At 44.1% G+C, this 131,262-nt stretch overlaps 1 protein-coding gene, 1 long non-coding RNA gene and 1 gene segment (V, D, J or C); 2 read left to right on the forward strand and 1 right to left on the reverse strand.

Annotated features, from left to right (window-relative positions):
* Positions 1 to 43,019: 43,019 nt before the first annotated feature.
* Positions 43,020 to 69,387, forward strand: RPIA (ribose 5-phosphate isomerase A). 2 transcript variants are annotated; one of them, XM_020979070.1, is made up of 9 exons: positions 43,020 to 43,355; positions 50,368 to 50,428; positions 52,845 to 52,900; positions 56,734 to 56,793; positions 58,941 to 59,005; positions 62,389 to 62,457; positions 62,973 to 63,114; positions 63,304 to 63,403; positions 68,531 to 69,387. In XM_020979070.1, the coding sequence occupies exons 1-9, from the start codon at positions 43,035 to 43,037 to the stop codon at positions 68,626 to 68,628; spliced, it is 972 nt and encodes a 323-aa protein (XP_020834729.1). In that variant the 5' UTR covers positions 43,020 to 43,034; the 3' UTR covers positions 68,629 to 69,387. The 2 variants fall into 2 exon arrangements, with proteins under 2 accessions (XP_020834729.1, XP_020834730.1); XM_020979071.1 differs by lacking the exons at positions 50,368 to 50,428; positions 52,845 to 52,900.
* A 16,778-nt stretch (positions 69,388 to 86,165) lies between these two features.
* On the forward strand, positions 86,166 to 98,683 carry LOC144455734 (uncharacterized). Its single transcript, XR_013484436.1, has 2 exons — positions 86,166 to 87,647; positions 98,149 to 98,683. It is a non-coding gene; the product is annotated as an uncharacterized LOC144455734 (long non-coding RNA).
* Positions 98,684 to 112,516: 13,833 nt separating this feature from the next.
* LOC110202760 (Ig kappa chain C region, B allele-like) lies at positions 112,517 to 117,687 on the reverse strand (the record flags this gene model as incomplete). The annotated part of the segment is given in 2 exon segments: positions 112,517 to 113,063; positions 117,564 to 117,687. Coding segments are annotated over 2 exon segments (447 nt in total), but the record flags the coding sequence as incomplete, so codon positions are not given.
* Between the last annotated feature and the right edge of the window lie 13,575 nt (positions 117,688 to 131,262).

Below are 131,262 nucleotides of genomic sequence, written 5' to 3' on the forward strand. Positions count from 1 at the left end.
TTAGTGTGAGCATTTTTACCTCAGAAACAGGCAAATGCTACAAACTAATCGGGGCTTAATTTATTGTTTTGTTCATTGTCTAGACTTAAGAAAGTGATGGAGAAAATAATGCAGATTAAGCTAAAAGTGTGTCCTACCCACATTTTGGGGGCACTTTTTGATTCACATTTACCAGGACACCCCTGAGTCCTTGTCACTTTTCCACTGGTAGAATGTAAACTCTTTAAGGGAAGGGATTTTCATTTTTGTCTTTGTACTCCCAGAGCCAGTAGGCATTTAATAAATGGTAGTTGAATTTGAGTTGAATCTCAACAAAGGCTAAGATGACCTTAACTTTTTTTCCCCATTGCCTGAAGTATCAAAGAGGCCCCCTGGGGCTAGTTTGGCATTAAATAAGAGGAAATTCTGGGGAATGAGACAGAATGAATTTTTTAGTGAGCATGTACCTTGAAGGAAGAGAATCTTAGCCAGGGCTGGAGAATGTGAGCTGTACTGGTGGATTAGTATTGACGATGCTCTTCAATTGGTTTGGTCTTGATTGATTCTTCATGACCTCATTTGGGGTGTTCTTGGCAAAGATGCTGGAGTGGTTTGCCATTTCCTTCTCCAGCTCATTTTACAAGTGAGGAAACTGAGGCAAACAGGGTGAAGTGACTTGTTCAGGGTCACACAGCTAGGAAATGTCTGATGGTGAGGCAATTGGCATTAGGTGACTTGCCCAGGGTCACACAGCTAGTAAGCGTCTGAGGCTGGATTTGAACTCAGGTCTTCCTGACTCCAGGCCTGGCACTCTATCTGCTGTGCTACTTAGATGCCTTACAATAATAATACTATGGATCTGTTGAAATATAGAAGAAAAAAGGAAACAATTTGCACATTAAGATACATTCAGGTTCTCCACCATCAGAGAAACAGAAGACAAATAAGTATAGTATAGTCTTACATAGAGGCATATGAATGTATATGTCTATATATGAGTATAATTATAGATATCTAAGTACATGCATGTGTAATTGTATGTATGTATAGGTATATGCATTTATATGTGTATGTGTGAATCTTTGTGTGTATATGTCTGTGTGTGTGTGTCCAAGTTTATTCGTAGCTTGGGGGGGGGGAGAAGGGAAAGCAAAAAGTCCACAGCTGAGAACAAAAGAAAACTTACAAAGAAGCAAAGAAAAGATGGCTAGCTCTCAACACAATGTGCAGTATTTATTATATAATAAAGCGTATATAGGCTTTCTTGAAATGGAAATTTATTTCTGTATATTTTGAACCCTCTCTTACATTCTGCTGAGCACATGACAATGCTTTTTCTTTTCTTTTCTTATTTTGTATTATTTTAGTTTTAGTATTTAAATTTGTTTCTTTTTTTCTTATCTTGTATTTAAGTTTAAAATAAAATACAAATTAAAAAAAACTTCTAAATTCAGAAAGAAATAAAAGACTAAAAGGATAGGGAAGGGGGAGAGGATAAGAGAGGAATTTTCAGAGGGGAGGGGGAGGGAATAGGATAAGGAGGGAGGGTGTTTAGATAAATGGGTATGGGAGATAAGGGTGGGATCCTTGGGGGAGTAGGTTAAGTAATAATAATAATAAAAAAGACACATTGAGGGTAGTGAATATGGGCACACTGTTGGTGGTAGTTGAGTGTAGTAGAAATAGTAGTAAGCATGGAGTCACGCTATCCCCCAAACCTGGAACATTCTCCTTCCTCATTTATACCTCTTTACTTCCCTGACTTCCTTCAAGTCCCAGTGAAAACCCCATCTTTTTCAGAAGCCTTTCTGGAACATCCCCACTGCATTCTAGTGCCTTACCTCTGTTGATTATTTTCCATTTATCCTGTTTATTATCCTGTTTGTACCTAGTGATTTGCGTATTGCCTATCCCCCACTAGATCCTGAGCTCCTCAAGGGCAGGATCTATCTTTTGCATTTCCTTGTATTCCCAGGGCTTGGCACAATGTCTATCACACAGTAGGCATTTAATAGGTGTTTATTGACTGACTGACCTTGGTATGAATCCCAGATCTAACTCTACCCACAAAGACTCCATGTTATATAGTCCAAGTCTAAAGGTGTTGACAAATTAGTTTAGAATTAGTTAGTCTAGGGTGTAGTACTTTGTCCTATCCAATTAAAATGGTCCTATTTGAGGGTTAGAACTGACCTAGAAAATCTTTGAGTTCCCTTATTTTCCTAGGAGTCTAAGAAGCTTACAATGGTCACTAAGTATGCTTCCACCTCCACATCTGTTGATGTAAATAAAGCTATTTAGGGGGGAGGGAATGGAGGTAAGAATAGGGACAAGGACTAAACCTGGGATCTCACTGACATATTGAATTTGCAGGTGAGGAAATTCCTTTTACCAGTACAGGCTGGCACTTTTTCTGCAATATCGTAGAGAAGTGCCTAGGGTAGTGATGTAAGTAATTTGTCCAGGGTGTGTCAGAGAGTCAAGACTTGAACCAGGATCTTCCAGGGTTCATACTAGCCTCACACTGCCTCCCATTTCCAGCCTGACACGAGTCAATGTTTAATGGGTGTTGTTGGATTCAAAAGCAATAAAAAAAAATTTTAAAAGTCCTTTCTCAGCTTCATTCCCTATTTCTCCTGTCTATCTCTTTCTGCCCTTTGTGGCTAAATACCTAAGTTACAATAGGTGCCTCCACTTTCTCTGCTCTCAATCTCTTCCTAGCCCCTTGCAATAAGGCTTCTGACATTACCATTCTGCTGAAACTGCTCTCTCCAAAGTCCCTGAAGATCTCTTGGTTGCTCTGTCTCTTAGCTGATTTCATAGTGTGAGATGGAATACTTGGTATGGAACAGCTGCAGTCCAGTTTGACGAGGCAGAAAGTTCACAGGGAGAAAGAAGGCTGAAGAGGTGGGTAAGAGCCAATATTGTGGAAGGCAAAGGCAGAGGGAATCTTAAAGATGATTCTATGACTTTACTCATTGGTATCTTGAGGCCAAATGGGGGCAATGATATTGTCATTACAGTGACTGCTAGTGAAAACAATGCAACCCTTTCTTAATGATGTAATCATAACAGCTTGCATTTGTATGTTTTGAGGTTTGCAAAACTTTAATGCAACCTATCTTATCTGGTTCTTACAACAACCCTATGTGAGGCAGGTGGTATTATTACCATCTCCATTTTGCAGATGGGAAAACTGAGGCTCAGAGAAGTGATTTGCCCAGGATTACATAGTGTCAGAAGCAAGATTCCAACACAGGTTTTCCTGACTCCGGACTGCCTCTATTAATGAATCATAGCCTGCTTTTCTTTTCACTCCCGCTTGTATATCTCGGCAGGCACTTGGTGAGATTCTCAGTCTGGGGTCAGTGTAGGGACAGTTCTAGAGCAGCCATCCAGTTCCTCCATCTGTCAGCGTACATAGCAGTGTGGTTGGGAGACTCCTTAACCTAGAACATTTCTCTGCTATGCCATTTTCCTTCTCCCGTGGGTGGGTTCTCCTTAGACCTCCATTGTGGGGACAAGCCCAGGCAGGCCAATCTTCACTCCACTGCCAGTATTTCATTCTGCCTTCTCAGATTTTCCTCATGTCCCCTTTCAGTTCCCTTTTATATGTCTGTTTTCCCCATGAGAATGTAAGCTCTTTGAGGGCAGGGGCAATCTTTCCTCTTGCCTGTATTTATAACCTTAGCACTAAACACACTGCCTGGCACATGGTAAGCCCGTGTTGCCTTAGAACCTTTGCCTTAGGCGTGTGCCCACCAGAACACCCCGGACTATCTCAGCACCCTGGAGAGCATTAGCCCTGCCTGGGTCCACCCTGCAGCCTAGAAGTGAGAATGCTGGTGTCAGTCAGGAGTGCTTTCAGGGAGAGAGCAACCAAGAGCAACCATAAGCAGGTGGCTTGGGGCCCATGGGGGATATGTTGGGGAAATGTGCAGCAGCTGGTTCCTTCTCACAACCTTTGGAAAGTGAATTATGTTTCTCTTTGGCCACCCTCCCCCATTGCCCCACTCCAGATCACAGGACTATGCATCAGAAGGGGGGAAAAAAGCCCCCACTCACTGCAACCTCTTCTTCTTCGACTGTTTTCTTTAGGGATGCCTTGATGAGGAAGGCACCATACGGCCCCAGAAACAGGAACAAAAACCTGAAAGCCAACCTGCTGATACATGAAATCACACGCTAGAAATATGATTGGATGGCCTTCAAAAACCTCAAGCCCGCCCCCGAAACCTTGTGACCCTGGGCTGCGGGAGAGACTCTTTTGGGGCTAAACAGGAAGAAGACTTCATATCCTATAAATAGCCAATTACCAGATTCTCCAAAGATAGGGTCTAGTTGGCCAAGGGAGGGGATTGTGCGACACCTGGTGGCCACACCCCTGCATCGCCTCAGGGTAGGGTGCAAGTTTCCTCAGAATCAATCCATGAGCCAGGTGAACACTTTTAAAGATACTAGTTAAATCATCTAGCAATAAACTCCATAGAACTGTCCACATTCTTTAGTTATAGAAAATGTTCTGGTACTGAATCCTTTCTTTGAGGGGACAGTAGCAGTGCTGGATTTTGTCATTTAACTGAGTGTCAGACACTCAGTAAGAAAACTCCTTCTACCACCACAGATCAACCCCTGCTCTGCAACTTATAATCTTAGAAAATAGGGCCCAAAATTGGAAATAAAATTGAATTGAGAAGAAAGAGAGAAAGAAAGAAAGAAAGAAAGAAAGAAAGAAAGAAAGAAAGAAAGAAAGAAAGAAAGAAAGAAAGAAAGAAAGAAAGAAAGACAGAGATAAAGAGAAAAGAGGGAGGCAAGGGAGAGATTTTGGAACTGAAAATAAAATTGCATTTAGAAAAAAAGAAAATGGGACCCATTTTCTAGATGGCTCTGAGAGCTCACCCAGTTCTAGAGGTATGACCTTATGACTCAGAAACAAAAAATCTGGTTTTAGATCTCCCTCTGTGAGCCTGTTTCTTCATCTGTAAAATGAAAAAGTTGGATTAAATGATCTCTAAAATTTCTTTCAATTTAAAATATGATGATAAAAAAACCAACTGCTGTCAGATTTCAAATCCTGTCCCCCATGCATATTAAATGTATGACCCTAGCCAAGTCACTTTATTACCCTGAGCCTCATTTTCTTCATTGTAAAGTAGGAATAATAATACTTGTACTTTGAGGAAGGTGGGAAGGGAATAAAGACCTGCCCTCAGAGTCAGGAAGGCCTGGATTCAAGTCTTGTCTCTGACACACATTAGCCAAACGACCCTGGCAAAATAGACCTCTCAATGCCCCAGCCAAGGCTCTGAAACTCTTGGGTTTCAGAACAGCTACTCATCTTCCCATCCATATTAGTGGAAGGAATTTCTTTGCCACCCATATTAGTAGGAGTTTCTACAGCAATAAACTCACAGATTTCCAGACCTATATGTGTTTTACATTCTTATCTGTGCATATATACATACGTGATATGCCCATACACATGCATGCATGAGCATAGATGTCTGCTCTACCTACTTCTCAGGATGAGGAAAGTATGTTGTGAGCCTCACAATGCTATAGAGATATAGGTTAGTGATTCTATTTGTTACAAGGAGACTTGACCCCAATGGTATTCTAATTTTTCTTAATTATTTGTGTGTATTATCTTTTTTAATTTTTAAAAATAATGTATTTTTCCCAATTATATGTAAAAGCAAATTTTAACATGCATTTAAAAAAATTTTTGACCAAATTTTCTCCTTTTCTCCCTTGTCTCCACCCCTAGACAGTAAGCAATTTGATATAGGTCATATATGTGCAATTATGCAGAACATATTTCCATATTAGTCATGTTGTTAAAGAAGTCTTCGAATTATCTAAGGGCGGTTTGGTAGAGGTGTCAAACTTTCGGTTAGCTAGCCATAAGCAGCTATAAAACTTTCAATTTGATACCTCTGGGGTAGTAGAAAGGATGTGCAACTCAAAGTCAGAACGACTGTGGGTTTTAATTCTGATTCTAATATTTAATAGCTGTAAGACCCCAGGGCAAGTCAGTTAACCTCTAGAGGTACCTAGGTAGCATAGGAGATGGAGTGCTGGCCCTGGAGTCAGGAAGGCCTGAGTTCAAATCTGACATCAGACCCTTACTAGCTGTGTGACCCTGGGTAAATTACTTAACCTCTGTTTGACTCAGTTTCCTCAACTGAAAAATGGGTGGAGGGCTTGTTGTGAGGATCAAACGAGATAATATTTGTTAAGTGCCTGGCACATAGCTGGTGCTTTGTCATTGTTCAGTCATGTCCAACTCTCCATGATGCATGGGGTTTCCTTGGCAAGGACACCAGAGTGATTTGCCATTTCTTTCTCCAGTGGATTCTATGGAAGTTAAGTGTCAGGGTCAAAGAGCTAGTAAGTGTCTGAGGCTAGATATGAACTCAGGTCTTCCTGACTCCAGGCCCAATGCTCTATCCAGTAAGCTACCTAATTGCCTCCTATATGAGTGCTAGCTATAGTTATTGTGACTTAACCTCCACACGACACTGAGGCAACTTCCTAGCAGACACTGAAGCAACTTCCTAGAACTTATCTACTGACTCACAAACTAGTTACGATCTGTACTGGGAGATGAGCTCCCACAATCTAACTGTCCAGACCACAGCTCTATACATACACTGATGACGTTACAGACTGTTAAGTACATGGATTACCTATAATGATTTCTGCACTTTTGGCCACTTTCTCTCCTCCACCATGGACACATTTCTGGGCTGCTCTGTGCTACCATTCCTAGGTGTGTATACTGACCATGCAAACCAAGGTTAGCACCACCAACCAAGAAGATAACTATGACGATGTTGCTTCTGCTGCTGCAGAAAAAAAAAATCATATCACGCACCACCGCCTCCTCTCCACTAGGGGGGGCTCGCTATGAGTCAACAGTACGTGGAATGCAGTTGTTAATGGATATTTCTACAGCATTCACACAGTGCTACGTGAATCTGGCTGCTTTATTGTTGTTCAGTCACGTCTGACTCTTTGTGGCCCTGTTAGGGGTTTTCTTAGCAGAGGTACTGGAGTGCTTTGTCATTTCCTTTTCCAGCTCATTTTACAGATGAGGAAACTGAGGTAAATGGGGTTAAGTGACTTGCCCAGGGTCACACAGCTAGGAAGTGTCTGAGGCCAGATTTTGACTCAGAAAGATGAGTCTTCCTGACTCCAGGCCTGGCAGAGTCTGTCTGTAGAGCTCCCTGTATAAGGAAAGTCTCTTTTCCCAATCCTCCCTCCCATATCTGTTTATGCCTCAAAGGCACACATCTGATATCCCATCCAACTGAGGGAAAGACTTTTATTTAAAGAGTTTAGTCCACATCAAATGCCTTCCCTTTAAGATCTTAAAGAATTTCAGAAGTGTTTGTTTCTAATTTTTACATTGTCCTCTCAGTACTTGACTTTGTCATTTGAGAAATAGATAAGGTCATTGGGGGGAGAGAACATGTATATAGCACACCTACTATGTTCCAGGTACTTTACAAATATTGTCTCATTTGGTCCTCACAACAACTATCCCCCTGCCATTTTACAGTTACGGAAACTGAGGTTAAGCAACTTACCCATGGTCATATATCTAATAAGTGTTTGAGGTCAGATCTGAACTCAAGTAATCCTGACTCCAGGCCCAGCTCGCTAACTACTGGGCCACCTACCTCTCCTGGGTGTAGGGAATGGTACACCCTAATTACTCCTATAGGGACATAGATGTAGCACTTGGAAAGGCCCTTAGAGGCCCTTTAGCTCAATCATCCCATTTTATAGATGAGAATCATGAAGTCCAGACCTCTCTGGTGACTTGTCCAAATTCACATAGGTAGATGGTAGAGCAGGGATTCAAACCTAGGTCCTTTGACTCCTTACCCAGTAGTCTTTCCACATGCAGTGTGGACAGATAAGACTGATTTGATGAAAGGAAAAGGGGGAATCCTTTTCACTGTAGAGAGAAAGTTCTCCTGAGCCAGTGCTTTTAAGCCCTTCTCCTTCCCTTTGACAGTTTAATACAGAAACGAAAAGGGCCCAGGACGGGAGTTCAGAAACCTGGATTCTGCCCCCAGCTTTCTCACTCACTGACTACAGTGTTTGACGTTAGATGAATAAATACCTTGACTTCCCTGGGCTTTGGGTTCTTGCACTTACCAAATGAGAGGGTTGGGCTGGACACTCTCCTAACTTAAAATATAAGAAATCTCTGGATTCCTTCTAGGCTTGGGGGAGGGGGCGGAGGTGGAGCAGAATCTTTCTGAGCATCTGGGACAGTCTAAGAGTATTAGAACCCAGAGGGTGAAAAACAGGGCTGAGACAAGGCACTGGGCCCTCCAGCCCAGGTTTAAACAATATGATAACTAGCATACAATACAGTTCCATCCAATCCAATGCAGTTCAATACAACACAATACAATATGATCAACATTTATTAAGCATCTACTATGTACCCGACACCCGTGCTTAAACACTGGGGATGAGTATAAGAAAAAGAAAGGCAGTCCCTGACTTCAGGGAGGTTACAATCTAATGGGGGGATGATGACACACAAAGAATGCTTCTTTCCCACCCTCTTTGCCATACCCTCCCCCATCTACCGGAAGCTTTGACTCCTAACTATAGTACATATGACTTGTGTTACCACAAAATAAATACGTTCATATCACAGAGAGCAGAATTTTCTGGCTTTAAAACTACATGCATTGTGCCATCCATTTCCAGACAGGCAGGATTTTTTTGGACATGGCAAATGGGTGAGTTTATTTTGTTTGAGCATGCTTTAAAAAAAAAGGATTGTGTTTTTCCTTTTCTTAATTTTGGGGAGGCTTGGGGAAAAGGAGAGGGGAATTACCAATAGGGTTGTCCAATAATAAAAAAAAGAATGAAAGAAAGAGAAAAAGAAGGTCACTGAGCATTTTTTAATTTTTTAAATTTTTTTAAATAAATTTATTTATTTTCAGTTTTCAATATTTACTTCCACAAGATTTTGAATTCCAAATTTTCACCCCATCTCACCCCTCCCCCATCCCAAGATGGCATGCATTCTGAATGTCCCTTCCCGTAGTCTGTCCTCTCTTCTATCTCTCTCCCCTTCTCTTATTTCCCTTCCCCTTCTATTTTCCTGTAGGGCAGGACAGACTTCTGTACCCCATTTCCTGCATTTCTTATTTCCCAGTAGCATGTGAAAACAGTTTTTTAAACATATGTTTTTAAAACTTTAGGTTTCAAATCTTCTCCCTTCCTTCCTCCCCAACCACCCTCATTGAAAAGTCAAGCAACTCAATATAGGTTATGCAAAATACTTCCATAGTAGACATGTTGTGAAAAACTAAGTTTATTTCCCTTAATCCTATCCTGCCCTCCCATTTATTCTATTCTTTCTTTTGACCCTGTCCCTCTTCAGAAGTATTTACTTCTGATTACCCCTTTCCCAATCTGCCCTCCTCTCTATCATCCCCTGCTCTCTTGTCCCCTTCTCCCCTATTTTCCAGGGTAAGACAGATTTCCATACCCAATTGAATGTGTATGTTATTCCCTCCTTAAGCCAAATCCTATGAGAATAAGATTCACTCATTCCCTCTCACCTTCCCCTTTCCCCTCCACTGTAAGAGCTTTTCTTTTCTGTTTTTTTTGTGAGATAATTTACCCCATTCTACCTCTCCCTTTCTTCTTCTCCAGTATAATCTCTCTCATCCCTTAATTTTATTCTCCAGATATGACCCCTTAATCTTCAACTCACCCTGTGCCCTCTATCTATCTATCTATCTATCTACTATACATACATATAATTTTTTCCTCCAACTACCCTAATACTGACAAAGGTCTCATGAGTTATAAATATCATCTTTCCATGCAGGAATGTAAACAGTTCAATCTTAATAAGTCTCTTATGATTTCTCTTTCCTGTTTACCTCTTCATGTTCCACTTGAGTCTGTATTTGAAAGTCAAATTTTCTATTCAGCTCTGGTCTTTTCATCAGAATGCTTGAAAGTCCTCTATTTCACTGAATGACCATTTTTTCCCCTGAAGGATTATACTCAGTTTTGCTGGGTAGGTGATTCTTGGTTGTAATCCTATCTCCTTTGCCCTCCAGAATATTATATTCCATGCCCTGGTCCTTTAATGTAGAAGCTGCTAAATCTTGTGTTATCCTGATTGTGTTTCCACAGTACTTGAATTGTTTCTTTGGCAGCTTGTAATATTTTCTCCTTGACCTGGGAACTCTGGAATTTGGCTACAATATTCCTAGGAGTTTTCCTTTGGGGATCTCTTTCAGGAGGAGATCTGTGGATTCTTTCAATTTCTATTTTGCCTTCTGGGTTCTACTATATCATGGCAGTTTTCCTTGATAATTTCTTGAAAGATGATGTCTAGGCTCTTTTTTTGATCATGGCTTTCAGATAGTCTAATAATTTTTAAATTCTCTCTCCTGGATCTATTTTCCAGGTCAGTTGTTTTTCCAATGAGATATTTCACATTTTTTCTATTTTTCATTCTTTTGGATTTGTTTTACAGTGTCTTGATTTCTCATAAAGTCACTAGCTTCCAATTGCTCTATTCTAATTTTTAAGGAAGTATTTTCTTCAGTAATCTTTTGGACTTCCTTTTCCATTTGGCCAATTTTCTTTTTAGGGCATTCTTCTCCTCATTGGCTTTTTGGACCTCTTTTGCCATTTGGGTTAGACTATTTTTTAAGGTGTTATTTTCTTCAGTATTTTTTTGGGTCTCCTTTAGCAAGCTGTTGACTTGTTTTTCATGATTTTCTTGCATCACTCTCATTTCTCTTCCCAGTTTTTCCTCTACTTCTCTTACTTGCTTCTCAAAATCCCTTTTGAGCTCTTCCAAGGCCTGGGACTAATTCATATTTTTCTTGGAGGCTTTAGATGTAGGAGCTTTGACTTTGTTGTCTTCTTCTGGTTGTATATTTTGATCTTCTTTGTCACCAAAGTAAGATAATATAGTCTGACTCTTTTTGCACTTCTTGCTCATGGACAATTACTTGAGTTTTAAACTCTTTGTTATGGTAAGAGTCTGCTTCCAATGTGGAGAATGTACTGTCCCAAGCTTCAGGGGTTTGTGTAATTTCCATTTCTTGCAAGGTGGTATGATAAGGGGCGAGGTGTTTACTCCTTTCCTGGCCTGTGCTGTAGTCTGCTAGTGACCACAAGCACTCCTTTCAGTCCTGCAACTGTGAAGAAGGTTTCCTGTCCACTGCCACTACAAGCTCTACCATGCCAGCACTCCTCCTTGCCCCAGGAACCCCATCCAGAACTGTGACCCAGATCCAAGCATGGGCAAAGCAAGAGATTCCTGCCTCGGCACGGGCAAATAGATCCCTGCAGTCCTCCTCTGATCAGCCACTAGATTCTCCCTCAGTCTGTGGGCCAGAAGCTCGGGAAGCAGTTGCCCCCCCACCCGGGCCACTCTTGGGGAATGGATCTAAGACCCCACCTTCCTCTGTCAGCACCACAGAAACAGACTTTTCCCACTGACCTTCTAAGTTGTCTTTGGCATTCCTGGATTGAGGAGTCTGGAAACTGCCACAGCTGCCCAGATTCAGTCCTCTGAGGCCTGCTCCAGGTTCACTGTGGCCTGCACGCCAATGCTGCGCTGTGCTCTGCTCCCAGCCCGGTGAGATACACCTTTCTGATCAATTGTCCAGGTTGTCTTGGGCAGGAAATTTGTTTCACTCTGTCTTTTTGTGGGTTCTGCTGCCTTAGAATTTGTTTAGAGCCATTTTTATAGCTATTTGGAGGGGTTTGGGGGAGAGCTCAAGCAAGTCACTGCTTTCACTCCACCATCTTGGCTCTGCCCCTCCACTGAGTATTTTTTAAAATGTACAGAAGAGAACTGAAAGTTCAGAGAACACAGACAAGTAGGACAGCTTTGAAAGTAATACATGGAATTTATTGTATACTCAAAAGAACCTGGAGAGTCCCATTTTCATGTGTAGTCCTCCTGTTCTGCTTTGTTTGTGGAAATGTTATTTATTTTTTTCTTGTTCAAGTCTAAAATAAAAATAGATAAAAACAAATTATTTTTAAAATACATTTTATAAAAAGTAGTATGAAAAAGTTACCCTCCTTTCATACCCTCCTCTGGGTTCTGTCAATATGTGCATTTTATCTCTGGGTAATATTTAACAAGAAGATTTTTTGTCTGAGGTCCTGCTGTTATAGGCAGAAGCATCAGCCTCCATTGAACTGAGTTGCATTCAGGGCTGATAAGAACTTTGACATCTTTAGCCCATCCCATTCCCCCCAGGTAAACCATCACACACTTTGTGGTTAAAAGATCTTAGAGGAGAAAGATCCTACCTTTTCAATCAAACGGAAAGATACTATAATTCGTTCAACAGGTATTTAAGCCCTTACTGCATGCAATGCACCAAGGAAGCCGCAATGTATAGAAGCAGTCCCTGCCTTCAAGGGGCTCATAGTCTTATGTACACTTACATGCGTACATGTTGCTCCTCTCAAGGAAGCATAAGTTTCTTGAGATAAGGGACAATTTCATTGCTGTCTTTGTATCACCAGTGTCTATCAAAGTGGGCCCTTAATAAATAAATTTTTGCTTGCTTGATAGTAAGGAGTTAAGACTCAAAAACACATAAGCCAAGGTCACATAGGCAGTAAATGACAGCATTTATTTAACAAGCAGATGGTGTCAATTGCCACTCCACTGACTCAATTTAGCAAATACATGTGAGCTGGGCAGTCCTGTGCCCAGCCTAGCAGTTATGTGTAAGTACCCTGCTGAAGCAAAGGAAGTCCCATGCTTTCTACATTCCATAGAGAGTCTCTTCTATCTCTTACCTCCAACTCTCACTCTGAAGGCAGCACCCATTCACTATCAAGGATATGTCCAGCTGTAGATTTGCCTAATCAGAAATTAACTCTGAGCCATGCCCACATACACCTATTGGTCAAATCTTGCCTCCTTGTTGAATTTGCTGTATTTCAGTGTGTTCTAGTCATGTCACCATGGCCTAATAGGAGGGAATGAGCATTTATGTGGAGCCTATTGTGTGGGACAGCGACCCTAACGTGAATTAAACTCAGAGACTTCTCAAGGTGGAAAGCAAAGGTTACTTTTATTACAATCTCATGAGGAGGCTGTCTGCTCCTCAAGCAGAGAGAGAGAGAGAGAGAGAGAGAGAGAGAGAGAGAGAGAGAGAGAGAGAGAGAGAGAGAGAGACCAGCACGCAAAAGGAGACAGATTATAAACCCTAATGCAAACAAGTCCCCACCCACCACTATCCCTTATTCCCATTGACTGGGAGGTGGGTTTACGTTCTAGGTGCAAAAATTCAAAGACAAGGAAACAGGGTATCACCAATCCAAGCATACATGTTCTTATTTAGTAAACCTGATGCTGATGTATCACTATGGGGTTTAGGGCCGAATTCCCAAGAGTTAGGTAATTCCTAGGAAACCGAAATCCTCCCCAACCCTCCTTTCTCCCTTATACCAGAGATGAGAAAAGAGGCGGGAAGCTAAGGGCAAACGGTTCAGGTTGGGGGCAGGGCTTATTCTTTCTGTTATGTGCTTAAAAACAGGGTCTGGGGGTGGGGGGAGGATTTTGAAAGTACTGACCTTTGAGAAGGCTTCACTTCTGAGAGTTCATCTCTCACACTACTATGTGCCAGGAACTGTGCTAAATGTTTTACAGATATTATCTCATTTGCTTTAAAGGAGGAGCCTCCTCACAGAACAAATCTGTTTGGCCACGGGGTACAGGGGTTTTGCTCTTGACATAGAATTGGTTTCGTCATGAAAAAAAAAAAAAAGATGATGATAAAACATCTACTGAGGGGCTGTGAAAACCTCTCTCCAGACCTGGAAGTCCCCAGAAAGGATTGATACAAATCCAGGAATTCTAGGAATTTCACAGATTGTGTCCTTCTTTGAAGGCACATGCTTTCAGGGCATGGGCCATGTTTTCAGGAGTGCAAATCTTTACATGAAGACATAAAAACTTTGAATTAGGTTGTCAACTCAGCCCAAGATACAGTGGAAAGAGTCTGGGCCTTGGAATCAGAGGACACAGCTTCTACCACTTATGTGACCCTAGACAAATCATTTGACCTTGTTGACCATCAGTTTTATCATGTCCAAAATGAGGGAGTAGGGGCAGCTAGGTGGCACAGTGGATAGAGCACCGGCCCTGAAGTCAGGAGGACCTGAGTTCAAATCCGGTCCCAGATACACCACTTACTAGCTGTGTGAGTCTAGGCAAGTCACTTAACTCCAACTGCCTTGCCAAAAAAAAAAAAATCAAAATGAGGTAGTAGACAATAATAAAAACTAGCATTTATTTAGTATTTTCAGGTCTGTAAATGAACATTATCTTATTCTACCCTCACAACAGCCCTGGAAGGTAAGTACTGTGTTTATCTCTATTTTACAGATGAGGAAACTGAGGCAGGTAGCAGTTAAGTGACTTGCCCAGGATCACACACCTGATAAGTGTCTAAGGTAGGATTTGAACTCAGGTCTTCCTGACCCAGTGTCCATCAGCTCTATCTATTGTGCCCCTTGGCTGCCTCTAGATGTTTTCTACAGTTCTTGTTCAGCTCTAGATCTGGATACCTGGGTAGATGCCAGTGGGCAGAACATTACAGTTGGAGTCAGGAAGATCTGAGTTCAAATCCTGATTAGGTCACTTTCTAGCTGTGTGACCCCGGCCAGGTTATTTAACCTCTGTTTGTCTTAGTTTCCTCATGTGTAATAGGGGGATCATAACAGCACCCACTTTACAGAATTGCTGTAAAGATCAAGTGAGATAATGTATGAGATGATCACTGGGATGCTAGTGACAATGGTTCTCTGATCCTATGGTAAAAATGGAAACCTAGGAAGGTTGGTGCTTTCCTCAGGTTCAGCTGCACTATCACTCCAATAAACCCACCCTGGATCGGGGTGAGTGGACTTTGTAGCCAGCCTCAACAAGGAACAACACAGCCACGGAGATCCTGGTGTCCTGCCCCCTCGTGGAGCCTGCCACATCTCTCTTCTCCAGCTGTATCTCTGTTGAAACTCTCCAGCCGAGTGGGCAAAGGGCGGGCCAATTGAGAGACGTGCTACACCTGGATCCAAATGCAGGTCCTCTGACTGGCCAACCCGGTGCCCATCCCCCTGCAATCTGCTACTTTCTGCTGGTGCTCCCTGTGGGCACCTGGGGTCACCTCCACATGCCTGCAGGAGGCATGGGAGAGGAAATAATAATGGTAATGACACAATCCATCAAAACATTGTATATTTCACAAAAGATGAGTATTTCCTCCCCAAACGCGTGTGGAAATGGCTGCCAGATTCATCGGATGGCTCAGGACTTTCTGTGGCTAAAGAAAAATCACCCACTGCTGGCGATGCCCCTCTCCAGACTTAGCAAGGCTGACTGATAACAAGAGCAACAGTAGAATATTTCTGTTCCTTTCATTTCCTTATCTTCTTTTTTACAGGACCCTATTAGGAGGTATGCTCCCTGAGAACAGGGACTCTCTCACCTTTAAAACTTGGATACCTGGCACTGGCATATGCCTGACACTCTTTTCTTTTTTTTTTTTTAACCAGCCCTATGATTTCATTGTTGTGACGATTTCACTCTTAGAGAGGAAACTCCCTCTAGCGACTAAGATTGGCAATTGCTCTGAAACATAGTCTCCAAAATTTGCCTAGCACTGCTTAATGAACACTTACTTGAAAAAACAAACCAAACCAAACCAAACACTCCAGAGGCATTCAGTGCTCTCTCTCTCTCTCTCTCTGTCTCTGTCTCTTTCCCCCTCTCTCCCTCCTTCCCCTTCCTTCCTTCCATCTCTCTCTCTCTCTCTCTCTCTCTCTCTCTCTCTCTCTCTCTCTCTCTCTCCTGCTGTCTCTCTCTCCCTCCCTCCCTCCTTCCTTCCATCTCTCTGTCTCTCTGTCTGTCTGTCTGTCTGTCTGTCTCTCTCTCTCTCTCTCTCACACACACACACAGAGTCAGTCAGTCCGTCAATAAATATTTATTAAGCACCTATTGGGTGCCAGGCATTATGCTAAGCATCAAGGACAGACAGACAGACACACACACACACACACACACACACACACACACACACAGGCAACAGACAGTCTCTGCACTCATGGAGCTCACAGTCCAATTGGAGAGAGAACATACAACTGTGTACAAACAAGCTATAGAGAGGACAAATAGGAAATAATGAACAGAGGGAAGGCGCTAGAATAAATAAGTAGGAAAAGCTTCCTGTAGAAGGTGGGATTTTAGTTGGGACTTGAAGGAAGCAGGAGGGCCGGAGGCAGAGATGGGGAGGGAGAATGTCCCGGTATTTCATCCTCCCCCAGGGTACCTTTAAGTACCTCTAAGGGGAATTGGGGGCATCTAGGCTTTTTGCCATTAGTTCCAGCTCATACTGATGGTGTTCCCTCAAGTGTAAGGGGGTCCCCTGCACCCCAATTCCATTTAAACACTAATAGGTAGATTAACTTTCACAAAGAAATATTGACTTCAAAGGTACAAAACTAATTCACAAACAGCTTAGCTGGGTCCTTAGGGAGCCTGCAGTCCCAATTCCAAATCTAAGAGGTCTCTTAGGCTTGAGGCCCTGGCTTCACCTTTACTCCTGGAATCGTCTTAGACTGAACTTCTGGTCCATGAGAATCACCTCCAGCACCTAAAGCTAAGTACAAGGGAAGTAGAACAAGACAAACACCCCCAGCCAGAGGGTCTAAAAGAGGAGAGGAGGAAAAGGTACCTCCTCTTCCCCATCTCCTGGTTCAGTTCTTGGAGCCCCTCTGAATGCAGCCATTAGATTGTGAACTCCTTGACATCAGGGCCCGTCTTTTACCTTTCCTTGCATCAGTGTTTGGAACATAGTAAGTACTTAATAAATGCTTGACTGACTGACCTTTTAGCTCTAATGCTCCCTCTCCTAACATGAAGTGTCCTGATAAGGCTCACTACTTCACCCCTAGGAGTCATCTTCCCTCTCTGAATCCTCGTCCTCACTCAGTCAGAACCCTCAGGCTTTGGTGCTCCTCCAAAGGTGGCTATCAGCCCCCTGTGCAAGCTGTCAAACCATAGAATAGTTTCATTTATACAAGAAAGAACACAGAAATGTCTTGAATCTAAACTGAAGAGCGTCAAGAGATTCCCAAGGGATCTGTGTGGTCTTCCATAACTTACAATACTTCCCTGGGCAGATCTCCAGCCAAGGGGAAGAATTCTAGGTTTATTCCTTCATGGATGACTCTCCCTCCCATTTGATCTTTTCTAGAGCTTCTTTCCAAGGTTCTACATTGGGTTGTATCTTCACTGGCAACATCTCTTTAGGGCTCTGCTCCCCTCTGATTCAAATTGATCTTTCATTCAATCAATTATAGGTTCATCCAGCTAGGGCTGGAAGGGACCTCAGAGACTCCCAGTCCAACCCTTTATTTTACATTTAAAGAAACTGAGGCCAAAAGAGGTTAAGTGATTTGCCCAAGGTCACCCAGCTAGTTGAGGGTCTGAGGCAAGGTCTGAACCAGGTCGTTCAGACACCAAGTCTAATGTTCTAACTACAGGACGCCTCTGGAGATAAGGCAAAAATGAAACAGTCCTTACTCTCAAAGAGCTTACATTCCATTAGGGAGGACAACATGTACGTATGTAAATATGTAGAAAATAAATCCAAGATAAAGACTAGGTGGGAGGGCGCTAGCCATTGTGGGTATCAGGAAAGGTTTTTTATAGAAAGTGGTGGTTGATCTGGTTCTTAAAAGAAGTAAAGGATTCTGAAAGTGAAGATGAGGCAGGAGGGTATTCTCAGCACGAGGACAGCCTGAGGCCCACAAAAGCATGGAGTTCCACGTGTGACAAAAGCAAAAAGGCCTTTGAGGCTGGATTGTAGAGAGCAGGAAGGGGAATCGTGTATAAGGAGGCTGGCTGGAAAGGTAGGTAGGAGTGTTAAGGGCTGTTAAGGGGTCCCTTGAACTTGTCTTGTATTTTCCAGGAACAATGGACCCAGAGCATGAAGGAGGCCCTGAATGTGTCAAGGATGAAGCCCCTCCAGATGACATAATTTGTTGTTTGCATCCAAGCTGGACTCTCTGAGTGTTCTCGGGAGGCAAGACAGTCATCAGCCAGTCTGTGCCAGGCTGGGAAAAATGCTTGTGCAAGACATTTGACATTTAACTAGCTGTGCGACCCTAGGCAAGTCACTTATCCTCATTGCCTCACCAAAAAGCAAAAAAAAAAAAATGCTTGTGCAGCTGGGGTCCTTTGTAGATAAGCAGATCCTCCTATCTTCATAGGCTAGCCACACAGGAGTGGGGAATCTGCAGTCTTGAGGCCACATGTGGCCTCCTAGGTCCTTGGGTGTGGGCCTTTTGATAGAGTCCAAGTTTTACAGAACAAATCCTGTTATTGAGGGGATTTGCTCTGTGAAGTTTGGATGCAGTCAAAGGGCCACACTTGAAGACCTAGAGGACCACATGTGGCCTGGAGGCCTCAGGTTCCGCAGCCCTGGAGCAGTTCCCAAGGGAAAAGGATGCTGCTTTTGCCATTGCCTCACTCCTCTCCTGTGGGACGGGATACAGCACCTTTGCCCTCCCGTGCCAGCCACTTCCTGGTTCCTCCTCCTCCTTCTGTTGTACTATCATAAATATGCAAACTTCTGTAAGGACCGTGAGCCCTTTGGGTTCCACATTCATGCTCATTGCTCTCGTAATAAACCTGGTTTTCACATAAGTTTCATGACATTGTGATTGCCTGTTGACAGAAGCCAGATTGGCAAGGATTTTTAAATACAAACACAGAGGTTTAAGTTTTGTCCCAGCGGTACAGGGAGCCATTGGAGCTTAGCTGAATGGGGGATTTAAATGGCCCCACCTGAATAAGCAAGTAGGGGCAGACGTTAGAGGCAGCAGGTGGTGCAGTACATAAAGCCCTGAGTTTAAATCCAGCCTCTGACACTTACTAGCTGTGTGACACTGGGCAAGTCACTGTACCTCGTCTGCCTCAGTTTCCTCATCTGTAAAATGAGGGTAATAATAACACCTACCTCCCAGCATTGTTGTTGTTAGGATCAAAACAGTGGGTGGGAAAACTTTGCTGAGGGACCAGAACTGTTGCTTAGAGACCAGATTTGTTTAATGCTTAACTGGGGAGCCAGGTTATGCTGCCCCCTTTCAGGGATCTTCAAATTGATGCAACGAATGTAAAGCTTTACATCCTGATATACATCTCAAGCAACCCATGGGTCTTATCTAGAAACTTGTTCCAACTCTATATAATAGATAACTAACAGGGGTGAGGGAGGGGTAGCAGGTAAGGCTCCCCGGCACCCTCCCTGTCTGACGACTTAATAACCTTCTTTCTAAATTATTTCAGGTATGAGTTTTGTTCTCTGCCATGACAACAGACAGGTATTTAGCACAGTGCCTGGCCCCTGTGTAAGTAACCACTACTTAAATGTTAGCAATTAGTATTTAAGGAAAATCATTCATAGCTGTGAAGATGGGAGTGGCCAAAGGAGAGACTCAGGCAGCTCCAGAAGTGTCTGCTCCCTGCTCCCTATGGGCATCTTGGGTCTTTCTCGCCTTTCTGGCTGTTCTCCTCTCTAGGGAGTCAGGGCTGGTCCAGTTCTTGAGCTCCCAGGTGGAGGCTGGATCTAGTGAGGTGCCCTGAGGTCTCTGAGAAAACCCTGCCTCCTCAGCCCTTCCTTACCACAGAGCATCCCAGTTAGGGGAAGCCCTCAGACTTTCCTAACTCAGCTTCTAACAGTCCCATGATGTGACAAGACAAAGATGCCTCAGCTCTCTGAGGAGCCTGGGAGGGGGAGCCAGGTATGTGCCACCAACCGCTATTTGTGAAGGTGAAGCTACTCTGCCCCACGCTCAGCTAAGAGAATCCAAAAAATCCTGGGTTTTGTTTTTTAGTGGGGAAGGATTGTCACATACCATCTTGGAGCAGGCTGTATCTACACTTGACATGTCCTGGGTAATGCCTACTTCTTTAGTAGACTCCTCCACACCTGGAGAGTTCTAAGCCTTGTGATTATAAAGAGTAGGAAGGAAGGAGACAAGCATTTATTAAATGCTTATTGTGTGCCAGGTACTGTACTAAATGCTTTACAAATATCATCCCATTTGATCCTCATGACCACCCTGGGAAGCAGGTGCTTTTGTGACCCCCATTTTATAGTTGAGGAAACTGAGGCAGGTAGAGGTAAAGTGCCTTGCCCAGAGTCACACTAAAGCTGGTAAATGGGGGTGAGGGCAGCTGGGTGGCACTAGTGGCACGGCCCTGGAGTCAGGAGGACCAGAGTTCAAATCTGGCCTCAAGATACTTGACACTTACTAGCTGTGGGACCCTGGGCAAGTCACTTAACCCCAATCACCTCACAAAATAAATAAATAAATAAACAAACAAACAAATAAATAAATAAGTAAATAAATAAATAGATAGACAGATAGATAAATAACGCTAGTAAGTGTCTGAGGCCAGATCTGAACTCAAGGATAGCATTCTAACCAGTGGACCACTTAGCTGCCACCCAATTACTTTGTTATATCATGACCCATTCAGAAATCATATTTTGAAGAGAAAGCTGATGCAAAGAATCATGTTAATAAGTGCATTTGACATAGATTTTAAAAGAACTTGACCAATCTGAATATACTTCTCCAGCAATGTCACTCCCTCTCATCCGATGACTTTCAGGGACTTCTAAGTTGATGGAAGACTTTTTTGCACTTAGCCTAGAGCCTTTGATTTATGGAGTGATTGCTTGAACTGAGGCACCTAGGCCTTGTTCACCCTGAGTTCAGGCCTCTGATTGGCTGCCTACATGGGCGTGTATTCAGCCCATAAAGCTGATAAAGCTAAGTGGGAAGCAGTGGCTAATTAATTAATTCAGAAACGGCCAGTAGGCGGCTGGTAACCTGCCTACATCAGAGGCAAGACTTCAAGAGGCCAGCTCTCTGTTTGTGTCAGTGCTGCCTCTTTGAAGAGGTAAAGCCCTGCTATAATTTATTTATTTAGTCCTTGGTGGTTTATCAGAGACTATTCACATACATCACTGAAGGAGGCAGCATGGGCATTGGAAATAACACCGGATATAGAAGACTTAGAATCAGGAGATTTGGTTTCAAATCCAAGCTCTGATGTTTACTAGCTCTATGAGTTTAGACAAGCCTCACTTTCCTAATCTGTAAAATGGGCATAATGATACTCTTAAGGTGGTTGTGAATCTTCTTAACCTTAAAACTCAATAGGTATGTGGGCTGACTATTATCTTAACTCATCCTCACAACAAACCTGTGAAGATAAGTAGTTACTGTTCAGTCATTTTTCATGAGTGTACAACTCTTTGTGACCTCTTTTGGGTTTTTCTTGGCAGATATACTGGAGTGGTTTGCCATTTCCTTCTCCAGATCATTTTACAGACAAGGAAACTGAGGCAAGCAGAGTTAAGTGACTTTACCAGAGTAACCCAGCTAGTAAATATCTGAAGACAGATTTGAACTCAGGTCTTCCTGACTCTGGCCCTGAGATCTACACACTATAGCACCACCTTGCCGTCCCGTAACAGGTGTAATTGTACCTATTTTACATATGAGGACACTGAGGCTGACAGAAACTCTGAATCACATGGATGAGAGAAACAGAAGACATAGAAATTTACTAGTCTAAAAGGAGTGTTGGGCTTGGTTGGGCCCTGAATCCAGGATAGACACTGCCTGCGTGACTTTGGCTGGACAAATTCCTTGATCTTCCTGGACCTCAGCTACCTCCACCATAACAGGAAACAGACCAGATGACAGCCAGTGTCCCTTCCGTCTGTAAAGCCATCATCCTATGACAAGAAGAAAAATATCGTTTCACAAGGGCTTCAACCCTTCAAGGTTCTGATCCAACAGGGTTTGTCTTTCTCCGAACACCAGGAAGGTGTGGTGAAGCTAGCAGAGAAATCAGCATCAGGCACCAGGAAGCACACGAAGATTGCACCTCCCAAGACCCTGGCTGCATTTACACTCGGTACCAACATCTTTGTCTCTACCATGCCGCCACCTTGGGGACCTTTGTGTCTCCTCTCCTCCCTTTCAGCTTCCTTGTATGTGTTATCTTTCCCCATCAGAACGTAAGCTCCTTGAGCACAGGGGCTATCTTTCTTTCTGCCTGATTTGCATTCCCAGTGTTTCGTGCTTGGCACACCATAAAAACTTAATAAATGCTTGTTGACCGTCTAACAGACATAATCACAGATATAGACACACACACATAAATGCACTAGTAGGATGGTTGTTTGCACGCTGCTGTGTGCTGTGCAGTTTCAGTGATGTCTAAGTAGGTTATGTGAGTCCACATGGGTCTGTCTAACTGTGACTCACAGAGAGGCAAAAATAGGTATCTCTAGTTTCCTCTTCCCATCCTTTCTCCAAGGAGATTTTAATTTCTGCCAGGAGGGGAAGTGGAAGGCTAAGGCCAGAGGCTGGCCACTTTGCTCTCCTCAGTGAGAGGGGGTGCTAGATTAGAATTTTATCTATCCTTTAAATATAGTTAGTCATAGGGAAATCATTTTTAGGTTCGACCTGTTCTCCTGACTGCTGTCCCTTAATGGGGAAAGTATCCCAAGCTCTTATCTAAGACTTCACCCCCTTCCTGCCAGATACCAGTTCCCCAGTGAAATCAACCCACTTATCCAAGTCAATAACAAAACAGAAATCAAAGTCTACATACATACATACATATACACACATATGAAACTATATACCAGATGTTAACCTGAAAGTTTGGTTAAAGAAGGCAAACAAGTTAGGTGATACATGATTATATAGTTTATTCCCTTTTAGCTAGCGAATCATGTTAACATGGGAGCCAGATGTGATTCTGACTCCGAGATTGAGCAAAATGAGAGAACTTTTATACAGTTTAGAGTGATCAGACTCAGGATGTCTGTGTTACAAAAAAAAATACAGCCTCCATATGTTTGTTTAACATAAGAATGCCAAAGTGTCAATAGAAACTCAAGATAAGAAAAGTCCCATTATTCAAGAGAGTATCTGGTCCCAGACATCCTGGGCCCAGTGATAACGAACAGCAGGAATGCTGGTCAGTTCCATCTGGTCCTGGAATTTGCTGACACAGGAAGGGGTGTTTTTAGTTCCCTCAGAGAGAAAAAGATTAATTCAGGTTTTTGGCCCTTATTGGGGCTCAATTGATCTTAAATGATTATCACAGACAATACATTGTCAATGGGGCTTTCCTATCAGGAGTGAGATAACTCAGCTAAACTGAGAGAGTCTTAGATCCCACCTAAAGGGAAATTTTCCTGAAGCATCTAGTATAGTAAGCTGAGGTTAGGGATATGATCTAAGTTGCCAGTTTTTCCACATATCAGCTTCTTCCCAGAGTCTTTCTCTCCATCTAGGGACCTGAAGTGAGTCCAGAATTATATGTCTTCTTTCTCAATGTGGGAAGCAGGAATACTAGCATCCCAAGCTTTCCACAATGCTTCCCCCCAAACAGACATGGAGTGTTGAGTAATCCATCTCTACCAATGAGGAGAGTCTTATGCAAATTACCCTTTGAGCCAAGAATTACACACACACACACACACACACACACACACAGAGTATAGTTACACATATGTTACATATATACTATATGTATGTGTGGTATACACAAACATATATTGATGCCCTATCAAACACCATGACTTCCTATCTAATCAATTCCCAATGTCCTACATCATCACTCTACCTCAACTACTCACAGATAGATGAGCATCATAACTTAGATCTAACCGTCACCCATGACTGTCTCACTTTCATGATCCTGACTCCCATTTGGATCATAAATTCATATCTATCCACTTTTCATCATTCCTCACTATTACCAAAGCCCATTCCTTATCCTCACTGGTGAATCCTGACCTATGTCAGGAGGTTGAAGATGAAAGAAAGTGATAAAGAGAAAGAAGGGAAGAAGGACCATGGAATCAGCCAACATTTATTAAGCACCTACTATGTGCCTACTCTCATAGAGCTCACACAAGTATATAATGCACATGAGACTCTTCCTGTAGAGGGTAGAGCTGAGCCATATAAGTAAAAGCAACTTGTGCTTCTAGGGATGATGATATAGGCTCAAGAAAGGTCATATGGAAATGGCCAAAGAAAAGATGAATATGACGGTGGATGACACCTCCAGAGAAAGAACTGATACTGTCTGAATACAGACTGAAGCATGATCTTTTCTTCCTTCCTTCCTTTCTTCCTTCTTTCCTTCCCTTCTTTCTTTCTAAGTCTTCTCATACAAAATGACTAATATGGAAAAGTTTTACATGATTACACATATACAAACTATAACAGATTGTTTACCATCTCAGGGAGTAGGGAGGGGAGGCAAGAAGGGAGGGATAGAATTTGGAGCCCAAAACTTTTTTTAACGTTTAAAAATTGTTTTAACATGTAATTGGGGGAAAAGTAAAATATTATATTAAAAAAAATAAGTGGTAGATGAATATAAATGGAAGGGGGTATTGAGGTAGCCCTTTGTCAGTCTGATTCATTAATAGAGCAGCACACTGTCTTCATAAGATATTTATCCACGATATGATGGAGAACCTCCAATGATCTGCCAAATCTGATGACCATTTCTCTCTTCTGGTGATTCATGTAGGGACAAATGATATTTCCACAAAGAACCTAGCAGGTCACTGGGGATTGTGAAGTTATAGGCCAGAAGCTAAAGGCCTTATGGGAACAGGTGGCATTTTCTTCACTGTTGCCCCACTTAAGGTCGGAGACTTCATAAGACAAAGGTAGATTTTGGAAGTGAAGTGGCGGCCAGGAAAATGATATATTGGCATTTGCCAAGCCAGGTATCACAGAGAGAAGCAGCCAAAGCACAGGAAGAAGAAATATTAGGAGAGAAGACTAACAATTCACAGGAGGTAATAGCTAAGAAGGGAGTCAACAATAAACCTCCTGGACTCATGCCTATTCATAAATATAGAATGTATGAATAAGAAATGAGGTGTACTAGAGGTCCTAATTCAAGAAGTAAATTTGGCCACATTGAAATCAGAGACTTGTTGGTAAGAGAGTCACAATTTGGAATTTAACTATGAAAGGGTCCTAAAGGAACAGAGTAGATAAAAGTGGCAAAGGAGGATTATTTTGAATCCATAAGTTATGTTTGGGTGAGGATATTTAGGATCTAAAATGGGTATTGATGGGTAGAGGACATTTGGGTGAGAATCAGTGGAGGGAGCTAGGTGGTCTAGTGGATAATGGAATCCGGAAGATCTGAATTCAAATCCAGCCTCAGACACTAGCTGTGTGACCCTGAGCAAGTCATTTAACTTCTGTATGCCTTAGTTTCCTCATCTGTAAAAGGGGATAACACATCCATAAAATGGGGATAAATAATAGCACCTATTTCCTAGAGTTGTTGTTGACTTTTGTCCAACTCGTACTGCACCAGGGCCCCATCTGGGGTTTTCTTGGTAAAGATACAGGAGTGGTTTGCCATTTCCCTTTCTAGGTCATTTTATAGATGAGGAAACTGAGGCAAACAGGGCTAGGTGACTTATCCAGGGTCACATAGCTAGTAAGTGTTTGAGGCAGGATTTGAACTCAGGAAGTTGAGTCTTCTTAACTCTGGGCCCCGTGCTCTTTGCTCTGTGCTACCTGGATGTAGTGAGGATCAAATAAAACTAAGCCTTAACTTTCCTTATCTATAAAATGGAGATAATCCCATCTGTAAGACAGGGATAATAGCATTTAGCTCCTAGGGTTGTGAGGACCAAATGAGATAATATTTGCAAAGATTTGTAAAAAGCTTACCATAGTACCTGGCACACAGTAAGCAATTAATAAATGTTTGGTGTTTTTTTTTAATAGAAACTACATTGCCAAATGAATATGTGATAGGCCACCTGGACAGAAAAGTTCCTGAAACAGATCATACCAATGTCATGTAATCAAGATATAGTGGTGTTGGGAGACTTGTATAAACATTCATTGGAGCTCTATCTCTTTCAGAAAGAAAGACACTAATGAAGTCTGGTCTTACAGATTCAGAGATTCAGAGTTGAAAGAGAACCTCTAGGTTACTGAGTCCAATGCCCTCATTTTACAAATGAGGATTTGTTTTAGCTACAATGTAATTATTCAAAATGTGGAAGGAATGAGGGGAATCTTTTTTCCTTTCATTTTTAAATTTATAAACATTTAATTTCTCTCCCTCCTATCCCATCCCTCTTAATTGAAAACAAACAAACAAATCCTGGTGATAAATATGGAGAGTGAAGCAAAAGAAATTCCTGCATTGGCCATATCCAAAAATGCATGTCTTTAAAATAAATGAATAAAAATTAAAATTAAATGAGGGGCAGCTAGATGGCGCAGTGAATAGAGCACCGAGCTTGGATTCAGGAAGATCTGAGCTCAAATGTAGCCTCAGACACATGACACTTACTAGCTGTGTGACCCTGGGCAAATCACTTTACCCCATTGCCTTGTATAAATAAACAAACAAATGAATAAATAAATAAATACAAACAAACAAACGAATGAATAAATAAATGATGAATGAATGAATGAATGAATATGAATGAATAAATGAAAATTAAAAATGCATGTCTCATACAGCCCCCTCCAAGTCCATCACCTTTCTGCCAAGTGATGGGTAACATTTTTCATCATCAAATCCACAGCATCCTGCTTGGTCATTGCGTTGATCGATCGGTGTTTTTAAGTCTTTCCGAGCTGTTTGTCTTTGCCATGTTGTTATTGGACTAATTGCTGTCCTGAGTCTGCTCACTTCACTCTACATCATTTCACGCAAGCCTTCCCCAGGTTTCTCTGAACCCATCCCTTCTGTTCTTTCTTAATGCACAATAGTGCATTAAGTCCACTACATTCATATCATAACTTAATTTAAACTAATAAGGAGAAAATGGTTGTTGAAGCAAAAATTATGGAAACATTGGAAGGAAGTAAGAGCTCCCTTGAAGAACTTGGGATAGAAAAGAAGACAGAGTGACAGCTAATATATTGGATGACAGACCAAAACTTCAACAAGATTTTTGCAGGTTGGGACAATGGGCTGCATCTCCTAAGATGAAATTTAATCAGAATAAATATAAAGTGTTCCATTCAAGGAATCGACTTCACAAGTATAACATTGGGGCGGCATAGCTAAAGAACAGTTTGTCTGAAAAGTACCAGAGGCTTTTAGTGGACTGCAACTTCAATATAGATCCATAATGCTACATGGTAGGAAGGAAACGAGCTTTTTATTAAGTGCCTAATACGTGCTAAGTGTTTTTCAAATTATTTTTCCCATTTGATCCTCACAGCAACCCTGGGAGGCAGATGTTTTTATTATCCCCATTTTACAGTTGAGGAAACAGAAGTGAACTGACTTGCTCATGGTAACCCAGCTAATAAATGTCAGAGATCAAATCTGATCTCAGGTCTTCCTGACTCTAGCCCCAGCACTCTATCCAGCGCTGCCTCTAAAGTTAAGGTAAGAGAGACAGCTTCCAGAGGTGAGGCAGTGATAGTCCTACTCTACTATGCCTCCGTTGGGGCAGATCTCAAGTATTATGTTCAGTTCAGGGGATGCCATTTTAAGAAAAAGCTGAAGAGGAGAAAGACCAGTATGGTAAAGGGCTTCAAACTGGTTTAAGGAACTGGGGAAATTAATCTTGGAGAAGAAAAGACTGAAGTGAGTGGGGAACAGTGTTTTCAGTTCAGAAAACAGTTGTTTTCAAGTATTTGAAGAGTTCTATTTGGCCCTGGGGACAGAACCTGGAAAAAAGGTGGAGGTAAATTCTGTCTCTGATAACAATCAGAGCCATCTGGATGGGCTCCCTAAGAAGTAGGGGGCTCCCCCTCTTGGGCTCTAAGCAGTGGCTAAATGACCCCCTTAACAGGTGTGTGGTAGAATACATTCTTTTTAAAGGTGTAAGTTAGACTCTTGGGCCTCCCAGGTCCTCTGCAGCTCCAATTCTGTGAAATAAACTGGGATCAAATTTCTGGCCTGGGCCTTGAGCAATGTTGTGCAGCTAGCGCTGAACAAAGGTATCCAGGGTTTAGGCCTGTGAGAGCAGATATGCCAAGGAAGAAGGAAGAATCCTTTCAAGGAGCTTACAGTCCAGGGGGAAGGGAATCTGGAGCAGAAAACGCTCCTGTGACAGGCCTGCCCAGAGCAATGATACTGTCCCTTTCCACGCTTAAATTCTCATGGAAGGAGGGGGAAGAAGGCCAAAGGCAGTTTAAGGTAATGGCGATAGATGAGGAATTTGCAGGTGACGTTTGTAGATTTTGAGCTGGACCCACACTGGAGCACAGAATGCAAAGGCAGGACAACATAAGTCTCTGGAGAACAAAGGCTTTCCTTTTTTTCTATCGGTCTTTGTATCCCCAATGACTAGTAAGCAGTGAGTGCTTGACAAATAAAATTAAATCTGTAGAACTGAATTGGATAGAACCGAGAAAGGGCGTTAGGGAGACTGTCACCCTTCAAGCACCTGTCCCCCTACACTAAATGAAAAAACAGTCCACCCATTGTGGGCCAACATCACCTCCTCCTCTGGCAGAGCTACAAATAACCCACTTTTCTCTGCTTCTCTGAACATGAGGTCTTCACACAACGGTATGTATCTGCCTCAGGGAGCCCATTATCCCGTAACAATGGGCGGTGATGTGCTGAATCTGAGCCGAGACAGGACCGTGATTGACTTTGACAGGACATCAGGGCTGCGCCTCCTTAACCTGAGAACTGCTTCCCTTCCTCCTTCTCCCTTCCCTCCCTTGTCCTCTCCTTTCTTTTCTCCAGATGATTTTTGATGTCTTTTGACTTCATATCCTGAGAACTCTTCTTTATAGTCAAGTTCCCTACAAGAAAAAAACTTGGGATTCTTCCAGATGTAGTTAATCTAGACATTGGGAAAAGTCAAAGGTCGGTACAGGACAGACTGGCCAAGCAACTACAAGAGACTTGCCTCATATTTACGTAATCCTGAAAGTCTATCCTCTCACAGTCAACACCCTGGTGCAGGCCCTGTGCCCAGACTATTGCAAGAGCCTGCTGTCGGCTCTACCTATTTCAGGTTTTCCCATTTCAGTATATCCTCTGTTTCGCTCTCAAATTTACTTTCCTAAAATATAGCTCTAATTCTCTCTCTCTCTCTCCCTCTCTCTCTCTCTCTCTCTCTCTCTCTCTCTCTCTCTCTCTCTCTCTCTCTCTCTCACACACACACACACACACACACACACACACACACACACTTCCACTCAATAAACCTCAATGGCTCCCTATTACCTCTAGGATCAAATATAAAACTTTTTTTTGAAGCCCTTACCTACCTAGCCCTTCCTACCTTTCTGGTGTTCTTACCCTTTCCTTCTTTTTCTCTGCTCTCCCCAGCTCCATGTCTTTTCACTGGCTGGCCCTCGGGCCTGGAATATTCTCCCTCTCCCTTCTGGTTTCCCTGGCTTTTTTCAAAATTCATCTCAAATCCCACTTTTTAAAAGAAATCTTTCTCTTGGTTCCCTTCACCCTCCCCCCCATCTCCCTCTGAGATCACCTCAACTTACACTGTGTTTATTTTGTGCCTTACAAAGCTGTTAGTGTGTTTTTCTCTCCCATTACAATAGGAACTCCTTGAGAAGCAGGAACAAGTTTTTGTTTCTGCCTTTCTTTTTACACCCAGCGCTTAGCACAGCACCTGCACAGACTTAAGAGCTTAATTAATGCATATTGATGGACTGTCTTCTATTGGCTTGATAGAGTGCCACTCTTTTTTCTCTCTTCTTTTTTGTTCCTTCTTAGCATTTCTGTCTCCTTTCTCTAATGACCTAGCTCGACATTTACTTCTTACTGTAATATGTGAAAATAAGAAGGAAATTTCTTCACTATGAGGTGTGTGTACGGTACAGGCCTGAATTTGTAAGAGACACAATGCACTTTCCTTCCATTCGTTAAATCAGATCATGTATACAAAAATTGTATGGCCAATAAATGCTAAAGAACCAAATAAAACTAAACAGAAAAGCAATTCAGAAGCAGCCACAAACAGGGTTGCTTGGTTTTTTAAAGCTATTGACTGAGTTAAATTTAACACATACTTGTAAATACATTCTGTACAACTCTGGACCTACTTGTGGGCAGGGGGCTGTTTCGGCCTTCCTATGTAGGGAGGTGGGCAGTGAATGGAGTGCCTCAGAATGACTTGACTTCAATTCCAGCTGTGTGACCCTGTTTGCCTCAGTTTCCTCATCTGTAGATGAGCTGAAGAAGGAATGGCAAACCGCTTGAGTATCTTTACCAAGAAAACCCCAGATGGGGTCATGGTGAGTCTGACACCACCACAACAAATGTAGCCCCAGCACAGTGCACAACACATACTAGGCACTTAATAAATGTTGACTTATTGATTTGAATTTCATACACATCTTCTTTTCAGTTTAGAACGTTCGTGGCTATTGGTGATTGTTAAAAAAGAAAAAAAAGGTCTATGAACCACTTGAAAGATCGAACAGCACTGTACAAATGCTGAGGTTATTATGGCGAATTATTAATCCAAATGTCAGACCCTCTAGCTATTTATTGGTAATAGCAATGGAACAGAAGTAATACCTCTGTGTGCCACCAGATGTCACTGGCTGGCCTGAGGAGTGAGGCATGACGGCTGAGGGAGGAGTGATGGGGAGAAGGGAAACATTCAGAGGAAGAAAACGGTGCTGTAAGGAGGCAGAGGGCCGCCAGCACCTGCCTCAGGGGCTCCTGGGTGGCCCCTTGGCCCTAGGCTGCTGGCCGAATCCTACATTAAGCTCAGCTGCCCATTAAAGGCCACGGAATCCAACTGCTTCGTGTTACTTATAAGGAAACCGAGGCCCCGAGTTGTGGTGACTTTTCCAATGTCAAACGTATGGTAACTGACAGCTGGGATCAAACCTCCAGCTCCAGGGTCTTTCCACTGTGTTAGTTTTATTTATTTGACTTTGACACCCCCACCCCCCACCCCACCCCAAGTAGGCATTTTCTTCAATGGCCTCAATCGGCCTGGATGCTTCCGGTCAAGGCTTCTCATACATCTCTGTGTGGGGGAAGGGCTTTGGGAAAGCACTTTTGTGAAAACCTTTTCTAATTGGTCTTCCTGCTTCAAGTTCTTTGTCAGTCCAGCTCACGCTCCACTCAGCTACCAGTGATGACTTGCCCATGTCTGACCACGTCACCCCCTACTCAATTCCAGTGGCCCCCACCAGGATCCAACTAACTCCTCTGTTTGGCATTTAAAGTCCTTTCAAACCTGGCCCTTTCCTACCTTTCTAGTCTTCTTTCTAGCCTCCACCCCTTCCATGATCTAGTTACAGTGACCCATTTGCTGGCTTCCCACACAATCTCCATCCCCCACCCGCACTCCTTTGCATTGGCTGTCCCCCGTGCCCGGTGCCCTCAGTTGCTGTTTTCTCTTAGAGATTGCGTTCCATCTACTCTTTATTTATATTGCATGTACCTAGTTAGTTACATACATGTTATCTCCCTCACTAGAATGTAAGCTCCTAGAATGTAAGATAAGATTTTTACCTTTTTCAGATTGATTTAACGTGGTGTGGTTATGCTATGGAGAAATGCTTGGTTACAGGGAATATTTTGTACTGAAAAGTGCTCACCCCATGCGGCCATGTGTTAACTCTGTGTGTGCGTGTGTGAATGTGTGTGTGTTAAAACTCGGATTGCTTTAATTCATAAGTGCATCAGTCCTCAGTCTGATAATAAACTCCCCATAATGAGTCTTGGTTTTTAAACTGTTCCACAGGTTCAGTTTTCTTTTTTGCCAAATGTCAAAAAAAAGGTACACACTTTAAATTGTAATGCTGTTTAGTACTAAAATGTATAAAATTAGAAGTGCCCACGTATGAAAAAACAAAAAACTTGAGATCAAGATTCTCCTTAGTGAATATCATCATCTGCATATCTCTGTAAGTTAACTTGTGATTTCTTACAGTCCCTGTCATATTACCAACAGAGGCAATAAAGCTTCAGTGGAATTGCCACGATGAAATCTCACATTAATTATTTTGGTGTATTATTTAAAAAAAATTAAAACTAAAATTTTCTGGATGACTTTAATATATGGAATGACTCCTCCTCGAAAATGCTCTTATGGCAAGTTTGGGGGAGAAAAGTTATACTCAGTCTTGTTTACTACATTTAAAGTGTTTACAACTATAATCTGGGCTGCTCTCATTTTTATTAAGCTATGCTGGAGTTGTGTTAAAAAAAAAAAGATTTTTACCTTTTTCTACCCGGAGCAATGAACTATATGCCTGGCACATAGTAAGCATTTAATAAATGCCTCTTAGCACTCACTAGCTGTGTGACACTGGGCAAGTCACTTAACCCTGACTGCCTCACCCCCCCAAAAAAAAAAGCAAAAAAAAAATAGTAAATGCCTCTTAGTTGATGGACTGTAAGACATTGAGGTGAGACTAGCATGATCTCAAAGACCCCTACCTGCTCTTGATCTATAGTCCTATTAATTGTGGGGGGGGGGGGACAGAGGGGAAGAGAGAGAGAAATGATGGATGGGAAGTTAAACATTCCTGCTACAAATGATGGGCCCTCCCTCTTTTTGCAAACTAGGAAGTTTGCAAAGTTCCTTCCTTATATCTGCCCTGTGAGCAAGGCTGTGCAAGTATGATCACCAATTTGAAGCTAAAGATATTGATACTCTGAGTAATTAAGTGACTTACTTACAGTAATGTAGGATTCAAACCTCTATCTACCAGTCTTGCTGCATGAAGAGATAGATCTTATATGACTTATAATAATCTTATTTATTAATCTTACATGGTTTGCCCTAGTTAACCTGACCCATATTTCATAACATACTTTACGGCCATTGCGCTCCATGGGAATTAGTCACCATTGTTTTTATTGATATAACCTTTGTGACAGTGATTCTCATGACTTGAAGATCCTGGGTAGGCCTGGGGAAATTTTCTCCCCAGATTTTCTTCCCCTTTTTGGGCTTGTAACCTCAGCTAAGGCATAGTGGATACAGAGATGGCCCTGGAGTCAGGAAGTCCTGGGTTCAAATTCTGCTTCTGTTACATACTGACTATATGATTGTAAACAAGCCCCCTCACCAACCTCTCTTTATCTTCAGGCAACTGTGTAAGAAATAATTTACAGAATATCTGCCAATCTGTATCAATGGAGGGAGTTTCATTGTTCAGAGTTCTCTACACTGATGAAATCACAGGTCTGATTCCTTCCCCACCTCAACTGCCCCTTCTCCCCCAAAAAACAACCAAGAAATCTAGGGAGATACACACACATGCACACACACGCACACGCACACACACACACACATAAGAAGCCTCGACAAAAGGAGATGGTTTCCCCCTCTTGAACTACAGTTCATAATACCTCAGAAGAAAGCTTTGATAAAAGGTAGAAAATGAAGTAGAAACCCTTGAATAAGCAACCATTAGCCCCACAAATATACATAAATCTCAGGGTCACTTACAATCCTGATTAGAAGGGGTTCTCCTGGAGAGTTTCCCTACCCAGTCCTTGTTTCTGGCTCCTACTTTCTGTAGGTTCAAGGTAGGGACAATGAGGTAGTTTCTCTTTCCTGCTTTCTGCCCCCTCTCTTCCTCTTTTAATTCTGCTGTTCTTCCTTGTTCTCCCCAGAGGCTTAACTAGAAATTCTGGGGCCTTGGTGGGGTACCCCAAACAGTGCCCAGTATGAACACACCAGAAGTATGAAAGGGGGAATACAAATTAACTCTGAACGAAATTCAGTTTGGAGGCAGCCTTAGCACTTATAACACCAGGCACTCCCTGTAGAGAGACCCCAGAAGAGGAGGTAATTTCCTGGGGGGCTGCTGGACGGAGAAGGCGCAGGGTGGAGTTGGACCAGGAAAGAACCTAGCTGAAGTGCAGTTGATGTGCAGAATTAAGCCATCCGGTGATTCTTGATGTCTAGGTGCTGAAGACAGTTATTTCTACCTGTTGGAAAAGGTGCTGTCAGTCTTGAGGTTTAGGGGTTCAGGGTGCTGGGACTCCAAAATCACAACACGCAGGTCCTACCAGAAAGAATTCAACCCAAGCCTTCTTTCAGCCAAAGACATGGTTTATTAGAACATTCATCATGTTGGGCAGACTCTTACAGAGTCTGAACATTAGTGAGTTACCAGCTAGATTTTTAAGAATCTGAGCACCTTAATGGAGACAAGAGGGACTTTATATACAGAAAGGCTATGAAGAGATCTAGGAGTGGCCAAGTAAGCTGGGGTGAACTGGAAGAGGGGTCTAAGGAGGATGGGAGTGGCCAGTAAGCTGGGGTGAACAGAATGCCTGGGACCTGGACCACATGGCCCACGGAGAATGGAGCATAGCTAGGTTTAAGGGTGGGAAGTGGCCTGGAGCCATAGGGAGGTAAGACAATGGAGAGCTAGGCTAGGTTAAGTGTAACAGACAATTGGGAGATTGGGCATAACCACAGTGAAAGGCCAGTTGATGGGATCATAGCCTCAGGTGAATGTCAGAGATATGGCCATGTGGGAAAGTCTAGGGTTTTTCCTTTCTGGGTCCAGATCCCAACCCCATCACCAGTGCCCTCTAAAGGCTGGTGTCCTGGGGCAAAGCCCTGATCACCCTGTCCTGGTTATAGTTCTGACCCTCTCCATTGGTTAAGCAAGGTGAAGCTCCCACCTTTCAGTTCCCCATGTTCCATACACAAGAAGGACAAAACCTGTAGATTCCTTTTTTTTTCTCTCCTAGCACCACTTCAGTCCCAATGAAAGGAGAGTAAAACCAAAGCAGACTCCTCTGGGGACACTGACTTTACTATAAGTGACACATGCAGTCACTCATTTTCCATCCTGCAGTGGTAGTCTTTTTAACAGATCATTTTCTTCTGTTAGTTTTTGTACTACCTTCTTCAATTGGCCAATTGTATTTTTAAGGGATTTGTTTTCTTCAGTGTACTTTTCCCCAGTTGGCCAGTTGTGTTTTTTAGGGACTTGTTTTCTTCAGTGTACTTTTTTTCCAATTGGCCAAGGACTCTTCTACCTCTCTCATTTGACTTTTAAAATCCTTCTTGAGCTCTTCTAAGAAGGCTTTTTGGGCTTCAGACCAGTTCATATTCCCTTTTGATGTTGTAGATGTGGGTTTGTTGACAATGTTGTCCTCTTCAGAATTTCTTTCTTGATCTTTACTCTTCTCATAATATGAGTCTATGGTACATTTCTTTTTACTCATGGTGTTTCTTTATTCCCTGCCCTTTAAAGACATTGAGCTCTCCTGCTGAGGAGCAGAGGGCACTGACCCAAGCTTCTTGTGTTGGGAGCCTGGGTCTTGGTCACTGGCTTTGTGTGCTGGGGATTCTTATGTTGGCAATTGTAGGCTGTAGGGTTCTGGCAGCTTACCTGGTGTTGGGCTGGAATCAGCAAGGCTGGGACTTTAGGAAGACTCTAGGTTGCTTTTTTCAGCTCTTTTCAGATGAATGCTGCAGGGTGTTTATCAGCCTGGGGCCCTTTGTAGTGCTGCTTCTTATTTTGCTGAGGCACTGGGATCTTCTCCTGGTGTGCTAAAGTGGGTCTGTCCACTAGCTGGCTGGGGGGCCTCCTGTTCTGTACTGTCCCCCTTCCCCCAGGGCAAGAGGGGCCTTTCCCTTTAATCCCTCAAGCTGCCTGGGCTACTGCTCTGCTGCTCCCCGTCTTTCTTCTGATTCAGCTGTTCCAGGGTTTTTTTCTGGGGTGATATTTTCTGGGTTTTCAGAGGTTGATAGGGGAGGGTGAGAGTGACTACTTTTTACTCCGCCATCTTGGCTCCCGGAATTGAAAGTCCTGCAGTGATAGTCTTCTTTAGAAGGCAGTGTGGTGTAATACCTAGAGCAGAAAACCTGGGTTCAGATCCCACCACTGACACATACTAGGTACATAATCTCTTACAAGTCACAAGTTGAAGACAATCAACTCCCAATGACAATTTCTTCATCTTTAAATTGGACAAAATAATACTTACGGATACCTACCTCATAAGGTTGGGAAGCCCAAATGAGATAATCTACATACTCGATAACTTTGAAATACTGAATAAATGGTAGCTATTACTAATTATTATTGTTATTGTTATTCATCTCAGGTGAGAGACAAAGGCAGAAAATCTGAAGAGTAATCATTCCAGCCCCATTCCCCTCTCCCCAGCCCCAGTACCCCATCCCTTATATAGAAGGGGGTCAGATCACTGGGTGGTGGGGCTCTGAGAGGATGAAAGTAAAGAGCTGTAATAGGCACTCCCCAAAAGTGGGGAAGAGGCCACCATGTGCTTTGTCCACGGAACATGGGATGTAAAATCAGCCAAGCTGGCTCCCAGTCCTACCACTTAGCTTTATCATCTTCAGGAGGTGACCGACCCACTCTGTCTTTGTGTAATGAGGGAGTGAGATCAGATGGATGATGTCAAGGTCCTTTCCAGCTCCAACATTCTATGATTTGGGGGGACAAGGAGCTGGGTGGATGTGTTGAACTCTGGGGCTCTCTCCAGGCATCCAAAGGGGCATCACATGGAAGAGGGATGGATTCACCTGTTGTTGGCCCCAGAGGCAGAACCAGGTGGAAGTTACAGAGAAGGAGATTTAGGCTGGATGGCAGGAAATATGTGCCAACAGTAGGAGATGTAGAAAATGTGTCCTCAGCTCTGCCTCTCACCTCCATGTTTCCCACATCTGACTCTCAGAACCTCTGGCTTTCTTCAGGACTCTGTTCAAATGCTGACTTCAGCAGAAGATTCCTGGTCCTCCCAGAAGCAAGTGCTGAATGCCCTTGCCATGCTCCCCCTCTGATGTTACCTTTCAGCTACTCTGTGTGTATCTGGTAGGTACCTATGTATTCACATGGTGTCTCCTTCATTAGAAAGTCAGCTCAGTCTTTGCTTCCCCAATAATTAGCTCTTGGCAGGCCTGGCATAGGACAAGTGCTTAATAAATCCTCTATTGCTCTCCAGGCTGCCCTGCTGACCCATCTCTGCCCAATTCCTCCTCTATAGCTCACTTTTATGTGTCCTCTCCCCCCAGTAAAGTGTAAGCTCCTTGAGGGCAGGGACTGGTTTTTTGCTCCTATTTGTATTCCCAGTCTTTCGCCATGGCACATGGTATGGCTTCAACAAGGCTTGTTGATTGACCGACTGCTTGTTCCTTGATCGAGAGGCACTTTGGAGACACTTCATTTGCACATCAGTTTTGTACTTTCTTAACAATTCACAAGATCCGGACCTTCTGGTCAGCCAGGGATAGCTCTTTCATCTCCTCAGGTTCAAGGATGGTCCTGTCCATTGTCCCCTCCAGGAGATACCAGTCAATCAACATTTATTAAGTGCCTGCTATGTGCCAGGCACTGTGCTGATACTGGCAGAAACAATCTCCCTCTATGTGGCAGGCATTAAGTTGGGAACCCATGGGCAGATATTAGAAGGCTCACAGGGCAGCTGTCAACACTGGAAGTGCCTGTTTCAGAATTGTGTAGACCTGTGCTCAGGAAAGAAACAGAAAGGTGGAGGGAAACAGCCATAGACTCGGGCTGCTGGACAAGCACGTGCTGTCTGCCTTTGCCAAGTGTTCATACTGGGAGCTACCATGCCTCTAGGGGGGGATGGAAGAGAGGGAAATCCCTCCCCTGCCTTGCTGGAAGTCCAGGCTGGAGCTGGACAGTGTCCAAAGAGAGAGAGGGCCAGAGCTGTTTCTTCTTAAAGCCTGCTAAGGGGAGAGGTGTCTCCCCAAAGAGTCCAACCCCCAGGATACTTGGTGGCCAATCCCTTTTGACACAATCTCTCAGAATGGGAAAGGAAAGGAACAAGTATTTATTAAGCACCTACTATGTGCCAGGCATTGAGCTCAGCACTTTACAAATATCATCTCATTTGATCTTCACAACAATGCTGGGAGAGAGGAGCTAAGTGGCTCAGTGGGTAGAGCACTGTCCCTGGAGTCAGGAGGACCTGAGTTCAAATCCGGCCTCAGACACATAACACTCACTAGCTGTGTGACCCTGGGTAAGTCATTTAACCCCACTGCCTAGCAAAAAACAAAAACAAAAACAAAAAACAACAACGCTGGGAGGTTGGTGCTACTATTATCACCCCCCCCATCTTACAGTTGAGGAAACTGAGGCAGTTACATGACTTGCCCAGGGTCACACAACTAGTATCTGAAGCCAAATTTGAACTCAGGTCTTCCAGACTCCAGGCCCAGCACTCTGTCCCCATCACCATCTAGACTCCATTTGCTGCATTATCTCAGCAAAGTGAAGACCTTGTGCCTCACTCAGCAAGAAGCCAAAAAACAGGTTCATTTCTCTAGAGCCAGCACGCACGCCCAGCTCCATGGAATCACCCCTGTTGTTTTCATCTCCTGGTATCCACAGTCAATATCAGACTGGACAGTATGACGTGGTACCACGGTCAGTCTGCACCATCTACGCCCACAGACAGATGGCTACTTCTGATCCCGAAGAGCCAGAGATCCTTCTCTCCTCTTTCCCTCCTGCCCATTGCCATGGCCATGCAATGAAGCTCCAGGTGGTCCTTCCCAATCTGAGTACCAGGTAGTGAGAGAAATTATTATTTCTCTCTCATATTAATCATCAGTTATCAAATTAGGACCAGGATTTTTTTGGAACTCTGTAGGTTGTTCAGTCTCTGAAGGGCATTGCTGATAAGAGATTGAATTAACTTTCTCCTCCATCTTGTTTAGACCCTGTCCAATCTTACAAGGAATCTAATCAAGCCCATCTGCTCTACACAGGTTTGGGTGGGGATACATTCTTTGCTTAGATCCCCAAGGCTGGGCAATTTAGAGGTAAATGATGTAATCAGTTATATTCCCCCCACACACACACCCTAGGCCCTCGTTAAAATACCTTTCATCTTAATATTAACTTTTTTTCATTAATTGTTAATCAATCAGAATTGATTGCCACCCTCAGAACACCCACTCTTCCAAGGGCATATAAACTGTGAGCCCACTGCCATGATTCATCTTTGGTCTGATAGATGGCCAAATGACCATTCCTTTTATTAGTAAAATGAATAATTCCTCAGGAACTTATGTCTTGAACTTTTTAAACACCACAGTAGCATGATGGCTGGACCACTAGAAGCAGTGAGAAGTCCAACTCAAGATGGTCAGAGATGATATTAGGGGACAGGATCTTAGCATTTAGAGGCCATCTTGTCCAACCCTTTGTCCTACAAAGGGGGAAACCAAGGCCCATAGAGCTTAAATGACTGGACCAATTAAAAAAACCCAAAAAACAGGAAGTGGCAGAACTAAGATTTGAACCCAAGGCCTCTGAATTTCAGGGCAGCTACTTGGTGCAGTGGATAGAGTGCCAGGCCTAGAGTCAGGAAGATCTGAGTTCCAATCTGGTTTCAGACACCTGCTAGCTGTGTAACCCTGGGCAAGTCACCTAAACCTGTTTGCCTCAGTGTTCTCATCTGTAAAGTGAGCTGGAGAAGGGAATGGCAAACCACTCCAGTGTCTCTGCCAAGAAAACCCCAAACAGGGTCAAGGAGAATCCGACAGCACTGCAATGACTGAACAACAAAAGTCCTCCACCTTATCCATCTCCCACTAGTGTTCAATTTCCAGGTTCATGATCTTCGGAATTCCCTCATTTGATCACAATCTACCATCATTCTACTTCTCCCTCTGCCTTGCGACCCTTTACATGATTCTTCCTCATCGCAATCTCCAATTCCTTCACCTCTCATTTCTTCCTCATGCCATCACCCCTGCACTGGCTACATTCTCTTCCTTTCCTTATCTTGACCCCTTTGGGATCCTGTTCAGCTCTACACCATCTTCTTGCCCCACCTTCCTATCAAGTATCCTGCCCTGCCAACCTTCAGCAGGGCATTTGTTCTTATTGGAGAGTCAATTCAGCAGTGTCGAGCCTTTCGTGGCCCCATCTGGGGTTTTCTTGGCAGACACAAGAGTGATTTGCCATTTCCTTCTCCAGCTCATTTTATAGATGAGGAAATTGAGGCAAGAATGGTTAAGTGACTTGTCCAGGGTCACACAAGTAGTGTGTCTGAGTCTGGATTTGAACTCAGATCTTCTTGACTCCAGGCCTGGCACTCTATCTAGTTTAATATCTAACTGATATAAAATATACCTGTTACTCACTCCCAGTATACAATATTCACCAGCTTGGCATGTGCTGCTGAACAGAGCTGAAGAAATAAAAATTATTTTTAAAAAAGATTTAGAATAAACCTTTTAAAATGTGTTTTAGATTTTTTGTCAGGAATATAGGTCAAGTTGCCTGGTCTATAGTTTGCAGGGTTCATCCTCTATCCCTTTTTGAAAACTCCTTCTCATGATTTAGATGTAAAGGGTGAGACCATAAACAAATTAGGAGAGCAAGAAATAGTTTACCTGTCAGATCCATGGAGAAGGGAAGAATTTATGACCAAACAAGAGACAGAGAATATTATGAAATAAAAAATGTTTAATTTTGATTACATTAAATTGAAAGGTTTTTGCACAAACAAAACCAATGCAACCAAGATTAGGAGGGAAGCAGAAAACTGGGAAAGAAATTTTACAACCAGTGTTTCTGATAAAGGCCTCATTTCTAAAATATATAGAGAACTGAGTCAAATGTATAACAATACAAGTCATTCCCTTATTGATAAATGCTCAAAGGATATGAACAGAGAGTTTTCAGATGGATATCAAAGCTAACTATAGTTATATGAAAATGCTCTAAATCACTATTGATTAGAGAATGCAAATTCAAACAACTCTGAGGTGCCACCTCTCACCTATCTGATTGGCTTATATGGCAGAAAAAGAAAATAATGCTGGAGAAGATGTGGGAAAATTGGGGCACTAAAGAACTGTTGGTGGAGTTATGAACTGATCCAATCATTCTGGAGAGCAATTTGAACTATGCCCAAAAGGCCATCAAACCGTGAAGACCCTTTGATCCAGCAATGCCGTTTCTAAGTTTGTATCCCAAAGAGATCATAAAAATGGGGAAAAAAGACCCACACGGACAAAAATATTTATGGCAGCTCTTTTTGTGGTGGCAAAGAATTGGAAATTGTGGGATGCCCATCAGTTGGGGAATGGCTGAGCAAGCTGTGGTATATGAATGTAATGGAATACTATTGTTCCATAAGAAATGATGAGCAGGTTCAGGAAAAACCTGGAAAGACCTGCATGAACTGATGCTGAGTGAAGTGAGCAGAACCAGGAGAACATTGTACATAGTAACAGCCACATTGGGCAATCCACTTTGACAGACTTAGCTATTCTCAGATCCAAGACAACTCCACAAGACTGCTGGTGGAAAATGCTGTCCACATCCAGAGAAGGGCTACGGAGTCTAAAGGCAAAGGAAAGCGTGTTGTTTTCATTGCTGTCCCGGTTGCTTTTCCCTTTGGTACTAGTTTTGTTTCTTTATATGACTAATGTAGAAAAATAGGTTTAACGTGATTGCACATGTATAACATATCACATTGCTTAGAGAAGAGAGATGGGAAGCAGGGAGAAAAATTTGGAACTCGAAATCTAATAAAAAATGAATGTTGAAAACAATAAAGAAAAAAGAGAATTTCTTCTCCAAGTCAGTAGGGTAGCAGTCTTTCCGCCAGGTCTGATGGTATCACATCTACCAGATTTCTCAGCCCCCTAGAATGTGGCTGGTCCTGGAGGAGGGACTTAATGCCACTGCGCCAAATGCTGCCTGATCCCCAGGTCCCCCCTCCTCGTTAACTATTTTCATTTTATAGTAATAAGACAGCTAGCTTTAAGGTTTGTAAAGCACTTTATGAACACCATATCACTTAATCCTTATGACAACTCTTTGCACTTTTTACCACACTTCCCTTAACAGATGAGGAAACTGAGACCCATGGGTCTTTTTTTGGGGGGGGGTTTGGGGAGATGGAAGTCAGGAATTCTATTACCTCCATCCAGTCCCCACCCCATCCCACCCCACCCTAATACTATCAGCCACGTGCATTCTGCTCCACTTAGGATGTTAATTCCTGGAGGTCCGGACTGAGTCTGTTCTTGTGTCTGTTGTATCCCCAGCCCTTAAGCATGGTGCCTGGCGCTTAATAAATGCTTTTCTCCTATTCATTTATAAAGTGCTCTACGTTAGCTATGACAGAAATGGGATTTAAACTCCAGTCAACAAACCGCCTGGGATAATAATAGTGAGCATTTCTACAGCACTTTTGCAGATGTGATCTCTTTTTGTCCTGGCAACAACCCTGAGAGGTAGGCACTATTGCCCCCATTTTACAGATGAGGAAACTGAGGCTGAGAGGTTGATATCAGCGCCAACCACTGTGGTATCATTTCTTTTGATTCTCGAAACAACCCTAGGAGGTAGGCGCTGTCATCACCTCCATTTTACAGAGCAGGAAACTGAGGCAGACAGAGGTCGTTAACGCTTCTACCGCACGGTGCTGAGCTTTACAATGGTTATCTCAGGGTGCGTGACTGGTGCTGTTCCACTCCAGTGCTCCTTCCACCGAGGGCACGCCGAAGCAGTGTCTGTCCTCAGGGAGCTCACCGTTTCATGCGCGGGAGTGGGGAGGGGGGGTAGACACGGGAGGCTGCATCACAGGACCCTCCTTCACGTCCCCCTTCTGCCCCCCGCAGCGTGGTGACAACTGACCAGTCACTCGGAGCGCACACCGCCTCCGAGTCGGAGCGCAGCTTCAGCGCCGACGCACCTGTGGGGCCCAAGCACGTGAGCCGGCATTCGCAGACCGGGACAGGATAAGCCGGGGCGTGCCCCGGCTGGCTGCGAGGTTGCAGGCGCGCTGCCTTCTGGCGCTGGTAGTCCGAGCCTCCAGGAGGCCGCGGGTCCTGCCCCTCGCCCGAACTACATTTCCCAGGAGGGCCCGCTCCCTCGGCGTCCTCCCTCCGGCCGGGGCCCGACTTCCGGGGCGGTCTGGGGCGGGGCGAGCTGAGGCAGACGCGGCTGGGCCGGCGGCGGCAGGGATGCAGCGCCCGGGGCCCTTCAGCACGCTCTACGGGCGGGTCCTGGCCCCGCTGCCCGGGCGGGCCGGGTCCGGGGGCGGGGCCTCGTCGGGGGGCGGGGGGAGCTGGCGCGCGGGAGAGCCGCACGTGCCGCCGCCCCAGCGCCAGCCCTCGGGCGGTGGGAGCGGACACATAGTGGCTTCGGCCGCGGCCCCGGCGCGCGCCCCACCCGCTCCCGCGCCCCCGCTCCTGCTCGCTCCCGCGCCCGCTGCCCGGACCATGTCCAAGACCGAGGAAGCCAAGCGTCTGGCCGGCCGCGCGGCCGTGGAGAACCACGTGAAGGTGAGCGCCCCCCGCGCCCGGCCCTCCTCCGGGAAGCCCTCCTGATTCCACTCTAGGCTGCGCCGAGGAACCATGAGGAAGCGCCGCTTGGAGACGAGTTCGAATCCCGCCCCTGACACGGACGAGCTCCGCGAACCCCCTGACCCGCCTCAGTTTCCCTATCTGTAAATGCGAGCGGGGAGGGGTGCTTGCACCCTGCAGCCTCCACGCTCTCTTCTGGCTTCTCCGGACCTAGAATGGAAGCCCTTCGAGGGCAGGCACGGTTGACTTCCCCGCGCCCGGCACCTGTGGAATGGAGTGGGGCCAAACTTGTGTTTGGGACGGGTGCAGAGGAGGGGGCGGGGGGAGCAGGGAAGCCCCCCGGGACTCGGGGGGGACCCCCAGGCGCCCATGTGGTGGGGCCCGGGCGGGCACACCGGATCCCGGTGGTTTGGGGGGGTCCAGGGGCCTGCTGGGAGATGGGCGCGCCCCGGACACCCGCTCCATGTGCGCCCCCCATCCCGTCCTGGCCGTCGGCTTCGTCCCCGCCCGGGTCCGAGGGACCCTCTGGCAGGTGTAGAGCCGAGACTCGGCGGGTGGGGGCAGGGGGCCGCTCTCGCCTTGCCCCTTCGCCCCGAAGTGGGCTGGGGTCTGCCCAGGCCACTCCGGGCTTTTCTCCCCCCCTCCCCACGCCCTAATAATGCCTGTTTATAAAGATGCGAGCCGGCTGGGGAGATCTGTTCCTGGGGGAAAATGAGGTGGAGTCCATTTCCTTGAGTTAATTTACAACCTCGGAGCAAGTTAATTATATCCGTCATCCCTCTTGGAGGGGAGCCGAGTAGAATCTCCCTGCCCTGTGGGAGTCCCCCGGCTCCCTGTGCCCTAGCAGTCACCCCGTTTCTGCTCCCTTGGCTGTGCCCCCCCTTCTCTCCCCTCCCCGAGTAGATCCGCCGTTAGGAACGTTGTCCATGTGCGGACACGGGAACACCCCCCCCCCCCGTCAGTGGTCTTTACTGCAAATGCTTTTCTGCAGCACCCGGTCCGTGGTGGGGGGCATTTACCCAAAGGAGAAGAGGAACAAGATGGGAGGCTCGGATTTTGGAGACTTCCCGGCCCAGGCCACCCCCGCTTCTAGTCCCCCCGTGTATCTTAAAGCGGAGTCCTGCCGGGCGATGTTCTGATAGTGTGTGTGTGCTAGTGCTGGCTGAGTTGGTGAGGGCTTAGCCCTTCCTTGCACGTTGTAGCCTCAGAGTTGGGGCAGGCCTTCTCTCCCCGAAGGCCCCTGGGACCCTGTACAGCCTTCGACCATCACTGCTGCCTGGGTCCCCTGGAGTGAGGGCTTACTTATAAGGGGCAGTGGAGCTTCTTGGGCATTCTGACCTAGCTCCCACACTAGTTCCTTTTATGAAATGTTCAAGCTGTCCCAGTCTCTACTTCCCTTTGAAATTCATTTATTTATTCAACAGATGCTTATTAAGTACTGGCGATATACCGGGCACTCTGATCAAAAAGGATCTCTTTGAGCTCATAGTGAGTTGTGGACAGGTATATAATCAGTTGTTAATCACTTGTTTTTCAGTCGTGTCTGACTCTTCATGACCCCATTTGGAGTTTTTTTTAAGGCAATTGGAGTTAAGTGACTTGCCCAGGGTCACACAGCTAGTGTCAAGTGTTTGATCTGAGGTCGGATTTGAATTCAGGTCCTCCTGGCTTCATTTGGAGTTTTCTTGGCAAAGATACTAGAGTGGTTTGCTATTTCTTCTCCAGCTCATTTTCCATATGAGCTCAGAAACTGAGGCAAACAGGGTTAAGTGACTCACACAGGGTCACCCAGCTAGCGTCTGGGTAAGGCTGGCACTCTATCCACTGTCCAACCTAGCTGCCCTGTACGGTCCATTCATCATTATTATCTATCTATGTGCATTTATCTTTGGGGAGTGGGTGAGGGCGGTAGTTGAACATAGAATTGAAAGAGTCTTGAGATCATCCCCTCTAACACCCCTGCCCCAGGCCCTCAGCACACCCAAGTTGTAATGTGGGGTATTCTCCAGTCTTTTTTCTACTCTTCAGTGATACAGACTGAAATTCATCTGTTCAGCCTGTCCTTTGCAACAGTTATCTGTGCTGGGAGCCCGCCCCAAGTGCTGAGGCACTTACTTGAGATCTCATTTAGATAGTTCTGAGACCTTCTGGGGCTTCTTGCAGCGATTAGTGTTATCCTTGGAATAAGAGCCTCTGGACATCCTCCTCACTATCCTTAAGGACTCCCTCTTATACTTGGACCCTGCCCTGGACAGCCTTTGCCCTTGGTAAACATTTAATAAGTGTTCCGCTCATTCATTCATTCGACATCGTGTGAATTCCGGTGAAGCATGTGGGCTGTTCATGGCTTATCGCTTGGGTTCACTACATGACCGGCCCAATCCTGATCATGCAGGTCTTGGAGGACAGCTTTAGGCTTCTCTTGTACAGTTCTGTGGCCCACTGTGGGCCTCTCCATTGTCCTCTGAGTGATCCTCAGCTTGTATTCTTAGGAGACTGTAGATTTCCATAGCTTATTGTAAAATACAGCATCACCAGAAGCCTGTTTCTGTGGAAAAAAGATAGGTCTTTGTTTCAGGGGGCAACTTGGGCTCATTAAGAGAACAGCAGCAATCTGTCCCTTTCTCTTCCTCCTGTTCAGCTCTGGGCTTAACCCATTACCCTCTTGTAGGGCCCACACCAGACTGGTGTACTGTAGCAGGGCTGACCATCCAAGAGCTGCGTGTCATTGTCTGGTCCCTGGGTATTTTCCATCTACTTTGTGGATGGGCTTGATTCTTATGAGCGATTATAGATCTGCCTTTAGGAGGCTCTGAGATGTTCAGTGGCTTCTTAATGCTGTGGTCACAGTAGTGTCCACATTCAGGAGTGTTTGGAGAACCGTACTCACCATCTGTACTATAGATTCAATAGGGATCCCCTCTTTTACTGGTGCTTGAACTGAGTATCCTCTATGACAGTAAGACATTTACTTCTTTGACTTTATGCCTTGTCCCTTATCTAATGTTTTTTGTTTTGTTTTGTTTTTGAAGCAATGGGGTTAAGTGACTAACCCTAAAATACCCAGGGCCACCCAGCTAGTGTCTGAGGCCAGATTTGATCTCAGGAAGATGAGTCTTCCTGACTCTAGCCTGGTACTCTGTCCACTGCCACACAGGGTCACCCAGCTAGTAAGTGTCTGAGGCCAGATTTGAACTCAGGTCCTCCTGACTCCAGGGCTGGTAGTCTATCCACTGCACCACCTACCTCATCTAATATTAATAATCGAAGAGATCAAACGTAGTTACTACCTCTGTCAACGTCTTTCAAGGATTTTGCCACATGCATGGGAGCCACCGTGTTGGAAGAGAACCTTTAGGTGGTGTTTTGCTTTACCAAATCAAATGCTTTTTTATGGTCAGCAGACAACTGCAGTGGAATCCTGAACATTTTCTACATTTTTCAGTCAACCGTGTGATGGTAAAGATGTGATCTGCTGTGGATTATAGCTGGTGAAAATTTACCTGTTCTAACACTCTTATCAAGGGTACCTGCGATAATATGCGTGTAAAATCGTTCTCATAAATACTATTTTCACAGTTATATTTTCATATAACTGTATATTGATGGGAAAGGCCCCATAGGTCCATAAGGACAGAATCTGGACCTGTGATTCCACTAGTGTAGGAGGCTCCCCGGTCAGGAAATTCCTTCTGGCAGTTCAGGTGGCCCCTCCTCTGGGAGGCTGAATGGTGAGGCCAGGGTGGGTCAGAGGTAGGTCTTCCAGCCACTCACTGCACAGCTTCTCTGATGTGGGTTGATTTTTGCTAGTTTTACCTCTTAGGGGATAGTAAGTCTTTGTCTATTTTTTTAAACCTTCGGTGTTTTTCCCTACTTCCGATGCCTTGAGATTCAGTCCCTTTGAGACTCTCAAAATTCCTGCCTCCATCATGGGAACTTCCCTCTGTGCCCTTGGCCTCGTCCAGCTGCTTTTCCCCATCTCTCTTTTCTTTGCTGACATTTCCACTTCCTCTATAGACATGTCTGGCCCTGGGATGTTGGCTTCCAAACATGGGAGCTGCCCTTGTGCAGGTTTTTCTTCCGTTCTTCATCCTTCCATTTCGTCCTTAAATTCCCTTGGAACAGGTTAGGTCTCCTGCCAGCTCTCTTTAACGGCCTTTCCCACCACTGTTCCTCACTGTTTTGTAATCATATTAACAGCTAATATTTACAAGCCCTTTAAGATTTGTAATAAAAATAGTTCAAGCTGATAGTTTGCTGTGTGCCAGGCACCATGCTAAGAGCTTTACGTGTGTTCTCATTTGATCCTCACAACCACCCTGGAGGGAGGGGCTGCTATTATCCCATTTTACAGTTGAGGAAACTGAGGCCTAGAGGAGGTGAAATGACTTGCCCTGGGTCACACAGCTGTCAGGTCCCCAGGGAAGAGTTTGAACTGAGTTCTTGCCACCAAGGCTGGCACCAGATCCTCTCCTCCCTAGCTGCAGTGATGGCATCTACAAGCCTTTGGATTCCTTTCATTTTTTACTCGTGAATAGTATTTTCCAGGGGGTTAATAATAACGGCATAGTGACGTCACCCTTTAACATTTACAAGGTCCTAACATAATAGAGGCAGCATGATGAAGCACCCAGAAAGCCAGCCTGGGTGCCAGGAGGACCCGAGTTCAAGTGCTACTTCTGACTCGTACTCATTCCCAATGCCAAAGAAATCATGAGCTCGGCCCCTGTCTGTCTTTCGCTTATAATAACCCTGTGAAGTAGGTAGTGTAGTTGCTGTCACCATTTTCCAGGTGAAGAAACTGAGGCCGAGACAGGTAAAGACCTGAAGTCTGTTTCACACCGTTAGTACTGGCAGAGCCAGGATTTGGGCCCAGTGTTCTTTGTGTACTCTCGTTGGCCCTTTCAGGAAATGCCAGTGAAGGTGTTTGTTGATAAGGCAGCGCTGGCAGGAAGTCACAGGAACTCGGGCCAGAGAGCCGGATCCCTGTGGGCTTCTAGGAGGCTGGCCTCTCAGTGCCGTTATTGTACGGTCCACATCCCTTGCTTCATTGCCCTGTAACTTCCCCCCATGAGGCCTGTGGTCTTCTGCTGCCGGCTTCCGTCTGAGGGCCCGAGCTGCTTCCAGCTCCCTCCTGCGCCCTGGGAGAGCAGGTCCTGAGGTGGAGGGTTTCCCACTGGTGAGATCCGAGATGCTTGAGAGGAGATGAAGTTTCAACAAACTGAACTATTTACTCGAGGGAGGCCACAGCCAGCTTGGTTCTACCCCATGGGTCCTGGGGCTGGGGGGAGCCAGAGAGCGGTTTGAGGTTTGGGTTTTGTCAGTCAGAGGTTGCCAGGCGGTGGTGCTCAGGGCCTTGGTCCTCACAGATACCCGCCCCCACTCACAATTTGTAGGCAGACAGAAATTAGTCCAGTCTGGCAGCTGGGCTAAAACTCAGCAGCAAAGAATACTCTGTAAGCTTTCTTGATACCATATTCTCATGGGCCTCTGCTTCAAAAGATTCCTGCTTGTGTCTAGCAGGGGCCACTCCTGCCGGAGGCAGAGGATCAGACAGCCGGAAGGGACCTCAGAGGCTGGCCATTCTCACCCCATTCTTTACAGGAGGTGAAACTGAGGCTGGGTGATTTACCAGTCACACTGGCTGGGCTGAGGGGAGGAGTAGGTTTCTTGCTTACAGGGCCAGCCTTCTTGCCCTCGTATCATGTTGCAAGACACAGGCACTTAATTTCACGTGCACAGGAGCTCCACACCATTCTGACTGGTTTTCTAAGTCTCTGTGACTTTGGGGGACTTCAGAAGCCAGAACTAAGTTATTCTCTGGGGCTACCGCAAAATTAATTTATTCATTCACTCAGCAAACAGTGGCACATGTCAAAACAACAGCGGGCTTCCTTGCCAGTAGATTACCAGAGACTGAAGCCAGAGGTATCTTACGTCCTGACCCCTGAAAATTCCTTTCACTTCCCTCCCTTGCCTCATCTCTAAATGATCTACAGCGGTTTGAGAGCAGGAGGAGAAGGTGCTCCTCCCAGAGGGCTCTGCCTGACTTTTGTACTCAGGCTACAGGTGTAACAGGGCTGACTACTTTTGCTCTAGTGGCATTTGGGGCTCTGTGGTCTCTTAGGACCAAGGTGTCAGACATTTGCCTGAGCCAGATGAAAATGTAATTGAGAAATAGTTAACAAAATAAATAAAAATACAGTAGAGGGTAGATAATGGTAATATGTGGTTTTCTAAGTCACTGTATGGCCCACAGGAATTCTTCTGGTTTAGTGGCCCAGTTTCTATTTGAATTTGACACTGGTGTAGAGAAACAGGTATTCTGTTTTCAATTTAATTTACTGGTGCATGTATTTTAAAAGTATTTTGTTATTTTTGAAAATCACCTTTTGTTTTATATGGTCTTTTCTGGATATTATAATGCTTTCTCTTATAACAAAGACAGGCAGACGGAACTGGCCACATGCTTCATTCTACCCGACAGTCCTGTACATCTCCGAGAGGAAGGAGAAGGATGATGTATCACCCTGCCTGAGTTGACAGCCCTGTCTGTGGTGCTGTCTCTGGTCAGTTTAGGCTAGGAAGCAGGGAAACTTCCTGCCCACTAGAACTCTGGACAGGCAAAGTGGCTGCTTGGGAGAGATGGCTTCCCTCTCATTGGAGATGGGGAGGCGCTCTTTTCAGGCACTGGTTGGACTCAATGGCCAGCCTTCCTCTGGGGCCAAGATGGGTCATTGTGGTTCCAGAATTCACATTCTGTTTACGTTGTCTTCTCTTACCTTGGTGTACTGGTGAATGTCCTGGAAGAAGGTGTTTTAGGGAAAGTATTCAGTAAGTTAATCTATAGCTATTGGTTTTCCTCATGAAATGAGGAAGATACACAACTCATAGATGTACAGGAAGACACTTTTCAAGACCTCAGGACACATGAGCTGGCGGTCCTGGAGCGAGTTACTGACGTCTTTGTGCTCTTCCTTACCTCTGGCAGAATAATCAAGTGCTGGGAATTGGCAGCGGTTCCACCATTGTCCATGCCGTACAGAGGATAGGTATGTCATTGGCCCCTTTTTTCTCTTTCTCAGACTCAAGACTGCCTGGAGGTTATCAGAGAATTAGCAAAGACCTCCCCTGCTCTGCCCACCTGCCCCCGGGCACTTCTTGGTGCTGCTGATTTATCCGGGTGGGGTGCTGCTGATTTATCCGGGTGGGGGAAGCCAAAGTGAAAAGGGGACTGGGTGGACAGGTTTGGTGGGCCCCTGCTGAGCCTGGGAGGGGGCGGGAGCAGCCTGAGACAGGCTGAATGGCTCCTCTTTCACTCCTAGACTCCATCTACAAGTCCCTCTGCATCTTCTTGGGGGGACATTTTTGGGCCTGTTGCCAGCCCCCTTAGAATGTGGGCTTCTTAAAGGCAAGGACCGTGGTTTTCCTGTTTGGACTCCCAGCACTAAGCACGTTGTAGCGCCTGGCACATTGTAGACCCTTGGGAAATTCTTGTGGAGTGGCATTGGCCACTGATTCTAATGTTAGCATCAGAGGAGTAGAATTGGACCCAGAGCCCCCAGAGGCCTAGATTTGCAGCTGGAAGGGAGCTTAGTAGTCTTCTGGTGTAACCCTCTCAAATCAGTCGTCAGGTTTAGTACCTACTGTGTGCTAAGTATTGTGCTAGGCTCCAGGGGTACAAATACCCTGCTCTCAAGAAGTGTACACTCCAATGAGGAAAGATGGCACATAAGCGGAAGTTAACAAGAGGAAATGTGCCCAAACAGGATATGGGGGGGGAAGTCAGAGATTCCCTGAGTAGTGCAGCCAGGTGAGGAATGAGATTTTCTGAGCTGATTGCCTCCTGACGTGGAGGTTTGGGGATTCCTGGACCCCCCCACCCCCACCCCTTACGTGGGGAGGAGGTGGAGTCCCAGGACAATGGGATCTTACAGGATGATGAGATTTATCCCCAAAGGGCGCTTCCTGCGACGACAAGTGAAGTGAAGATTGAGGAAATCTCATTGAACAGACGGAAACACAGAGACATTCAAGGCAAGGGTTATCTAGACAAGAAAGCTCTGACGTCCACAGTGGTTATGTGACTTGTCAGAGGTCACTGAGTGGCAAAGCCAGGATTTCAATGTGGGGCCTTGTACCTCAAAAACCCTTTTTGATGCTAATGTCTCTGCGCCTCAGGGCCCTGTCCTGACCTTCCTTTCCTCCTTTGTTGGTGGTTATGTGTACTGACAGACCTGGCTAGAATGGCTCTGAACCAGCTGTGACCTGTGCATTTGTGCCTGGGCAGGGGGTGGAAGGTCAGTCTTTTGTGGGAGTTCTCAGGTCAAGCCAGGGCCTTTGACCCCGTCCAGCCAGGATCACCTGCTTGGGCTGGAAAGGGGAAGATTGGCCCTGTGGATGAAGCCACATCTCTGCTGGGCCTGAGTCCAGGTTCCCAGTTGTGTTTCCTCTTTACCCTGGAGTCCTTGAGGCCACTCCCCAGATTTTGATCTGGCCCTTTCAGTGTGTTCAAGGCCCTGGGATTATTCTGCATTGGTGGCTGCTCAGCAGGTTTTAGTAACCTGTTTTCCTACATTAGTGATAAAACACCAACCTGATGACTCTTTGGGGCTGATGTAACCATCTCCCAAAGTACCCCAAAGCCAAGGCCTAGAGCCCTTGGTCATTAAATGTCAATTGAGAGACGATCCACCTTGTTGACAGCACACATAGTCTTCTCATATAGCCCCATAGCTGTCTCTTGTTTAGTGTGGGGTACATTTGGTTTTTTGGATGATTTAAAGATTGAAGGTGCCTGCAATTTTAACTAGATGGACTGTTTTCTTTGATGCTTTCTGCTCACTTTTATGGTGAAAGATCCAAAGTGGGAGAAGAAACTTCAATCCTCTGAATTTGATGCGCAAGTTTTGTGCCAGATAAGTTGAATTTTGAGCCTGATGGCCAAAAGTGAACTTCCACGTTCAGCTTCCTTGGCAGAAGATCTGAACTGACATCCTGCCCATTATATACCCCTCGTTGTCCAGAGGTCCCAAGCTAAAGGTGCATCAGTGGAGTAGAGGTTCTAGACTCAGAATTCCACACATCTGATGAAACCACAGATCTGGGTCCCCCTCCCTGAATCCCAAACTTCCTTCACAAAAGTAGGGCCATTGCCCCACACATAGAATTTGGAGAAGAAAACGATCAGAAGGGTCATTTAGCCTAATGTCCTCATCTTTTTAGACCAGCTTCGACAGGTTAAAGGATTTACCTAATGTCCTCCACTGTTACGGAGCAGAGTTGATTTTTGGATTCAAATCCTGACCTCAAATTTAGTGTTTATCTCTCCCCACCCCCAGCCCTTCAGACTAGACTTGCCAGCAATGTGGAACATTTGTCTGGAGCATATCTTGACTTTTTTTTTTTCATACGGCTTTCCAGATAAAAAATGGAGAAGGAATTCAAAGCTTTTTTTTTTCCCCTCAGCTGAAAGAGTAAAACAAGAAAACCTGAAAGTTGTCTGTATTCCTACGTCCTTTCAGGTACGTGCCTGGTTCTGTGACTTTTCCACACTTGGGGTGGCCCTTGTTTTGTTTTTCTTGTTCATTCTGTGAGCATTTGGATACTCTGGGTTGGGGTTTTCCCCCATTCCAAGCTCTGATCACATCTGCTCCCTCCTCAGTGGCTCTGCACTGTCTAACAAATACAGGTTAATTCACCCACCATGGCATTCAAGGTTGACTGTTATCTGACTCAAACCTACCTCTGGATCCAACAAATAATTATTAAAACGGCCTCTGTATACATGACGCTGTGCTAGGCACTGGAATACAAAGACAAAGGAGAAAACCTTCCTCAGAGGAGCGTGTTCTCTTGGTCAGAAGGGGTGAATGTGTACACCTTATGCACAGATTATTGTATACAAGGGAAATTGAGGTAGGAGAGAACTCTGAGAACTGAGAGAAAGAGGGAGGGCTTCCTGAAGGCGGCATCATCGCTTGGGTTGAGCCTTGAAGGACAGGATGACCAGGGCTCTGGGTGGACCTCCTTTCACTGTCTTATTGCACATCACTCCCCTCTCCCCTCCTGCTTTCTGGTCCACCCATTTCTGGGTCTTTGCCTTCGCAGGTTGGGCCTCAGGCCTGTAAACCCGTAGCCTCTTAGAATCTCTTATTTTGTTCCAAACCCAACTCAAGCAACACTTTCTACATGACACTCCAACTACTAGTGACTTGTATTCGCATATACTTAGATAGGTGCATTTTGTGTCCCTCACCCCCAGCAGAGACTCTTTGAGGGCAGGAACTGCTGAAGTTGCCTTATGTAGCCCTGGCATCTTAGCAAGCATGGTGGAATGGTTTGTACAGATGTGCAGAGAGGTTGGACCCTCTCCAGCCTTATCTCAGACCTTCCTCTTAACCAGCCAAAGGGGGCTCTCTCCATTCCCCCAAATTTGTTCTGCCCTTTTCTGCCTGTGTTCATTCAGTTGTTTCTGCTTGGAATGCAGAGGAGACCCCCAAGCCATGGAGGCAGCCCCTGTCACTTTGGGACAAGGAGAGATGCTAGCAACACGTTTGTTATTTTGAACCAAAATCTGCCTCACTTGTGGAGCTACCCACTGATCCTTGTCCTTTCAGGCCAAGCAGAAGAGTCTCCTGCCAATCCATCGTCACTTGACATCTCTTTAAAAAAAAAGTTATTTCATTAAGTATTTCCCAGTTAGATGAAAAAATTTTTAATATTCATTTTTAAAAATTTTGAATTCTAAATTCTTTCCCTCCCTCCTGTCACTCTCCTTCCCTTTGAGAAGGCAAGCAATACGATATCACATTATGATATGTCATATCATGTGAAGCACATGACATTCTTCCTAGTATTGGTAATGGTCCCAGAGCTAGAAAGCTGGGGGTGGGGAGGAGGACAGGATTGGCAGGAGGGGGATGAAGAGAAGATGGATGCGGTCCAATGTGGAGCATAGAGAGGGCTGTGCAGAAGTAGTGAGTCCTGGGAGGCGCTCACCACTTAGGACAGTGGGGCTCCAGGACATGCCCTCTGAGGCCTCAGGCAGAATTAAGCCTTGACCTGGCCTTCTGAACCAGTGGGCCCCACAGTACTGTGATTCTGGGCCACATTTGTGGCTGCCATACAGGGCCCCGACTGAGCCTGTCATTCCTGCTCAGAATGTCTTTGGCTTCAGACTAGAGAGCCTCCTTGGGTTGGTACTTCCTTAAGGCTCCCTGCAGCGTGGCTTATACAGGACCTGTGATTCATTGCTGTGAGGGACTCTGCCAAGGAGAGAGCCCCTACCAGTGCAGAGCAGACACTTTTGTGATCTGCCCAGGCATATGTAGCCATAGGAGTCAGTGCTAGGACCTGAACCCCAGGCTTCCTGACTCGCTGCGCTGCCTCTTCCTCTGTAAAATGAGGGTTAGGATCAGCATTGAAGTCAGAGTCAGCCTCCGGGGTTTCTATATAGGTTCAGATCTGGTGCTGAAAGGGATCTCGGACGTTTAGTCATTTTACAGGTGGAGAAACTGAGGCTCAGAAAAGTGCAGTGGCTTGCCTGAGATCACGTAGATAATGAGCGGTCCCTGGAGCCAGGGCTCTTTCCCTGTTACCCTGCCCAAGGTCACGTAGGTAATGAGCGGTCCCTGGAGCCAGGGCTCTTTTCCTGTTACCCTGCCCAAGATCATGTAGGTAATGAGCGGTCCCTGGAGCCAGGGCTCTTTCCCTGTTACCCTGCCCAAGATCATGTAGGTAATGAGCGGTCCTTGGAGCCAGGCCTCTTTCCCTGTTACCCTGCCCAAGGTCACGTAGGTAATGAGCGGTCCCTGGAGCCAGGGCTCTTTTCCTGTTACCCTGCCCAAGATCATGTAGGTAATGAGCGGTCCCTGGAGCCAGGGCTCTTTCCCTGTTACCCTGCCCAAGATCATGTAGGTAATGAGCGGTCCTTGGAGCCAGGCCTCTTTCCCTGTTACCCTGCCCAAGGTCACGTAGGTAATGAGTGGTCCCTGGAGCCAGGGCTCTTTCCCTGTTAACCCTCAGTTTCTGTTGGTCCATCTCACCTGGGGGCCTAGAAGGAAGCAGGGAAACCAGCCCCTCTGCCAGCCCTCAGCCCCTGGGGGGGGGGCAGTAGCAGGTGAGAACTGTTGACTCGAGTTGCAAACCAAGACCAATTTATTTGTGACCTCAGAAGTAGGAGCTAATGATTAGCTCTGGTTTTCTCCACACTCTCAATTTTTCTTTGGCATCATCCCCACCTTTTTTAATGGGTGGATCACAGGCTTCTGGTGTGGTCTTGGACAAAACTTTGTGCCTCACTTTCCTCATCAGTAAAAAGAAAGGATTGGGCTAGATGCCTGGACATTTAATAAACACTGGCTGTATGCAGGGCCCTGTAGCTCTGGATTGCTGGGGTTCCCATTACATGGGGGGCAGGGGAGCCTTCCCAGCACTAAGCTTTGTCTTGAGCCTGGTGGCATTCAGAAACTCACACTGACTCACCTCTGAGCGGTTTGGACAAAGATGCTTTGTTAAGCGGAGGCAGTGATCAGTGCGATTTTACAGTGTCATCTTTACTACTAGCCGTTGTGTGAGGGGTTTCCAGAGCCTGTTTGCTAAAGCTTTTTCAGGGCTTCACGAGTTTTTTAGGTCTGGTTGGTTAGAAGAAAACTTTCTGTCACGTGGCTAGTTCAGTTCCCAGGTTTGGGGAGCTCCTGGTTTGGCGTTTGTGCCAACCTGTGACTTTCTCAAACCAAAGTCATGATTAAAGACTTCATATGTGCCAGGCATGCTGCTGGGGGTTGGGGGTTCAGAGGCAAAGGTAGAACAGTCCTTGCCCTTGAGGAGTTTGCAGTCTGCCTGGGGAGACAACACGTACATACAGAGGGATGTACAAAACAGAGACAGGATCATTGGAGGAGGAAGGCTGGAGCAGTGAATTTAGATCTGGACAGGATGGAAGCCTCCTCTCTGACAGAGAGGAAACAGCCTGGAGAATTGGAGTGAGCTGACCCAGGGTCCCCCAGGTGATAGCCCTGGCACCTGACTTGGGGACTCTTTCTGGGATAGACACTGGCCTCCCTGCTCCCTCCCCATCCCTCACGTGTACATTACCTGGCATTTGAGGAGGGAGACTTGGAAGGGAGCCTTAACAAAGGGTCCCATGTCTCCCTCCCACCCTCCTCCATCAATCCCAGAGGCCGGCGTCTCCTAGTTTGCCTCTTGGGGAGAAGACCCTCATGTGATAAGTTAATTAGGGTTTGGAAAAAAGCCTACATCAAAGCAAAGCATATGAAACTGGAGTAGGGGGGAGTTCCAAGTGTCAAGAATTCAGAAGAAATGTGAATGATGGCCCTTTTGTTCATTTGTGCAGGCCCGGCAGCTAATTCTTCAGAACGGCTTACCCCTAAGTGACCTGGACCGCCACCCAGAGGTAAGGAGGAGGCCTCATCCTTCTCACAGCCTCCCTTTCCTTCCTTCCTATGCTTTGGGGAACCACACCTGAGGTCTGTGGCAGATTAAAAGAGGCAGCAGCACTGGCCAGTTCTGGTCTGAGCTGAAGTTGGTGAAACCTCAGCAGCCATCTGGCCCAGCCCACATGCCAAAGGAGGCCCCCACTGGAACTACACCCAAGGGTTCTCATTCCCTGTCTGCTTGGGTACGCCCAGAGGGGGTGCCCACCACCTCCTGAGGCTGCCCTTGCTGCTTGGAGGCAGCTCTGGCTGTTAGGGCAAGCCTGGTTCACCTTGTTTGCTGCTTCTGCCCCTTAGCCCTCCTCCACAGAACACCTGGTCATGTGGTTGAAGGCTTGTCCTGCCTCTTATGGCCTAAGCTCCTTCTGCTAGTCCTCAGGGTGGCCCTCCTAAGCACTGCCCTTCTCATCAATGTCCCTCTTAAATTGTCCTGAACTCCGTACCCAGTGAGGCCCGGGAAAGGTAGAGCACAGGAGGCCATCACCTCCCTGTGTCTGAGGGCTGTGGCCCCCATTAGCTTTGGGACTGCAGTCCCTTCAGACCCCAACATGCTTTGTCTATTTGGGAGAGAGTGAGGAGCCCTAGAGCCCAGGGACTAGTTTGTAGACTTATGAGGATCATTTAAAGGAACCAGTCACTTTGCTGGAGAGAAGAAATGATTCAGAAGGGACATGGTAGTAGCTTCATGTAGTAGATTTAGAATTCGTTTCTTTGGTGCTAGAGAGCCCACCCAGGAGCAAAGGCAGGAAGGTGCCAAGAGCCCAACCAAGGCAGGATGTCAGGGAAGACTGACTTACCAACAATGAGAAGGGTTTTTTTGTTTTGTTTTGGTTTTTTTAAGGCAGTTGGGGTTAAAGTGACTTGCCCAGGGTCACACAGCTAGTAAGTGTCAAGTGTTTGGTCTGAGGCTGGATTTGAACTCGGGTCCTCTTGACTTCGGGGCTGGTGAATGAGAAGGTTTTTGCTATAAGTGGAGGGGAGGTACTGGGTTCCTCCTTGTTAAAGGCCTTCACACCAAGGCAGGCACTCGGCTGGGAGCATTTCTGCCTCTGAGTGCCCTGCCAGCTCAGGTCCGTGAAGTCAGTATGGGATGTGGAGGTGGGACTACTAGATCGGGCTAGTTAGAAGGTTTTGGATGGATGCTGGAGCAGATAGGAAAAGTGAGGAAGAAGTGCTTATTGAGACTGGGGAGATCAGAAAGACGTGGGCAGGCAGAACTGAGGAAGAGCCTGCTTTGTCTTCTGTTGGTTGGAGGCCAAGGGACCCAACCTGAGTCTCTGGCCTGAGTGGCTTGGGGATGGCAGCTGGGACCTGAGTTTGTGAGCTCGGACAAGATGAGCTCACTGAGTGCCAGGGTTTGAGTAGAGAGAATTGGACATGGGCCAAGAGTCATCATCCCACGAACGGGGGAATAAGTGATTGGGAAGGCCAGGAAACTACTGAGGCATCAGATCTGTGCCCAGCTACCTGATGCACTAGGAGACCATACTGTAAATGTATCTGTCCATGGCTCTTACCTTGGAGTGATGGACAGGGGTGCGAGCTCTCTCGCATGTGGGAGTGAATGTGTGTGTGTGTGCACACGCTCATTCTAGTAGGCTGAGGTGTGGGAAGGTTTGTGGAGATTCCTCGTGTGTGGCCATCAGCCCAGGAGGCCAGGGTTGGCAGCAGAGGGGCCGATTCAGTTCATTCCTCGGGGTTGCAGAGAGAAGGGCTGAAATAACTGGAGGTTGACTTGCCTGCGGCCGGAGTTGTTTAAAGAACAGGCCGCCTGGAGCGGGTTCCGAACCAGGGACTTGTACCCCATAGTTCGAGGGTCTCTTCCAGCGCTAAACTCCAGTGACTACATAGTTGGGAGAGCTTGATTTTGGAGAAGGAGAAGTGACATCAAATGTGGGTAAAACTTGGGCTGGAACCACATTCCCAATATTGTAATACCATTTAATCCTCATCCATGGACAGTCAATTCAAGAGCTATTCAAAATCTTGGTTTTTTTCTGTTCTTTCAGTTTTTAAAAATCACCTTGTGTGCCGTTCTCTGATTTGTTTTGACTTGGTTTCAGACTTCGTTTGCCTCTGTAATCCACCTTGGTTTCTTTCCCAACAGCTTGATCTTGCTATTGATGGTGCTGATGAAGTAGATGCTGACCTCAATCTCATCAAAGGTGGTGGGTGAGTGTTGTGGGCCAGGATCTTTTACCAGACAGATTTCTTCAGATTTGTACTCAGAATTCGTCAGGGCTGTAGTGTGTCCGTCGCTGATACGGGTTATGATATGGGAGGTAAATCCGCTCCTAGCCTCCCCTGCCCCCCTGGGAAGCTCTGGGACCCCTGCCTTATTCTGACTAGCAGTTTCTCGTCTCTCCCTACCCCCAAGGTAAGCTCCCGGGAACATCTGCTGAGACCAGCAATTTCTAGCTGCCCCTGTTGCCAGACAGAGATAGCTCCTAGGACTCTTCTGCATCCCCTCCCTCTCTTCAGTCCGACTAGTCTGATGACCCTGCAGGTGACCCTGACGAGGGGCCAGGTCAGCGGCCTTCCCTGTTGGCTAAAAGTGGCCTAAACAGTCCTGTGGTTTTTATGGGAAAGTGCTGCCACCCTGCAGTGAATGACGCCTGACCACCCACTATACACAACCTCCCCTCCTGAGTGCATATAGCCTCTGTAACTCCCCTCATGGAACTTCCCTGTCTGAGTAAGACAGTGCCTCATTCCAAATTGCATTTCCTTGACCTTGAATAAACGGATCTGATCTTTACATAGGCTTGACACCCGGGGTCTGAGCCTTACTCAGAAGTTTGTGACCTCCGGTTGAAGGGTTCACAGGCCCTGGAACAGCCCAGGCCTTGCTGGGGCTTTTATAAAAAACAAACCACTGAGCCCACTGATCTCTTCTTAAAGACCCAGGGACACACCCATAGAGCAAGTTATAAACAAAAACAAACTGCTAGGTGCCAATTAAGAACCTTTGTTTTTATTCTGAGATGTTTTTGTGTGCTTCTTCTGCTGTCTTACCCCACCCACTGGGTGTTTCTAGGACTTAGTCATTATCTTGACCCATTCCTGGGCTCTCTCCTCTAGCCATTCTCTGCTGTTTTGTCTGGGAAAGTGCTAATTATGTTCACAAATACTGTATTGGGAGCAGGAGGTCCTGGGTTCAGATCCTGCCTTTGACTCCCACTATTTGTGTTATTACCTAACTGGGCCTTTTTATCTATAAAATGAAGGGGGTTAGACTGGTAATTTCTAAGATCTCTTCCAGCTCTAAAAATCTCCATTTTCACTGACTTTCCCTCTGGGATGGAATGCTCTTCCCTCCTTATCTGCAGCTCCCAGCTTCCCTGGCTTCCTTAAGTCCCAGCCAAAATCCCATCTTTTGCCAGAAGCCTGTCCCAACCCCTATCATTATTATTATTATTATTACCACCAATCCCTATTGTTATCATTATCATTGTTCCCACCCTCTCTATTATTTCCTATCTATCCTGCATAGATTGTTTGCGCATATCATAAGTACCTGTTTGCTTGCTGTCTCCCCTATTAGAATGGGAGTTCCTTCAGGCCAGGGCTGTCTTTTGCCTTTCTTTATGTCCCCAGTACTTAGAACTGGGCCTGGCATAGCCAATAAGCATTTATGAAGCATCTACTAACTTCAGATTTGTGATCCTAAATTGCTTCTGGTTTCTCCAGGCCCACCTGCAGGGCTGTATCCCTGCCTGGCAGCTGCTGGCCCTTTGACAGAAGCATTCCCCAATGGAGGCCTGGACTGCTCTGCCTTATTTAGGGCCCTCCCTACCCCTGGCCACACCCCAGCTCCTGATTACCCACCTTCCCTAAATGCAGGAAGACAAGGGATTTACTTTGCTCCTCAGCCGTAGTACTACAGTACAGTGTGGCTTAAACTCACCTTCAGGAAGACCTGGGTTCAGATCTCTGTCTCTCTGTCTCTCTCTGTCTCTGTCTCTCTGTCTCTGCCTCTCTCTCTGTCTCTCTCTCTCTCTCTCTCTCTCTCTCTCTCTCTCTCTCTCTCTCTCTCTCTCTCTATCTCTCTCTCTCTCTCTCTCACACACACACACACACACACACACACACACACACACACATATCTCCCCATTTGAATGCAGGCTTATTGTGAGTAGGGCTTGTTTCATTGTTTGCACTTGTACCCCCTCCCCCCAATTCCTAGTTGACTAGTACATAGTAGGTACTTTATTTGCTCATTGATTGACAGCTGGATGACTCTGGACAAGATCTTCATCTGGAAATGAAGGGTCTGGAATCTGAGGTTGCAGATGACACACGCAAAGTGTGTTAGGAAGAGGAAGACCTGGGTTCAAGTTCTCTCTGACACATGAGCTGTTTGACTCTGGGCAGTCACTTGGCCTCTTACAAGCCCTGGGTCGCTTTCTAAGACCATCAGATGCAGAGAAAGTGTTGGGTCTGGGAGCTCCCTGTTTCCATGAGATGGCAGGTCTAGTCCTGACCTGTGGCCATGTCATTCAGTGTTATTCAGAAGTTTAGAATTTTTTCTGCAGCTCCATTTTACAGGAGAGCTTCTGATTTTAGTAGGTGGCCCACTACTAGCTACTAACTTATCAGTAAGCATTTATGAAGTGCTCCTGTGTGCCAGGAACAGAGCTAGGAATCAGGTAGGAGGAATGATACTCTCTCTGCTTCCATTTGAAAGGGGAGGCCCCTGGTGATGGCCAAGTTAGAATTCTCTTCAGTAGCAGGGGAAATAAATAAATTTCCTGGTCTCTGTGAATTTCATTGTCCTTGCCTATATGTCAAATCCCCCTAAAAAGCTTGCTGGGGAATGCTTAACTCTATCCTAGCTAATATCTGAACTGACAAAGAATAGATGGGCCTTGGGTGCTAGAGCCATAGTGGCAGAACTGGAGGTGGGAGGGAGGGTCATGTGTTACATGTAGATGCTCAGGGCACCTTAAAAGCCGTTAGTGCCTTCATCTGGATTAGACTGGAAATAAGAATATATAATCACAGAATTGGAATGGGCCTCAGGTTATCATCAGCATACTTGGGGGAAAAAAATGTCCTTTCTGTAACAGATTGGAACCAATTCATAAGACCCTAAATTAAAGTTGGAAGGGCCCTGAGCGGCTGTCTAGTGTAACCCCATTTTGCAGATGAGGAAACTGTTACCTGGGACGTAATCATTGGCACTTTGTTTGAAGACCTCTGGGAAGAGGGGAGGACCCTGTTACCTCCCAGAATGTCCTTCTTTAGCGACACACATCTCTGAGGGTTTGGAAGTTCTTCCTGACGTTGAGCTGAATTCTGCTTTCTACCCTTTTTCTCTTAGGAGGGCTATTGTCTAACCTTTCCTTCTAAACATGCACTAATGCTTTTGTAACAGCCAGGTCCATCAAGAGAGCTTCAGGGGCTTGGAAATGGTTTTTAGAAGCTAAGCATTTCATTTCCCAGAAAGGTTGGGGATTGGCTTTTAAGTTTCTCCAGACCTGACCTTAGCGTCTGTTTTTCACGTTAATTTAATTTCCCCCTAATTTTTTGGTTTTGCTTCTTCCTGCTTTCAGAGGCTGTCTGACTCAGGAGAAGATTGTTGCTGGCTATGCCAAACGTTTCATTGTTATTGCTGATTATAGGTAAGGCAAGACCTGAGATGATGTGTGTATGTTTGACATTGTCTTGGTGACATATAGCGTGTAGGCTGACTGAGGGTAAGGCTGTCTCATTCCCACGTTGTGGATAAGGAAATAAAGGCAAAGGCAAAGATGCTGAGTGATTTCTGAAAGTCCCAGAGGAAGGATGGGGGCCCAGAGCAAATCCTCTAACCTCCTGGTGGTCAGCCTGCCCTGGGAGCTCCCGGGGGTGGGGAGCCAGAATGTAGGGAAACCTGCAGACGGGTGGGTTAGCAGGAGGATGAATGTCAGGCTTGTGTTAGGGGTTTTTGTGGTGATGCTGCTGGTGGGGCCCTGTAACATGGACGCAGGCAGCTCCTCCTTCCTGCCTCCTCTGCAGGCTGGTTACTGACATGCTGCACATTGCTGAGGTTCTTGAGATAGGGACAGATTTCGGGCCGTTTGATTTCCACTAAGCATGTTGCTGTTGGTGCTAAGAGCAGTCATCTTGGCTTTCTTGTCTAAACTGGTTTCTGCAGGAAAGATTCAAAGAATCTCGGTGACCACTGGCTGAAGGGAATTCCCATTGAAGTCATCCCAATGGCATATGTCCCCGTGACCAGGGCCCTGTCCCGGATGTTCGGCGGAGTGGCAGAGCTGCGGATGGCCGAGCGCAAGGCAGTAAGTGACCAGTGGTATTTCCTGGGGTCAGTCTGCAGCTGGCTGGCTGGCCGGCCGGCTGCTCACTGCCCCTTCCTCTCTCGCTCTCTTGCTCTCTCTCTCTGGTGGCTAACTGCTGAGGCACAGCCAGATTGCCTCTGCTTCCCCCTCGTCCCAAGGGCCCTCATTAACATGAATGTCTCTTCTTAGGGCCCTGTGGTGACGGATAATGGAAACTTTCTGTTGGACTGGAAGTTTGACCGGGTGCATAAATGGAGTGAAGTGAACACAGCCATAAAAATGATCCCAGGTAACCCAGCAGTGTTGGCCGGGGGAGCCCCCGGGGTCCTGGTCCCCATTCCCATGCCCCGACCTGGAATGATGAGCCTAAAGAAGGAAAGACTACGGGGGACATAGCTGCTCGAGCTGGAAGGGACCCGGGGGGCTGCCTCATCCAGCCGTCCTCATTTACAAATGAGGTGCCTGAGGCGGTGGCCCTGTTCACACGTGTAATGAGTGTCAGAGGGGGGACTCAAAGTCAGGTCCTTTGTCTTCAGACCTAAGGCTCTTTCTAGTGTACCAAGCTGCCTCATGGAAGAGGGAATGGGTTTCTTCATGTTGGCCCTAGAGGGCAGAACTAGGGGCAGTGTGGGTTAGATTGAGCCTCAATGTCCTTAAAAAGGCAGAACGACTCAGGAGGTGGCCAGCTCCTGTCCTTTCAGGTCTTCAGGCAAACCTGCATGGTTTTGGTTCAGGTATGTGTTAGAGCAGGTGGCCAAAAGAGCATGAGAGAGAGAGAAAGCGAGAGAGAGAGAGAGAGAGAGTGTGTGTGTGTGTGTGTGTGTGTGTGTGTGTGTGTGTGTGTGTGTGTGTGTGTGTGTGTACACCAGACCTGAGCTTTGACAGCTTTGTCCTAGGTGCTAAAAATGGAGAAAAAATGGAGACTGTCCAAACTGTTCCTTTAGTTTTTAGGAACTTTCTGTGTCTTCTTATTTCAAATTCTGCAGGTGTCAGAATTTGGGCCTCCTGGGGTATGAACTTTCTGAGGCCATTTGAATGTTGGGGGTGTGGATAGGGGCTGTCTTGTGACTCTTTATTCCTAGGAACTTGAAGATGTGTGTGTGTGTGTACACATACATATAGTTTATTCCATGTATTTAAAAAGTACATGATCTTGTCTGATACCCCATTGACTTGGATTAGAGGCAGGACATGGCGACACCATTTCCTACCTGGACAAACAGAAGCTGAGTAAAGGAATTTCACTGAGGAGCGGTGCTGGCGCGTCCCTGGCTGTGTGCTCCTGCTCCAGAACGGTGCTTAGTAGAGAAGGTCGGCTCGCTGTCTTCAGTATTTGGAATAGCTGCTCCATGTACACTGCCTTGTCGGAGCTCTTGGTGGGACCTGCCTCGGAGGGTGGCCTTGTTAATTCTTGCCCCTACTTTGTAGGGAGGCGGAAACATTCATTTTATATTTATTTGTTTTCTCCCTATCACATAAGGAGTCAGCCTGTGGAGATGTGAGGGCTGCCCTCAAAGCCGAGGTGAGGAGGGTATGAGTCCTGCCTTTGATACGTACTGGCTGTGGGACCCTGGTGGGCAAGTCCCCCAACCTCTCAGTGGTGTCAGCAACTCCTGAAGGGCCTTAAGTCAGAGAAGGTGCCTGAGATTCCTCTCCTGAGAGTTCCCTGTACCAGCAGGTCCAGGCCTTGGTCTCTGTAAAAGGGGAAACCAAGGTACCGAGCAGGCAAGCAGGCGGGAAGAATCCTTCCCCAAGGACCCCAGGGGGTTCTCACTGCTGGGGTGGGGTGGAGTGGGAGAAGCATGGAAACTTGCCATGCTCATACGTGATCATAAGAGCCTTCACACCAGTGTCAGCCTCCTCTTCACCCAACCATTCAAAGCATATCACCTTCATTTCCCAATGTTTCCCTCCTCAAATTAGCCTTTAGAATGGAGGCTTTAGAAAGGGGGCGCAGTTCATCACCATGGTGAGATTGAAGGATCTGGGTGGGTAGGCAGCGCTCCGCACCCACAGCCCCTCCCTCCTACAAAGAAGCAGGGCTATGGGCTCTATGTAAGGGAGTCAGAGAATGGGATTGAACATGATTGCCTCCCTCTCTTACCCATCTGCCCTTTGATAGAGGCGCTGAAGAGCAGCAGAGGGGCCCCCCAGAATGGGGAGGAAGGAGAGAGCGGAAGGCTCGGCGATAGCCCAGTAAGAGCCTGAATGATGAAAGGTAGCCCCAGATGCTGGGGAACGCAAGGCTGCATCTTTTCAGCAGAATTCCTCTTGGTCTCCACTAGGGGGCGGCATTTCTCCTGCCCAGAGCCCAGGCTTCCTGGCTTGACTGTTGGACTCCAGTAAGTAGAGGGTGGGGTCCTTAGCCTCATCCAGTCCAGCCCTGTCATTTTACAGATGAGTAAAGTGAGGCTAAGTGGGCTGCTAGAAGGCACTAACGTGCCACGTGCAGGCAGTTTTATCCCAGCAGTGTTTGGTTCCTTCTTGACCCAGAAGCTGTCTCTGAGGCTGTGCTGTCATGAGAGATGCCTGGGTTTATCAGGGACATAGAGTAGCAGTAGGTGCAGAAGGACAGAGGACCTTCCTCTGCGCCAGAGCTTCTGACCCTGGGGGCCATCAAGTAGCTTTTTAAAATGTGTTGGTATTTGTATTTCAATAGAATCGATCTCTTTTGTGATACTATGGATTTTATTCATTTGAAACATGATTCTGAGAAGGGCTCCCTAGGCTTCCTCGGGCTGTCCATGGCACAGACAAGGTTATGAAGCCCAACTCCAGTGTATCCACAGATGGTTGTCCAGCTTTTGCCAGAGGTTCCCAGGGAGGTGGCTCATCCCACTTTGGGCAGTGGCACAGACAAGGTTATGAAGCCCAACTCCAGTGTATCCACAGATGGTTGTCCAGCTTTTGCCAGAGGTTCCCAGGGAGGTGGCTCATCCCACTTTGGGCAGCTCTTAGCTGTCAGGCACTTCTCCCTGATACATTGTCCCAGAGCTGCCCCTCTGCAGTGCCTACCCCGTGATGCTGGGACCAGCTACAAGAAGTGCCATCCCTGTTCATGTGGCTGTCCCTCAGACACTTAGAAACCAGACACAGAAGAGTGAGTGTGGATTCAATTAGGGCTGAGGGCCTGGGTCACCAGAGCTCACTCTTTTCTCCCCAACCCTGGTCCAGGAGATTATATCCTAGAACTTAAGAGTTTACACTTCAGAGGGGAAAGTTTGGGGTTTTTTCATGTGATAATAGACTTGGGCCTCAGAGGGCTTCTTCAGTTAGTGAGAGCTTACACTTAGTAGTTTATTAACCCCGTTCCTCCCAGCCCTAGCAGCTTTTCTGGAGCTGACATCATGCCTGGGATGTTGGGTTCAGTTCTGGGCCCCCCAGTTTAGGAAGGATCTTAATGTTTTGGTTTGCTGGTTCCTGGTTGTACGTCAGCCTGTCTCTGCCCTTTTTTGGAGGGGACAATTGGAGGTGTGATTTCATGGCTGAGCCACCCAGCTGGTGTATGTCAGAGGCAGGACCGGAACCTCTATTTCCCTCTGTTTTCTCTTGTTGCTGCTAAATCCCACACGTGTTCCCTCATGTCACAGCATTTGGCCTGGACAGGATTGTGTTGCAATCAGTCCACAGGCTTTTATGTCAGGTCCTACTGTGTGCCAGGTGCTGGCGTTGGAGATCCAAATGACTGAGTGAGGCAGGTAGTTCCTGCTCTCAGGGAACTGCTAGTCTTCTTGGTGCCAGCATCACGGACTCTGCTGGAAGGGGTCTCTGAAGCCGTCTGGCACAGCCTGTACCTCGTACCAGAATCCCTTGGATGGCATGGCCAAAGAGTACCCAGCTCGCCTTAGCCTGCAGGTCTCCAGTGAGGGGCAGCCTCCACCCCCCAGGGCACAAAGGCATCTTTGGACAGCTCTGACTGGTAGGACATCTGTCCTGGCATCCAGCCTTGGCAGTTCCCACCTGCTGCTTCTGGTTGTGGTTCTTGGGGTCCCTTCTCTCTTCCAGGGGCCACCTCTACTGGGTCTCAGTCTCATCTTCTCCACTGCTGCACCATGTGCCCAGTTCTTTGTCTGTTAGGGCATGAGTTTTAGGCCGTGTACCATCCTTCTTGAGCTTTGCTAAAGGTTTCCTTTGTTTTGTCATTGTCTTTCTTGAAAGGAACCATGAACCCCGCAGCTCCTCATGCCTGGGTTCATCTCATTATAGTTTCTTTAAAAAGATAAATTCCCTGCAGCCTGGTAGAGGAACTTGGCTCCAACCTGAGAGTGAGGGAGTCAGAATTAGTGGGAAGGGTCCTCAGGAGGTGTCAGACCAAACCTCCTTTACAAGGAGTCCCCACTTCCATTCTGGGGCTCCATTTTTGTCATGAGTCCAGAAATTCTATGGTGGAGCAGGAGTATGGAGTGTGGAAGAAACTGGAAGAGATCTTAGGGAGTGCCCTCCTTTCACAGGTGAGGAAAGAAGCAGAAGGCCCAGCAGGGGCCTTCAATTAACTTGTGAAGCCCTCATCCAGTTGGCAGCCGAGGTGGAGGCCTGTTGGGTAGCCTCAGAGCAGTTCATAGAGCAGGGGTTCAAGGCACCAAGGAGTCTGGGGGCTCAACCTTCTAGAAACAGCTTCTCAGAGAGCAGCTTTCTCCGTGACCTCCCTGGAGGGTCCTGGACATCATCGAAACCATCTAAGCACTGCCCCGAAGGGGTGAAGGAAAGGCCCTGGCAAGGAGGGCGTGGTGTGGCTGGTAGGTCATGAGGGGTCAGTCAGCCATAGACTGAAGCCTATCTCAAGAAAGGCTCTGGCGTGCTGTACTCAGTCCTGGGTGCGCCACGCTGGAGGGAGGATTTTGTTGTCTGTTCAGAGGCAGGTGGTCAGATTCTGTGCCCAGTGAAGATTGGCCAGACTCTAGAAGGCTCAGGGTGGGGATGGCTGTCTTCAGGCACTGAAGGGGTTGTTACCATGTGGAAGGGGGCTTGGGTTTGTTCTGTTTGTGACACCCTCCCCACCCTTCTCCCTAGGACAGCGGCTCTGAATGCAGGCTTGATGTTAGGAAAAAGCTTGCCAGCAAGTAGCGCTGTCCAGAAGTGAGACAGGGTGGTCATTTTCAGGCGAAGGATGGTGGCGTTGCTTTGGGGATTCAGCATCTGGGGTCCCTTCCCACTCTGAGAGTCTGAAATTCCAGCATGAGAGGGGCAGAGCTAAAATTCTCTTCCACTGGAGCTTATGATTTGTCCAAGGCTGGCTTTTATCACTCCCCTTGCTGATTGTACTAACGGAAGTATTTAACCATAGACCACCGAAGCTGGCAGGGCCTGTCGATCATCTCATTTAGCTCATTTAGTCCTGCCACAGCAATAATATTCACGATAGCTTTCATTTTTGTCTGTATAGTGCAGCACATTGCGTCTTGCTTATCTCTTGTAGGAGTCGTGGATACGGGTCTCTTTATTAACATGGCTGAAAGAGTCTACTTTGGCATGGAAGATGGCTCCGTCACCGTGAGGGAGAGGCCGCCGCACTGACCGAGGCCTCGCCGGTCGCCGAGGCAGAGAAGCCCAAGAGCCTTTGCCTTAACGTACTTGCCCCAGGACGGCCGGTCAGAGCTTGGGGGTCTCCTCAAGTGTTACTGAATGCCCCTGTTTTGTTTTGTTTTTTAATGAAATAGAGAAGCATATATTTTTTCTATCTAAAAATACTCACTTTTTTAAAGAAAAAAAAACTTGATTTCATGTTTTATATGAAATACTACCAAAAAAAAAAAAAAAGACAGTTTTTGAATCCTTGACTTGAGGCTGCTGGCTTCTTACTAAGTTTCTGAGTGTTTGGTTTGTTGGGGAATCCCAGAATGCACTGTGCCAGCCCGGCCTGTAAAGGGCCGAGCCAGCAGCCCCCTGATGCCTTACTGGAACCGTTGATGATCTTTATGCCTTCATTCTTGGTTTGTTTTTGAGTTTACATTTTAATAGCTCATTATGTGTAGTCACACTTTTAGATCAAGCGTATGTGGAGCCGAGCGATGCCCTGGACAGTGACCTTCATGGACGACTTGTATTGACCTCAGTACCATCACCCCTTGGCCAAAGGCAGGCTGCTCCTTGTCTGGAAGGACTTTCCCGGTACAACCCCTCTCTCCTCGGGCGGATTTTTTTCTGTTGCCGACCTTTTTTGGACTTTTTGTCTGCCTTGCTCACCCTAAAGTTCGTCGCTTGCACAGTTGGGCATCAGATGTCTCCTCTTTACATTCTGTGTGTGTTGAAATAAAACAGCTCAGTGCCACTTCAGTCTTTTCGTGTGTGCACTTTCTTCTCATGCTGTAGCATCAGAGATGCAGCCCAGTGTAATGAATAGACAGCTTCTCCAAGCCAGAGAGACTTGGGTGTGATCTTGTCTCTGACACTGCTGGCTGTGTGATCCAGGTCAAGTCACTTCACTTCTCATCCTCTAACTGAGAAGGGGATGACCTGCTATATCTATCAGCCCTTGGAAGGGAGCAGGGCACCTTCCTGCCCTTCCAAGACCAAAGGTTTCTACAGAACTGCTGAAGGACTGGGTTAACTCTGGGAGAAGGTTTTGGGGTCCTGGCTGCAGATTTTTGTCACTCTGGGACGGTAAGGTTATTGACCTTTTGATAAGAACAGATTTCCCCTCCCCACCCTCAGCCCCTTGTGGAGCAGTGAAATCCCAAGATCATAACCTTACTGTGGCCAGTGCTTCCCCTATCCTTAGGAGTCTTCTTTGGCCGTCGGTGTTCACACGTGACCAGCCTTTCTCTCCCATCTCCCTTTCCTGCCCCAGCCCCAAGTACACGGAGTTCTTAACCTGGGCTCCAAGATCTTGTTTTTGTTGTAAAAAAATTTTTGATCATCATTCCAAAGACTTATTGATATCTTTTGGGTTGATTTTTTTTTTTTACATCATAGTCATTTCTGCACAAACCACATCCTCCACCCAGCCTTTTCTTTATCACAACAACTAGTTAAGCAAAACCACTCAAAACCATACAGATAGCATATGGGATGTTTTTCACCCGTTTTCTTGCACTTCTTCAAAGGAATCCACCAACGTGCATTTCTTAAGTATCTTATTATAGATAAATGAAAATCCTGCTCTCAAGGAGCTTACCTCCAGAACTTTTTAAAAAAATATTTTGATAATATTTCAATATAATTTGCTCCATTTGTAATCAATCCCAAATATTTTATACATTTAAAAACTTTACTCCGAGCAAGAGTTCATAGGCAGACCACCAGAGAGGTCTATGAGGCCCTTGTTCTATTCAAGTGCCCCATTACTCCAACAGTGTTGCTGTGTCCCCATCCCTCTGGACTTCCACTCCAGTGGTGCAGATCCCAACCCATCCATGCCTGCCTTACCCTAAATGCCCTTCCATGAGAAAGACAATTTGCTGGGCTCCTTTTATTTCTGTTGATATGGAGAAGACGTAATTGGAAGGCCTGGCTGTCCATCAAGTGCTACAGATAAGTGAAATGCCAAGTCAACCAGGCAGCTTGGGAAGAGTAAGGGGTGAAAGGCCTGGAGATTAGGAATAAAGGAATAGATGTGCATTTGTTAGGTGCCTACTATGTGACCAGCACATATGTCAAGCCCTGAGGATCCAAAATAAAATGAGACAGGAGCCTGCTTCTGGTGGGGTCTGGGTGGTGGCCCCAGCGGGAAGTCAGAGATATCGAGTGGATTCAGTGAGGAGTTCAGTGCCCTTTCCAGTTAGCAGCATTCCCGGAGGGAAGCAGAGATGGAGTAGAAGAGAGAAGGGCTATACCTTTGTATGTTGACAGAAATGGATGCAAGAAGATGACCAGGCTGGAATGTGAAGCCTGCTGGGGCTGTGTAATACGTCAATTAGAATAGGAAGAAGTCTGGGTCAGAAGTCCTTACCTGAGAGGGTTAAGTTCCCCAGGGCCTGGTGACAGGCCTGGAGGATGCAGCCCCAGGATGGAGTTGATAATCTGAGGTTTGCTGTCTATAAAGGTCCTGCTGATGTGTATGTGTCTGTATCATAAGTGTGGCATATGTTCCAGTGGAATAATCAGGGTGAAACGTATCTGAAGGTCTATTCCATATCTGCATTTGATTCCAAAACAAAACTATCCCAGGCAAGTCTTGGCCTAGGGGTCACGACACCTAATGACAGCTAACATTTAGGCAGCACTTTACTCACAAGCCCAGGAAGTAGTGTGAGCATTGTTACCATTTTACAAATGGGGCAGCTGAGTCTCAGAGGGGTAAAGTGACTTACCCACAGTCTCATAATTTGTAGGTGTCAGGCAGAACACCAATACAGGTCCTCTGACTTCATCTAGTGCTGTCTCCCACCATGCTCTATTTTGAACAAATCACTTCATACCTCTGGGCTTCAGTTTTCTACCTGTAAAATGGAAGGGCATCTTCACCTGTTTTGGATCATGTAGCCCTTTGACAGTCTGAAGGAGCCTATGGATTCCTCAGAACCATGGTTTTAAATGTGTAAAATAAAGTGCACAGCATTATAAGGGAAACCAATTATACTGAAATAGTTATCAAAAAAACCCATCCATGGATCACTTGAAATCTACCCGTGGACATCTGGACTAAATGCTCTCATCTGAGAGCTCTGCTCTGACATCCTGTGATTCTAAAGGGGCCTGGTACCACTGGAAAGAAGCATCCTTGGAGTCAGGATCTAGTTTCAAAACTGGATTCTAATACTGTCCAGCTGTGTGACCTTAGGTGAGTCACTTTACGGGGCTCCAGTCTCATCTGTAAAAGAAGCATCCTGTCTCGCTCTAAATTTCTATGTCCAGGTTAAGAGATTCCCTACCTTCCTTGGCAACAACCTTGACATTATTGGGTTGGTTTTTGTTCCCAGGGTACTTGGTGTCCTGGAGTTTTGATTCTCTTGTTTGTCTTCCTCTAATTGTTTACTGCAGAAGATGGCAGATTCAAAGTTGATCTGGACATCTGAAAAACAGCTGCAGGTTACGTGTCACATGTAAATCATCAGTGAGTTTTGCAGTCTTCGCCACAGGTGGCTGAGCTGTAGTTCCTTCTGGTGTTAAATTGAGATTTTCATCTAATGACCTGAAAGCACACGTGTACTTACACACACACACACACACACACACACACACACACACACCGCCATATTGGCTCTTTTTTAGAACAAGCTTCTTATGTACCCCTGTGCTTGAGATGATCTATCTGTGATGATACCCTTTCAATAGAGTCATTACTGAACATGGGATCAGAGATTAAGAGCTAGAAGAGACGTTTTTGAACAAGCCCAGAGTGATGCTGTAGCATGTCCAAAGTCACCCAGGGAGTAACCAGAGCATTTGAACCTGGGTCCTCAGACCTCCCAATCCAGCTCCCTTTTTTCATGCTGTCACCCTAGTAACAGGTAGAGACCATTTGCCATCTCAGAATCAAAGACTATCAAAGCTAGAGGAGGTCACTTGAGAGACCATCTGGTCTAACCCTTTCGTGTTATAGATCAGGAAACTGAGGTCCACTTGACCTCCATAAGGCCCACTGAGGGCAAGGGACTTATCCCAGCCTTCGTTAAAGAGCAATATCTTATGGTAGAGAGAACATTTAACCTGAGGTCAGAGGACCTGTGTCTGAGGCCTGGCAGGGTGAAGGGAAAAAGCTCCCAGTTGAATCAGATGATACCTAGCTTCTCATGTATGTATGTGTGTGTTTATGTGTACATATGTATATATATGGATATGTATATATGGCATTATATATACTATATATGTGTATGTATGTGTGTGTTTATATGTGCATATATGTATATTAGCCATCAAGCCACTGTAAACACCCCCATGTTGCCCTAGGCATTGTGTTTTTCTATATCTATATCTGTTTCTCAATATAGAGATACATTGATTTAGCAGCTATATCTGTACATATGTGTGTATACATACACACATATATACATGTATATATGTGTGTATATATATATATATACACACACACACATATATATATAACTGTACAGAAAGAGAGGGAGAGAGAATCAATGAATCTCTTATCTACCATCCTTTTCCCTACTCCCCAAAAGACTGGTAAGAGTTAAAGAGTAGTTCTATTTTTATCAATTCCTTTTGGTGGCAGCTAGGGCCCTTTTTTGTATCTTTATATCACAGATTCACAATGTTAAGAGCTGGAAGGGGCCTTTGAGATCATTTGTAGAGAAGACATGGACTCTGAGAGGGTAGGTAATTCAGGGCATGGGGTTAGTAACTGGCAGAGCCAATATCCAAACCTAGATCTTCTGGCTCCCAAGCGCCTTGTTACCCATCATGCCCTCCTAAGTCATAACTCCAGTGACTCAGAGTAGACAAAGTGTGGCATCAAGGAAGGACCTCTTGGGTCTGGAGTCAGGGGAGGCCTGACTCTCCCTCCTAGTGCTCTAGGTAACTTTCTCTAAGACTATAAGTTGGGGGCAGCTAGGTGGTGCAGTGGATAGAGCACTAATCCTGGGACTTAGGAGGACCTGAATTCAAATCCAGCCTCAGACATTTACTAGGTATGTGACCTTGGGCAAGTCACCTAATCCTGACTTCTTTAAAAAAAAAAAAAGATGGTATGTCAAAGAGAAGTTACTGACCTATATTGGTAGAAGGGAGTTTCTTAAACTAATGAAATCACAGGTCCAATCCCTATTATTCCCACTTTATGGGTTAGAAAGCTGCTTGCCCACAGGCACAGGGCTGATACCTTGCAGAGCCAGAACTTGATTGGTGGATTTCCTGGGCATAAGGAACATTGTAAGTTAAGCCAGTGAGGTATATGTAGGTATATTATAGGGCATGGTGGTGTGTCCAGTAGGACAGGAGTATAACATTCACATTAGGCAGTTATGAAATCAGACTGGAAAAGTAGGGTGGTGTCAGATTGTGGGAGGCTTTTATTTTAGGCCAAGGGAGGAGATAAGTCTTATCCCCATTGCAATTGGCTACCCTTCAGATACTTGAAAATTGGACACAGAAAGAGTGAGTACAAAGTTAATTTGTACCCGTTGCTTGGAAGGCAACAAAAAGTGATAGGCCTAGATCTGATTGTTCCTTGGGAGCGTGTACTTAGTGTCTTCTCTTCTCCCCTGCCTCTGCCTCAGGCTGGGTGTGGATAGGGAGACCCTTGGAGGATTCAGGAGGGAGCTGACCTCTAGTCTAGAGGGTCTGTGAGTAGTCTGCAGCTGATTTTTGCCCTGACGGGGCCCTCCTGTGACCCTCAGTCCATCTGAGGAGCCGCCTCTGCCCTCTTCCCTTCTTGCCCAAGAGAGCTGAAGCAACTAAATTAGGCATTGCGTCAGCCTTCACTCTCCACTGACTTCATTTATAGGCCTGATCAGATGTTTTTGACTTGTACTGGGGCTGTTTAAAAAATAGTTCCTTTGGGTTGCCTGCAAGACAGCAAAAACACTGTGATAAAACCCAGCATTCAAATGGGTGCTTGTTTACGTTGGCTTACAAGAGGTAAACAGGAATTAGAATAACCTGTTTTTGAGTGGATGTAAACATGGGTGTGATGTGTCATGGTGGGCTAGGAGGTCTTTGTTGCAGGTGCAGAGTAAAGAGGGCCTTAGGTAGGGATGGGGAGAGAGCCCAGGAGACACATTTGAAATGGAAGGCCCAAGCAGAATGGGTGTGAAGACAAAGGCTGCTTTGTAATCCAGAGGAGTCACCTAGCTGGAGCCTGCTAAATTTAACCCCAGTATCAATCAGCAGTTTCCATGACAACCAAGCAAATGCTAAATTCAGATTGTCTGGGGAATTCTCAGGCTGGGTAGGAGGTATGGGTGCCACAGACTGAGGTTATGGGCTCATAGAATCCTAGAGCTAGGAGGGAGGTCAGAGGTCCAAGCCCTTTATTTTACAGATGAGGAAACTGAGGCATAGGTGATGAAGTACTTTGCCTACAGTCACATAAGTAGTAAGTATTGGAGGGATTTGAATTCAGGTCTCCTGACTCTAGGGTTAGTGCTCTTTCCACGTTGGAATAACTCAGCTTATTCTTACAGCCTCAGAAGTAATTTGTATCTAAATGCAAGTGTGTGTGTGTGTGTGTGTGTGTGTGTGTGTGTGTATACACATATATCTACATATATACATACATACACGTATGGATGTATATATCATGCATATATTTTTATATATTCTTGAGGCTTTTTATTTTTATATCACAGTCACTGAAAATCATGCTCCCCTAACCAAAGTTGAACTCTCTCTTATAACAAATAAAACCAAAATACAGGCACGTGAAAATATTCAGTACAGTGTTTTCTCTTGGTCCCATTGTTTCCCTCTGCATCAGTTCAAATAAATAAATCTTCCCATATTCCTCTGAATTCCTTACATGTATTTAAAAGTCATTCTTTTTTAAAAAACTATTTTAAAATATATATTGCTTTTACATCACCTCCATTTGCCACTGTATTACTCCCTGAGTCCCTTCCCCCCAGAACCATTCCTTATAATAAAGAGGAAGAAAATATATTCAGCAGAGCTAAGGTCTCAGAAATGTCTGACGTTATATATAGTGTCCCATGCCCGTGGCCCCTCACCTTTTTGAAAAAGCTGAGAGGGGTGACTTCTCCCTTTGGGGCCAAGTTTGGTCCTTATCATTTTAGAGCATCCAGTTTTGGTTGACTTGTCATTTCTGTTGTGATCATTGTATATGTTTTCTTGGTTCTGCCAACTTTACTCTGCAATAGTTCGTATAAATGTTCTTATGCTCCTCTGTATTCATCATGTTCATTATTTCTTCTAGCACATTCATATCCCATGACATTCACGTACCACCAGCAGCTTGTTAAGCCATTTCCCAGTTGATGGGGAAATAGGTGGCTTCTCTTTTGTTAGAAACTGTTATATGAGAATCTGGAGAATCGCAAAATGGTAGATCACCATTGGAGTTGACTTCATCAGTTCTGAGGGCTCCATGTCAAGACACTTGTCAAGTGTCTGCCATGTGCCAAGTGACACGCTCTCCTGGGCCATCTCCGTGAACTGTCTCTCCTAACGCTCACCATCTTTAAATAAGACTAAGTCTCTGCCATCATGAGGCTGTCAGTCTGGCAGGGAGATGTGATAGGACAGAGGACCACCCAAGCACAGTGCCCTGTGTACGTTAGGCATTTTAACAAGTGTTTGTTGAATTGAATTTCTTAAAAATGGAGTGATTCCGAATAAATGTATAATGTGTAAGCAATGGTGTAATGTCTGAAGAGGGAAAAGTCACTGGTAGCTGGAGGGCCAGGGAGAATTGCCCAAGTGGGAGATATAGTGTTTGAGCTGGACTTTAAAGGATTAATAGAAATGTAAAAGGAAGATTGAACAGCCCATTCTAGGCACGAGGACTGTTTTAAGCAAAGGTCTGGAGGTGGGAAAGTACAGGGCCTATCTAGGCATAGTTTATGGCCTGCTTGGGCTGGAGTATTAGAATTTTTGGAGGGAATTAGTTTGAAAAAAAGTTTTGGAAGTTAAGTGGGGTCAGACTGTGGAGATACTTGAATACCAGACAAAGGAATTCAGATCTGGCATAGGAATCCATTTCTCTAGGGCAGGCCTTTCATCTGAGCCTCAGGCCTACATCTCTTGATACCTTCAAGACCTCTTATGAGTGTCCCACAAACACCTCAAACTCAACACTGTGGGAGGCAGCAACTTCAGACAAGTTTGTCTGAAAAGAGCTTGGGCCACAAGGTGAGAGTGTCTGTACAAATATAAATCATGATTATAGTGTATACTCTGGGTCAGCTAAGTGGTGCAGTGGATAGAGCACAGGGCTTGGAGTCAGGAAGACTCATCTTCCTGATTCAAATCTGGCCTCAGACACTGATGAGCTGAGTGACCCTGGGCACGTCACTGAACCCTACTTGCCTCAGTTTCCTCATTTGTAAAATGTGCTGGAGAAGGAAATGGTGAAGCATTTCCAGCATCTTTGTCAAGAAAACCCCAAAGGGAGTCACAAGGAGTTGGACACGATTGAAAGGAATAAGTGACGAAAAATGGCATAAACTCTACAGATTAAAGCAGTTTTTGGAAGGCAGCATATGGTGGTGGAAACAGTGGCCGAAAAGGTCATGCGATATTAATCTGCACAAGGGAGGCACAATATCAGGACCAGGATGGGGATAATCCCACTGTGCTCTGCTCTGGTCAGACCTATCTGGAGAATTGTGTTCAGTCCTGGGTGCCTCGTATTAGGAAGGACGTTAGTAAGAGGGGGAGCGTTCAGAAGAGGCCAGCCAGGATGGGGACGGTCCTCTAGTTCATGCCACACGAGGACTGGGTGAAGCCTGGAGAAGAGAGCACTGCTGGGGACGTCGTAGCTGTTTTCAGGTTTTTTGAAGGATAGCCATTTAGACGAAGCATTAACCATGTACCGTTTGACTCCAGAGAACAGAGTCAGGAGCAGCAAATAAGAGTTGCAAAGGGACCAGTGTTGGCCAATGTTGGCCAATGTTGGGGGGCGATTTCCTGGCAGTTAAAGCCAGAAGTGGAATCGGCTGCCTCTCACTGGAGGTCTTCAGTCAAAGGCCGAGTGACCGCTGGTCAGCTAGGCTGCAGAAGGGATGTTTGTTCAGCTATAGGTGGAGCAGTGGTTCTGAAGTTCCCGCCAGGCTCTGAGATTCTGCAGTCCTGAACTCGACACAGTAGATCACTAGGAGCCATTGAAGGCCTTTGAGCAGAGGAGTGATAGGCTCGGATTCATGCATGAGAAGGTGAGTCTCATAATAAACAGTTTGATAAATCAGACTGTAAGTTCCTTGAGTGCCAGGGCTGACTTTTACCTTTCTTTATATTCCTAATACTTATCCCAGGGCCTGACACATAGTAGGGACTCACTCAATGCCTATTGACTGACTGACTGACTGACTGAATGAATGAATGAAGACAGGGGAGATGGTATCTCTTGTGAGGGAGTTACAGTTGTCCAGGTGGGTGATTATGAGGGCTAATAATGGGGTGGTGGCAAATGCAATAAACAGAGACAAGGGGAGATTCAAAGTCAAGAGGAGTCCCTGAGCATTAGATGGCCCTGGAATCAGGAAGACCTGAGCTCAAATCACTATCAGACACTTATTAGCTATATGACCCTGGGCACAGCACTTTAACCTCTGTCTGCCTGAGTCTCCTCAGCTGTATAATGGGAATCATAACAGCACCTACCTCCCAGGGCTGTTGTGATCCCCAAATGGTAGATTTGTAGAGTGCTCAGCACAGCCCCTGGCACTCAGTAGGTGCTTAATAAATACTTCTTCCCTTTCTTTTCCCCTTTGCCATTATTCTGGCTTCCCTCTAGTGGCGTCACTTAAAATGCTGGGTTTCCTACCAGGATCTTGTAAGATGCTCCATGGGGCCCTTTAGACCATCCTATGTGTCATCTAGAACACAGCTGGCCTTCGGAGTTCTCCAGTTCTAGCTTAGATAGTTAGTTCAGAGGTTCTTGGATGACCTTGGAGGTTCCTAGATTAAGCTTGTGGATCTTAATGAGTGTTTAGAATTGTCTGGAGAGAACTGACCGCTCCTAAATTGCTCCTGGTCACTTTTAGAACCTATAAAGACTGCCTATGTTCAGGGACCTCTTTAGGAGGTTCAGGCAACCCAGGAGTCCTAGTCTCATCTGAGACCTTTTTCCTCAATATCCTCAGACTATAATCCTTTGGTCCCTGGGAAAGACCTGGCCAAGCTCCCAAGAAAGAGGAGGCTCCCCACCTCCTAAGACCTTGCATGACCATAATGATCTAGAATAATGTTCCAGAATCTAAAAGATTTTCCAAGTTTTGTTGTTAGTTTGGTTTTTAAAGGTTAGAGGCAGTGTGGTGTAGTAGATAGAGAAAACTAGCCTGTGAATCAGGAAGACCTGGGTGCAAGTCCCACATTTAAGACATGCTGACTGTGGTGACCCTGGGTGGGTCACTTAATTTCTCAGTACTCTAGGTAATACTCTAAGATTACAAGTTGCAGGGAACATATTGACCTGTATTGGCAAAGAGCATTTTATTAACTGGGAGTCCCTCACACCAATGAAATTCCAAGTTCAGTTTCAATCCTTTCTCTTTTTAAAAACATTCTCTCCTGAAAACAGTGGGACTGCTTGGTTCTTAAGTCTCACAATCGTCTGGTCTAGTCATAAGCAGTAGAATGCATTAAATACCTTGCCAATTTTTATTTTGGAATTTGCTGAAATGAAAACTTCAAAACATTTGGAGCCCCATTGATTCACTGATGGAGCTATGGGTTGTTCTAACCATTCTGGAAAACAATTTGTAATTATGTCTCCATTGATCTTAAGTCTATACCCCAAAGAGATGAAAGAAAAAGGAAAAGAAGTACTAAAGTACTGGAAACCTAAGGGGATGTTGCCTTACTGCAGTCTCAGTGCATTTGGGATTCCAAAGTACAGGAGCCAGGGTGGTGAGGCTAACAAGGTCCTTAGACGTGCCCATCAACTGGCGAATGGCTGAATGAATTATGGCATAGGAATGTAATGGAATGTCATTGTGCTATAAGAAATGAATGAAGGAAGGCTCAGTCTCAGAGAAACCTGGGAATATTTATATAAACTGATGCAGAGTAAAGTGAACAGAGCCAGAGAGCAATTGATACTATAATATCAATATTGTATAAATGAACAATTCTGAAAGGCTTGAGAACTTTGATCAACTAAATCATTAACCACAGTTCCAGAAGGCTGATAAAGAAAAATTCTGCCTACTTCGTGTCAGAGAAATGATGAATAAAAATATAAATATAAATAAACAATAAAGAATAAAGATAAAGAATAAAAAGTACATTTCTGGACATGGCTACCATGGGAATTTGTTATGCCTGATTATGCTTATATGATACAAGGGTTTCTTTTTCTTTCTTTTTCCCTTTCTTTTCAGTTGGAGAGAAACAAAAATTAATTGAAAAAAATTATCTTAAAAAAAAGGGGCAGCTAGGTGGCACAGTGGATAGAGCACCTGCCCTGAAGTCAGGAGGACCTGAGTTCAAATCTGGCCTCAGACCAAACACTTGACACTTACTAGCTGTGTGACCCTGGGCAAGTCACTTAACCCCAATTGCCTAAAAAAGAAAAAAAAGAAGTTGGTCATTCCCCTGTGAGGTGTTATGGTACCACTTACAGTAAGCTCCTTTGCAAAGTTGCATGTGTAAAGGTGTCCCAGCAGTAACGTTTATGGATCAGACTGGTTTTCTCATTTCTCTGAAGTAGGATTAAGGTTGACATTAAAGTTAGAGTCAAATCAAATCATCTGACTAATTTAATCATATTGTTTTAGATAGATTCCATCAAATTATATGACTCTGCTGAAAAACACATTAAACAGCTCCATCATTTTATGGAACCTTTCTTCAATGAAAAAGAATGCCATTTGGAGTTGATATATGTAAAATGATTGATGCATGCAAAAGAAAGGTAAAGACTGAAGGCTTTGAGCTTGAATGTGAATATCACATTGAACTAATAAGTGAAGGAATGAAGGTGATACCTAAAAATACTTTAGACTCTTTCTTCAAGACAAATGAGGCACAAAAGATATAGCAGAGAAGGCTATGGCTGCATATGTTAAGAGACTTTCTGGCATCCTGAATCCAGAGCTAATGGGAAGAACACATTTAAGGCAGCTAACATTTATGTAATACAACTCAACGTATATTTTTAGGAAGTATAAAATGGACCATAACAGACTCATAAAGAATCCTAACAAAATCTTACACACTATTAATGAAACACAGGGCCCATTGTCCTAAGGAATCTATAGAAAGATGAATAGTTCCCTGCCCAATAGGAGAAAGAATATTGCTAAATATTCTCGGAGCTCATAATAAAGGTCAAAGGTCTATAGAAATACCTTTGGAAGAAGCGAACATTATTTAACCTGTCAAGGTTGATAACAGGAAATTGATTTACTTCTGGATGAAGCCCATGAAAAGTCTGATATCCAAAAATGGAATCAAAAGGTCCTTCATGGGTAACATCTGCATGAATTCAACCTACGTCATATGGACACAGCAGTGTCAAGTTGAAGGCTGAGTCATGTGGATTTCTTTTTTGGATCAGAATGGTTTATGTTGGCAATTCAAGATAAAGTCATTACTGCCAGAAATTATTGTTGGGTTATCCTTAAGGAGCTTGAATTTAGTGATCAGTGTATATTATGCAAGGACAACACATCACTGCAGGTTGTGAAAATATGACATATACTGACTCCCTTATAAGACAAGACCTGGTGACTCATCTTTCAAGGACCAGTGCCTGGTCCAGAGAACCAGAGCCTAGTACATAGGCACTTAATAAATATTTATTGATTGACTAATAAATGACAGATCCTAATACTCCATATGCAGACCCCCAAATATCCTGGAGAACTCAACCAAAAAATTGTCCCGGAGCTAGAACATTATCACACACCAAACCATTATCCACAATTGCCCCAAAATAACAGTTGTTCAGTTGTTTTCAGTCTTGTTTGACTCTTCATGACCCCATTTGGGGTTTTCTTGGCAAAGATACTGGAGTGATTTGCCATTTCCTTTTCTAACTCATTTTACAAATGAGGAAACTCAGGCAAACAGGGCTAAGTGACTTGCCCAGGTTCATATGGCTAGTAAATGTCTGAGGCCAGATTTGAACTCAAGAAAATGAGTTTTCCTGATTCCAAGCTCCATTGTCTCTACCTAGGTTCCCTCCAAAATATCATTGACCCATAAAAACACAAGAGCAGTGTTTGTCATAGATGTTGCCATACAAAATACTCATCATCTCCAACCAACGTGGGGCAAAAAGCTTTCAAAATCCAGAGACTGAGCAGAGGAGATCAAAATCATGTGTGAGCAGGGTGAGATATGTTTCATCCCTGTTGACCTTTCGACTCCTAGAATTGTGCCAAGGTTGCTTTTGGCGAGCCTAGGGAGGATGAGCTTACGTTCCACTACAAAAAGTACTTTATTTTATCCACCCATCTTTTTAATCTGCAGAATAGTAGCAGGATAGAGAATTGCCCCAGGACCTTTTGTAAGTGAACCTCATGGGGAAAAAAATGAGAATGAAATGATGGTTATATTCTTGTGGATTACACAGCCCTGGTCAGATCCCATCTAGAGCACTGGGGACCACATTTTAGGAAGGGCATAGATAAGCTGCAGAACATCCTGAGGAGAATCCCAAGGGGTGAAGAATGTCAGACTAGGGTCTGTCTGCAGAAGGACATCGGGATCTTTTAACTGGAGAAGAGGAAGATTCAGGAAGATGTATTAGTTCTCTTACGGTGTTTAAGGGTACTCATCTGGAAGAGGAATTAGGCGTGTTCTTTTTAGCCCCAGAGGACAGACATGGGAGAAATGATATCAGGAAGAACTTGGAAGCAACAGCCCTTCTGCCCTGGGAATGGAGTGTGATTCCCCCTTATGGGAGTTACCCAAGCAGAGGGCACATGACCCTAATGATCACTAGCATTTATAGAGTGCTTCGAAGTTTGCAAAGTGTTTTACAAATATTATTTCCTTTCATTCTGATAACAACCCTGGGAGGTAAGTGCTATTATTATGTCCATTTTACAGATGAGGAAACTGAAGGAAATAGAGGTTAAGTGACTTGCCCAGGGTCACAGCTAGTAAGTGTCTGAGGCTGGATTTGAACTTAAGTCTTTCTGACTCCAGACCAAGCACTCTATCCACTGTGTGTCACTTAGCTGCCCCTAATATTGGTCTGTTCCTTCCATGTAGTGCCTTGGGTGGGTCCTCCCTGCACTGAGGCAGAGCCAAACCATTCTTCAAATTCTCACCTTGCTCATTCTTTCCCTGATGCCCTCAGGGCATTAGTCCTCAGGCTTCCTAGTGGTACTTACTTTTGTACCTTTTGTATCTCTCCCCCCACCCTAGAATGGAAGCTTCCTGAGGACAGGGACTGATTTGTGCCTAGCACACTGCCTTCTTGCACATTAGGCCCACCATAAGTATGTGTTTCCTTGAATCTTGTTCAATGTCTACCTACTTCTTTCTGTCAATCTTTCTTTGAGAAGATATCCAGCTAAAGGGAAGCCTTCCTCTGCTTCTCCCACACCCTTGAGACTGTCAGGAGGTCTGTCTGTTACCTCTCTGCTTAAGATGTACAACAAAGCACTTCTACACACATCATGTCATTTTATCTTCAGGACAGCCAGGGTAGGTAGTGTGAGAGCTTGCAAACTTCAGAATGCTTTAAGGTTTGCGAAGTCTTTACAAATCAATTAGTTAATACAATTATTCAGCAAGCATTTATTAAGTGCCCACTGTGTGCTAGTGATTGGGATTACAAAAATAACTCAGTCCCTGCCCTCAAGAAGCTTGCATTCTACCTGGGATGCAGCGATCTCTGATGTTGGATCTTACTGAGGTTCAAAGTGTTTAAGTGATTGATACTAACCTGGGTCTAAAGCTGGCTTCCCTGGAGGGAAGAGGAGGAGGGCTGTTTCTCCTCACCTGTCACCAGGGAAAGAAGTAGCTACCTCCCGCGGAGGGTTGGGGTGGCATGGTGCTGGAGGCACTCAGTGCTGGCTGTGGACATTAGACCTTTTGTTCCCTGGCACAATCCTCCTGTTTTCCCCATAACTGGCTTTAGACTTGACTGTAATCTCAAACTTACTGGTGCCCAAGGGAAGACAGATTTCTAGAATTACAGTACAATCCAAGAAACTCTTTTAATTTTTATTTTATTCTAGACAAATACCGCCACCACCCTGGGGGGAAAAAGGAGTGTTTTCATACAGAAGAACACAAGAAGAGGATTATACATGAAACCCATGAATCTCCATTTCATACTATGTCACTTTTTTTTTTCAGCCAAAGACAAGGTTTATTAAAGATCCGCCATATTAGCCAGATTCTTAAGGAATCTGAGAGTCTGTGAGGTATTGGCTAGATTCTAAGAATCTGAACCTTGTCACTTTTATAAGCAGGTCTAACTAGGAATTTTGGTGACTGGGGCAAGCATCATGAGCCATACCAAGGAGAAGGACCAGAGGTAGGCCACCAGCACAAGGCCATTGCTGGGGAGGAGAGAGGGAAGGCAGAGCAGAGGAGAAGCCTCATTTTGGTTAACTAGGCACCTTCTAAGTTCTATTGATTCTATGCTGTGAAGCCTCTTTAAATTTGGTGCACTGGGATCAAGCTCCAGTTGTCTTGCTGTAGTTACAGATATGCCTAGAAGTCCACAGGCTCATGTAGAGGGGAGAGTCCACCATCCCTAGGTTAATGAGTCCTTCCAAGTCCCTTTTCCCTTTTCCCCATGACAGATTGTTTTAGCTTCTTGCCCTCAGGCAGAATAGTGCCTAGAGAGAGAGTAAAGAGTTTCTGCTCTCTGGAATGGGTCTTTCTTATAGGGCTATTGTTTGAGGCCAATGCTTCAGGAGTTATTTCACTCCAGTCAAGACAGCTTTATGATGGAGGACCAGCATGGGAACGAGATGCAGATGACCTTGTTGCAGTCTGAGCGGTTGAGACCCCTCAAAGATTAAAGTACAGGACGGGGTCATCTGGAATGAGTTCACAGACTATTCTATAAGTCAAGCTGGCAAAAAGTTCATTGTTATGCTTTTCAGTGGGCAAGGATTCTTAAGGAACCTGCGACCTTAGAGGGGTACAGTTAAAGTTTGTATAGTATAAAATATAATAAAACATGTGTCAAATATGCTAACTAGGGGATTCAGGGCAGGATTAGGGAGTGGTTAAGGAGTGGTCAGTTCTTAAAGGAACATGCACTTGTATCTACTGCGCAAGCATTTTACCCAGAGTTCAGTGGGAAAAGTCCACAAAGGGGGCCACACTGAGGTGTGGTTTTAGGCCTGCTACATCTCTAAGTTAACTAGAGTTCAGGGACAACTGAGAGTTGTCCAGTCTGCCACCAATCAATGTCTTGTTTGACAAGATAGATGTAGGTAGCATACATATGTCTTAGGTCTAGAATACAGATAATGAGGAGTCCAGGATGTAGATAATGAGGTAGGGCAGTAGTATAGATAGTCCAGTGGGTAAGATATCTTTATGACCCAGTGCAAAGCCGGCTCAAACTAATAATTCCTCCAGGTGCTATTTGAAACTGCTCCAAGGAGAGAGATAAGGGTCTTGCTGGGGCCCACTCATGAGTAATTGCTAGGCACAGTGTCCTTGGGCTGGGGAGAAACTGTCAGGGACAGTGTTTCTGAGACTAGGGAGAAACTGGGGTCCAAGTACAAGCACCCCAACACAAGCACCCCATCAACCTGAGAACAAATCTTGCCTCTACTACTCTCTGCGTGGGTGACCTTGGCCAAGTCACTTCCCCAAGCATTCCAAGCCATACTTTAAGATGAGCTTTATGATCTATAGCTAAAACTTAGGACCCCAGAGTTCCACATTTTTTCACCTAGACATTCTTATAGAAGAAAGGTATAGCCAGGGCCCATAGAGTAAATGGGGTAAAGATGTTCCCATTTTATAGTGTAGAAAACTGAGGCCCAGAGAGAAGAGGATTGTCAGGGAAATGTCAGATGTAGGATGTGAATTAGATTCTTTCACTCTCCTAGACCAACTCTCTACTCTACCAAGCTCAGAAAACCTGCCACTCACCATTGGGGTGACCTTGGACAAGCTGTAGTCTCAGTTTCTTCATCTGAAAAAGGAGAATGGTAATACTTTGCATGGTTGTTGTGAAAATCAGTTGAGATCATGACAGAGTGGGGTGGGGAAGTACTTCATAAAATATTTGAATGCAGGATAGTATTATTCAGACCAATTTAATGTGAACACGCTTCAATTAGAGCGTATGTTTCATAGGACCATAGGTTTAGAACTGGAAGGGGCTTTAGAGAGTATTAAATCATTTTACAGATTAGATAGTTGGGGCCCAGAGAGGTTGTGATTTTTGCCAGAGGTCACACAGCTCATAAGTGTCTGAGACAGGATTCAAACCCAGACTTCAGGTCTAGCACTCTACCCTCTGCAATGTCACTTAGGTGTAAAGCAGATCCCTGAGCAGAGATGTGTGTGTGTGTGTGTGTGTGTGTGTGTGTGTGTGTGTGTTGGTAGAAGTATGAAATAATCAAAAAGTACAGTATAGAAAACCAGCCCCAGGCTTACATCAAAGGCTACCAAGTCAGTATAGCTGGAGGCCCCATCAAAGGACCATGGACCCCCTGCCCCCTTCCCAGGGTCAGTAGAGGGAGCTCCAAATCAATAGAACTGGAGTCCCCCTCAGCTGGGGGCTTCTGCCTGGCCGACCTCCCCTGCAGCTGGCATTTCCAGCATGTAACCACTGAGCCTGGGACCCCCAGGGACACCCCACCCTGTCACCTGGCTTGGCTGGCTTCCTCCAGTGGGCCTCTTCTCCTTCACCTGTGGCCCCAGAAGCCCCTCATCTTTTGGGCACCATAGAAAAATAACTGTGTCTGGAGTGGGAAAACCCGAGTCTGAATCCCCACTCTGTAGCTATTACCCGTGTGGTCCAGGGTCAATCACTTCAGCCTGTCTTCTGTTTCCCATCTGTCAGTGAAAGGGGTTGGACTAAATGCTGGAAGACCCCTGCTAGCTCTCAGTCTGGGGTCCTGGGATCCCCTTGGCTTAGGCTCCACGAGGGGAGTGGCTCCCCACTTTGGTTGCATACCCAGAGGAAACAGCATTTCCAGCGGAATGTCATTTAATCTCTAGGGATTTTTTTTTTTTTTGGCTAGGCAATGGGGTTAAGTGACTTGCCCAGGGTCACACAGCTAATAAGTGTTATGTGTCTGAGGTCGGATTTGAACTCAGGTCCTCCTGAATCCAGGGCCAGTGTTCTATCCACTGTTCCACCTACCTGCCCCTTAATCTCTAGGGATCTTTCCCAGCACGTTTCGAATGCTGGGAGGATTTAAACAACCCACCCAAATCAGACATGTTGTAATCGGCAGAACCAGAATTAGAACCAGGGTGCTTTGAGTCTCAGCCCAACTGAGACTCTTTCCACTATGCCTAGGTTGGATATCGGTAGGCTAAGATGGGGACAGAGAAGTGTAGTGGAGGGGGAAAAAAACAGATTTGGAGTTAGTGCAGCTGAGTTCCAATCCCAGCTTTGCCATTCTCTGTGTGATGTTAAGTGAGTCCCCTGACCTCTCTGGGCCTGTTTTTTCATCTATAAAATGAGGGGCTCTATGAGATGAGCTCTAAAGCCCCTTCCAGCCTAATTTGTGATCATGTTATCCTAGGGGGGATTGAGTGCCCTTGGAAACAGGCCCTTTGCTGAAGTGAAGCTGAAACTCTACCCTACGTCCTTCTGTAGCAAAGAGATCCCTGGGACCCCTTCCAGGAGGAGTTTTCCATCTCTACCTGCATTGGCCCTTGGTTTTTGATGGAAATCATCCTGGGAATAAGGAGGAGATGGGTCACTCCACAAGCAACCCCAGGGGAGTCTACTGAATCCTGGAGGGAGAGTGTCTCGCAGACGCCCGAGGCTCCATCAGAGTGCTGCTGGCTGGGCTTACATTCCTTCCCCACTGTGGCTGCTGTCAGCATGATGCCTGAGCAGAAACCTCAGGGTAAGAGCGGCTTCTGCCAGCTGGGCTGCATCCTCACCTGCTGATTCGGGGGGTGGCCTTTCTGGAGTGTGGGAGGAGGGGGGAGGAGAGCAGAGGATTTGGGAAGAATGGCTTCACAGAAGACTTTGGTTTCCTTAATCCTTGAAAAACATGAGTGAGAACCACAGGACCTCAGAGACAGCAGTGATAAAATGCATAAGTTCTTAGAGAAGTTAATACCAGTGCTTAGGGCAAAGGTGGGGGGCAGTTCCAGCAGTGAATTGCCAGCTATTTGTGTGGATGGGGTGCTGAGTGGGATGGGGGGAGGAGAGCAATTGGTTACAACAGTGGTAATTTTATAAAAATAAATGGCACTTAGTTTATTTACTATTATCTTAAAAGCGAGTTACTCTGAAGTACTTTGACTTCAGAGCTGATAGGCTGTGATGGTGGAAAATATTGGCTTGAGGCAATTTTACAGAGCTGAAAACAAATAAAGGTTTATTGTGGACTTTGCCTAACTCCTTTTTCCTGAGTGTGAAATTCTTGGGCTTTGTTCTTAGGATTTTAGAGTACAAAAAATAGATTCTGTATCACATTGCAAGGCAGAGGTTCTTAGCCTTGTTTTCTCATTGATCCCTTTGGCAGTCTAGTGAGATCTACAGACTCCTCAGGATAATGAATTTAATATTAATGTTGATAGTATTAAATAAATAATAATACTGTTAATAATAAACAATCATTTAAATAATTGAAGGAAATGCTAAATTTCAGTAAGTGGTTAGTGAAAATAAAGATGTCATTTTTTCCCCCCAAACAAGTTCACAGATTCTGAAATCCATCCACAGATCTCTTGAGGGTTGTGGACCCCGGGCTAAAGAACCCTTGGCCTAATAAGTGTATGTTTGTGTTCAATTGAACATTTTAAAATTATCCACCTCTTTTTTAAAAAGGATTTGAACAGAAAATTATAATCCTTTTCTAAAGTGATCCTTTCCTGACAAAGTATTTTTTAAAAATCTTTTGGTGGTTAACCAAAAACAATATTACAAGTCCATGAGACATTGCATTGCAATTAGAAAATGAACTAAATACATGATTTGTTCAACTCTGCATGTTTTTCTGGTTACCGGCTAACAAATGCTAAATTCGATAGAATATCGTCCTTGGGGAGAACTAAATACTTCAACGCAGCTCTTCTGGGAGAGCTAATCAGTTTATTAAATTTGCCCAGATTCATGGAGGGAGAGAAGGTTTTTGTTGTTGTTACGGTTGCTGTTTTGTTTTGGTTTTGAGTTGCCTTTTTAGGGAAGTTCCCCTTATCCTGGTTTAAAGGAAACATCCGTCCACTAAGATGTGGAAGGATCGGCGCTGCCTTCACTGCAGGAGACAATGAAATCCAACGGGATTCTGCAGTGTTAAATAAGCCAGGGAAATCTATGCTAGTTTTCTAAACGAGTCAATCAAATACAGAAACACTTTCTCTTCGACTCTTGGATAGCCCCAAATCCTTTAAGGATATTGGGAGTGTCCCTGAGCACACTCGTGGTCTCCCCGCCTTGCCAGAGTCCTAGATCTTTGCTTAGGGTCTTCGAAATGAAGACCTTGAGTGAGTTATTCCAGTGGGACATTTTAATGAAGACAGTGGATTTGAAATAAACTTTTCCAACAATATTGGCCTCTTTAGTGACATTATGAATAAGAAAGGGGTTATTACCACTGATTAAGAGAAATCTATCCTCAAGTACAGGTCCAAGGTAAAAGAATTGAATTAAAAATTAGGAGGGCTATGTTTTAAGTCTGGCCTTGATTACTTACTGGGTGTGTGACTTTGAGCAAATTATTTAACTTTTCTGAACCTCAGTTTTTCTCATCTGAAAATGGAGGAAATAATATTTGCCCTATGTATCTCGCTAGGTGCTGGTGAGGATCAAAGGGGTAGTAAGCAGGATAGGCTAAATTTTGCTAAATAAAAGGGGTATGTGTGGGTAAAGAAGTGCTTTAAGTGTTAGATAGATGGGAGAGTTTGCTATTAGCAATTCAGCCCCTGAAGGCTCTGCAGGTACATTTCCTAGGACCTTAGACCACTTCAGACTTATAGTATCAGTGAAAGCTGAATAACACTTTATATATATATATATATATATATATATATATATATACATATATATATATGTATATATGTGTGTGTGTGTGTGTGTGTGTGTGTGTGTTATTTTCTTACACGAGCATCTTTTTAGGATCATAGGTTTAGAGTTGGGAGGGATCTTTGAGAACATTTAAGCTCGCCTTCTTATTTTATAATTGAGGAAATTGAAGCCTAGGGAACCTTATGCACAGATCTAGATTTGAACCTGGGACTTTTGAGTTCAAATTCGGCCCCTGAACTTGCTAGCTGTGTGAGCCTAGTCAGGTCACTTAACCACCATCTGCCTCAGTTTCCCCATCTGTGGAGTGGGGATAATAACACTTTGCCTCAGTTTCTTCATCTATGAAATGGGATAATAATAGAACCTATGTTCTGGGGTTGTTGAGGATAAAATGAGATAATATTTGTAAAGCATTTTGCAAACCTTAAAAGGATATTTAAATGCTAGGGATTATTCCAAATCCAGCACTCTTTCCATTTCACCATATTGCTTTCCTAAGTTTCTTTAAAACCCAGTTAATTTCTTAGCTCACATTTGCCACCCAATGAACCAAAATGTTTATTCAAATAAAAGTTGGGCTAATTTTTGCTCCAACAGAAAAAAAAATCTAACTTTCTTCTACAATCTTAGCTCTTATTTTTAATATGCATTTTATTTTGATTTCCCCAACAAGTACACGTATGCGAATATAGAAAGGAGAACATGTGAAAAACAAGTGAACAAGATGAAACAAACAAACAGCAAGGGGGGAATGTAAATGATTTGTACACGTGTCTGTAACTTCTATTACTGACTCGTCATTAACCACACCCCAAAAGACCTGTGCAGTGGTTTTTCGATTGGAGTACCCACATCGCCCTTTTTGGAGGGATCCTTTGTGACCTTTGCTCTGATGTACAACATGAATGTTACCATCTTTTACTACATGGCCCTCACCCCCATGTGCAGGATTCTCTTAGGTTCTGCCATTTTCTCTTTTAGCCTAATCTTTTGAAAATCTAAAACTGTTAAAGTGTGTCCAATTCTTAAATGTCCTCATCTTTGGCCAGATAGATACGACCTTGAGACATAGCTCAAGAAACCTCATTCTCCAAGAGGACCTTTTGTAACTCCTCATCTTTCTAAACCCAACAGCACCGACTGACCGTGAATTGACTCCTAACCTTCTCCCGGGGTTGGAAGGGAATTTGCAGATCATCTCATTCAAACCTCTCATTTTGCAGAGGACAAAACTGAGGCCCCAAGAGGCATCCTCACTTGCTCAGAGTCAAATAGTTTATAAGGGACAGAGCTGGGATTCCCATCCAGAGCTCATAGGAATCACAGGGAACCTTAGAGAGCCTTTAATTCAGCCTCATTATTCTAGGTCAGAAGAAACCAAGTCTGTGAGGGGCTAGTTTTTTGTCTGAGCTCTTGAAACTATTTCCTGGTAGCACAGGGCCAGACTGATCACTCCTAGGCCAGGGCTCATTGAATGGAAGGAGATTCACATGCCACTGGCCTCTGTCTGTCTAATGGACACGCCACAATATCTGTCTCCTTCAATATGGTTTCTAATGTGTAATACAAAATAACCATAGCTACCGAGAGCACCATCAGCTTTTTGGTTTTAGACCCTATTTAAAGTCCTGCTTTCATGAAGAAAATATTTTCTGATCAATGCACAAAATATGAAATTTGCTAAACTCTGAAATTTTTACTTAAAATGTTGATTAACTTATTTTGAATAACCGTTAAAACAGAACCAGACAAATGTAATGCAAGATGACAGAGCAGAGTATTTTAATTGCCCTTAAGTTCTAAGAGATCAGGAGATCTGACCTCTGAGCCTAGAAGCCCTGAGCTTGAATCCTGCCTCTGACATATCCTAGCTGTGTGACCTTGAAAACAAATCTCTTCACTTCTCATTGCTCTAGGCAGGTCTCTATGACTATGAGTTGTAGAGGAGGTGGTGACCTACATTGGCAGAGGGAATTTCCTCACCTAGGAGTTCCCTATGCCAGTGAAATCAGCGACGTAGTCCCTCTCCCTAACTGCTAACTTTTCTAAAATCTATATTACCTGTAATGCTCAACCCAGAGCAGCCATCACAGTCATCAGTAAACTTGGTCCTTTCTGGCTGGGACTGATTGATCAACTATTGATTGATTCAGAAGGCTTCATGGTGGAGGTGACAGTGAACTAGAGATGGATCAGATTAGAACCTAGGCCCACTGAGTCCCTTCTCAGGACTGTAATTCCAATGTAGAACTGGATTCAGTAGGAAGACTTCCTGATCAATGCAATTGGCCATTGACATTCGCATTTCATGGTCATGGTTATGATTCTCACTTCTTGTTTGGCTCTTGCCCTGTGATTCCATCAGTGGAAGGGAAGTCCTAGAGAGAAACTCCCCAAATCAATCCAGATTAGCTGCTGATCTGGACTTCATAGCCTATCATTGACTCATGGGAGACGGTCTCTTGGGGTCATCTCATAGAATGTTCTCATTTTCAGTGGAAAAAGCAATGGATTTGGAACTCAGAGGACCTGGGTTCATGTTGTTGCTCAGCTGCTTACCACCTGCATCACCTTGGACCACTAGCTCCAATCCACCATTTCCTCATCTATAAAATTAGGAGGATAGATAATCTCTAGGGCCCCTTCTAGCTCAAAATCTGTAATCCTAGGAAACTGAACTTGCCCTTGGCCACCCAGCTAGAATGCATCAAAGGCTAGGCTTGAACTTACATCTTTCTGAGTCTGAGGCTAGCTCTCTGCCTTTTAACCCACCCTGTTCTTCATGCCTATTTCTCATCTTGGGTCAAAGTTTATAGGCTCTCAAGACCATGATGAGCTAGAAGGTATTTCCAAGACTCCCTACCAAGGGTCTTGTTTAAAAAAAATATTTTAGCAACTGCATTTTAAATTAACTGGTTTCTCTTGTAATACTATGCATTTTATTTGATGCATTTAAATCATTATTCTGATAAGGGGTACTTGGGTATCACCAGATTGCCAAGGGATCTGGGACATAAAAATGGTTCTAAACCCTGGTTTGGCCCAACCTTTTCAATTCCTAAATGAGAAAATCAAAAATGAGGGAAATCAAGTGACTTCCCCAAGATCACATTGGAAGTAAATATCTCTGAACCCGATAGTATGACATACTACATCCACGTTCAGTGTTAGAAATTTACATTGTAAGTGTTAAATGGTAGCCAAAGCAAAATGATTTATAGCTTCTAATTCTTCAGATCAATGACCAGAAAAGAATGAAAGTTTGAAGTTCTAGGTAACACGGCTTACAGCCCAGAGACCTCTGCTAACTTCCTGTGTGGCCTTATGCATGTGGCAGCCCCTCTCCGGAACTCAGTTTTGTCTGTTTCCCACTCTGTAAAGTGATGGATGAAATAACCTCTAAAGTTTTTCCATCTCTAAAATTCTACAAATCTATAAAATATGTTTAGTATGTATGTTACACATCTGCTATAAATGTATGTTTTTTTAAAGTTGAAACTATTTTTCATTGAGAAAAACCCATAACAATTCATTAAGCTCCATTTTCAAAATCTGTCTTGGTTTGAGTTCATATTTTATTAGTTAATTTGGTAACATCACCTCTGGACAGTTAAGTGGAAAATTTTACTTTCTTTTTGCAAACGTACTAGGGCCGGTGTTTACTGCCTAGGAAGAAGGAGTTCAGGGGACTTGTTGATGGTAAATCTCATTTCTAGACTCAGAAACAATCTGGTCTTCCTGGTATGAGTCAGTCTCAAAAGTAGGATTGTGAGTAGCATCAATGAATAAGAAAGCATCTTTACTTCTCACTCCATGGCCCCTCAAACAGGCTGCTTTTCTTTAAGTTAGTGCCACTATGTTTGGTTATTCAGTTCATGTTTATTATTGTTGTTATTTAATATTAATACTTTGTATTTTATATATAATATATTTATAATTATAATTTAATATTAATAATAGTAATTATTATTAAATAACTACTGTTTGCCAGGAGCTATGCTAACAGCTGAGGGTACAAAGAAAGGTAAAAGACAATCGTAGATTTATAGATAGTTTGAACTGGAAAAGACAAGGAAAGTAGATAAACCATAGACTTTGGAGTCAGAGGACCTCTGTTTACAATCTGACTTTGTCACTTACTACCTGACCTTGGGCAAGTCACTTATGACTTTGTCTAAGTCATTCCTATAAACCCTCCATGGAACTTTCCTCTTCTGTAAAATGGCAGAGATGGTCTAAATATCCCACAAGGTCCCATCCAGCTCAAAATCTGTGGTCCTTTGATTCTCTAGAATTTCCTTGGAGATCACCTAGCTTAACACTAATGTAACCTCTGGATGAGGGAACTGAGGTCCAGAGACATGGGGTGCCTTTCAAGCCCAGGCACACCCTGGTATGCCAGAAATCAGGCAGCATATGGGAGCTAGAGTTCCATCCTCTTTCTAAGATCACTCAAACTAAAAACTTGCCAAATAACATTAGAGTTTTCTGTCGGTTTCCTTATGGGCACCAAATAGAAGTTTGCCAACCACCTGGATAATTTGATCAATGTGATTGCCAAAGCAGGTGACTTGGACTACTTCCTGCCCTTTGTTTGTTTATGTTGAATGAATGATCTCAGTGTTCTCTCCCCCCTCTTCTCTATGTGCTATTCATGGGTGTCCAACCTCTATACAAGTGGCCTAGGTGGTAAGGCAGAAACCAGCTGGAGCTGGCATGCCTAATTAGCTGCTTAATAAAGACTTCTTAATGATGGTAATGATAGGGCAATCCATCTTCCTCAAGGATGACATTTTGATTTGCTTCCAACTTTTGGAGGCCCTATCCTGGGGGACCTCAGAGAACATCTCATCTAAGGCTCCCTCATTTTGAAAGTGGGGAAAGTGAGGCACGGAGAGGCGATTTGCTCGTTAGCAGCAGAGCCAGGACTCAAGCCCAAGGTTCTAGTCTTCCTGCCGAGGTTTCCTTCCTGTACAGCTGAACCATCGTGCCCCTCCATGCTCCTATATCACACACTGCCGTATTTCTATATCATGCACTGCTCTACTCCTACATCACACATTGTCTCTGTTGACTTGGATTAAAATGGCCTGCCTGCTCTCTGGTGAAGCTTTTAAGAAGTCTCTTTAAGCATAATTTGACATATTCCAGAGTTCCATTTGTTATGAGAGAATAGAGCTAGGATTTATTTACACATTGTAGGAGAATAATCAGAAAAAATTAGTTAGAGATGCTTCAGTTGAGTTATGCTCTGATCACTACCTCTTCCCAGGAGGATGTTTGCTCCTCTTCTAGAAGAGAGAATTTGTAGGAGGAGGCTTCTAAGATCCGAGAAACAAAGGCAAATTTCAGAATATATCTTATTAATCTGGTCTTTTATCGACTGGAGAGCCTTTTCTCAGTGTGCAAAATGTGTACCTATAGTTTATATTTATCCTTTAAGACCTCACTCAAATGCTGCCACCTTCATGAAGCCTTCCCTGACTCTCACTGGAATGAACTGTCCCATTTCAAATCTCTTCTACCACTTTGTCCAGAGTAGAACAGGGGTTGGCTCTGGATCCAGGGGACCTGGGTTCAAATCTCACCTTTGAGGTTATCTTGGTGACTTTGGCCAAGTCACCTCATCTCCTTATCTATAAAATGAGAGAGTTGGGTTTTGAGGACTCTTCCAGCTTTGTATCTGCGATCATCTCCTGCGCACTGACTACATGTTAATTTGTAACTTAGGGAAGGGCAGGGATCACGTTTTGTTTTGTTTTTTAATCTTTGTATCTCCAGTATCTGCCACATTGCTCCTATTTTTCTGAACTTGTTAAAGTAATGAGGCTTCCAAGGAGCTAGGCTAGCCATATGGGTTTTAATTCTTTCCCCTGCCCTGATGGCAAAGCCAGGCCATGAACTTATCGCTTTCACCTGTTGGACCCTTTTATTAAATAAGAGCTTATTAATAATTTAATCACATAATATGATTCTATCATGTAATCATATAATGTTATTATGTTACATACCATCATAATATGTAATATAAATTATAAAATAATACATTGTTGTTAATAATAAATTGTTATTGTTATTCAGTTGTTTCAGTTGTGTCTGATTGCGACCCCATTTGGGGTGCTCTTGGCAAAGATGCCGGAGTGGTTTGCCATTTCTTTCTCTAACTCATTTTACAGATGAGGAAACTGAGGCAAATAGGGTCACACAGCCATTAAGTGTCTGAAACTAGATTTGTACTCAGGTCTTCCTGACTCCAGACCTGGCACTCTACCTACTGAGCCACCTAACTGCCCACATTAATAATATTAACACTAATAATATAAACAAATAATATTAACTAGTAATTGATAATATTAATGTTAATAATATTTTGATAATATTAATAATACCTAGCCTTTCTAGGTCATTTTAAGGTTTGCAAATTGCTGTCTATATTTTTTATTTGATCCTCACAACAACCCTGTGAGGATGGATGCTATTATTATCCCTATTTTACAGATGAAAAAACCTAGAGTCTGCCTAGCTGAATAAATGTCTGTTGAGTCACATAGGAGCAGTCTGGCTCAGAGATATTCAGTGACTTATCCAAAATGACATAGCCTGAATTAGGACTAGAGCTTCATATTTAGAATGAATGGAGCCAATCAATTAGTCAACCTGCATTTACTAACATTTATCAACAGCATGCAGTCAAAATGCATTTATTAAGCAAAAAGTGAAACAATTCCTGACCTGAGGGAGCTTGCACTCCATGGGGTGAGGGAAAGAGAGTATGATGCATGTGGGTCAAAGAGGCAGTGTTGTACAGTAGATATGGAGGGCCTGGTTCCACATCTTGGCTCTGCCACTTACTACTTATGTGACCTGAGGCAAATCACCTAGCTTCCCTGGGCCTCATTTTTCTCAATAGTCAAGTGAGGGGGCTGGACCTATTTATTAAATAAGAGCTTATTAATAATACAATCACATAACATGATTCTATTACCATGTAATCATATAGTGACGTGAGGGGGTTGAACCTCAGGGGCCATCTAGCACAATTAGCATCTAAATAATAATCCACATACTCAGGTCATCAACCCACCTTTGGGTGGTAGTCTACACTTCCACTACAGTAATAGAACCCAGAGTTGGGAAAGACCTGAGAGGTCTTCTGGTCCAACCTACCACCTAGTGAAGGAGAATGGACTAGACCAGTGGTATAAACATGAATAGAAAAAGGGGCCAGTAAACTGTACATAAAGGATCCCTGCAGGCCCCGCATTGACTTAGTAAACCACAAATTAACTTTATCTATGTTATCAGTCTATGAGTCAGTTGGTATGTTATCAATCTATTAATTCCATTTTAATCTGGCTCAGTCAGCACTGGGGAGTGTTGTGGGCCCCATGTCTGGAGTAGACAACCTCTGACGTCCCTCCTAACTCCAGATCTATGATCCCATTGGTATAACAAAGCTACAGGACAAGAGGAATCCAGGAGAGATCCAGATAATGCTCAAGGAAAACCAAGGGGGTGGGGGAGATCACTTTCAGCTGTGGAAATTAGAATGCTGGTTCTTTCGTATAGTCCTATAACAAGTTCCCCATTTTGTAGATGTAGAAACTGAGCAAAAAGCAGCACAAGAAAGACTTATTTAAGGTCCAAGCCTAAATAAGGAGCTGAGGTACAAGTCAACCTTCAAGGGATGTCAATCCACAAGCATTTATTAACTGCCTCTCAGGTGCAGGCATTGTGTTAGGTGCTGGAGATACAAAGGCAAAGATAAATCTGTCCCTGCCCTCCAGGAGTTTATTTTCTATCAGAGAAATGCTCAGCTGTGTGATATTTCATTTCTGTCTCTAGGAAGAGAAAAAGGGATTCTCATATGGGTCATAAGAAGCAAAGGGCCCAAAGGGCCATTCAGGCTAGCCCCCTGTTTCCAGACAGGGCAGTACACCAGTGAGTTTGGACAGCTGGGTAATCTGAATTCTATTCAGTTCTGCTGTGTTCTCTTGCAGGAGAAGTGTTCTAAAAGTTCTTTCTAAGGAATGAGATTCCATTGGTCTCTTTAGTCATCTCTTCTAGGAGAATAGTCTTCTAATAATTCTCATTTTCAAGACATTCTGAATAGGCACCTTTTGTATCATTCCTCTACCTTTAATACACAGGATTCCTATTCCTTATCCTTATTCTCATCTAAAACAACTGATCAGAGCATAGTAGTAGGGAGGGACTACCAAATTGAGTGACATGAAGACTAAACTACACTCAGTGTATTAGGGAGCTTCCTGGAGGGTGGAAAGGGTTCTAGTAATGAAATAATTGAACCTAACAAGTCTTTGAATTTGTCCTCCATTCTTAAAAAAAATCCTTTTTTTTTTTCCCGACAGAGCAGGCCCCTGGTTCCAGTTCTTAGCAAGAAGCCGCTTTCTCATTTCTCTTTTCCCCAGCCCATCTGGAACAGGTGGCGGGTCCTGGTTCTTAAAATAGAAAATTTTGTTCCATCAGATGTTGCACTGTGGAAATCCCCTGCATCATGATTTCCCATTGGGTTTGATGCAGTGATGAAGCCAGTCCTTCATGATGGCGTGTCCATATTCAAGGACCATCTAGTTCACCAATCCTACACTGACAATGAAATCCTGGAATAAAAATTTACTTTGGCTTTCAAAGCAGAATGATAGGATCTCTGAGTTGGAAGGGAATTCGGGGACCATCTTGTATAACCAGTATCTGAACAAGAATCCACATACCCAATAAGTGATCAACCATCCTTTGGTTGGTAGTCTATACTTTCACTACAGTAATAGAACCCCAGAATTGGGAAGGACCTGAGAGGTCCTCTGGTACAACCTGTTGCCCAATGAATCAATGAACCTCTTAGGCACCTAGTCCTCTACCAGGCTGGCAAACCCCTCTGTATATCCAACCCCTGAAAGTGAAAATTCCACCTTCTTCAGGAGGCCTTTCCCATTCCAAGTGTCTTGTGGGTAGGGAGAAGATGAGAGTTGGCTTTGCTGTTGAGTGGTATTCACCTGGTGGTCACACGAGAACTGGGTACAAAGTGGACAATTCTGTTCACTTACATACTTATCTAGCACCTAACATGTGCCCTACAGCCTTGGACCTGTGGGAGACAGAAAATAAGCATCAAACATGGTCCTTGCCCTCAAGGAACTTCCAGTCTTTGGGGAAAGACAACACTTAGACGTGAAACAGAGAAACATGTTAGTCAGGGCAACAGTAAGATAGACAACTTCCAAAGCATATACTGATGATTGTAAGTCAAACTCATCCATGTAGATCAGAACAGACAAATCCCTCTCTCTTGCTCTGTATATTCAGCCTATTACCAAATCTTGTCATTTCTGACTTCATAACATCTCTCATGTACATTCCCTTTTCCCCACTCACAGAGGCATCACTGGCCCTCGTCACCTAGACTCTAATGGAGTCTGTACTAGATGGTCTCTTAGGCTTCCTTATGGCTCTAAATTTATGACTCTATGAAATCAGAGGACCTGGGTTCAAATCCCCATTTTGCCCCTTGTTACCTGTGTCAAGTTACTTCCCTTTTCTGGGCCTCAGTTTCCTCCTCTGAAGAATGAATCCATTGGACTGAATGATCACTGAGGTCCTTTCTGGTGCCAAGGTGATGGGAGTCCAGGAGTCTTTTAATTCCCCATTGGTTTGAATCTTTCATCTTTATCAGCCAAGTGTCTGCCTATAGAACAGCAAGTTATCAGTAAGCATGCAAACACCAGGCAGGTGCACCTCAGTTTTGAGAAAACCTGACATAAAGACATTCAGCTGACCCCGATGATTGTCCACTTTATGAAATGTTTCAGTTCAAAACAATGAAAATTTCCTAATCAGTGCTAACCAAGAGTGGAATGAGTTTTCTAAGATAGCAGTGAGTTCCTCATCATTAGAGGTCTTCTAGTCGAAGTGGGATGACCATTTATAGAAAGGTCTCTTTTTCAGACGTGGTTCAACCTAGATGACCTGTAATGTCCCTTCCAGCTCTGCAATGCCATGATTCTGTGACCCTCCACTTGGCCTAAGATTTCATCTTAGTATCTGCTTAAATAGCAGGTGCCCTTAGTACCTTTCAGATGGACAAAGATTTGATTTATACTCAACTTTCCAGGTTTGGGTTTATTGTGTAAAGTGAGCTGCTTCGAGTAGAGTAAGTGCTGGCCCTTCCCAGGACAGTTAGTTTGCCTAGGACTCTCATTCACCCTTGTCCCTACCTTCTGAAGGTTGCCCATTAGAATGTAAGCTCCTTGAGGTCAGGGGCTGTCTTTGTTTTTGTATTTATATCCCAGAGTTTAGCACAGTGATTGGCACAGTGTTTAATAAATGGTTTTTCATACATTCATCTATCCATCCATCCATCCATCCATCCATTCTTCCAATTCTAAAATTCTATGATAATCTGAGAACCTTTTGTTTGGGAATTTGTGGTAATTCTTGGTCAAAATTATACAATGTTGACTCAATGACAGTCAACATCAATTAGGGATTGTGTAATCCAACCACTGCATTTCACAGACTAGAAGAGTAAGGCCCTGGCAGGTGTAATAACTTTTCTGGAGTTATGTGGCAAATATAGTACAATTAGAAACGAGTGGCACAAATGGGTATGTGTCCTTTTGACATATCACATATTACATAATGTAGACCTACTGTGCATTGCATTTTTGCAAATGAACTTGCCAATTTTACATACTAATATTATATACAATGTTATACATTACATCATTCAGAATATGGCTAGTACTGAGAAGAATGGCATTTCAAAATATACTAAGCTTTTCACTAATTTAGGTATCACTTTATCTCTTTCCCCCCCCAAATTAATAAGGTTTAATTATATTGTCTTTTGAATGGCTAAGCTGAGAAGCAGGCAAGAGCAGGGAAAGGTCCTGGATTGACATTACCATACACATAGTGACAGCACCATGCTGAGGACTTTGGGCATTGGTGGACAGCAGAAGAGGTTCTTTTGTTGCTCTAAAGGAGTTTACAGTGAGAAGGGGAATATTGTTTGGGGAGGGTTGGGTTGAGTTCTGAGCGCCACATTTTAGAAAGGACGTTGACAAGCTGGAGACTGTCCTAGAGAAGGGCAGAACTAGGATGGGAAAGGGCCTCGAGATCTTGTCATATGAGGATTGCTTGAAGTGACTGGGGAGGGTTAGCCTGGAAAAAGGAAGACTTACAGGGGACATGATGCTGCCCTAGCCTCGGTTCCCACTTCAAAACCTTCCCTTCTCTTGCTTTCCTCGTCAGCGTCACTCTTCCTTTCTCATCCTCCTCTCTTCCTGTGTGTGATGTATAGACATCGCTCTTTTTTGCACTTCTTTTTTCCTCCCCTCTTCCCTGCTTTCCCCTCCCCCATTCTCCTTCCCCCAATCCTCTTCTCTTTCTCCTTCCACCTTCACTACAGAACTGAAGAGGATTTTCAAAAATCACCAAACCCAGTTTTACAATCCATGTTCTCAATTTAAAGTCAGGTGAGCTGAATGTTTTCCATTTTCCTGCCTGAGAGAAAAAGAAAATGGTCCCAGTGAAGCTGCTTTTTGTAGAGGGCCTCAGGACAATCTCTGTGGGTGAGTGGGCCTCATTCAGAAGAATGTACTCAAGCAGACAGTGCTTACCAGAAGAAAACATGCAATGTTTGTAGACTGATGAATACATTTCAGGAGGCACACATGGAATTCTCTACCCTGATGCCTTACTGTGACTTGTGAATTGATTGACTGCCAGAAGTCACTGAAGAATCTTGAATGAGTATCTGTTGCATGAAGCAGCAAACTGTATCAGAGATTCACGGAATCACGAACTTCAGAGTTGGAAAGGATCTGGGTAGCTACCCAGCCCAAGCCACAGGATCCAGGAATCCGAGGAATGCTCATCCTAACCTTTCCTATCCAATATTCACACAATCCAAGGCTGAGAGGTGATTTGATAGGCCCCTTTGTTGCCTCTTAAAAACAGTCCTTGTTTTCCTCAGCCTGGGTTGCCCCATTCTGCTTAGAAAGGCACAGTGAGGAGTGGGAAGTCAATAGACGTGGTAGGTGGAGAGGGTAGACATATGCAGGTCATTATTCAGTGCCGAGCTTAGCTCCAGCACACATTAGGGGCTTTATAAAGCTGGGTGAACTGAATTAAAGGATGGAGGGAATGAACAAGTGTGGGTAGACAGATGGCTGCCTTCACCTCCCCCAACCTGGATAGCTAGAAAGAACCAGCATAGTCTTGTGGACTGTGGAGTTGATGCTAGAGAGCCCAAGCTCAGCTCTCATCTCTGACTTTGGCCAGGGTACATCATCTCTCTAAGTCTCAGTTTCCTCGTCTGTAAAATGGGGACAATAACATTTGCACTCCTTACCTCATTCGAGGTACCACAAGGTTGATTTTTATAAAGCTTAAAGTGTTATAGATATGTTAGCTATCGTTATGGGTTGGGTGGGTAGAGAATGGCCTCATGGGTCATGTCCTCCAAGTGCCTGTTGTCTTCTCTCTAAGCTCCTGGAGGGAAGGAACATCCTAGGAAGTACAGAGCCAGGTCATAGACTAGAAAAGCGTGAGAGACACTGACTGAGGCTATCCCCCTGACTCCATGCAGGAGGATCCTCAAGCCAGCCCCCAATAAATGGTTCTCCATTTTGCTCTCAGAGATCTGGAGGGCGCTCCTTGGATTTTCTTGTAGGTACTTTTCATGCTCTGCCCAGTCCAGGCTATTTTCCTTTCTGTTTAACCTACATGGTTCCTATTACAGCTAAAAAAGAACTGGGCCTGAGCTAGTAAGATCATAGGGTCTTGGACCCTGAAGGAATCTCACAGACCATCTCCCTCAACCCCCTCATTTTACACACGGCGACTCCACGACCCAGAGAGTTCCATGAATTGTCCAAGGTCACTCAGGTAGCAGGTAGGAGCACTGTGATCTGAATCCAGTTTTTTTCACTCCAAATCCCCTGCTCACATGAGGTGACACAAGGCTTCTCATCAACCATATTCTCTGGAGAGGAAAAAAGCCACCAAGAATATGGACAGTATTGATCCTTTCACAGGAAGCCTCCAGGCCAGGGTCCAGGTGCAGGGAGCAAGCCCAGGCCCAGGTCTCAGATCAGAAACAGGAGCTGTCAAGAGGCCACGGAGTTTGCAACGTGGCCTCCAGGAGATGGGTGGGAGAGAAACCAGCAGGTGGGTGGCATTTTCGGTTCCTCAAAGTGTGATCTCGTTGACTGAGACAGTGTGACCGTTGCTGCGGAAACCTCTATCTTAGTCCTGGGGTTCTCCCTCATGAGGTGGAGTTGCTTTTTTTAGTCCCTTTTGGGCCAGGCACCGTGAAACTTGACAACATCCAGGTTAGCAGAGTTAGAAACAGAGTAAGGGCTAAGACACTCTGAGGCTAAGGTATAGGTCAGTGAGTTCTTTTTCCATGCCAAGTGGACCCTTCTCACACAGGCTTGGCTAGCCCCTATGTAATTAGACCCTCCATTTCTGCAATGGTTCTTGAATTTCTTTTTCAGGATACTTTATATTAATTAATACAATATAACCCCATTATAACATAATTCATCATTACATGTGTTCAAGGGTATCATGAGAAGCAAGGTCACAGAGCAGATCTAAGCTAGCACTGACTCTGACCGTATGTGACTGTGTGAATTTGGACTTGGCCCTTCACCTTCTCTGGCCCTCAGTTTCCCCATCTGTAAAATGAAACAGTTAGAATAGGTAATCTTAAAAGACCCTTCCAGTTCTAATAGCCCATGATTATAGAGCCGTCTACAACAAGGGTTCCCGACTTTTTTTGGTCCTTGTACTTTATCTTTTAGTAAGGCTATGCTTTACCAAATATACTTTATTTAATATGAAAAGATATAAATTCTAGCGTTTACCATGCATATGCACATAAGAAATGAAATGAGGAGATTAATTCGTTAATTCCCATTCCCTTTGACAAGCTTCTCGTACACTGTGGGGATGCACACAACTTGTCTAGAATCAGATCAGGTAGGTCAAGGGCCATTTTCCTTTTGTTCTTTGGGTATACAGAGAAGCTGAGGCATTGATTCTGTTGCATTCAAATGGCATTTATTAATCACCTACCCTGTGTAGAGTTCTGAGGGACATAACACAGTTCAGATGAGGCATCCCTGTCCTCATCTACTAAGGCAATAAGACCCAAACACAAATAAACATGATATATTCTATTACCTGCTAAGTGCATCAGAGGGATGCGAACCAAGTGTTATGGGACGTCCAAGGGGAAAGGCCGTTACCAACAAAAGGGATCAGGGAAGGCTTCCTGGAGGAGCTGGGCTTTAAAGGATAGACAGGAATCCAAAAGGCTAAGAGAGAAAGGGAGGACATTCCAGAAATGGGAAGAGTAAGTGCAAAGGCATATTGTAGAGATGAGAATAGGGTATGTGGAAGATAGAAATATGAATTAAAGAACTGCATGAGACCTAATAGCCCAGCTGAGCTAATGCCCTCATTTTTCAGATAAGGATACTGAGCATCAGAGAGATCTAGCCTTTTGCTCAAGGACACAGAGCTGGAGTTCGCCCCCAGGTTCTCTGACTGCAAATTCAGTGCTCTTTCTCTAACAAAACCGAGTGGACACATATGGCCAGGTGGGTCCCCCTTACACAGCAGGCCACGGAGGGCCTGGCAATGGAATCTGAGCTTTCGTCGGGGTCAATAAAGACCGAGGGGAGATTTTTTGAGCAGAAGAATAGGCTGTTGTTGTTTGTCCTTCGTTTTTGAAGAGGACCAATGACGTCGCCCAGTGTGACTTGTATTGTGAACTGGATTGGAGTGAGGTAGAGCTGCACAACGTCGTCAGCCTCGCTCTGTCTTCCAGAGTCTTCAAAGTCCCATAGCAGGACAAAGTCAGGATGACTGGTGATGGCCCAGGGTGCAGTGGATGACCTTGGCATCTTAGATGTCTGACCAAGCTCTGAAAGCTCTGTGGAGCCTCCTTCCACCACCTTCGTGGCCATTGGAACGCATTGCTCTCATCCAGCCCATTCCACCAGGAGAAGTCTTCACATGTGCGTGGGGTACACACCCACTAACTCATTGATAGTTTCAAGGCTTGTTCGTTACCATCAGCCTGGTTTAGTCCATCTGCTGAGATGGTTTTACTGGAGTGTGGCCACTGGGCATGCTATGGCTTCTTGGAGACACAGGTGAGAGGTGAGTGCCAGGTGGGCACCAAAGGTTGATGAGGAGCCCTGAAAAGGGCTTGGCAAGCCCTCCAACAAGAGGTACTAGTCCTCCTTGAACACCCCATTGGGACAGTTAGATGGTGCAGTGGTTGGAGCAACAAGCCTAGAGTAGGAGGACTCATCTTCCTGAGTTCAAATCTGGCTTCATACACTTACTAACTGTGTGATTCTAGGCAATCCCTTAACCCTGTTTACCTCAGTTCCTCATCTGTAAAATGAGCTGGAGAAGGAAAGGGCAAACCACTTCAGTATCTTTGCCAAGAAAACCCCAAGTGGGGTCACAAAGAGTCAGACATCACTGAATCACAACAAAGTCCAGGTATAACCTGACAAGTTCTATGAATGCAGAAAATTATTCTGCCATTGGTAAGAACTATGGATTGGAGGTAGAGGAGAGTAGAAGGAGGAAGACCAGTCGGGAAGCTGTTGAAAGTGTCTAGGCAAATGTCAGTGAAGACTTGTATTAGGGTGCTGGTGGTAGTGGGAATGATGTGAGGGTAGGGAGAAGATGTGAGTTCATAGACTTTAAGTCGATGAAGACATCTGTGAAATACTCTTAATTTTGAGAGTGGGGTGGGGATGGCAGTAGATAAATGATCAAAGGATAAAAACAAGGTTTTCTCAAAAGACCACTAACAGCCATTAGAAAGAATGCTCCAGATCACTAATAAAAAGAGAAATGCAAATCAAAACAACTCCTGAGGAGTCCTTGCACACCCTACATATTGGCAAAGATGACAAAAGATGGGAATGTTCAATGTTGGAGGGGTTTTGGGGAAGACATTCACACTGGTGCATTGTTGGTGGAGTTGTGAATTGGTCCAGCTGTTATGAAAAAAAACAAAACAAAACTTGAAATTATACTAAGAGTAAAGAAAATAAATTCTAGGGCTTACCACATCTATAGACATAAGAAATTTTAAAAAAGATATTAATAAATTAATTTTCATATCCTCTTGATAAATTTCTCATACCCCTTAGTGTATCTCAAGATACATCCCCTTTGACTCAGAGATTTCATTGCTAGGTATATACCACAAGAGAGTTGATGACAAAAAGAAAGGGCCCATGTTCCCCAAAATTCTTTTATTTTTTGGAAGCAAAGGTTACTTTTTATTACAATCTCATGAGAAGGGGAGTCTGCTCCCGGGGTATGCTTCCAGAAAGGGAAAGGCCTCCCCAAAATTCTTAAAGCAGCGCTTTTTTGTGGTAGCAAAGGACTGGAAAAAATATTAAAGACTAGATGATCATGAAGGCCCCTTTCATCTTTGGTCCCACAATCCCACTCATGTATGTCTGATATCTCCATCCAGATTGAAGAGGCCATGTGGTCAGGCAGAGAGGAAAGGTGACTAGACCTGGAATCAGGAGAGGCATAATTTCAAATCCTGGCTTTGACACTTAACTATGTGACTTTGACCAAGGCACTTAACCTCTGAGCCTCAGTCTCCTCACTTATTAAGTGGGCATAATAATGAACCATATCACCTATCTCAAGACATTGCTGTGAAGAAAGTGATTCTTAAAGCTTATAGAAACACTAGCTATCATTGGAGTGTATGCTATTCATTGGCAATGTCTTTCTCTGATGATTCTCTGTAGTATCTACGGCTAAGCCTGATGCATAGTAGAAATACAAATTTCAATACTGATGAATATTTAATCATCCCCTCCCCCATTTGTACAGGATGCTAGACTTCAATCTAAAGGGACCCGACCTAGTCTTTGGAGGGAGGGAAATTACATCTTTTTTTTTCCCCCCACTGACCTTTAGTTTTCTTTGTAATCTTATGTATCTTACTTCATGCATTTAAAAATATAATTCTGAGAAGGGGTCCACAGGTTTCACCAGACTGCCAAAGAGTCCCAGAGCACAAAAACAGGTAAAAGCCCCCTGGTCTATTCCAACCCTCTCATTGCAGAGGTGAGGAAAATGGGACCCAGAATGTGAAGTGAGTGAAGTGGCCGTACCTAGATCTGAACCTACGTCTTTGGATTCTAGATTCAGAGCTCTTTCCATAGCATTGCGCTGCTAATCAAGTCCTGTACATTTGCGTATGGGAATGTGTTGTATCCCCAGCCCTTACAGGGATGCCAAGCACATAGTAGGTACTTAAAAGAGGTGGTTAGGTGGTGAAGTGGATAAAGTCAGGAAGACCTGAGTTCAAATTCAGACACCTCTGTTTGCCTCAGTTTGCTCAATTGTAAAATGGAGATAATAACAGTACCTGCACCCAGGATTGTTGTGAGGATCTCATGAGATAATAATTGTAAAATGCTTAGCACGGTTTCTGGCACATAGTAGGTGTTATATAAAAATCCTTATTCTTGCCTTCCTCCTAACAAATGCTTATTGAAAAATTGTGTAGACATAATTAAATGAGACAACGTATATAATGTAAAGCCCATGGCAGACCTTCAAGTGTTTAGGTGTTTATTATTATCATTATTATATTGTCAATATTTTCTATTGTCATCAAATTATAGATACATAGATACAAACACATACCATATGCTTGTGTATGCAAACATATTTTATATATATGCGTCCTCAGGAAATTGCAAAGAACTCACACTGTAGTGCATTCATGCATACATATGAGCTCATGTTCATTTTAAAGGTAATGAGAACATTTGTTCACGGTAGCTAATTCTATACAGTTCTATCTGTTATTGTCATTTTTTCAGTCGTTTCTGACTCTTGGTGACCCCATTTGGAGTTTTCTTGGCAAAGATACTGGAGTGGTTTGCCATTTCCTTCTGCAGCTCATTTTACAGATGAGGAAACTGAGGCAAACAGGTTTAAGTGACTTACCCAGGGTCACACAGCTAGGAAGTGTTTGAGGCCAGATTTGAACTCAGGAAGATGAGTCTTCCTGATTCCAAGCCCAGTGCTCTATCCTTCCACGGAGTGCTAGGCTCTGGATAGACAAACACAAAGAAGGATGGCCTTTGACCATCTAGCCCATTTAATCTCCATGTGAACAAGGATTGTTTCTTTATACTTGTCTGTCCAGAGCTTAGCATGGTGCCAGGCACATAGTAGGTGCTGACTGAATGTTTGCTGATTGATTTGTTGACAGATAAGAAAACAGGTCAGACAGGGAAAGGTGCCATGGGGAAATATCAACACATATACAAATATAGGGATGGATATTCAGGAAGGGAAGGGAAAGGAAGGGAAGGGAAGGGAAGGGAAGGGAAGGGAAGGGAAGGGAAGGGAAGGGAAGGGAAGGGAAGGGAAGGGAAGGGAAGGGAAGGGAAGGGAAGGGGAGGAAGGGAAGGGAAGGGAGGGGAGGGGAGGGAGGGGAAGGAGGAGAGGGAAGGGAAAGGAACAAGGATTTATTTAGCACCTACTGCATACCAGGCATATATTATCCCTCCTTGAAGGCATTTGGTAGCGGGTAGCTGCCTGGGGCATTGAGAAATTAAGTAGCTTGCTCAGGGCCGCAGAGTCAGTATTTGTCAGAGGCAGGACATGACCTCAGGTCTTTCTGAGTCTCTCTGAGATTGGCTCTATATCCATTATACCACACAGCCTCTCCTGAGATACATCCTTCATTGGGTCAAGCAGAGTATCTGGTGCTAGCTATACAAACTTGTTAACAGTGCACAGAAGCTCTGGGTTCTGCCCTACCCCCTTCCATTTCCCTCACAGTGAAGCCAGTAGTGGTATGCTTAAGGCAGACAAAAATACTAAGCAATTTCACAAAATAAGGAACAAGGGAGGGAGGAGAGCAGAATAGGTATTCTGGAAAGGAACAGGAAAGAGAGAACTGACTTTGGAGTCAGAGATCTGGGTTCAAATCCTGATCCTGAAGTACCTATGTGACATTGGGCAAGTCACTTAACCCCTCTTAGGCCTCCATTTCCTCATCTGTAAAATGAAGGGGTTAGACTAGATGATGTCTAGGGTTGCTTCCAGTTCTAAATTTATGATCCTATGATGGGAATCACAATTTAGAGACGTAACTTGAATTTTGTACCCCTAAATTTACATTAACTACTTTTGTTAGTGTGACCAATAACCTTCATAAAAACAACCAACTCTGGGAAATTCCCTCTTGGTAGAAAACACGTTCAAGAGTGAACGCTCTCTCTGTATGCTGGAGCTGCTTCTCCCTCTGGGACAATTGTTCCTGAACATTTTTAAAGCCTTTACAGCTGGCACAACTGAATAATGGCGCTTAATGGGACCTGCCCCTTAATGTTGTGAAGAACATGACCCTTATCCATCATGGGAGCTTGCCCAATCCTGGAACTTCAGGGCTAGCACTTCAATCTGAACCTGAAATTTTTGAATTCATGTGTTTCCTTTTGTCTGCCATCTTCAAAGTGTTTTGGCCTTTAGCATCCTTCAAACTAGTAACATACCCCATCCAAGAGGATCTGACCTATGGGAGAGAAAGAGCGCTGGATTTATAGTCAAAGGAAAGGGGATTTTCCCCTCCTTACAGAGAGGGGAGGCCCAAGATGAAGCATACAACATGTTTTCAGACAAAGCCAATGTGGCAATTGGCTTTGTTTGGCTAGGCATATTTGTTACCGGAGACTTTTCTTTCTTTCTTCCTTCCTATTTTCTCCCTTCCTTTATTTTTCTTTCTTTCTTTCTTCCTTTCTTTCTCCCTTCCTTTCTTTTTTCTTTTTTCTTCCTTTCTTTCTCCCTCCTTCTCCTCCTTCTTTTGTTTTTCTCCTCCTTCTCCTCCTCCTCATCCTCATCCTCCTCATCCTTCTTGTGCTCCTCATCCTCCTCTTCCTCCTTCTTCTCCTTCTCCTCTCTCTCTCTCTCTCTCTCTCTCTCTCTCCTCTTTTCTTTCTGTTTGGATGAAGGCAGGGGAGGGTATGAATAAGGTAGACCAAAAAAAAAGAAGAAAAAGAAAAGAAAGAAAAGAAGGTAATAAAAGTATTTTTAAAAAATGAAACAGAAGGCCAGAAAGAATCACAGTCAAGCAGGACAGCTTTGAGAGTCACTTTTTGAATTTTTTCTGTTTTAAAAAGAAAAGCCAGCTGTTCATAAAAGAAATCCTCAATTTCATGTACTTTCTGCTGTTCTACTCTGTAAATGAATTTTTTTTAAATTTGGTATTTATTAAGTATACAATTTTAAAAAAGAAAAGAAAAGAAGGGAAGAAAGGGGCCTGAATCCTGAGCCTGCTATTTGCTGCCTTCATGATCTTGGGCCCTTTTGCTACCCTCATTTGTAAAATCAGGAGTTGGACAAGGAGAAGGCAAAGACCCCACCCAGCTTCCAAATCCCTAAGAAAGTTCTCAGGTCATTTGGAGGGGTTTTATACCTTAAAACATTATCTTTGCCCCCAAACCTTCCCCCACTTCTAAACTTCCTGATTATATCGATTCCCAAGGGCACCACCATCTTCTCAGGCACCCAGGCTCTAAACCAGGGGTGGGTAACCTGCAGCCTCGAGGCAACATGTGGCCCTCAGGTGCAGCCTTCTGGCTGAGTCCAAGTTCTACAGAACACATCTTGTATGAAGGGGACTTGTTCTGTGAAGATTGGATTCAGTCAAAGGGCCACACTTGAGGACCTAGAGGGCCTCAAGATGGCAGGTTCCCTACTCTTGCTCTAAACCTAGGTGTCATCCTTGCCTCCCCACTCTGTTTTCCCCCGTGTCCAATCCTGTCAATTTTACCCTCGTACCCTCTCTTGTATTTGCCCTCTTCCCTCGTTGGACCCTGCCATCCTCACCAGCTCACACCTGAACTATTGCAATCACTTGCTGATCGGTCTCCCTGCCTCTTCTCTGCCCACTCCAATCCATCCTCCACTCTAGTATCAAATGACTCTTCCTGAAGAGCAGATCTGAGCGTCACAGATCTCTCCAGTGGTTCCCTCTCAAGCACAACATCTTCTGTCTGGCATTCAAAGCCCTTTGCAGTCCAGACTCCCTCTCCTACGCTTCCTTTTTTCAGGCCCTTTGCTCCTCTGTTACTTTGGTGACACAGATTCTGGATGTTTTTCCTGGCTGTCTCCAATACCTGGAATACTCTCCTTCCTCATCTCTGCCTCCTGACTTCCCGGCCTTCCTTCAAATTCCAGCTACGATGGCATCTTCTACGAGAAGCCTCTCCTAGGCCCCCTTAATGTTAGTACCTTCCCTCTCTTGATTATTTCCAATTTGTCCCATACATAACTTGTTTGTACATAGCTGCTTCCATGCTGTCTCCCCGACTAGACTGTAAGCTCCTTGAGGGCAGGGACTATCTTTTACCCTTCTTCCCATCCCCAGGTTTTAGCACAGTGCCTGGCATATAGTAGGTGCTTAATCAATGCTTATTGACCGACTGAAACTAAAGGTGGTTGGAAAAACAAACATGAGGAATTTACAAAATTATGTTTTAAAAGCATTTCCTTAATAGCTTTCTTTGCTTTTCCTTACGATTTAAGCAGCTTAATAATGCTTGCCTTAACTCTTTACTTGTGTTAGCCTGAGTCATACCCCCAGTTCTCTTTTTGTTTCTGGGGCAGGGGAAGCTGCTAAAACTCTCCTTCCCTTCAGAAGGGAGCCCTGTCAACATCTCCATTAGATGCAGGCGCTTTTGGGGTTGGACAGTGAATGCCAGTGTTAGAGTTTCAAATGAAATTACATCTCAGAAGAAACTCCAGGCTGCACACCACAATCTCATAGCTCTGGAGTTGAAGGGACCCTAGAAACCATCTCTAGTCCAACACACTCATTTTACACAGGAGAAAACTGAGGATCAGAGAGTTTAAGTGGCTTGCCTCAGGTCATGCATCTGATGTAGGACCTGAACCCAGGTCATCTTGGCTCCAAGTCAAGGCCCTATCCATTAGGCTATACTGCCTCTACATATGGCCCTGGTTTCCACTGGTTTCCAGTAAGGCCCTTCCCTTACACTTAATCCTTTTAAAGTGTGGTTTCAGGAATTCCCTCTGAAAATGTTGTATACTATCCCCAGATCCTCCCACACCCTTGCTACTCTTGTGACTGGAAGACTCATCAGCGCTATGGAGAGATTTTGACCTGCTCCTGGAAAGATAATTGCCTGGACAATTAAGACAAAGGAACAGGCAGTGATGGCTAAGGGCAGACAATTTCTTCTGAGAGCATCCAGGCAACATTAGCTATTCATGAAGTTCGTGGAGGTCAGAGCCCTCCATAAATTCCAACTAATTGCTTGGTGGTGTTTGTTTGTTTGTTTCTTTATTTTTAATTAATTTATTTTGATTTATCAACAATCACTTTCATATGCTTTTGAGTTTAAAATTCTTCTCCCCCTCCCTCCCCTCCTCCTTCCCCAATATGGCGCACAATCTGATATAGGCTATACATATACATTCCTATTAAACATATTTTCATATTAGTGATGTTGTAAGGAAGAATTAGATTGGTGGTGTGTTTTAATAAATGTTGGTGAGTTCTAGTGTATGTGTGTGTTGGGCAGGTGGGGGGAGCTCTCTATGTTGTAAGGGAAATGAAGAAACTCAAAAAATGTTTAAAATCTAAATTGAGGGGAGAAAGACACAGAATACAGGGACCATTTCATTGAATTTATTTTTTTTTTCCTTTCAAATATAGACATCATGAAAGCAGGCAAAGATGAAGAAAAGAATGGATAAGGCCATAGTGGGTGGATCTTTGGTGAGACCACAGGCCTTTGAACAGGAGAATGACCTTTTATCACAAGGCTGAGAAACGGGGCATTGAAACCCCAGAGCAAGAAGAGAGGGTGGGGGTGGGGGCGGTTCCCTTCTTAACACTGGCTCCTCTGGAAGGACTTCACTAGGGCTGAAGACAGGCTTTCGTGAGTGATCTCACAGCTGTACAAGTCATGAGCGTTGTATTCATCCTTGGTGAGGGCCAGGGTGCTGCTCAAGCTGTATGTATTGTCCGTGCTGTCCTGATCTGTGATGCTGGTGGCGACCCCTGAGTCTGTGGTCTTGCCATCGACCTTCCACAGGACTGTGGCTGTCTTGGGGTAGAAGTTGTTCACAAGGCACACCACTGAGGCTGAGCCTGTTAGCAATTGTTCATTAGATGGTTGGAAGATGAAGGCAGACGGCTGAGCCACACTCCCTGCAGAGGGGAAAGAAAAAAAAACACCAAATAGGTGTTTTATAACGTTTAATAATAGGAAAATGGACTTGCCTATCATAAATCACATAAGAGTTACCGAAAGGACATCAGACCACATACACAAGAATTATCAAGTGTATTCCATAAAGCTCGGCCAGCTAATCATGTTCATGATTCTGACCTCATTCCTGTTTCTCTCATGATCCATATGTTTCTGAAGGCTAGAGCATGCCCACTCTGTAAGCCCCTCTGCCCCTTCCCCTCCCCCCCACAGACAGACAGACAGACAGACACACACACACACACACACACACACACACACACACACACACACACACACACACTCTGTTATTCTAGACTACTTTAGATCTATTTAGCAAAGACATCTTCAAACATGCTACTACGCGCTTTCCCAATGATATCTTCCCTTCCTCTGCAGCACCAAACTCTGGTTTCCTGTGAGCCAAGCAGAGAAACACAGCTGCCCTTCATGCAACCCAGAAGGCAAGCAGAAGGATGGCCAGTGACTCCTCCAAGGAAAGATGGGCCAGGGGTGAGGGACTGAAGGTCCTTGCTGATTTCTATTCTTCTCTGTTTTCTCCCGGGACTGAATCACAGACAGTAGATTTAGAGTGGAAAGGAACCTCAAAGACCACCTAGCTCCTCCATGCTCTCGTTTTACAGCTGAGGAAACTGAGGAGAGACATCCTTACCCAAGGTCACAGAAGTAGTAAGTGGCAGAGGCAGGATTTGACCCCAGCTCCCCTGACACCAGACATCCTCCTTCCTTAATGTGGCATTTGGACGGACTCCAGTTCTTGAGCCAAGCTGTCACATTTCCTCCTGCCCCCTATCGTGTCCTTAGTTTGGGGGTGACCACATGACACCTGGGAAGACCTTTGTGAAGTCTGTTTTCTAAACTCAAAGACCCATCTCTCTTCTGTTCTTCTTGGATCACACCACAGGAGTTTTATAAAGTGAGGTCCTGAACTTGCTCTGTTGGGTTTTTTCAGCTGCGCTGGCCACAAGGCTGTGACTTGGGGCCAACGGTTATCTGGGCACCTGTCCTAATAGAAACTGGCCCAAGCAGGTCTGACTCTCAGCAGCTGTCAGATGGGCAGCAAGGAACTCTTTTCCTCTACCCAGGTTAATTCAAGCTGCTGATGTGGAAGCCCACAGGCCAACAGGCAACTTCTCCTATGGAAAGTCCCCCAGCCTTTAGTTTTTTTTTTCTTATTAAAAATAGTTTATAAAGAAACAATCAGGAGAAGATCCGAAAATAAAGACAAAGTGTCCGTTTCTGGGAAAGTCCCATTGAGAAATTTCAGGGTCTCACAAGCTTGAGCAATCTGGGTTCAGGCTAAGAAATAGCTTGAATTATTTTTCTCAATATTAACTCACTTTTCAATGTGTGGATTGTTCAATATTATTGCCCTTTCCAGCCTTTGGTACTCAGATAGCTAGGGAATCATCAATCTAGACACAAGCCATTGCAAGAGCCAGAAATCAGCAAGGCAAGCTTAATTCTAATTGACTTAAAACTATAGGATGTGGTCCTATATGGACATCCATCCCCCATGGGGAAACTGAGGCATGAGGCTGTTGCCCAAGATACAAAGAGCCACAGTTTGAATACAATTTGACTTTGGAGTCTGTCCTCTTTCAGTATTTTCCCCACTAACTTGTGGATTTTTGGCTACAAGCAAAGCAAAATCCACACAGAGGAAAATAACATTTTTTAAGCAACCCCAAAGTGCTTTTCATTTTTAAAATAAATTACATATGATTCTTTTTTACTTTACCGAACAGAGTTTGAAGCAGTATGTCCTTAGACTCTAAAGCAAGAGGAAATAGTGGAGAGGACTGGGAATCCCGAGGTCATGGTTTTAGACCTGGCTGTGTCACTGTGTGACTCCTCTGGCCCTCAGTTTCTTTATCGGTAAAATAAGGACGGATGTGGGTTTGTACTAGCTGATCTAAGGCCCTTTCTAGTTCTAACTCTGCACAATCTTTTAACAATCCACTAAATTTTGTACTTATTTTATCAAACTCCAGAAATGACTTAGAGGTATAAATTTCTTATTTGGCATTAAACACGTTAACAAGAGATACATTTGATATGCGGCAAAGATCCTCAAAACGTTTTCTCAGTTTTTAAATGGATTTTTTTAAAACAGATTTTTTAAAAGATCTTTAAAAACCCAAGATTTCTGGGAGAAATTAAAAAAAACTGTCACTCATTATAGATGAGAACAGTCAATGAAACACTTCTAGAAAATCATTTCTTTTTAAATATGTCAGAGAAAAATCATCAATATATTCTAGACATTTAAGTGAAATATGTAGATGTCTCAACAGATAAAAAACAATGTTATATTTCCTGGTATTGGAATTAGAAATATTTGATTTTTAACCATCATATTTTTTATTTTTTATATATAGTTTCTATAACTGAAAGCCCATTAGTACTGTCATTATTTCACTAAACTTAACGATTTCGTTATGCTAAATTCTACCATATTCACTAATTTTTTGAGTGGAGGAAAAACTATGAAATGCAAAATTATTCATCTTCTATGATTAAAGGAAAAATAATTTTATGGCAGCTATATGAATCCAGTAAAAATTAGTCAAACAGCTAACTTTAATTTTTATGTGGATGTCACTCAAAGAGCATGGCACCTTATTTTACCAGTACTTCACTCTTCTACTAAATTTTATAATTTTTTGATTATTTTCTATTAAGAGAGAAGATCTCTTTAAACTCTTCTATCTCCTTCATTTTGCTTATTCTTGCAATTTCTAGGAAGGGAAGATTTAATACTGAGCAAGTTTATCCATAAATTCTAAAATAATTCTCTTTTCCACAAATTTTATGCATTTTGATCCACTTTATGCTGATTTTCTATTTTTCCTCACTAAGTAGCGCACACCAGAAACAGATTGTGCTGTGGATCTTATTAGTGGGTACCAGTTGCTATGTGAAGGCGATGACTGCCATAGCATGTCCACAGTACTGACCAGCCACTTCAGACTGCTTAGACCACTTCAGTTGTCTTACGGTTAAGTGCTTATATTCTGATTATGTACTGCTAGTTTTAAAAAATTGAGAACATGATGGTTTAAATATCTAATGCTCTTATAAAAGTCTGCAGATATTTTGAAACAAGTTTTAATCATTTCTCTTCCCTTCTTTTAAAAATTTCTTAAATATTAACTTTCTCTAGATGAGTCTTCCCAACCTGGGAATTTTTCAAGTTTAGTTTAATGAAATATACAGGTTTTTTTAAAAGAAAAAAAAGACTAGCTGATCTCCCAATATCCATTTTTTAGTAAATTTCTTACCATATAATAACCCATCCCTGATTTTCTCCAACAGTCTATTATTAATTATTTGACTACCAACCCCATACTTAGCTATCTTACTATACTTGGGTTTAGGTGAATACATTTTTCTAAGTCCTCACTTACAGCTATTGTATGATATAGAATTTTTGTAACTAAACCACGTATTAATACTCAGATAAAGAAAGCAAAGACAGAAAGAAAAAAACACATTTTCTACATCTCAATGAACAACGTCAATGATCATATTTAGTTTGATAAAAAATGCACTTACATGTTTTTCTCCAGTTTTGGCCCCTTTGATGAAAGTAACCAACCATAGTTACCTACAACTCTCCTCTTCTAGAAAACTTCTTTCCATTGAAGAGTTCAACTGGACTCCACTGGTTAATTTCAAGACAATCTAGCCGTTTTACCCCTAACCCTTGAAATCTATCTTTTGAGGTGGATATTTATAACTCTTTTGGTGCTCATCACCACAAATCATAAGCATACATCTCCAAAAAATAGATAAAGATCATTTAGACACAAAATCTCAGAAAAAGGTTGAGAAAAATTCACTTAACGTTTAACCTCCAGCTTGGTCCCTGAACCAAACGTTATTCACGGTGTTGGCTTGCTAACTTTCCCCTCAACAAAAACCTCCTTCTACCACTAATTCTCTCTGGACTGGCTAATTCCAAGAAAACTTTACCATCTATCTGTCAGTCTAGTGCCCAGATCTTGGCAATTCTTTGTGCTGGGGAAGACAAATAGCTTTTCAGTCTCTCATTGGAAAGTAGAGGTGACAATTCTTTTCAGAAATAATATACAAAGCCTCATGCCTTAAGGACCAAACCCAGGGATCAGAAGGCAAGCAACAACGATGATCTTCTCCCCTCAATTGTTATCCCTTCAATAAAGAAATTTTTAGTTGGGAGTAGGAGGACAGAACCCAAACCAAAATGCTGTGCCTAGAGTCAAAATGCATAGAAATACAGTTGATCCCTCCGGGCTAACTCCCCCAATTCATTTTTCTTTGAGGCAGCCAGATATTGTACTTCTTACTGATCTCACTGAGCAATTCTGCTCCACCTCAAACAACAGAAACACATAAAAATTTCAAAAAGAGCATAAAGGTTTTGTGAAGAATTAGGGAAGAAAAAAGGCACTTACGTTGGATCTCCACCTTGGTCCCGCCGCCGAAAGTGAGCCACAGTGTTTTGCCCTCTGCACACCCCACCACAAAAACCTTCCCTAAGAGTGGCAGCAAGCCTTGACTCCCATTTATTGACCAAATTCAGTCTAGAAGGAGAAATCTCACAACCGGCTACCAGCTAACCTCTACCCGTTGTCCTCTATGCCACTGGGTCTAGTAATAATTTTTGTTGTCTATCCTGACACCCAAACTCACAAACACACACAAAAAGAAGATAAATGCATCAACTGGAAAAAAAAACCACAGTAATAAAAGCAGTGGAAAAAAGGCACTTACGTTGGATCTCACTTGGTCCCGCGCCGAAAGTGAGCCACAGTGTTTTGCCCTCTGCACACCCCACACAAAAACTTCCCTAAGAGTGGCAGCAAGCCTTGCTCCCATTTATTGACCAAATTCAGTCTAGAAGGAGAAATTCACAACCGTACCAGCTAACCTCTACCCGTTGTCCTCTATGCACTGGGTCTAGTATAATTTTTGTTGTCTATCCTGAACCAAACTCACAAACACACACAAAAAGAAGATAAATGCATCAACTGGAAAAAAAAAAACCACAGCAATAAAAGCAGTGGAAAAAAGGCACTTACGTTGGATCTCCACCTTGGTCCCGCCGCCGAAACCATACGCACAGTGGTTTCTCTCAGTGACCTGCCTGTACCAAAACTCAGCTTCCCTTTCTCACCCTACTGGCTTCACACAGAGCTCACCATGCATCGGAGTGCATTTCTGAACTCCCTTCCCATCACATTCCTCTTATTTTGTGACCCTGGCTCTGAATTAAAGACAAGCTGCCAATTGATTGATTGATTGATTTTCCCATCCCTTCCTTTTTTGTTGCATGACACCAGATAGTGAAGCTCAAAACTTCAGACAGAGAAGACTGTAGCTCTCACAGACTCAGAAGAACAGGCATCCAAAGAATGAAAAGAGGTCTTTTACTCACGTTCAATTTCCAGCTTGGTTCCACCGCCGAATCCCCATCACAGTGATAGATCTCTATTGACTCCCTGTACAAAAACTGTCCCCGGCAGAAGGGGAACAGAGCCCAAAGCCATCTGCTGAGACTTGCAGCCTTTCTCAAACAGGTGTGGGGTCCCCTCAGCCTTCATGGTCTTAGGCAAATGTGTGAATATCTTCATATCAAGGAAGGCCTGAAATGCCAAAGACCTAGGATATCCCAGGAATATTATCTCCCTCCTGCCCTCTTCAGCGAATTTCCAGCTTTTCCTTATCACTGCTTTATCCCACCCATTTCCCCCAGATCAACAGATAATATTTTTTTGAACAGTAGACTCCATTCTGTGCAATTGTATAATGTTTACCCACGGATAAGACCACTGAAAGCCAGTAAAAACTACAGAAGACATTCCCATTTGAAAGCATTTATTATGTCATTTAAAATGATTCTTTTATTCAGTTTGAATTTAGTAACCATGAAAAAAGTAAACCTTCAAGAGTGCGTACAAAAATATAAATCCATTATTTACAATTAAAAAATGTGACTGTTAACTTTAATAAAAAAAAGTCCCCTTCCTCCACAGTCTTCTGATGAGCTTCTTTGTATTTTAATTTTGTAGCTATTATTGTCATCGTGATTATTTCTTTTATCGCATAGTTGTAGTCAGTGTGTATGCATTTTTTTTCTGATCCTGTTTTCTTCCCTCTGCATTTCTCACGTGACTTACCATGTTTCTTTATATTTTTCATTTGTATAATTTTTTTTTGTGAGGCAATCAGGGTTAAGTGACTTGCCCAGGGTCACACAGCTAGTGAGTATCATGTGTCTGAGGCTGGATTTGAACTCAGGTCCTCCTGATTTCAGGGCTGGTGCCCCATCTACTGCACCAACTAGCTGCCCCATTTGTATAATTTCTTATGGTGCAACAGTGTGCCATGGCATTCCTATACTAAATTTACTCAGCCAGCTCCCAACCAACAGATGAGTAGGCTGTTTATAACTTTTTGCTATTATAGTTAGGACTTTTTTTCTTTTAATAGGTAGCTCATTTCTCCCCTGCCCTCAGGAGTATGATATTCCAGGCCTGTGACATCCCAGGAATATTGTTCCCTTTCTACCTTCTTCAGAAAATTTCCATCTCTTCCATATTACCTCTTTTCCCACTTATTTTCCAAAATCAATAAAAAATATTTTTGTGAGTAGATGACCTCATCCAACACAATTGTATAGCTCTTTAAGCTCTACCCACTTACCAGAATTCACTGAAATCTAATAAAAATAAAAAGGTTTTGTAGTTCTCGGGCCATATTGCTTTCAAAGAAGATTGCACCAATTTCCATTTCCGCCAGCAGTGTGTTAATGTTCCCAGTCTCAGAGTTGTTTTAATTAGCACTTCCCTAATTATTAGAAAGTTTGAACAATTGTGTAGAATGTTTTTCAAGATGACAGACTGAACTAATACTTCATCTTAAGGTGTCTGCCTGGTAAACTTTTAGCAGGGCAACAAATTTCATTACAATCAGTCAAATTCTTTGAAAGTTTTCTTGAAGCAAACAGACAACAAACCTGACATACTATAGTTTCAAAGAGTTTTTTTACACACATCACTTCATCTGAGTCATGAGCCACCCTCATCAGCTAGAGAGTGCAAATATTATTCAGTCCATTTTACAGATGAGTGGATTGAAACTGAGAGGCCAAAAGACTTGCCCAGAGTCACAAAACTAGGTGATGATGAAGGCTTTCAAGATCAGTATAACCTTCACCACCCATGTTACTCCTTACCAACTGAGCCATCTCTAGGACGGTTATCATGACACAGGAAGGACTGTTGACTAGATGGTTCCCCTGTGCCACTGGAATTGACCCATCTTGGCAGAAGCATGTCAGCTGGCAGATGAGACTCCTTCAAAGGGTTATTGTGTTAACGCCTGGTAGCAAAATGAGCAAATGTCCATCTCTGTTTGGCATTCAAAGGCCTTCCTAACCTGGACCCCTCCTTCCTTTCTAGCCTCCTTACACCTTCCTCCTTTCCATGCCCTTGGGGATCCAACAACATTGGGCTCCTCCGTCCTCAAACACGACCTTCCATCTCCTGACTTCAGGCATTTTCTCCAGCTAGCCTGCATGCCTAGAACTCTCTACCTCCTCATCTTCACCTCTTGGCTTACCCGGCTTCCTTCAGACCCAGCTAAAATCCCACTGTCTACAAAAAACCTTTGCTGATTGTCCTTAACACTAGTCCCTTCCTCCTGTTGATTAACTTCAATTCATCCATGTTTGTTTGTAACTGTTTCCTTCCTTAGATTGTGAGCTCCATGAAGGCAGGAATCATTTTCTGTCTTTGTATCTCCAGGTCTTAGTACAATGCCTAGCATATAGTAGTACTTAATAAATACTTATTGATTTGAGGCAGCTGGTGGTTCAACGACTAGAGCACTGGGCCTAGAGTCAGGAAGACCTGAGTTCAAATCCAGCCTCAGATACTTCCTAGCTGTGTGACCCTGGACAAGTCACTTAACCTCTGATTGCCTGACAAAATGGATCTGCTGGATCCACTGGAGAAAGAAATGGCAAACCACTCCAGTATTGTTGCCAAGAAAACCCCCCAAATGGGGCCACAAAGGATTAGACATGACTGAAAATGACTGAGGAATAACAAAAAAAAAATTGATTTCCTGGCTTGTACCTTTTTCCAGGTAAGGGAAAGAAGGATGCTCTTATGACTGAATTTGCCCAGTTACTTGGTTAGATCGCATAAATGTTTAACCTACTTTTTAGGTTGTCCCATCGTGTCACAATACTTTTAAGCAGCAATATGCAACCTCTAGGTCCTCAGTGCCTGGTAGGTGCTTAATAAATATTTGTCGATTTGTTGATTCTAGCCCTTTTTTGGAATTGCCTACTTTCAATACCCCTTCCACATTCCTTGTCCATCTGTTTTTTCCCATTTTATATCCTGTTACGATTTACATGAAGAATTAGTGATGTTTGTGTTGGTGGAGAGAATCCCCATACCTCTGGGTGTGGGAATTCCCTGCACCAACACAGATTCCAACCCAACTATGACTTAGTGGGAAAATCCTAGGGAGTTGCCTGAGGCTTGGATTAAGTAGTCTCCCTAGGGTCACACAACTAGTTAGAGTCTGGGGCCTGGGTTTGAACTCAGGTCATCTTTGTCCAAAGCCCAGTACCCTCTACTGCCTCTTCTTTGCAATTTGCTGTAGAGTCAAGTTAGCAAGTAAGCAATAGACACTTATTAAGCACCCACTATGTGTCAGGCATGGTGCTAAGCAGTGGGAGTACAAAAGGTAAAGAAAAGTGCGTTTCACGTCATCTCAGTTCCCCAGCAGCCATACATTACTTTTCTGTCTCAGATTTGGTCTATAAGAGGGTCCTCTGCCTCTATTAACTTCTGCTCTGCATCTGTGTATGAAGGCACTCTCCAATTCCCCATGACTAGAAAGACGGGTCCATTTGGTAAGATCAAAAGAGTACATACAAAGTCCTTGCTTTGTTTATCCAAAGTGACCACGTACTGTCATTAGATCCCAGATAGAGCTGCTTTTCCCCATACAAGTCCTTGAACACTGCCCTTCTCATAAAAAATTGTAACATCCCTTTCTTAGCCCATCCCCCAAAGCAGAGGAAATAGAAGTTGGGTTGATTCACAGACATAATGATGGTCAGGTGGCAAAGGAGGCCACCTTTAAATGGAAAATCATCAGGAAATGGCTGCTTTCTTTGGCAGCTTCTCATGTTTGTGTAATTCACCTATCCATGCACATGAGAGTATGACAAGAATAATCATTGACATTTATACCATGATTTACAATTTGAAAAGAACTCTTCCTGCACTGTATCCGTGGGTCCTCCTAACAGCATGTGGAAGGCAGATGCTATAGGTATTTATTATCCCATTTTACATATGAGGAAACTGAAGCTCAGAGATTTTGTTATTAGGCAAGATCTTCCCCAATGCTTCTCTAGCCCATATCGTGCTGTTACAAAGACACTTTTCTCAATGTTACAGCTCTATGTAACATGCTGGTCTATAATAATTCTCCTGCACAGCAACATGGAAACCAAATTTGGCTTTCCAAAATTCAAAATGAAACATATTGCTTCACATAGTTTGTAACACCACTCTGAACTATTTTAAATATTGTTTACTTTAGGTCGATAAATAAGATACAGAAAGAAAACAGAGGAGAAGTATGGTTGAAAAGGTTGGGAACCACCATTATGAAGCCATGCCAGAGAGAACTTGACCTCCTTACCTTTTCAGACTGGGTTCACTGCCTCTAGGGAATGTGGGTCTCTCCTCCTCCATCCTGCTGTATGGAAAGTTCCCTACTTTTTCATTATGGGGGACGATTCTTTTTCCTCTGGTCCACCCTTTCCCTGGGTGTCCAACCATCCTGCCTGACTGCTTCATTTTTACCAACCGAGCTCCTGAGTGCCAGTCCAACAGGCAAGTGGTCCAAAGTTTCCCAGTGCAGAGAAGACAGTGATAGGAGGTGAAATCTGGGTGCTGGAAGTCAGTTGCAACTCCCCTGTGTCTTAAGAATAGAGGTCTTTAGAGAATTCTTAATGGGGGGAGGGCTTCAAGAAAGAGCCAGGGAAGCTCTTTCATCCATGTCACTTCTTGGGTACTTCTATCCCTTTCCTCTCTCCAGTCTTGATGGTCCACCTTGGTGGCTGGAAAGCTGCTACTCTGTGGAAAGGCATTTGGGGTGATTTGCCCATACCTCAGCTTCTCTCTCATCCCTTCTGGAGCAATACAACATTGAATCTTATTTCTACATAGGTAAAACATTTCCAAATACAATGCCTAGGCAGCTGGAGTGTGACCCTCCTCCCATTCATTCCACCTTCTGCATTGGGTCCAACATCCTGAGGAAACCCAGTGGGTATTCATCCATGTGACTTCTTACCTCAGCAGTGGGTCACATAAATTTACATGCTCCACATCCCAGCTTTCAGTTCATTTTGTACAAGGCCAGATGTTAGCACACGAGGCTCTGTTCTGTATGACTTTGTCACCTGGGAATTCATCCCTAGCCAGAATGTTGCAAGTAACACCATTTCTTTAGCTATTCTTCTAGACAAAAAATAAATTGATTTGGTTCAATTCAATCAATATTCATTAACAGCATACTATGTGTAAGGCATGTATGACAAATGCATACCAAAAATATAGCCCTTGCCCACAAGAAGCTAACAATAAAATAAAGGGACATAACGTAAATACATAAATATGATGCAAGAGTGCTTTGGGAAAATTTTGAAAGGGAGAGATTGTTCTCAGCTGGGGGAGTCAGGGAGAACTTCATGGAGGAGGTGACACCTAAGCTGAACCTTGAAGGAGTAACAGAATCCCAGGGTTGGTAGGGACCCCAGAAGCCAATGGTGCAACCCACACTTGAACAAGAATCTCTTCTTATTAGAGCCAACAAGTCGCCATCTAGCTTTTGCTTGAATACCTCTTGTCACGGAGAACCCATTACCTCCCAAAGGAGTCTATTCCACTTTTGGATGATGTTCAGCCCTTTCCATCATGTCTAACTCTCTGTGACCCCATTTGGGGTTTTCTTGGCAGAGATGCTGGATAGAGAGAGAATAGAGAAGAGGGCCCACAACAGAACTTTGGGGGATGCCCATGGTTAGGTGGTATGATCTAGTAAAAGAGACAGCAAGGGAGTGCTCAGACACACATAAGGGGAACCAGGAGAGAACCGTGTCATGAGAAGAGAAGAGTTTCCGGGAGGAGAGACTGATCAATGGTAGCAAAGACTATAGAGAGGTCAAGGAGGAGGAGGATGGAGAAAAGGCCATTGGGTTTGGGAATGAAGAGGTCATTGGTAATTCTGGCAGTTTCAGTTGAATGATGAGGTCAGAAGCCAGACCGTACAGAGTTTAGACGGAGGAAGTGGAAAGGAAGAGGAAGCATCAATTGTGGATGAGCTTTTCAAGGAGGTTGGCCAGGAAAGGGAAACGAGGTATCGAATGGTAGCAAACAGGAATGGCTGGATCAAATGAGTTTTCCCATTCTGAAGACTTTCAGGGTCATGAAGGTGACCTTGGCTTCTACTAGGCTGTGCTGACAGAAGGAATGCTTTGATAAAAGCCCAGCATTGGAATATCTCAAGCACCAACCTGGCAGTACAGCCACGCTGTAGTCTACCTGAGTTCAGTAAGAGTTAGGACCAGGCACTAACACTTTTGGGCACTGAAACTGAATATGTTTTAACTAAGCTATAGAAGCATTTTGGCAATGGAGGAAATGCCTTCATGGAGGAAGTCAGGGATTTAAAAATTCAGTTATAATGGCTTTAAGGTCAATTCAACAAGTATTACTAGGACTTCTAGTGCCAAGATGGCAGAGTGAGGAAAGAACTCTCTGAAGTCCTCCCAAGTTCCCCTCCAAACAACTGGAAAACCACCTCAGAATTGGTCTAGGAGTAGGGAAGCAGCTCACCAGCCCAGCAGGAAAAGTCTGTTTCACTGGGGTGGGAGGGGAGCCAGGTCCAAGAGCAGCAGCAGTAGCCAGCCTTGGAGCAGGGGGCCTGCAGCAAGGCTCCAATCTGGAATAATCCACCAGTGAGGCCTTGCCCTCCTGCAAACCAGCCCCCTAGGCAAGTGAGCAGTCTGTGCGATGCAGCAAGGCCCCACCCCAGTGACCCCACCCCTGGCACACGCCTTCACCACATTGCTGACCAGTAAAGTCTCACCGTGGGGCAGGCCAACAGGGAGACCCTGCCCTTGAGGCTTACCAGCAAAGAGATGCTGTTTCCATAGAACCCAGTAGCAGGGCCCTAACCCAGGGGCAGACCAGCAGCAAGATCCCTCCTCCAGGGTCAGCCACCAGAAAGACTCCATAATCATAGCAACCTAGCAGCAAGACCCCACCCCTGGAGCAGGGCAGCAGCTAAACCCCATACCCAAGGGACGCCAACAGGGAGGTCCTACCCCCCAGTACAAGCCAGAAGGGAAGCCTCCCCTCCAGAGAAAACAAGCAACTGAGCCCTGATAGTGCAGTACCAGAACCCAATTCTCACATAAGAATACCAAGTCAAAAAAAAGGCAGAAAAAATGAGTGAGAGAGAGAGAGAGAGAGAGAGAGCATGCTAGACTATAGAGAGCTACTATGGTGATAGGGAGGATTAAGGAATAAATGAGAAGAGGACAACAGAGTCAAAATGGGTACATGTGAAGTCTCAAAGAAAAATGTAATTTGGTCTCAGGCCATAAAAGAATTCCTGGAAGAGCTTAAAAAGGATTTAAAAAAAATTTTAATATAAATTTATTTATTTTTAGTTTTCAACATTCACTCCCACAAGTTTTTGAATTCCAGATTTTCACCCCATCTCCCCCCTTTCCCCACCCCAAGACAGCATGCATTCTGAATATCCCTTCCCCTAGTCTGTCCTCTCTTCTATCTCTCTCCCTTTCTCTTATTCCTTTCCCCTTCTATTTTCCTGTAGGGCAGGATAGACTTCTGTACCCATTTCCTGTATTTCTTATTTCCAGTAGCATGTGAAAATTTTTTTTAAACATATGTTTTTAAAACTTTAGGTTTCAAATTTTCTCTTCTTCCTCCCTCCCCACCCACCCTCATTGAAAAGGCAAGCAACTCAATATAGGTTGTACATGTGCAGTTATGCAAAACACGTCCATAGCAGACATGTTGTGGAAAACTAACTCTCTTTCCCTTAATCCTATCCTGCCTTCCCATTTATTCTATTCTTTCTTTTGACCCTGTCCCTCCTCAGAAGTATTTGCTTATGACTACCCCCTTTCCCAATCTGCCCTCCTCTCTATCATCTCCCTGCTGTCTTGTCGCCTTCTCCCCCTATTTTCCTGTAGGGTAAGACAGATTTCCATACCCAATTGAATGTGTATGTTATTCCCTCCTTAAGCCAAATCCTATGGGAATAAGATTCACTCATTCCCTCTCTCCTTCCCCCATTTCTCCTCCACTGTAAGAGACTTTTCTTTTCTGTTTTATTTTGTGAGATAATTTACCCCATTCTACCTCTCCCTTTCTTCTTCTCCCAGTATAATCCGCTCTTATCCCTTAATTTTATTCTCCAGATATGACCCCTTAATCTTCAACTCACCCTGTGCCCTCTATCTATCTATCTACATATACTGACAAAGGTCTCATGAGTTATAAATATCATCTTTCCATACAGGAATATAAACAGTTCAGCCTTAATAAGTCTCTTATGATTTCTCTTTCCTGTTTACCTCTTCATGTTCCACTTGAGTCTTGTATTTGAAAATCAAATTTTCTATTCAGCTCTGGTCTTTTCATCAAGAATGCTTGAAAGTCCTCTATTTCACTGAATGACCATTTTTTCCCCTGAAGGATTATACTCAGTTTTGCTGGGTAGGTGATTCTTGGTTGTAATCCTATCTCCTTTGCCCTCCAGAATATTATATTCCATGCCCTCTGGTCCTTTAATGTAGAAGCTGCTAAATCTTGTGTTATCCTGATTGTGTTTCCACAGTACTTGAATTGTTTCTTCTGGCAGCTTGTAATATTTTCTCCTTGACCTGGGAACTCTGGAATTTGGTACAATATTCCTAGGAGTTTTCCTTTGGGGATCTCTTTCAGGAGTAGATCTGTGGATTCTTTCAATTTCTATTTTGCCCTCTGGTTTACTATATCAGGGCAGTTTTCCTTGATCATTTCTTGAAAAATGATGTCTAGGCTCTTTTTTTGATCATGCTTTCAGATAGTCCAATAAATTCTCTCTCCTGGATCTATTTTCCAGGTCAGTTGTTTTTCCAATGAGATATTTCACATTGTTTTCTAATTTTTCATTCTTTTGGATTTGTTCTACTGTGTCATGATTTCTCATAAAGTCACTATCTTCCAATTGCTCTATTCTAATTTTTAAGGAAGTATTTTCTTCAGTAAGCTTTTGGACTTCCTTTTCCATTTGGCCAATTTTCTTTTTAGGGCATTTCTCCTCATTGGCTTTTTGGACCTCTTTTGCCATTTGGGTTAGGCTATTTTTTAAGGTGTTATTTTCTTCAGTATTTTTTTGGGTCTCCTTTAGCAAGCTGTTGACTTGTTTTTCTTGATTTTCTTGCATCACTCTCAGTTTTTCCTCTACTTCTCTTTCTTGCTTCTCAAAATTCCTTTTGAGCTCTTCCAAGGCCTGGGACTGATTCATATTTTTCTTGCAGGCTTTGGATGTAGGAGCTTTGACTTTGTTGTCTTCTTCTGGTTGTATATTTTGATCTTCTTTTTCACCAAAGTAAGATTCTATGGTCTGACTCTTTTTGCGCTGCTTGCTCATGATCCCAGCCAATTACTTGAGTTTTAAACTCTTTGTTAAGGTAAGAGTCTGCTTCCAATGCGGAGAATGTACTATCCCAAGCTTCAGGGGTTTGTGTAATTTCCAGTTCTTGCAAGGTGGTATGATAAGGGGCAAGGTGTTTACTCCTTTCCTGGCCTGTTGACCACAAGCACTCCTTTCTGTCCTGGAACTGTGAAGAAGGTTTCCTGTCCACGGCCACTACAAGCTCCACCAAGCCAGTGTTCCTCCTCACCCAGCACCACCACCCAGATCTGTAACCCAGATCCAAACACGGGCAAAGCAAGAGATTCCTGCCTCAGCATGGCAAAGAGATCCCTGCAATCCCTCTCTGATCAGCCACTGGATTCCCCCTCAGTCTGTAGGCTGGAAGCTCGGGAAGCAGCTGCCCCCCCAGTGCCACGCTTTTGTGGAATGGAGCTGAAACCCCAACTTCCTGTCTCAGCACCGACAGAAACAGACTTTTCCCACTGACCTTCTAAGCTGTCTTTCGCATTCGTGTATTGAGGAGTCTGGAAACCTCCACAGCTGGCCATGGCTCAGTCCTCTGAGGCCAGTTCCAGGTTAGCTGTGGCCTGCATGCCCATGCCGCGCTCTGCTCCGCTCCCAGCCCGGGGTGATACACCTTTCTGATCAATCATCCAGGTTGTCTTGGGCTGGAAATTTGTTTCATTCTGTCTTTTTGTGGGTTCTGCTGCTTCAGAATTTGTTTAGAGCCATTTTTTATGAGTATTTGGAGGGGTTGGGAGGAGAGCTCAAGCAAGTCACTGCTTTCACTCTGCCATCTTGGCTCCACCCCCCTACAACTTTTTAAAAAAGGATTTTTAAAAGCAAATTAGTGAAGTAGAAGAAAAATTGGGAAAAGAAATGAGAGTACTACAAGAGAATCATGAAAAAAGAATCAATAGCATGGGAAAAGGTATCCAAAAATTTACCGAGAAAAATAACTAAAAAGTAGAATTGACCTAGAAAATAGATCCAGGAGAGAGAACATAAGAATTATTGGACTCCCTGAAAGCCACGATTAAAAAATAAAGTTTGGACAACATCTCTCAAGAAATTATCAAAGAAAACTTCCCTGATATATTAGAACCAGAGGGCAAAATAGAAATTTAAAGAATCTACCAATCACTGCCTGGAAGAGATAGCAAAATGAAAACTCCCAGGAACATCATAGCCAAATTCTAGAGCTCACAGATCAAGAAGAAAGTATTGCAAGCAGCCAAAAAGAAACAATTCAAATACTGTGGAGCTACAGTCAGGATTACATAGGATTTGGCAACTCCCACATTAAAGAATCACAGGGCTTGGAATATGATATATTGGAAGGCAAAGGAGTTAGGATTGCAACCAAAAATTGCCTGCCCAGCAAAGTTGAATATAATTCTTCAGGGGGAAAATGAACATATAACAAAACAGAAGACTTTCAAGAATTTCTAGTTAAAAGACCAGAGCTAAAAAAAAAATTTTTACCTCCAAATACAAAACTCAAGCAAAATATAAAAAGGTAAATAAGAAACAAGAAAGAGAAAGCATAAGAAATTCAATAAGGCTAAACTGTTTCTATTTCTATATGGCAAGATAATATTTGTAACTCTTAACTTTATTACTATAAGAGCAATTAGAAGGAGTATATGTAGACAGAGGGTATGGATATAAGATAATTTTGATGGGATGTTACCCAATAAACAAAATAAAAGGGTGAGAAAGAAAATTACACTGGAAGAAGGAGGGGAAAGATTGAATGGGATAAATTATCCCACATAAAAGAGGCATGAAAGAGCAATTTTAATGGAGGGGAAGATGGGAGGGAATGTCGGGCAAATTTTAAACCTTACTCTCACCAAAATCGGCTTAAAGAGGGAATAACACACACTCAGTTGAATATAGAAATCTATCTTACTTTATAAGGAAGTAAAAAGGGATGAGCATAGTAGAAGGGGGAGGGGGAACTGATAAAAGGGAAAGTATATTGGGGAAGATGGTGATCAGAAGTTAAGCAGTTGTGAGGAGGAAAAGGGTGGGGGTAAGAGAGAGGGGATAAAGTGAAAAATAGCATGAAGGGAAATACACAGTTATCATAACTATAAATGTGAATGGGATGAATTCACCCATAAAACAGAAGTAGATAGCAGAATGGATTAAAAACCAGAATCCTACAATATGTTGTTTAAAAGAAACACATCTGAAGCAAAGAGATATGCACAAGGTAATGGTAAGGGGCTGAAGCAGAATCTATTATGCTTCAGCTAAAGCAAAAAAAAAAAAGCAGGGGTAGTAATCATGATCTCAGGCAAAGCAAAAAGGAAAATAGATCTAATTAAAAGAGATAAAGGAGGAAACTATATCTTGCTGAAAGGTACCATAGACAATGAAGTCACATCAATACTAAACATATATGCACCAAATGGTATAGCATCTAAATTTTTGAAGAAGTTGAAAGAATTACAGGAAGAAATAGATAATAAAACTGTACTAGTGAGGGACCTCAACTTTCCCCTCTCAGAACTAGATAAATCTAACCAAAAAATAAACGAGAAAGATGTTAAGGAGGTGAATACAATTCTGGAAAAGTTAGATATGATAGATCTGTGGAGAAAATTGAATGAGAATAGAAAGGAATATATCTTTTTCTCAGCAATATATGGCACCTACACAAAAACTGAACATGTATTAGGACATAAAAACCTCACAACCAAATGCAGAAAAGCAGAAATAGTAAGTGCATCCTTTTCAGATCATAATACAATAAAAATTACATTCAATAATGAACAAAAGAGAGATTAAAAATTAATTGGAAATAAATAACTAATCCTAAAAAACAAGTGGGTTAAAGAATTAATCATAGGAACAATCAATAATTTCATCACAGAAAATGACAACAATGAGACAATATACCAAAATTTATGGGATACAGCCAAAGTGGTACTTAGGGGAAAATTTATATCTCCAATTGCTTACATCAATAAAAGAGAGAAAAAGCAGATCAATGAATTAGGCATGCAACTAAAATAGGAAAAGAACAAATTAAAAATTCCCATTACATCCCAAATTGGAAATCCTGAAATCAAAGGAGACATTAATAAAATTGAAAGAAAGTAAACCATTGAACTAATAAATAAAACTAGAAGGTGGTTTTATTAAAAAAAAACCAATAAAATAGTTAAACCATTGTTTAATTTTATTTTAAAAAGGAAAGGGGTAAATTCACCACCAATGAAGAGGAAATTAAGTCAATTGTTAGATTCTATTTTGCCCAAGTATACACAAATAAATTTGACAATCTAAATGGAATGGATGAATGTCTACAAAAATATGGATTACCCAGATTAATAGCAGAAGAAATAAAATACTTCAGTAATCCAATCT

This window comes from Phascolarctos cinereus, unplaced genomic scaffold, assembly GCF_003287225.1.
Source record: "Phascolarctos cinereus isolate Bilbo 61053 unplaced genomic scaffold, phaCin_HiC Scaffold_2;HRSCAF=192, whole genome shotgun sequence".
NCBI lineage: Eukaryota > Metazoa > Chordata > Mammalia > Diprotodontia > Phascolarctidae > Phascolarctos > Phascolarctos cinereus.

Excerpts from the sequence above, each read along its gene's own strand:
- RPIA (XM_020979070.1), top strand. The coding sequence starts at position 43,035 with ATGCAGCGCCCGGGGCCCTTCAGCACGCTCTACGGGCGGGTCCTGGCC. Across the intron at positions 56,794-58,940 it reads ACCTGGACCGCCACCCAGAG|CTTGATCTTGCTATTGATGG; the intron begins GTAAGGAGGAGG and ends CTTTCCCAACAG. Across the intron at positions 63,115-63,303 it reads GGATGGCCGAGCGCAAGGCA|GGCCCTGTGGTGACGGATAA; the intron begins GTAAGTGACCAG and ends GTCTCTTCTTAG.